General features: G+C 42.3%; 1 protein-coding gene across 1 annotated transcript; it reads left to right on the forward strand.

The window, feature by feature from the left end:
• Positions 1–1,938: 1,938 nt before the first annotated feature.
• On the forward strand, positions 1,939–93,454 carry LOC124770384. The gene is made up of 7 exons (XM_047249211.1): positions 1,939–1,980; positions 2,302–2,533; positions 27,170–27,383; positions 43,244–43,395; positions 59,187–59,763; positions 69,646–69,783; positions 92,804–93,454. The coding sequence occupies exons 1-7, from the start codon at positions 1,939–1,941 to the stop codon at positions 93,381–93,383; spliced, it is 1,935 nt and encodes a 644-aa protein (XP_047105167.1). The 3' UTR covers positions 93,384–93,454.
• Positions 93,455–144,179: the final 50,725 nt, after the last annotated feature.

Below are 144,179 nucleotides of genomic sequence, written 5' to 3' on the forward strand. Positions count from 1 at the left end.
TTAACCTTGCCACCGAAGGTGCAACTTGATTTTACCTTCTAAGAAAAGTCTTACAGTGAAACGGTGGCAACTTTATATACTAAAATGATCATTTATATAAAAGCTCATGAACTGCAATCTTATATAAAATTCTACAAGGTTGGCCAAACAATAGTTAAGATGCTCTACAGTACATAGATACCGCCTCTCAAGATCATAGGCAATAATATCAAAGTTTCCAAAGATCAAAACATATTTCAGGTATTAGACCGTTAGGCTCCAAGCAATAAATTCGTTAACACTCTAAATCCGACAAACATAACAGAGGCAGCTACTAACGTACGACAGATTGATAGGAAGATTACCGAACAACCCGAATTGCACGTTGCTCTAACCCGCCCCTGCTCCACAAGGGAAAAACGGACCACCCAATTTATAAACAACCACCTTCCCGCGGTGGGCAAACGGAGAAGAATGGTGGGACGACCCCAAAGCAAAACGGCTGGTGACCTCACCAAGAAAACAAGTAGAATTTAACAAGAGTAAATCAAACAAGATATCACCAATCACTCCTAATAAACCGCGATTTTTCGAGAAGACCTGGCGCAGCACCCCCAAATCGCTCTCCCGAATCGTCCGCTGCCAGCCGCTTCAACGGACGCAGGAAGGAGCGCTGACCTCCCGTCTCACGGCGTCGCAGCTCGCACCGGCCAGACCGATGTCGAGGGTTGACTCCTGTTGCTCTTGTGTCGACCGCGAAGTCACTCACTACTCCTCGCTATTCGCCGCGGCCCATTGGACTCACGTGGCGACCTCACATGCGCCGACGTTCAAGACGGACAAGTCATCTTGTGTCTCAGTGCGCGACCGACCAACCGATCGATCCAACTGCCAATGACCATTGCCTGAGCAAACTCGAGCAGACTGGCGGCCTAACGCGCAGACTCAGATGCAGGAACTAAGCCCCGACCAGGCGATCACTCGCTGAGTTCTCTTCCTGGCGGAGTGGAAAGACTCTCATTTTGTCGGCTTTAAAGGTTGATCCGAACGACCGACATACTAGCACTCCGAACGATAGACAGACACTAACTGCCTAACAAATGCGGACGAGAGACTGACTAGCAAGCTGGGTACAAGAGACTGAACCAGACTGACCGACTGGCGGGCTCATAGCGCCCCTTAAATGCACATGAACAGGCAACCTTTCTCCTTTCCCACCAGAGGGAGACACCAAAGCTGCGACTGCCACAGCGGCGCCACCGCCAGAAACGGAGGGCGACTGCTTCACACTGCGCACTGTGGCGCGCTCTTCAAAACAGCAAGGTTTACCACGGCTCAACACTGTCCCCACACCATCCACCCAACAGTTTCCACCCCCTCCTCATTCTCATCTCCAATGCTGTTTATTTGCCATATTCTGTCAATGCATCCACCTGTCTTTCCCAGCTCCTCTCCTTTTTTCCCCACCTCCCTGCTCTACAAAATCCTAACGCTGGCCCTGTTTGCTTTCTAGTCCCTGCACACTTCACCAGACAGCGTTCGCCCCTCTCCCCTTCCCCGCCCCCTCCACATTGCTGCTGCTTGCATCCAACGTGACTGTTGCATTCCAGCCCGAGATGCTAGAGTTGGTGGCCATGTTTGCATGATGTGTGCTTGCTTGTGTGTTTGAATGGTGTGTGTTTCTCTTTTAGTCATGAAGGCTGTGGCCAAAAGCTTTATGTAAGTGTCTTTTAGTTGTACCTACCTGCAACATAATGCATCTTCTTTACAGTAAGTAGCACTCTGTCTTTTCCTACATTGTTGACATTCGTACCTGGAGTTTCCATCGTTTCATTTTCTAGTCTTAACTGCTTTGTGCCTCTCCAGTGTCCTAATTTACAAAACAGTTCGTCATTTTTACTAGTTCAAATTTGAACTGCCCCTTTTTAACTGCCTCCTTACAAATTTAATTTTAGCAACATGTATAATGCCACCTATAAAAGTTTCCTTGCATACAGCCAAGTAATCCGTTGTATGATACCTGTCCTCTCCATTAAAAGCTCTAGCATATCCCCATAGGATCCCCTAACAAATTATCATTTACAGCTAAGTTCAGTTCTTGGCAACAAGTCTGTTCCTCTTGTTCGGATTGTAGGAATACTAATATCAGTCCCAACGCCCTCTGACCCACAGTCTGTTACATCAGCTACGACATACGAAAATACAAACGAGAAATGGGCAACTGCTGTCACAGTCTCTTGAACACCTACAGATATACACATTGCGGAAGGTGACACCTGCGAATATTGTCTGCGGTGAAGAGACACGACGGAAACACTGCAGAGACCATATGATGATGTGGCAGCACAGACGGTGGTGGCTACAGCGGCAAGTGTGCACGTCACTGCAGACAGAGGCGGCGCCGGCTCGGAAGGCTGTCCCGAAGAGACGCTGTGGCAATTGTGTGACGGTGTGGAGGTGCTGTGGCATCTGTGCGTAGACATTGCAACAGTGGCAGCAGCTGGATCGAGTCACGGCGGCTGCGACCGGCCAGTGTGCAGACAGTGTGGTGTCGGTGCGGGCAGGTGCGACAGCTGCCACACGGTTGGGATGTGGCCCGGGCTGTCAGTGCCGTGTGAATGTGGCGATCCGATGAAAATCTGGAGCAGTCGCGCGCAGCAGTTCGGATGGCAGCAACACTATCCTAACGACCCAGTGAAAACTTGTGTAAATGTGTGGTGGCCAGAAGCTCTGTGCAGAGACTGTGGCAGAGTGCAGTGGTACAAAATGCGCTTCAATTTCGTGTGTGCCGTAGCCTACTGCTACACTACATGTGCTCCCATACGTGACGATTGCACTGCTACTAACACTCCTCCTGCTCCTGCAATGCCTGTGGCTCAGAGCCTCCACTTTAACTGTTCAAAGCCATTAACATTTACTGGAACACGAGACCTCTAAATAAATCATGGAATGGAATGCAAATTACAGTACTATCCTGGATGAGCCAATCCAAATTCATCACGTATACTATTGGTGCTTTATTTTCTGATGAAAGCTAACCAATTTCAATGTACCATTCGGTTTGTAGCAATGAAATAAAGTGAAGTTAATCGTCAGGCGAATGTTTGCTGCTGACTACAAACCGTTGGGCAAGCACACATCTGTATAGTAAATTTAGTATGTTCTCAGCCAACATAGGTGTCTGATTGTGCAGTGGTGCATGTGCCGGTAAATATTCCTTTAAATAATTTTAAACGACCTAAAAAAATCAACAAATTGATTGAGAAGCACAAATAAATATTAAATAAATGAAGCAAAAATCGTAGATCTGGACAAGGTTTTATTCTGACACCAGAATTGTATTTAATGTCAATTTTGTGCAAGTCAAGAGAACGAGTTACCCAGACAATTAAAGTCAGCAGAGCAAACACAGTTAACATTTAATTTGTGACCACAGTATAATAATTTGTTAATCTAAAAAAAATTCCCCACGTCTGACGTTTTCACTGCTGTATGTTACTGTATGACATATTGTGTTCTTGGTAAGGTGTTCTTAGTTCCCTGTGATCTCTGTGTGTGTCATGTGTTAGTGTTGCTAGTCCTTTCTTGTGACTGGTAATATATATTTGTTTGTTCTTTTTCAATTTGCTTCTTTTTTGTTGTTGTACATTTTGTTTATTTGTGTTTTCTACTCTTTCTCTCTTGCCGTCTATTATATTATGTATATTTTCCGTGCATAGCTGAGTTTGTCCAGTGGAGTTCTGACTGTGCAGCATGAATCTGAAATTTGAGTGTATGTGCGCCAGTGGCTGACTGTATTGTCTGTGGAATTTCTATCAGTTAGTTCGTGTTTTGTAGGCTCCAGTTGTTAATTTACGTGTACAATTTATGTAGTAGTAGCAGCAGCAGTAGTAGTAGTAGTAGTAGTAGTAGTGTGCGTGCGCGCGCGCGTGTGTGTGTGTGTGTGTGTGTGTGTGTGTGTGTGTGTGTGTGTGTGTGAGTGAGTGAGTGAGTGAGTGTTTGGCTAGGTGGTAAGATAGTGCATTTTCAGTTAATTAACAGCCTAATGAAACAGTTGTTTTTCTGTATTTATGGTAAACTATTTAGGTGGGGTGCTTTGGGAATCTTTTGCGCCATCTTGAACTTCTGTGGAGGTAATTTTGAGCATTTCATAAGTTTTGTGTGTGTTTTTTTGGTACCTCATGGCAGGGTGACTGATCAATTTAATGATGTTATCCTGTTCTACAATTTTTATTAAACGGTGAACCATCCTTAGCTACCTTGTGCTTCGGTTTCCAGTAGTTGTGTCGGTACAGCCACCGTTAGTCAGTTGTGATTAGCAGCAGTTTCAAATTAAACCTTTTTACACTAATGCGCACTTATAGGTACACTCACTTAAGCCTGTGCTACATGAATTATCTATGCAGTAGCACCCAAAGTGTTCATGGTTAGAGCTGCAGACTGGCTCATCTCATGTGATTTACAAGATACACGTGTGATATTTCTCACAAAAATACGCACGTGTACACTGTGTGTCAATAATGCACAAAACTTGGAGAAAACTGACTTATTTCTTGTAAAGGCGTTGATTCAAATTAAAAATTTCTAATAGCTCAAGGTTCCTATTTATTAAGTAATTATTTCATTTATTGGTATTATTATTATTATTATTTTATTAAGTAACTGTTGCTCTCTTATGTGGCTATCACAGAATTATGTTGTTACTGTTCTGAACTAAAGGCTCATTTGTTTATGTTATATTATGTTTACAATAGCGTATGTTCATCCAAACTTACATGTATAGATGATGCAGTTATTTTTGGAGCTATTGCCCTGACAGCGTCTACCCTTAGGATTAGGAGAGCAGAACAATGGAAAGCCAATCCTGAGTTCGAGCCTGGCTGGGAAGAAAGGTTGAAGACATCTGTGGGACTTGCAGCTCTTCGTAACTTGTTTTGACAAACTGGGAGGAAGGAATTCACTTGATATGTAGCCACGATTGTAGGAGAGAATTTTACCGAATTGGAAATAAAAATTACACCATTTGGTTATTCATTTTGTGAACTGACTGTTTCACTGATTTATTGCCAGTTTCTCGTTCTTGCTATGTTGAAATAAAGCAAAAGATGTAGTGATATCAAACATGAACATTCGTTAATTGAGACTTTACATGTACAAATCGAAAATCGCATATGAAAAGTTACATGTATTGAGATGCCCTGCTAAACCTGCAGCATGGGGCCAAAATAAGGGGTTGTCAGTTACACTCGAACATACAATTTTATTATTTGATCAAACATTACAAAAGCCCCAAAAAATTTTTTTTAACACACAGATTTAATCTTTGGGACTTAATTACCAGCTGAAAGCCACTTTAAATTAAAAACGGCTGAAGGCCAATAACTTAAAACGCAAGCATAATCACAAATTTAAAAGGCAAGCCTTATCTTAAAACAGTTCTTTATTTAGGCTGAAGGCCCGAAGAATCTGAGCTTTTCAGACCAAACAATTTGAATTCAAAATCGGCTGAAAGCCCAACACTCAAGGCTAAACAACATTAATTTTTTTTAAAAAAAAGGCCTTACATAAAACAGTTCTTAATTAGGGAGAACACAACCAAAACAGGAATTTAAAAGGCAAAGCCTTATCTTAAGACAGTTCTTTAGTTAGGCTGAAGGCCCAAAGAATCAGACACTTCAAAAGCAAAGAAGTTAAATTCAAATCGGCTGAAGGCCTAACACCTAAAATTCAACAACATTAAAATTTTTAAAATGCCAAAGGCCTTACGTGAGGCAGTTCTTTAAATGAGGCTGAAGGCCTAAAGAGCAAAATAACTCAAACTCAAAATCGGCTGAAGGCCCAACACTTAAAATTCAACAACTTTAAAATCTCCAAAATGCCAAAGGTCTTACGTGAAACAGTTATTTAAATTAGGCTGAAGGCCAAAAGAATCTTATACCTTAAGGGCAAAACAAACTTAATTTAAAAAAATCGGCTAGAAGACATACAAGTACAAACAACAAGAATAAATTAAAAAAAAGGTAGTACACCCAAGGGCGCTTAGATGTTCGAGGGTTGGCCTGGAAGTCAAACACTATCACTTGCTTGGGTGAGACAGGCAGTCGGGCCAACCACTCACGATCCGACGACAACCCAACCGACCAACAGTCAACGGACCCACCGACAAGATAACTTCCACTTCACCCGACCAGGGCACAACAGGGAGTTCAGCGGAACAACGTAGAAGATATTGGCGCCCACAGCCAATAATACATGGAACTGTCAAACTATACACCGTGCTGGACCGCAACAACACGATGAGGAAACTACACTGCCTGAAATTTACGTCATCAGCGAGGGTTTGTAACCGGAACGTTAACGGGCACAAGGCAGAAGATTGCGCTGGTGCACTTCAAATAACCAAATACAGTAAAACTCTTCCGGGGGGGGGCTAGAATTTTCCAACTTGAAAACCACGTTGTTGCTCCTGGGAATATCCCAACAGCCGACAACGAACTCCAAACGACATAATGTGAACAGTCTTGACTTGCCAGTAGATTAAATCAAACTCAACTTTCGTGTCCAAGGTCGGTGACCCACGAACCTCGTAAGAATTGGAACAGCCCCACGCACTCCGACACCATGTAGAGAATGCCAGCGGCCCCAGCCAAACTACATCCCATGGAGAACTCCTCGCTGTTCCACTCCAACTGACCAACTGCCCAGGCCCGGAAATGGTGAAAGGACCAAGTACACGTCGGCCGATGAGACGACCAACCGAACGACCAACCAATGGTCTTCCTGCTCCAATCTTCCTCCGTCGGACAGTTCATGTGTGTCACCAGCGGTCAGCGAGCATTTGATGGCGGCGCCTCACCGGTGCTGTGTCCCCCGACTTCTCTGCTGCTGCATCCCGGCTGCACTGCTGGTCCGTCTCCAACTGAGTGCCAGACACACGACGACCCAGACATACTATCGGTCGCTCCAGAGATGATATGACAGTGCACTTCCCGATATGCACTGTTGCTGTCACTCACGGGCAAGTAGGGCAGGGAGTCAGTAACGCCAGTAAATGGAATAAGAAAACGATGCGGCAGTACCGTAATAGAAGATGAGAAACAATAAATGGAATACATACGTGCCGTGCATGGTTCATGTATGTTTACTCAGAAGTAAATGACTCCCGACAGAGCAGGTAATGAGGGTTATAGAGGTGCCTTTCCTCACTAGACACCTGTATTAGGATGGTTGATGCTTGTGTAGTGCATTCCATTTCTAGAATACGTAGCAGTCGGTACAAAAAATGCTTTTTGAAAACAGCTTGTGTACAAGACATATGCTGGCAAAAAATATTTAATTTCTTTGATTACTGCATGTATGAAAATTTACCCAGGGAAGATTGCATGAAATATTCAATATTCGAGGTCTGTTCAAAAAATTCTGGAACATTCGTAATTTTGCGCCAGTGTTGTGCTGGAAAGAAAAGTGGTTGACATCCGTGCACGTGTCTGTGTTTAATGTGTCACTGCTGGAAGCTTCATTGTTTTTGTCTGTTACTTATTGTTCGGTGCTGTATTGAGTAGAACGTTGTGTGACACAGTTTGCGAATTTTGAGATAGCAGAGTTAGAGGAGCAGCACATCTGCATTAAATGTTGCGTGAAACTCAAGAAAACCTTTACATAGGCACACCAAATAACACAGAAAGCCTACAGCGGTGAGTAGTCAAGCAGTACTCGGTCCTGTGAATGCTTCACATGGTTTAAAAATGGCCAGATAGAGGTAAAAGATGACACTCATTCAGCATGTCCTTCGACATTTACTGACTACACTCATGTCATAAATGTCAAAGAAGTTTTGCATGCCCAAGACTGACTGACTGAGGGATTGCAGAAGAATCTGGTATTTGAGTTGGATTACGTCACGAACTCCTGACACAGCATTTTGGAATGCATCATGTTGGTACCAAGGCCATCCCTCGGCTAATGAGTCAATCAGTGAAGAGCTTTTGGATTGTCCAAATGAGCACAAGATGTTCCTTAAGAGAATTGCAACTAGTGATGAGACGTTGGCCAACAATAGGTTGGGAAATGTTCTGTCAGACCACAAAAAGTTCATCATGTGTGGTCAAATGTCAAATATGTGCTGATAGTTTTCTTTGACTATCGGGATTTGAGTGGCACCTGAAAAAAATGTGAGAAGGAAATGGCCTGAAATGTGGCGAGACAATTCATGCCTCTTGCATCACAATAATGCACCCTTACATTCATCCCTGTTGGTGCTTGACTATTGCACAGAAATCGAAATCACTGTGCTGCCTTATCCTCTCTACTCTCCAAATCTGGCTCCTGTGGACTTTTTTTATTTCCAAAGTTGAAAACCTCGTTAAATGAATGGAGATTTGCGATAGACAAGATAAAAGAAAATTTGCAGACGATGCTTCACGTGATCCAGCAAGAGGCGTACCGAGACTGCTACCAGAAGTGGGAACAGCACTGGGAGCGGTGATTGAGGAGGAGAGTATTTCCAAGGAGACCATGCACAATAAGTGAAAGGTAAGCCTAGAAAAATTTTGTGGCCAAAATTACAGAATTTTTTGAACAGACGTCATAAAACCTGTAGTTTGTGCATGACACAGATGTCATCAATAACAGAAGACCATAAACAGTGACAATCACAGAGCACATTCAGTGTTCACCCTTCTGCACTTGCACACGTTATCAGTGTTTAGCACGTATGCACTAATTCGTGGGTGTTTAGAACTGCTGTCTATTTCCACACGGGGATAATGTCTCTGGTAATTCCCTTTGTTCCATCCTGTCTACCGCCGGGTGGCTGTTGGTCTATACTTCTGTCATTCTTGGCGGATTGTCCAATAATATCTGGTCAGATGAATAAATCTGTAGCACCCAGTCAGCTTGAGTTGACAGTTCCTTATGATGACATGAATCATGAATCTCTGTGAAAGACAGCAGTTGCTTAAATGCTCAAAATAGATGATTTGTAAGTTTCAAATATTCCAATTTCTCTTAAACTGCTGTGTGTGTTTCAAAGATATAAATGGAATTGAATTCATTTCCATTAGAACCACAATATTAGTAGCAGAAATTATTGTAATGTAGTTACAGTTGAAAAGCTGAAATTGACTTAAGGATCTCTTTAGTTTAGTGAGGACTTTTACACAGTTCATATGGATGGAAACTGAAGCACAATATCTTAAAACAGGTTCAGAAATATTTGACATGAACAGCTTACCTGAATCACGCTGTATATTTCCTATCGTGTGATATTGCACTGTTGTGACAAAGCTTTATGATGCAGTTTTTCTGTAGTTCTACAGTATTATCCCCAATGGCACAGAGGACGACAATAAAACTGGAGGCAGTGGCAGTCTGGTTACCAGAGTCAGTCTCCCTGCAGAAATGGGCAACACCACACAAGGCACCATCAAGCAGGAAGCATCTTGCGAGATCAACAGCAATTCACAACATTTTGAGTACAAGTGCAATAACTGCAAAAATACATTTACAAGAGTTGAAGGAACGCAAACATGTGGAGGTTCATGATTTTCTGCATTCATGCAGTGTGTGTCACACAACATTTACAAGTAGTGTTGACTTGAAGAAGCATTCATATGTGCACACAGATAAACATTCCTACAGATGTGGACTGTGTCACAAGGTGTTCATGAGCCTTAATGTGCTGGAGATTCGCGTACAAGTGCCCACAGGCTCATATACGCCATACGCTTTTTGTGTGTGTCCCGAGACATTCACACAGAGAAGCCATCTCAATGCTCATTTACAACAGCACACAGGGAAAATGCCCTTTTCTTGCACCATTGTCACTAGCAGTTATGGTATAGCTCTAGTTTGAAGATCCATTTCCATGTGCACACTGGTGAAAGCCCATATGTCTGTGAACTTGCCACAAGACATACACACGAAGTTCTGCCCTTAAGGCTCACTTGAGAATGCACACAGGGGAAGAACCCTACATTTACAGACTTAGTCATGAAAAATTTTCAAGCAAAAGCGGTGTGAAGAGTCATTATCGTGTTCACACAGAGGAACGCCCATATAGTTGTGATTTGTGTGAGACAAGATTTACGAGAAGTGACTGCCTCAGGCAACTCTTGGCAAGTCACACCACTGGCGAACGCCTGTACAGTTGTGATGAGTCAGAAGAGATTCAAAAGCAGACGCGGCCTCTGGATATGGTGTCTGCCGCAGTACATACTCAAGAAAGATACAAGCCTGATGCGACACTTGCTCCCACACTTGAGATAATGCCCTTTTGGCGGTGACATATGTCATAACAGGTTAAAGACCAAACATTGTATTAAGACTCCCATGGAATCTCACATCTAGAGAGGTGGAAGAGCTCATTTCACGTCTTGAAGTACTATGTAACTTTTTTGCAAAGATTTTTCCAAGAATAGCTCTTACTTGCATCTCACATAAGGAAAATAAATGTTATACTAAACTATCTGATTTTTGGACTTCAGATGCAGAGCAACTGAGTCATAAGTGTCCAGTCTATTTGCTTTAAATAGAATGAATATCACAAGCTGTTGGTACCACATGTTTATCAAAATTCTAATGTACAGCAGCACAGCAACTCACTTTTTATTCTGTATTCATTTGATACGTTAACTGTTATTTGCAATTAACTGTTAACTTGAATGGTTGTTGCGTGTACTGTCGTTATTATGCATTATAAAACAAGAAACTGAAACTATATAAAGTTATATTCTGCAAAATATAAATACAAAATGTGTGAACATTTTACGTTATTGATATGAGCATCTTCCAGGTACAAATTTATCATTTTATATTATTCTTTAACGAATGTCCAGTGCTCAATGACATATTCCCTCTCAACTCAGGGTAGTGGGGAATGGCCTTGTGCCGTGGTGTGCCTGTCCTTGCCTCACACTGGATCAAAAAGTAATTTGAAAGTACAACAATGCCTGATTGACCACTTACCCAAACAGGTGCTATTCTAAAAGATGTTTACACAAAACGTTTACAGCTTGTTTGTACATTCTCCTGACAAAGAAAGTTTATTTATAGAGACATCAAATAAAATTTTTACTGTGGTAATTTGCAGTTGCATTATTGTATGTTACTCTAGTATTTTCTATGTTATGTGTTGGGTACTAGAGTAACACAACACATAGCACCAGACTCGTAAGGTATCACAAGTGCACAGTTCGAAAAGGTAACAAAGCAAAACTATGCTTCATGTGTGAAGCCACTGGTATTACGTTCAACCCCCACCCTCTGTTGTGTCATGAATTTTCTGCGATCAAGAAAAAAGGCATGAGAAAGCAATAGCTTATGGTAGCTGATGTACAAAAATTTCTCTAGTATTTTCTATGTTATGTGTTGGTTACTAGAGTAACACAACACATAGCACCAGACTCGTAAGGTATCACAAGTGCACAGCTTGAAAAGGCAACAAAGCAAAACTATGATTCATGTGTGAAGCCACTAGTATTACATTCAACCCCCCAACCCCTGTTGTGCCATGAATTTTCTGGACTCACGAAAAAAGACATGAGAAAGTACTAGCTTATGGTAGCTGATGTACAAAAATTTCTCGAAATATGCCAAAACTTTTTGTATTGGCTTTGTCAATTTTGTAAATGTAGAACTTCAGTACCCGTATAAAGTCACGAAAAAAATTAAATACAGAAATTATCCAAAATATATTACATAAAAATCTGTGACGTGCAATGTTTTGTCCTGAATACTTCGTGAAAACTTTATACATGAATGAACAATTACTCATGAGAAATTATTCTTTACTGAGTCTAACAATATGAATAAAATACGTGCTTAACAATTTTCTTACTTATTAGTTTACCACCATTTAAACAACCTCTTCTTAAGCTTCATAAATTTCAGTTTAAGTAGTTAACTGAATTTTAAGTCATCATGATAAACTCTACATTCATTAAGAGTACTCTAATTAAATTTTTATTTTGCAAATTCTGACACTTATGATTGAGGAGCGTTTGTAATAAAAACTGAAATAGTTGATCCAATAAATTTCTTGTACATAAAATACTCTCGCTCAAACCTCTTCCATTACCAGTACTTTGTATCCCACACAAGATTGCGTTCTTTCTTTTACACCACAAAGCACGTCTGTTTCCAAAATAGCTAACAAAACACATTAATTTCTTTGTCCTTGGAGTCTTTAATGGCAGTGTGCCTGGATAAAATCTTCAGTGGCACTTTTCCCCTTATACAAACGCAACTGCAGCATCTGCCACTCTTGATATAAAAAGGCAGATTTTTTAACGCTTGTAGGGCAGTGACAGCACCAGTTACAAAAATGGCGCCAGCCCCTGGCACCACGTGACACTACAGGTTCCACAGGAGACTGTAACTGCTGTGTGCTGCACTGCTCGCCTTACATGCGGGCATTATTTTGTGCCTCTCAGATTGGTGCCAGATGCTGCAGTACTGCCAATGTAAGTGGAAAACAGTGCCAGCGCTGGTTCAAATGGCTCTGAGCACTATGGGACTTAACTTCTGAGGTCATCAGTCCCCTAGAACTTAGAAATACTTAAACCTAACTAACCTAAGGACATCACACACATCCATGCCCGAGACAGGATTCGAACCTGCGACCGTAGCGATCACGCGGTTCCATACTGTAGCGCCTAGAACCGCACGGCCGCCCCGGCCGGCCCAGCCTTGGTTATCTGTGGTTTCTTGCCCATGACAACAATGGGTGAGACAGCTGTAGAAAGCTGAAGTGTTTTATTCAAAATGAGTGGCCTGAAAACTGACCCCTTATTTGCTGATTTCACATCCGGCTTCAGCCTCAAATCACCGCCGATAGGCAGCAAAGCTAGGCCTGCTGCGGCAGGAAAAATCCTGTCCCACACCACCAATACTCTTAGTACCTCCACAGCAAGTAATAATCATGGCGAGTCACCCATTATCATGGCTAAGTTTATCATTATTAAAAAGTGCAAAATTCAACATACCAACTACAAGAACGCAAGGACAGTCGGGAACAAAAGCTTTTCACCTTCACTTTATTTTTCCTTGAACCCAGTAATAAAAATTCTAAGTCGCACACCACAGGAAACTTACCGCTCTGAGTTGCGATACACAATCCAGCTGCTACTTAAAGAGATGCGCAGGGCGCCTCACACAGAGAGCATTCGTGGGTGCTCCTGAGAGCTACAACACCAACAGACTTCTCGGCTTTTGGCAAGACCGATGTGTAGTTTCTTTTGCGTGGGGGATCAGAGTTCTTCATTTATGATAATATACAGTCAAATCACCAACAAGGCATACATACTCTCAAAACCTCCACAGCGAGGAGTAATCATGGTAAGTCATCCCTTATCATGGCAAAATATGTTATTATTACTAAGACTTGTTGATGATCCCCCTCCCCCCCCCCCCAACAAAAAAACGACTCATCTTGCCAAAAAGTGAGAAGCGATTCTTGGTGTTTTAACTCATAGGGCAACTGGGAATGCTCTCAGTGTGAAGGAGCACTGTGCATCTCTGTGAGTCACAGCTCCGTTGTGTAGCACATAGTCCTATAAGATTTCACACACATTTGAACAATTTTTTGAGAAAATATGGGAAATTAGAAGTCAGATTTGCCGATAATCATTTTTCCCACGCGCCATTCGCGAATGGAACAGGGTAAGGGGACCTGATATTGGTACCAGAAATACCCTCCGCAATACACCGGAAATTGAAATGCAGATTACAGATCTAGATGTACACCTGGCTCAAAATGACTTACGAGTACGTGACGCCCTCCATCGGCAATGCTGGAATTCAATATGGTGTTGGCCCACCCTTAGCCTTGATGACAGCTTCCACTCTCGCAGACATACGTTCAGTCAGGTGCTGGAAGGTTTCTTGGGGAATGGCAGCCCATTCTTCACGGAGTGTTAAACTGAGGAGAGGTATCGATGTCGGTCGGTGAGGCCTGGCAAAAAGTCGGCGTTCCAAAACATCCCAAAGGTGTTCTATAGGATTCAAGTCAGGACTCTGTGCAGGCCATTCCATCACTGGGATGTTATTGTCGTGCATTGTGAAGTGCTGCCCGATCGTGTTGAAAGATCCAGTCGCCATCCCCGAATTGCTCTTCAACACTGGGAAGCAAGAAGGTGCTTAAAACATCAATATAGATCTGTGCTGTGGTAGTGCCACGAAAAACAACAAGGGGTGCAATCCTCCTCCATGAGAAACACGACCACACCATAACATAACCGTGTCCTAATTTTACTGTCGGCACTACACACACTGGTAGATGACGTTCACCAGGCGTTCTCCACACCCACACCCTGACATCGGATTGCCACATTGTGTACGGTGATTCGTCACTCCACACAACGTTTTTCCACTGTTCAATCGTCCAATGTTTACGCTCGTTACACCAAGCGAGGCGTAATTTTGCATTTACCGGCGTGATGTGTGGCTTATGGCAACCGCTCGACCATGAAATCCAAAATTTCTCACCTCCCGCCCGTCATAGTACTTGCAGTGGATCGTGATGCAGTTTGGAATTGCTGTATGGTCTGGATAGATGTCTGCCTATTACACATAACGACCGTCTTTAACTGTCGGCAGTCTCTGTCAGTCAACAGGCGAGGTCGGCCTGTACGCTTTTGCGCTGTACGTGTCCCTTGACGTTTCCATTTCGCTATCACATCGGAAACAGTGGACCCAGGGATGTTTAGGAGTGTGGAAATCTCAATATATATATATATATATATATGTTCAAATGTGTGTGAAATCTTATGGGACTTAACTGCAAAGTCATCAGTCCCTAAGCTTACACACTACTTAGCCTAAATTATCCTAAGGACAAACACACACACCCATGCCCGAGGGAGGAATCGAACCTCCGCCGGGACTAGCCGCACAGGAAATCTCACGTACAGACGTATGACACAAGCGACACCCAATCACCTGACCACATTCGAAGTCCGTGAGTTCCACGGAGCGCCCCATTCTGCTCTTTCAGGTTGTTTAATGACTACTGAGGTCGCTGACGTGGAGTACCTGGCAACACAATGCACCTAAGATGAAAAACGTTTGTTTTTGGGTGTGTCCGGATAATTTTGATCACATAGTGTAGATGTAGCTATGTATATGAGGCTATATGCCAAGAAAAACGCGAGTAGGTTACTTGCTACTAAAAGAAGAAACTACCTATTACACATAACGACCGTCTTTAACTGTCGGCAGTCTCTGTCAGTCAACAGGCGAGGTCGGCCTGTACGCTTTTGCGCTGTACGTGTCCCTTGACGTTTCCATTTCGCTATCACATCGGAAACAGTGGACCCAGGGATGTTTAGGAGTGTGGAAATCTCAATATATATATATATATATATATATATATATATATATATATATATATATATATATATATATATATATATATATGTTCAAATGTGTGTGAAATCTTATGGGACTTAACTGCAAAGTCATCAGTCCCTAAGCTTACACACTACTTAGCCTAAATTATCCTAAGGACAAACACACACACCCATGCCCGAGGGAGGAATCGAACCTCCGCCGGGACTAGCCGCACAGGAAATCTCACGTACAGACGTATGACACAAGCGACACCCAATCACCTGACCACATTCGAAGTCCGTGAGTTCCACGGAGCGCCCCATTCTGCTCTTTCAGGTTGTTTAATGACTACTAGGGTCGCTGACGTGGAGTACCTGGCAACACAATGCACCTAAGATGAAAAACGTTTGTTTTTGGGTGTGTCCGGATAATTTTGATCACATAGTGTAGATGTAGCTATGTATATGAGGCTATATGCCAAGAAAAACGCGAGTAGGTTACTTGCTACTAAAAGAAGAAACTGTAGGTTGCAGCTGTTAAAGATTAGAGAATATGTAAACCATGTTACACTGGGCATCAGCTTAGAAATTTTTGTTCTTTAATCGGTCTGCCTGCGTACCCTATAAAATAAACGAAATTAGTCGTGTAACGGTCCTGATTTGCTTTAGAAGTTAGTGCACTCATTTTCTGTGCTTTCTTTTCATCCGAAAATCTGATTCGCACGGCCAGTGAGTATTCATTTCATGCTAAGAGGTCCGGTTTAGTCACCCTTTTGCGCAAAAGGACTTGCAGAACTTTCAAAAAAAAAGTGGCTATTTTTCGAGGGAGAAGACAATTATAACATGTTACATTCCAATGAACAAGATAAGAAGCAAATTATAATAAATAAAATACCGGAAAACAAACACCCTCAAGGATAAGTTCATTCTATTAACAAGTGAGGTGACAGGTTGTTCATCACTGTAGGTGTTATATCCTAGCCAGTAATGCCACCCGAGCCCGCTGCCAAAAAGGTTGGCAGCATCAAAGTCCGGACGCCGTCCGCATAAGCAGCGCCAGCGAGACAGGAAATCGCCGCAAGTCTGCGCGCGCCACCGCTGGCTTCTGGTTTCTTAAGCGCTGGAGTCGCGAGCGCTAGGACAGTTCTGTATTCGCCGCTCAGTTGTATACTCGCCACCTAATTGTGTACTTGCTAGTCAGTTGTGTGTTCATCGCAGCAGAGTTGTTGTTTGTCGTCAGCCGACGCTGACCTAGCCGCTCCGACTCGAACTAGACAGATTTCTGTAGACACGGAGTTCACTACTGTGTTTCTGTATCTTCGTTAATAAAGATAAGTACCGACTTTTATTTAATCAGAGTGTTTGGGTTTTCATCTTTCTGTTCACTGTTCCAGCGGACCGGTCGGCCCGCTATTAAAAGTGTGGCGGTGACTTCGTAAGCCGTTTCTACTGCGAATTGCTTGTCGCTACGAACGCCGCCACAAAAGTAGGAGTACGTGATATCAAATCCGGACCAAATGAAACACACGTGTCACGCAAAAGGCTGTCCAAGCAGCCTCTCCTTTTCACACCGTACCCCCGTCCCCCATCACTGTTGGCAACTCAGGCATGTATTTCAGCATACAGACGATCACAAAGGTGCCGAGTGACGTCCTGTGACAGACTGACCCAAGCATCTTGCGCTTCAGCAGTTCTTCTTGCACGCCCTGGAGAGCGGCTTAATTTCCCGCTCCATCGTGTCCCGTATGCGTTCAGTTGCAAACACCTGGTGATCTCGCTGGCTAGGCCAGCCGAAGAACACGTTTCTTTGCTAGAGCTTTATGTTGTTGTTGTTGTGGTCTTCAGTCCTGAGACTGGTTTGATGCAGTTCTCCATACTTGCCTATCCTGTGCAAGCTTCTTCATCCCGCAGTACCTACTGCAGCCTACATCCTTCTGAATCTGTTTAGTGTATTCATCTCTTGGTCTCCCTCTGCGATTTTTACCCTCCACGCTGCCCTCCAGTACTAAATTGGTGATTCCTTGATGCCTCAGAACATGTCCTACCAACCGATCCCTTCTTATAGTCAAGTTGTGCCACAAACTCCTCTTCTCCCCAATTCTATTCAGTACCTCCTCATTAGCTATTTGATCTACCCATCTAATCTTCAGCATTCTTCTGTAGCACCACATTTCGAAAGCTTCTATTCTCTTCTTGTCTAAACTATTTATCGTCGATGTTTCGCTTCCATACATGGCCACACTCCATACAAATACTTTCAGAAACGACTTCTTGACACTTAAATCTATACTCGATGTTAACAAATTTCTCTTCTTCAGAAACGCTTTCCTTGCCATTGCCAGTCTACATTTTATATCCGCTCTGCTTCTACCACCACCAGTTATTTTGCTCCCCAAATAGCAAAACTCCTTTGCTACTTTAAGTGTCTCATTTCCTAATCTAATTCCCTCAGCATCACCCGACTTAATTCGACTACATTCCATTATCCTCGTTTTGCTTTTGTTGATATTCATCTTATACCCTCCTTTCAAGACACTGCCCATTCCGTTAAACTGCTCTTCCAAGTCCTTTGCTGAATATGACAGAATTACAACGTCATCGGCAAACCTCAAAGTTTTTATTTCTTCTCCATGGATTTTAATGCCTACTCCCAACTTTTCTTTTGTTTCCTTTACTGCTTGCTCGATATATAGATAGAATAGCATCTGGGAGAGGCTACAACCCTGTCTCACTCACTTCAGAACCACTACTTCCCTTTCATGTCTCTCGATTCTTACAACTCCCATCTGGTTTCTGTACAAATTGTAAATAGAGTTTCGCTCCCTGTATTTTACCCCTGCCACCTTCAGAATGTTAAAGAGAGTATTCCAGTCAACATTGCCAAAAGCTTCTCTAAGTCTACAAATGCCAGAAACGTAGGTTTGCCTTTCCTTAATCTTTCTTCTAAGATAAGTCGTAGGGTCAGTATTGCCTCACGTGTTCCACCATTTCTACGGAATCCAAACTGATCTTCCCCGAGGTCGGCTTCTACCAGTTTTTCCATCCGTCTGTAAGGAATTCGCGTCAGTATTTTGCAGCTGTGACTTACATGGAATTGAATTGTCACGCAGAAATGCACTTCAGTTTCCTGTCGAATAAATGGCAGTATCACGGGGACTACTTTCTGCGCAGTACAGTGGCTACTCTGTAGGAATAGGAATATGACCGCGAGGTGGAACTGACTGGCCTCTACACCGTGTAGCCTGGAGTCCGACCTCTGTGTTGTGGGCGAATGCTCTGAACAGGCTGCTCACAGCTCTACACCATACAGTGCTCGTCCCTCACATGCGTACAGACAGAACCGACCCTCATCACTGGAGACAGCAGAGCGCCATTACACTCTCCAGTCAGCTCTCTCAAGACATCACAGGAGCCGTGACTATTCGTCTAGTCAGTGGTAGCCTGGCCAGATTGACACATGTTGTTAGTCCTGATGCAAGCAGACGGTTCCGAGAGGTCGCTGATGAGGCAGCAGGTGGAACACGTGCCCAGGTTTTGTCCCTGATGTAAGGTTGGCTACGCTGTTCACATAGTGGGTCGATCTCGAGACGCGTCAGAACGCAGTGCACAGCTGTGGGAGTGTTCCACAGAGCAGCGCCGATACGTCGTGTTCCATATAGGCAGCACTCCATCCATATAAACTACTGGCCATTAAAATCGCTACACCACGAAGGTGACGTACTACAGACGCGAAATTTAACCGACAGGAAGAAGATGCTGTAATATGGAAATGATTAGCTTTTCAGAGCATTCGCGCAAGGTTGGCGCCGAAGGCGACCCCTACAACGTGCTGAATGAGAAGCGTTTCCAACCAATATCTCATACACAAACAGCAGTTGACCGGCGTTTCCTGGTGAAACGTTGTTGTGATGCCTCGTGTAAGGAGGAGAAATGCGTACCATCACGTTTCCGACTTTGATAAAGGTCGGATTGTAGCCTATCGCGATTGCGGTTTATCGTATCGCGACATTGCTGCTCGCGTTGGTCGGGATCCAATGACTGTTAGCAGAATATGGAATCGGTGCGTTCAGGAGGGTAATACGGAACGCCGTGCTGGATCCCAACGCCCTCGTATCACTAGCAGCCGAGATGACAGGCACCTTATCCGCGTGGCTGTAACGGATCGTGCAGCCACGTCTCTATCCCTGAGTCAACAGATGGGGACGTTTGCAAGACAACAACCATCTGCACGAACAGTTCAACGACGTTTGCAGCAGCATGGACTATCAGCTCGGAGACCATGGCTGCGGTTACTCTTGACGCTGCATCACAGACAGCAGAGCCTGCGACGGTGTAGTCAACGACGAACCTGGGAGCACGAATGGCAAAACGTCATTTTTTCGGATGAATCCAGTTTCTGTTTACAGCTTCATGATGGTCGCATCCGTGTTCGGCGACATCGCGGTGAACGCACATTGGAAGGATGTATTCGTCATCGCCATACTGGCGTATCACCCGGCGTGATGGTATGGGGTGCCACTGGTTACACATCTCGGTCACCACTTGTTTGCATTTACGGCACTTAACAATGGACGTTACATTTCAGATGTGTTACGACCCGTGGCTCTACCCTTCATTCGATCCCTCCGAAACCCTACATTTCAGCAGGATAATGCACGACCGCATTTTGCAGGTCCTGTACGGGCTTTTCTGGATAAAGAAAATGTTCGACTGCTGTCCTGGCTAGCACATTCTCCAGATCTCTCACCAACTGAAAACGTCTGGTCAATGGTGGCCGTGCAACTGGCTCATCACAATACGCCAATCACTACCCCTGATGAACTGTGGTATCGTGTTGAAGCTGCATGGACAGCTGTACCTGTACACGCCATCCAAGCTCTGTTTGACTCAATGCTCAGGCGTATCAAAGCCGTTATTACGGCCAGAGGTGGTTGTTCTGGGTACTGATTTCTCAGGATCTATGCACCCAAACTGCGCGAAAATGTAATCCCATGTCAGTTCTAGTATAATATATTTTTCCAATGAATACCCGTTTATCATCTGCATTTCTTCTTGGTGTAGCAATTTTAATGGCCAGTAGTGTATCCATCCAGCTTCCCACAGGTCCACAATGCCGTCAGATTCAAATGTCTGAAGCTGTTCAGCGGAAGTCTGTACTCGTCGTAGAGGCAGGGTTTTCTAAACACAACGCAGTTAATTCATCGAGTGTCGAAACAGAGGAGAGCCCTCCTGAGCTCCACCTGGTCGCCGATGGACGTCCCAAATGAATCACTAACGTTAAAAACCCTCCGTATGCACATATAACAAGCTGCTACTACTCAACACACTCTTCGAGTGCCTCGAATTTTTTCGGCAGTGTACAGGTGAATTCTAGCTCCTGTATTTTGGTAGTTTCAAGCAATGGACTGGGGCAGTTTCTGCCACCACAATACTATTTCCTTGTTTTTTAGCAACATACTTGACAGTTTTACCAGAATTCGCCAGCTATACATTTAATGTTCTCGGCCATACACAAAAAGAATAATTTAAAAGAAAAGGTAAACGAAAAAGACGTTGTTTGGTATCAACAAATGACGATATAGCTCTAAAACTAAGTAGATATATCTGTCTGGTATAAATAATCACACTACTCAGACTTCGCTCACGTGACCCATGGGACACTGGGATTATAGTTCCTAGTTTCAAAATAGATAGAGCTGTTCACATGTGCCTAAAGTTATTAATTTGCACGCAGTACTACTTGACACATAACGGTACATTATCACACAAAATATTTCAGTAGTGTTCAATTAATAAGTCATTTTTTCATCAATATTCTGAATGGTTTGATGCGGTCCACGACGAATTCGTTTCCTGTACTAACCTCATCATCTCAATGTACCGTTGCAACCTACGTCCTGAATTACTTGCTGGATGTACTCCACTCTCTGTCTTCCTCTACAGTTTTATTCTCTACAGCTCCCTCTAGTAAGCTTTTTAACACACAGCCCACCGTCACGGCTCTTCTTCCTGTCAGTGATTTTCACTTCACCAGTTCGACGGAGTTTCTCCATATCACGTATGTTACAATTCCATGTAATTTTAAGCATCCTCCTATAGAACCACATCCCAAACACTTCGATTCTCCTCTTTTCCTCATTTCCATCATTCGATGATTGACCTCAACGCCATGCTGTGCTCCAAATATAAATTGTCAGAAATTTCTCTCTCGAAGAAAACCGAATTTTGATACTAGTAGACTTCATTTAGTCTTCTTCACCTGTGCTATTTAGCTTGTTATGTCCTCCTTGCACCGTGGGTCATCTGATATTTTGCTTGCAAGGTAGCGCAATTCCTTCAGTTCGTATTTTTCTTGGACTCCTGTTTATATGTTAAGTTCATCGCCACTCTCCCTCCTGCTATTCCCTATAACCCTCGTCTTTCTTCGTTTCACTCTCAAATGTTATGCTCAATATACTCTGCACCTACCTGCTCTATCCTCGGAGTTTAACACTGCTATTCCAATTGCGCTCTTAGTATTGATGTCCTTGCTTTTAATCTGACAGAGGATTATTATCTGCGTGCTGATTTAGTGTTTCTGACGACCGTTCCTTTTTCGATTTCTTCCATTTTCTTGCATCCATTTCACCTTGGCTTCCCTGCTATCCCTAGTTATTTCATTCCAAAGTGATTTATATTGCTGTACTCCCAACTTTTCCTGAACATTTTTGTAATTCCTTCCTTCTTCAGTCAACTGAAGCAATTCTTCCGTAACCCAAGGTTTCTTCGCAGTTACCTTCTTTGTGACTATGTTTCTCTGTTCAACTTCCGTGATTGCTGTTTTTATTGATATACATTCTTCTTCGACTTAACTGACTACTTTGGTAGTAAGTATGGCAATTTCTAACGTCTTACAGAGCTTTAATCATATATCATTGTATCTCAGTGCTCCAGAATTCCTTGCACAGTGATTCTTCTAGATGATTGTCTTAAATTCAGACAACTATCACTAAGCTGCATTCCGAGTCTATATCAGATCAGAAAGCGTTAAGTTCCAATATCTGATTTCGGGATTTCCATCTGGCCCTGTTACAATCCAGCTGGAATCTTGCCTTGTCTCTGGGTCTTTACAAAGTAAACATATTCCTCTTATCTTGAAAATACGAAATTTATTGTAGAACTCATTTAGCCTTTCTCGTTTCTCATTCCTCCTAGCAAACCCATAATCTCCTGCGTCTCCGTCTTCTGCTTCTTCCCATACTATTCTATTCCAAAACTCCATATTTATTTGATGATCATCACCTTTACGTGCTGTATTACCTGTGCAACATCCTCATATACTTTCTCCATCTCTTCATCTTTTACTTGCGACGTTGCCATATGTATCTGAAATATTGTCGTTAGAGTTGTTTTGCTGCCGATTTTGTTCAGAATGACCATATCACTCCACTGTTCACAGTAAGTGGCTCTCTGGCTGTCTTAAAGTTTTTGTAAGCTCTTCATTTCCTTTCTTCATGAGCTACGAAGTACGTTCTTTTTTCAAAATCTATCAGATTCGCTTCACCGAATTAGTCGTCTGCGAATAAATCTCGTTTCTGCGGGTTCTAGTGGTTCTACAATACAGTTGTTATGCAAAAGTAATTGACTCTAAATTTTGTTGCTCTGTGACGGCTCAACCGCAAGCCTTGTAGTGTCGGATAGATTGGATATGTTTGAGATATATTTAATTCGTCGTCTGGGAGAAATTTTTCATCAGTACAGATTCAAATCGGAATTATTATGATACTGATCTTTCATTATTTTGCGTGTGTACCTGGGAACGTGTCACAAAATTGTGATTACCAATGTCATCGACAGTAGGAATCAGAAGTAGCAGGAAATCTAAATTACCGTGGCGCAAGCAGGATAGAAAACGGGAAGCAGTCGTTCAGCCAATACGACGCACAATCGCTTCGAGGAAAACACTGTTCAAGCAAGAGGTTATCTCGGGGTCGACGGTGCCAAATACACTCAGGGTCACCTCCTGCCTCTCCACCAGGAAACTGTGGGACGCTTTTTACGCGCCTTACGCTCGACTAGTAAGTGTTTCACGTAGTGCGATCTACCTCTACATCCACATGTACGTCTCCACTCTGCAAGTAACCTGACAGTGTCTAGCGGAGAGTACTTCTGCGGGGTGCGATTGTTCTGGAAAGCATGTAATTCTCAGGGCATTACGTTTTATCTGAATCACAAATTTTAAAATGTTTAATATTTGAAAGAATCTTATTTATGTGAATATTATTCCGTATAAACTATCAGTATTTAAAAATTGTTTATTGCTAGTGTACCTCAGCTGAGAGGAAAAGAAAAGTCGTTATCGTGGAATGCTCCCCATCCCCTGTCACTCATCATTAATTTATCAGGACATTCTTCTTTCCATTTTCCATTTGCGAACGGCGCTTTGGAAGACTGAATGTCGGTAAAAGTACGTACTAGCTCTAATTCCCCGGGTTTTCTCACTGTGGTCATTTCGCAAGATGCTTTTGGGAGGACGTAACACGTTCTCCTAGACTTCCTGGTAGGCACTCTCTCGGAATTTCGACCGCAGTAACACAGTATATCCGTGATGCACAACGCCTCTCTTGCAGCATCTGCCAGCGGAGTTCGGTAAGCGCCCCGCGCCGACCAGAAGATACCGTGGCGAAACGCGCCGCTCTCCGTTGGATCTTCTCCAACTCTTCTACCATTCCTACCGCGTAAGAGTCGCACATTGACAAGGAGTGTTCAGAAAAGCGCCTTGCAAGCCTCTTCTTTCGTGAACATTTCCTTAAGATTCACGCTGTGAATCTCAGTCTGCCATCTGCTTTTCGTACTATTTGTTTTACGCTATCACTTCACTTAAGGTGGCTCTGTTACTCCTAGATATCTTACGGTTGACACTGTTTCCAACAACTTGTCATCAGTGTTGTCGTACAGTCATGGATTTCTTTCCCTGTGTATACGTAGTACGGTACACTTATATACGTTCAAGGTCACTGCCAGAGCCTGCACCATTCATGAATGTTGTGTAGGCCATTCCGGAAAGTGATATTGTGTTTTTGCGCTGCTGCTTTCTTATAGATAACCGGATCGTGTGCGAACAGTCTTATAGAGCTTCTGATGTTTTTTACTAGATCATTTATATACAATCAAAACAGTAACGGTCCTATTACACTTTCTTGGGCAATTCTGGAATTTACCTTTACATCTTTCGATTTTATTCCGTCGAGGGCGACACACTGAGTTCTGTTTGCGAGGAAGTATTGAATCCAGTCACAAATCTGGAAACCTGGTCAGATATTCGGTGAACTCTTATCCCGCTAAAGGGCAGTGTGGGACGGCGTCAACTTGAACGCTGGTGTGTACAGCCGTGTGGCTCTCACAGAGGAACACAGCGAACTGAATTTCGCAAGACGGCGTTGACTTTTATAGAGGAAATATATGTTCTTCGAAAACGACGTAATATTTGAGCCTGGAACACGTTCCATAATTCTACAAGAGATCTAAATTTATTCACGTCTCTGGTCGCAAATTTTTTGTCATCACACTATCGGTTTCGGTCTGTAATGACCATCTTCAGGTCTATTTTATAAAAACACGTCCTAATATACATCGTCAAATGCTAAACACAAAAGCAGCGGCAGCATCGTCAAATGCGTATAAATAATGGTATATACAAGAACCATCTCGTCAGCAGCCCTACTGTTTCAAACCAAACTGCCCAAAGGTATATAAATAACAGTATATACAAGAGTAATCAAAAGCACTTCTGTTCAAAGCAATCTGGGCAGTTCGCTTTGAACAATAGTGCTGCTGACGAGATGGCTCTTGTATATACCATTATATATACACATTTGATGATGCACTGATTTTTTGTTTAGCATTTGACTATGCTGCTATGGCTCTAGGGTATTAGGAAATGTTTCCATAAAACAAATCTGAAGATGGTCATTATACAACGAAACCGACAGTCTGGTGACAAAAAATTTATGACCGTAGACGTGAATGCATGGAAATTTATTCTAATTTCGGGTCGCTGTTCAATTCGCGACTACGTCGCAGCTTGTGCTACAAGAGATCTGCGTCAGCTATATAGGCCTATAATTACGTGCATCGGTCCTACGACCCTTCTCGTATAGCGGAATGCCCTGCGATTTCTTCCAGTCACCGTGTGCCCTTCAGTGCTCCAGCGTCCCGCGATACGCTGCAGATAGAAGGGGAAGAAGTTCTTTCACGTAATCTCTGTAGAACTCATAGGTGTCGTGTCGGACAGATGCATTTCGACCACCTATCGATTGTAGCTGTTCTTCTGTTCCACGATCACTTATCACAATATCTGCCACTTCCTCGTTGATGTAGTGATTGAAAGAAGGAACTGTTTTACCGTCTTCCGTGGTGGAACAATTCTGGAAGACCGAATTCAGTATTTCGGACTTGCATGGGCAATCTTCAGCACGGTGACTACGTGACTAGGCGACTGACTAGACTGTTCAGCCCCCTTACTGATTTTACACTACTGGCCATTAAAATAGCTAAACCAAGAAGACATGCAGATGATAAACGGGTATTCATTGGACAAATGTATTATACTAGAACTGACATGTGATTAAATTTTCACGCAGTTTGGGTGCATAGATCCTGAGAAATCAGTACCCAGATCAACCACCTCTGGCCGTAATAACGGCCTTCATACGCCTGGGCATTGAGTCAAACAAAGCTTGGATGGCGTGTACAGGTACAGCAGCCCATGCAGCTTCTACACCATACCACAGTTCATCAAGAGTAGTGACTGGCGTATTGTGACGAGCCAGTTGCTCGGCCACAACTGACCAGACGTTTTCAATTGGTGAGAGATCCGGAGAATGTGCTGGCCAGGGCAGCAGTCGAACATTTTCTGTATCCAGAAAGGCCCATACAGGACCTGCAACATGCGGTCGTGCATTATCCTGCTGAAATGTAGGGTTTCGCAGGGATCGAATGAAGGGTAGAACCACGGGTCGTAACACATCCGGAATGTATCGTCCACTGTGACCGAGACGTGTAACCAATGGCACCCCATACCATCACGCCGGGTGATACGCCAGTATGGCGATGACGAATACACGCTTCCAATGTGCGTTCACCGCGATGTCGCCAAACACGGATGCGACCATCATGATGCTGTAAACAGAAACTGGATTCATCCGAAAAAATGACGTTTAGCCATTCGTGCACCCAGGTTCGTCGTTGAGTACACCATCGCAGACGCTCCTGTCTGTGATGCAACGTCAAGGGTAACCGCAGCCACGGTCTGCGAGCTGATAGTCCATGCTGCTGCAAACGTCGTCGTTGTTGTCTTGCAAACGTCCACATCCGCTGACTCAGGGATCGAGACGTGGCTGCACGATCCGTTACAACCATGTGGATAAGATGCCAGTCATCTCTACTGCTCGTGATACGAGGCCGTTGGGATCCAGCATGGCGTTCCTTATTACTCTCCTGAACCCACCGATTCCATATTCTGCTAACAGTCATTGGATCTCGACCAACGCGAGCAGCAATGTCGCGATACGATAAACCTCCTTACACGAGGTATCACAATAACATTTCACCAGGCAGCGCCGGTCAACTGCTGTTTTTGTATGAGAAGTTGGTTGTATACTTTCCTCATGTCAGCACGTTGTAGGTGTCGCCACCGGCGCGAACCTTGTGTGAATGCTCTGAATAACTAATCATTTGCGCATCACAGCGTCTTCTTCCTGTCGGTTAAATTTCACGTCTGTAGCACGTCATCTTCGTGGTGTAGCAATTTTAATGACCAGGAGTGTATTTAGGACCAAACTTGTTAGGACTCTCGGCCAAATTTTATCGGCGAACTCATTAAGCGCTGTCACGGTCACGTGACCCCGGCGTCTGCCTTGTGAGGCGTCGAGCAGGAGTAGTTGGCACGTCAGCCGCGTGGAGAGGCGGCGGCGGTGGCGGTGGGGACCGAGGGGCGGAGGGGTGGAGCACGTGGGGGGCGGTACTCGGGGCTCATAGGCACCAGCGCCAGCTCAAGCACCAGCAGTGCACGGGCAGCCGCGGCGAGGGAAGTGTTTGGTGAGTGGAGTCTCTGCGTGACCTTCCCCTTGTCACTGTTACCGTATCTTGACAGCGGTGGATGCAAAGGACCAAGTTTTATTCCTCTCTCTTTGTCTTTAAAGAAAGATCGCAACACCGAAAAATAATTAACGCAGATTAATGAAAAATATGCGTCCATTTTGTCGTACCAGTGCTGGATGTTAGTTTCATCCGGGTCTCTTGCACTCGATCGATCGATAAGGGAACGGTTAACGCTGGTTTTGGTTAACGCTGGAGTTTCGTTTGATGGTGTCTCACATGTGGTCGACTGGAGACAGGTCTGGTGACGGTGTAGGCCGAGGCAGCATGTCAACGCTGTACAGAATATTGGGTTACAACAGTGCTATGTGGGCGATCGTTAGCCCGTTGGACAACACTCTGCAGAAAGCTGTTCGTGAATGGAGGCACAACTCGTCGAATCGACAGTCTGACGTACGAATTTGCAGTCAGTGTGAGTGGGATAACCCCGATAGTGCTCGTGCTGTCATACGAAATCGCTTCCCTGACCATAGCTCCAGGCTGGTTGATTGATTTGGGAGAAGGGACCAAACATCGAAGTCACCGGTCTCATCGGATTATGGAAGGATGAGAAGGAAGTCGACCGTGCCCTTTCAGAGAAACTATCCCGGCATTTTCCTGAAGCGATTTAGGGAAATCACGGAAAACGTGAATCAGGATGGCCGGACACGGGTTTGAACCGCCGTCCTCCCAAAAGCGAGTCCATTGTGCTGACCACTGCAACACCTCGCTCGGTGTAACTCCAGGTGTAGGTCCAGGGTGTGTAGCACGTAGACAGGTTGGTTGCAGGCTCTCAGCTCACGGCCACCACGCACACCGAGGCACAACCAGTTTTCATCAGAGAACACAACAGACCTCCACCCTGCACTCCAACGAGCTGTCGCTTGACACCACTGCAGTCGCAAAAGGTGGTGGTTCGGGGTCAGTGGAATGCACACTGGTTCGGAGCTGTCCTTGAAGTGAAATATAACAGTTCCTTGTGTCACTCTGGTGCACAAATTGCTGCTGCAGATGCATCACGACTCGACAAGGGCCATACGCCGAACACGACCGTCTTCGTCTCTGCACTGCCATGTGGACGGCCGGAGGGCAGTTTTCGTCTTACCGTGTTGTTGTTGTTGTGGTCTTCAGTTCTGAGAGTGGTTTGATGCCGCTCTCCATGCTACTGTATCCTATGCAAGCTTCTTCATCTCCCAGTACCTACTGCAACCTACATCCTTCTGAATCTGCATAGTGTGTTCATCTCTTGGTCTCCCTCTACGATTTTTACTATCCAAGCTGCCCTCCAGTACTAAATTTCTGATCCCTTGATGCCTCAGAACATGTCCTACCAACCGATCCCTTCTTCTAGTCAAGTTGTGACACAAACTCCTCTTCTCCCCAATTCTGTTCAATAGCTCCACATCAGTTATGTGATCTACCCATTTAATCTTCAACATTCTTCTGTAGCTTCACATTTCGAAAGCTTCTATTCTCTTCTTGTCTAAACTATTTATCGTCCATGTTTCACTTCCATACATGGCTACACTCCATACAAATACTTTCAGAAACGACTTCCTGACACTTAAATCAATGCTCGATGTTAACAAATTTCTCTCCTTCAGAAACGCTTTCCTTGCCAATGCCAGTCTACATTTTATACCCTCTTTACTTCGACCATCATCAATTATTTTGCTCCCCAAATAGCAAAACTCCTTTACTACTTTAATCGTCTCATTTCCTAATCTATTTCTCTCAGCATCACCCGATTCAATTCGACTACATTCCATTATCCTAGTTTTGCTTTTGTTGATATTCATCTTATACCCTCCTTTCAAGACACTGACCATTCCGTTAAACTGCTCTTCCAAGTCCTTTGCTGTCTCTGACAGAATTACAATGTCATCGACGAACTTCTAAGTTTTTATTTCTTCTCCATGGATTTTAATTCCTACTCCGAATTTTTTTTTTGTTTCCTTTACTGCTTGCTCGATATACAGATTGAATAGCATCGGGGAGAGGCTAAAACCCTGTCCCACTCCCTTCCCAACCACTGCTTCCCTTTCATGTCCCTCGACTCTTATAACTGCCATCTGGTTTCTGTACAAATTGTAATTAGCCTTTCGCTCCCTGTATTTTACCCCTGCCACCTTCAGAATTTCAAAGAGAGTATTCCAGTCAACATTGTCAAAAGTATTCTCTAAGTCTACAAATGCAAGAAACGTAGGTTTGCCTTTCCTTAATCTTTCTTCTAAGATAAGTCGTAGGGTCAGTGTTGCCTTACGTGTTCCAACATTTCTACGGAATCCAAACTGATCTTGCCCCTTAGCGTACATTCCCATTAGCATCTCTGCCAGCGAATGATGTGCAGTGGCTACATTCCGCCACGTCTTTCTACAATATCACAGGACGAAGGTCCGGCTTCTCGTAGTCCAATTACAAGACGTCGTACAAAGTCAGTGAGGCGTTGATGATGTTATCTTTGTCACCTTACAGGCATTCTTGACTAATATCATTTCACCACGTCCAGTCTGTAAGGTGACAAAAGCTCATGACAGTCAAGGCGTGTATTTAAAGCAGACGTTATTTGCATCATCATAGCGACGCTTCTAGCGCCACTGTTACGTGAATGGCACGAAATATGAACGGACGTCATCTACCAGATGTACAGGGTGGCGCACGAAATGTGTTACCAATTGTTTCTTTCAGAATTTACGACAAACATTAGCAGAGCTTGGAAAATCAAATGAGTTACGAAATGACGTTTAATTCACGATACTGCCGCTAGGAGACTAGTAATCAGCAATGGCTGACAATGGAAGACTGACGACACAGGAACTATCGGCAATTGTGTTACTTTTTCATGAAACTAAAAGCCTTGTTGCGACTCAGAGGAGTTTTCGACAATAGTTTAACACACGATGGGTCCCTCGCAAGAAGACCATCCACAGGTTGTACGATAAATTTGTACAGGAAGGAACAGTATTGAAAGCGCAGCGACCTCGGCTTAAGCCTGTTTGTTCGCCTGAGAATATTGAAGCGGTACGAGTTGCTGTACAGAGAAGTCCCGGGAAATCGTGTAGAAAGGCAGCAGTGTAACTGGGAATATCCAGACGCTCCAATCAACGCATTCTTAAAAGTGACCTCCATATGTACCCATACAAGATGACATGTGCTCAGAAGCTCACTGAAGAACACAAGCAGCAGAGACTACTGTTTGCTCAGTGGGCGGAGGATAGGGAAGAAACTCTCAACAACGTTTGGTTTTCAGACGAGGCGCATATTCATTTAGACGGTTAACAAACAAAATGTACGCTTTTGGGCTACTGAAAACCCACAAGTACTTCATGAACGATAACATTACGCTCCGAGGATTACAGCGTGGGCAGCAATTTCCAGTTACGGACTTATTGGACCCTTTTTCTTTGAAGAAACTGTGAACAGCGAGCGTTATTTGAGCACGCTTCGCAATAACTTCATTCCACAGCTTCTTGCTACTGCATTGCCCTTCCACACGCAGTGGTTCATGCAAGATGTTGCAAGGTCACATACTGCAAACACTGTGTTGGAGTTTTTACACGAGCATTTCGACCTGCGAATCATTTCACTCAGGTTTCCAGGTCGCTTCAATGACGGACAAAATTGCCCCCCCCCCCCCCCCCGCCCAATAGTCCAGACCTCAATCCATGTGACTTTTGTCTTTGGGGGTACCTAGAGGAAAAAATTTTCCCGAAACGTCCATGTGATTTAATGGAGCTCAGAAGACTTATTCTTCAAGCTTGCAGTGAAATTACGGAAGATATGTGCCGTAGGGAAATCACTAACTTCAGTGTTCGTTTAAAGGAAGTTAGGAAACGAAATGGTGGACATATTGAGCATGTGCACATATTGAGCATGTGCTGAGTTAGAACAAATCTCCATGGACGGCTCTTCATTGTAGTATATGTTCCTTTCAGATTGTACTGACAATAAAGTTTATATTCACGAATAAAATGGTAACACATTTCGTGCGCCACCCTGTAGAAACACGCCTACCTAGTTTCTTTTTTATTGTGAGTCTCCTTCTTGGTGCTGCGATTTTTTCCACCGCCAGTGTATTGTCCGTGACTTGTGGAGCAGCAGCTCCTCCGAGGCATCCCTGTATCGTCCTGGGTGAGGTCTGGTGTGCCCTGTGCCAGCCTACTGCGCCTGACAGCTTAATTAAAGTAATATGACTGCTCCTACATACTTACTATTGTTACATCTTGCGCGTTTTTGAAACAGGTTCCTGAACGAATGTGTCTCTTACTGTAACAGTAGAAACAGTCGGGACCGCTTCGTAAAGAAACCACGTAAATGAGCTGTATTTGCCAGTTGGCAGAACACCTCGTACAAAGCGTTCATCATTGTTTTTGCTAAATAAGTAAAAATGTGGAAGAAAGTTTGACATTGATAGTATTACAGTGTACATGGTGACACTCAAGATTGCGCACAAAGTTGATACAGGTCTTAAAAGACAAACTTGGGGGTAGGAATTTAAGGTATTTGAAGCAATCCTGTCACAGGGAAAGCTTTCGATAGTCAGGAGCCACACAGACAATCAACATATGCGCTCCTCAAGCTCAGAAAAGATAATGTTTTGCTTACTGAACAATTTTGACGTTCCAGGAAGTTTTCATAATGGCGACTTGGTGGAGCGCCTGCACACTTTTCTTTGCGTGTTTGAAATCACGTAATGTGAATCAGTGCCCAGTACATATCGTTGTGGGGCCTCATACGTTAGTTTCAAGCCATACTGATGTTAGTTTCGTGCCTGTAACATCCTGTGATTTCTGTTATGAAGTTGAGGCTCCATCTGTGGAGAAGGGGGTGCATTAATGCCAGAACTCATTAGTTTGCCAAGTGGAATAATGTGATCCACCCAATCAAAGACTCTGGAAAGGTCACATAATATACGAATAGTGTAATTTATCTTGCTTGGCTCTGCAGCCGCTTAATTTGTGAAGTGCTGTACTGATTTCTCTGTAGAGAAATGTTCACGAAAGCCAAACTGTGAGGCATTTAAGAATTTTTGGTCATTTAAATGAGTTAGTATTCTGTCACAGCTACTTTCTCATAGGAGGAGTTAAATAAGTCTGCAATTAAAGATATTTTCCTTACTTGCAGTTTTATAAAGCGCTGTTCCTACGCACATTTATATCTGTAATCATGTCATATGATGTCTCTATGTATTAGTCGTTGCTAAATCTATATCATAATGTTTGTATACTGCCCTAGTGCTTACATTGTACGATGCCAAGCTACTGTCTGTATGTTAGCTGTTGACGGGGACTGTTTTCCTTAACACTACATTTGAGGGATCTTTGACTAGCGTAAACACTTGTGTGTGTCTGTAGTTGCAAAAGTCTTTCAAATAGTGGTTCACAAGTTACCGTTGTATAGATAAAGTAACGGAAATCGCTCAACAGAGGGAAGGCCACTGCATTGGCGGGATACCAATACGTATCTACGTAGAGTATGCGAATGAATCCATCCCTCTTCTAGCAGCACTCTGCCGTAGGTCTTTGGAGCAGCGAAGTGGTTCTGACGATTGGAAAAAAAGGATAGGTGACTCCCATTTTCAGGAAGTGTCGTCAAGAAGACACACAAAACTGTAGGCCTATATCTGTGACGTCGGTCAGCTGTAGAATTTGTAACGTGTTTTATGCTCGCGTACGAGAGTAGTTTCAAAAGTTCTCGGAACAGAATAGAAAGAAAGTACTTAGATCACTGGAACTTCTTCTGTTTTTTAATGTAGTGTGCTTGTAGATAAATGCACTTGGTCCAACGATGTTCGAGTGCCTTGATCCCATCTCGAAAATGTGTTTCCTCCAGGCCTGCAACATAGTTGTCAACTCCGGCTATCAGTTCTTCGTCTGAAGTGAGTCTTCGGTCACCAAGAAAAATTTCAGTTTTAGGAAGAGATGAAAGTCTGACGGAACCATATAAGGTGAATAAGGTAGGTGTGGCAACAATTCATACCTTAGTTCGTGCAATTTTGCCATTGCCTTGCTAAACGTGGCTTTTTTTCCCGTATCTTTTGTTGCAATTTGTCCAGGAGTTAGCATAGTATTCTCCAGTAACTGTTTGGCCAGTGGGGAGATAATTTAGAAACAGAACCCCCTTCGCATTCCAGAACAATGATGCCACGACCTTTCCCGCCGAAGGAATTGCCTATGCTTTCTTTGGTGGCGGAGAATCAACATGTTTCCACTGCTTTGACTGTTATTTTGTCTCTGGGGTTTCATCTGTGGTCACAAACCGGTGTAAAAAATTTTGTTCGTTTCTCCTAAAACGGGCCAAAAATTGTTCCGATGTGTCCATTCTCAAGCGTTTTTGTTCCAGCGTCAAGAGTCGCGACACCAATATAGCAGATTTTTTCATTTATAAATAAAATATTTGCCACCTTTTTGCTGGTCGTCGATCACAGAATCGAGACGCACGCACTGCAGTATTTCTCAAACGATTTTACAGAAACTATAAAAAAAAAGTTTTTGTTTCACTCATAGCTTTATATGCAAGGATCATTATGATGATGCGCCCATCATTTCGTTAACGGTCATAGTTATTGTGATACATGGAAGTAACACACTGCGCGCAATTCGAAAAAGTTTGCAATGAAAAATGGGGGTCGCTATGGTTTTGCGTCTTGTAAAAATTACATAATATATTGCTGCGTATGAAATTTCGCTAACATATCGAATTCTTCTTAAGACTTGGGTGGAGGTCTCTATCTGTCACGAACCTCTAGAAAGTTGATCTAATGTAACACAGTCATTTGCGATCGCACCGCGTCTGCGATGAATCCAGAATGAAATATCCACAACATTCTTCATATTTCATAAACAGTTTCAAACGCACCAAACGGCTCTAAGCTCTGTGGGACTTAACATCTGTGGTCATCAGTCCCATAGACTTAAAACTACTTAAACCTAACTAACCTCCATGCCCGAGGCAGGATTCGAACCTGCGACCGTAACAGCAGCGCGGTTCCGGACTGAGGCGCCTAGAACCGCTTGGCCACATGGCCCGGACATAGACGGTTTGAGATATCGAAATGAGATTTTGGCAAATGATAGCACAGAAAGAGGAAGGTATTTTTTCCATTCGGTTATTGTGCAAAAGTTCATTCTCTGCCATGTTATTCCACCAACTACAGACTTACTCGATGAAAGAATGTAATGTTTAGGGGCCATCAATAGCTGTTGAAACGAGAAATGCTATGGGCTTTGGAGCAACATAAGTCTCTATACGTATATTTTTTTCGAGGACGTGCTTTTTCGATAAAATATTGACATTACTTTTCCTCAGTTCCACACTTAAACTTAATAAGTCACTGTTTTAGAATTCTCTCGCAGTTGCCTCTGTACATGTTGGAGAGATGACACTGTGTATACTACGCTGTGTTGTGGCAAAATAAGCAAATTTTAACATGGCAACCAGAGAAACGTGTTAAGTTTTACTCAAAATTCGCTTCTGTGAAAGGTACAAATGATTAACAAGCCAAGTGAAAATAAATCGCTGTGTTTTCAGGGGAATTCTTTTTAGAAGCAGACTTAATGCACTACTGGCCATTAAAATTGCTACACTACGATGATGACGTGCTACAGACGCGAAATTTAATAGACAGGAAGAAGATACTGTGATATGCAAATCATTAGCTTTTCAGAGCATTCACGCAAGGCTGGCGCCGGTGGCGACACCTACAACGTGCTGACATGAGGGAAGTTTCCAACTGATTTCTCATACACAAACAGCAGTTGACCGGGCGTTTCCTGGAGAACCGTTGTTGTGATGCCTCGTGTAAGGAGGAGAAATGCGTACCATCACGTTTCCGACTTTGATAAAGGTCGGATTGTAGCCTATCGTGATTGCGGTTTATCGTATCGCGACATTGCTGCTCGCATTGGTCGACATCCAATGACTGTTAGCAGAATATAGAATCGGTGGGTTCAGGAGGGTAATAAGGAACGCTGTGCTGGATCCCAACGGCCTCGTATCACTAGCAGTCTAGATGACAGGCATCTTATCCGCATGGCTGTAACGGATCGTGCAGCCACGTCTCGATCCCTGAGTGAACAAATGGGGACGTTTGCAGCAGCATGGACTATCAGCTCGGAGACCATGGCTGCGGTTACCCTTGACGCTGCATCACAGACAGGAGCGCCTGCGATGGTGTACTCACCGACGAACCTTGGTGCACGAATGACAAAACGTAATTTTTTCGGATGAATCCAGGTTCTGTTTACAGCATCACGAGGGTCGCATCCGACATCGCCGTGAACGCACATTGGAAGCGTGTATTCGTCATCGCCATAATGGCGTATCACCCGGCGTCATGGTATGGGGTGCCATTGGTTACACGTCTCGGTCGTCTCTTGTTCGCATTGACGGCACTTTGTACAGTGGACGTTACATTTCGGATGTGTTACGACCCGTGGCTCTACGCTTCATTCGATCCCTGCGAAACCCTACATTTCAGCAGGATAATGCACGACCGCATGTTGCAGGTCCTAACGGGCCTTTCTGGATGCAGAAAATGTTCGACTGCTGCCCTGGCCAGAACGTTCTCCAGATCTCTCACCAATTGAAAATGTCAATGGTGGCCGAGCAACTGACCCGTCACAATACGGCAGTCACTACTCTTGATGAACTGTTTTATTGTGTTGACACTGCATGGGCAGCTGTACCTGTACACGCCATCCAAGCTTTGTTTGACTCAATGCCCAGGCGTATGAAGGCCGTTATTACGGCCAGAGGTGGTTGTTCTGGGTACTGATTTCTCAGGATCTATGCACCCAAATTGCGTGAAAATGTAACCACATGTCAGGTCCAGTATAATATATTTGTCCAATGAATACTCGTTTATCATCTGCATTTCTTCCCCCGCCTTAACATTCACAGAAAGTGTGAGCCCAGGGTAGAGTTCAGAGCGGCACTTCCCCTGCGGCGGCTGCCGCAGTCCCACGCGTGCCCTGCCCACTGCACATCTGCCGGTCGCGGTACTCTGCGCGACCTGTTCCACTTGTGAGGCGCAGCTGACACCACGGAAAGGGCAGCACTACTGGCAACCAACAAACAACAAAAGCGTTGATTTCGTAATGGTCAGCCACTTGTCCGCGAAAATTCACTATTTGTAGAAACAGTACAAGGAAATTTGCGATTTTTCATACCTAGCGTGTATTTAGATATCACTGTAGGTAGTGGGGCCGGGCGTGGTAACTACGACGATAAACCATCACTCGCACTTCTGCCACTTACTATGAATACTTTTATTCTCACAGCGTACGCGCAATGCGTCAAGCAAAGAGCGCGTACTACAGAGAACTGATCTGGCAAAGATACAGCTGTTCGTGCTGTGGTAGAGCAGCCATATTGTTGGGGGTAGGGGAGGGGGGGGGGGGGGTACAGCCAGTGGTACTACGTCCCGACATCACAAAATCCATCAAAGACGAACTGAGAAAAGCTGACGCCGTGGCAGCGTATAATAAAGCAGTTTGCCGTGCAGGATTAGCCGAGCGGTTTAAGGCGCTACAGTCGTGGACTGTCCGGCTGGTCCCGGCGGAGGTTCGAGTCCTCCCTCAGGCATGGGTGTGTGTGTTTGTCCTTAGGTTAATCTAGGTTAATTAGTGTGCAAGCTTAGGGACTGATGACCTTAGCAGTTAAGTCCCATAAGATTTCACACTTTTTTTAACGCAAAGAGACAGTGTGGCGGATTGGAGGCGCTAGGACTCACTCGGCAGACAGAACAACACTAACGAGAAAAACTTCACACAAGCGACGCTGCGGCAAGTGAAATAAACAAGAACCTTCGTGCCCGGCACTCGAAGCGAAACTGTGCTTATTAGACAGAAATGCCAAACATTACACCACCGCAGCACTACAGTCAGTGTTGCTGACGAACGACAGAAGTCCATCATTATCGTAGATAAAGATGAGACTTAAATGTCTCGGGGAAAATCGCTGTAAGATCAGCTACGGTATACGATTTTCCCATTACGTCCAATGTCGGGGTGCTATTCCAATTATGGAGAGCCCTGTACGGGGAAATTAAGATGAAGTATCAACTGAAGTTTGTGTTGGAGAGGGCAGTCGACTTGACTAGTTCGTGTAGAACTGCTGGCCATAGCGCTGTGGTGGGGTAATGGTTAGCATCTCTGCCTTAGTAAACAAGGAGATTTGGGTTCGCGTGCCGGCCGTGGCAAGAATTTCAGTTCCTTTCTTCAGCTTCCGTCATTATCGTAGGGAGACCTTTTTCTTTCGAATTTGTTCAATTACTGAAACGTACATTTTCTTCATGTTGTCAGAGAGGAAAACTACGTATTTCGTTGATTTTTGATGAAGCACTTGTTTACATATACGAAATGATCATTCACCCTAGCAATTTATAGGCTGGTTCGTAAATTATTTAAAAAATTAGTTGAGTTAATACATCCAATAGGAATAGCAATGTTTACTAGTGCAGTACTATTGTAATTCGAATGTAGTAAATGTTTATTGATTATCTGCAAATATCACTACGAAAGTGCACTTGAAAACATCCGGACTCAAGAAGCACTGAAACTTCCTGTCATATTAAAACTGTTTGCCAGACCGAGACCGAGACTCCCGAGTTCGAGTCTCGGTCCGGCAAACAGTTTTAATCTGGCAGGAAGTTTCATATGAGCGCACACTCCGCTGCAGAGTGAAAATCTCATTCTGGAAACATCCCCCGGGCTGTGACTAAGCCATGTCTCCGCAATATCCTTTCTTTCAGAAGTGCTAGTTCTGCAAGGTTCGCAGGAGAGCTTCTGTTAAGTTTGGAAGGTAGGAGACGAGATACTGGCAGAAGTAAAGCTGTGAGTATCGGGCGGGAGTCGTGCTTGGGTAGCTAAGTTGGTAGGGCACTTGCCCGCGAAAGGCAAAGGTCACGAGTTCGAGTCTCGGTCCGGCACACAGTCTTAATCTGCCACCAAGTTTCATATCAGCGCACACTCCGCTGCAGAGTGAAAATCTCATTCTGTCAAGAAGCACTGTTCCTGCATTTAACACGACGCCGGAGACTGAGACATAATTTACACTAGCTACTTTCCTTTACATCTTGTTGAGAGGAAATGAGTTGTATTTATTCACAAAATTACAGGTTGCTCAAGAGCGTGCAAATGCTGAAGATATTTGGCGCGATCAATGACAAACAGTTGTAGCAAAACTGTCTACGTCCATTGCTGCATCGCTTCTCACAATTGGAAATTTAAATTTCATATAAGTTGGGAAGGAAAACATAGGTACAAAGAAGGTAGCTGCGAAGAAACCATGGGTAACAGAAGAAATACTTCAGTTGATTGATGAAAGGAGGAAGTACAAACATGTTCCAGGAAAATCAGGAATACAGAAATACAAGTCGCTGAGGAATGAAATAAGTAGGAAGTGCAGGGAAGCTAAGACGAAATGGCTGCAGGAAAAATGTGAAGACATCGAAAAAGATATGATTGTCGGAAGGACAGACTCAGCATACAGGAAAGTCAAAACAACCTTTGGTGACATTAAAAGCAACGGTGGTAACATTAAGAGTGCAACGGGAATTCCACTGTTAAATGCAGAGGAGAGAGCAGATAGGTGGAAAGAATACACTGAAAGCCTCTATGAGGGTGTAGATTTGTCTGATGTGATAGAAGAAGAAACAGGAGTCGATTTAGAAGAGATAGGGGATACAGTATTAGAATCGGAATTTAAAAGAGCTTTGGAGAACTTACGGGCAAATAAGGCAGAAGGGATAGACAACATTCCATCAGAATTTCTAAAATCATTGGGGGAAGTGGCAACAAAACGATTATTCACGTTGGTGTGTAGAATATATGAGTCTGGCGATATACCATCTGACTTTCGGAAAAGCATCATCCACACAATTCCGAAGACGGCAAGAGCTGACAAGTGCGAGAATTATCGCACAATCAGCTTAAAAGCTCATGCATCGAAGCTGCTTACAAGAATAACATACAGAATAATGGTAAAGAAAATTGAGAATGCGCTAGGTGACGATCAGTTTGGCTTTAGAAAAAGTAAAGGGACGAGAGAGGCAATTCTGACGTTATGGCTAATAATGGAAGCACGGCTAAAGAAAAATCAAGACACTTTCATAGGATTTATCGACCTGGAAAAAGCGTTCGACAATATAAAATGGTGCAAGCTGTTCGAGATTCTGAAAAAAGTAGGGGTAAGCTATAGGGAGAGACGGGTCATATACACTATGTACAACAACCCAGAGGGAATAATAAGAGTGGACGATCAAGAACGAAGTGCTCGTATTAAGAAGGGTGTAAGACAAGGCTGTAGCTTTTCGCCCCTACTCTTCAATCTGTACATCGAGGAAGCAATGATGGAAATAAAAGAAAGGTTCAGGAGTGGAATTAAAATACAAGGTGAAAGGATATCAATGATACGATTCGCTGATGACATTGCTATCCTGAGTGAAAGTGAAGAAGAATTAAATGACCTGCTGAACGGAATGAACAGTCTAATGAGTACACAGTATGGTTTGAGAGTAAATAGGAGAAAGACGAAGGTAATGAGAAGTAGTAGAAATGAAAACAGCGAGAAACTTAACATGAGGATTGATGGTCACGAAGTCAATGAAGTTAAGGAATTCTGCTACATAGACAGTAAAATAACCAATGACGGACGGAGCAAGGAGGACATCAAAAGTAGACTCGCTATGGCAAAAAAGGCATTTCTGGCCAAGAGAAGTCTACTAATATCAAATACCGGCCTTAATTTGAGGAAGAAATTTCTGAGGATGTACGTCTGGAGTACAGAATTGTATGGTAGTGAAACATGGACTGTGGGAAAACCGGAACAGAAGAGAATCGAAGCATTTGAGATGTGGTGCTATAGACGAATGTTGAAAATTAGGTGGACTGATAAGGTAAGGAACGAGGAGGTTCTACGCAGAATCGGAGAGGAATATGTGGAAAACACTGATAAGGAGAAGGGACAGGATGATAGGACATCTGCTAAGACATGAGGGAATGACTTCCACGGTACGAGAGGGAGCTGTAGAGGGCAAAAACTGTAGAGGAAGACAGAGATTGGAATACGTCAAGCAAATAATTGAGGACGTAGGTTGCAAGTGCTACTCTGAGAAGAAGAGCTTAGCACGGGAAAGGAATTCGTGGCGGGCCGCATCAAACCAGTCAGTAGACTGATGACCAAAAAAAAAAAAAAAAAAAAAAAAAAAAAAAAAAAAAAAAAAAAAGTAACTGCTCAAAATCGCTCATTGAGGCAAACAGTTGTAGCAAAACTGTCTACGTCCATTGCTGCTTCGCTTCTCACAATTGCAAATTTAAATTTCAAATAACTGATAACTGCTCAAAATCACTCACTGAGGCTGCGTTGAGAGTATTTGTAATCCTGCTGAAAGCGACGATGTGAGGCTGAGCTCAGTTGAATTACGCCAAGTTCGACGCTTCGCACACGGGAAGCGCTGCTGTCACTCGCGGCCCAGACACTGTCTGCAGGATTACCGCGCTTCAGCTCCCCGGAATGACTCGCCGCCAGGAGACACCCCTGCCGAAACCCGAACGACGGGAAACACGGAAAGCGGAGAGGACGACGGTCTGCGGCTGTCGCTGCCCTCCGTCACGTCTCACACCGCTGCGTCCCAGTTTGATCCGAGAGAAACACTCAGAATTAGAGCTTTCCTCAAGTATGCATCACATTACAATAACTTTACATTCGTCACTGTCATTTTGTGGCCTCTCTAGACGTGAACTACACAATACTACGTAAGGTATGAACGAGAATCTTGCTCACATTCGGTTTTTAGCACACAGAAAGTACGCTAAGTAAAGTTGTTGTTGTTGTTGTTGTGGTTTTCAGACCAGAGACTGGTTTGATGCCGCTCTCCATGCTACTCTATCCTATGTAAACTTCTTCATCCCCAAGTACCTACTGCAGCCTGCATGTTTCTAATTCTGCTTAGTGTATTCATCCCTTGGTCTCCCGGCCGGCCGGTGTGGCCAAGCGGTTCTAGGCGCTTCAGTTTGGAACCGCGCAACTGCTACGGTCGCTGGTTCGAATCCTGCCTCGGGCATGGATGTGTGCGATGTCCTTAGGTTAGTTAGGTTTACGTAGTTCTAGGGAACTGATGACCTCAGATGTTAAGTCCCATAGTGATCAGAGCCATTTGAACCATTTGAATCTTGGTTTCCCTCTACCATTTTTACCCTCCACGCTGCCCTCCAGTACTAAATTGGTGATCCCTTGATGCCTCAGAAAATGTCTTACCAACCGATCCCTACTTCTATCAAGTTGTGCCGCAAATTCCTCTTCTCCCCAATTCTATTCAATACCTCCTCATTAGGTACGTGACCTACCCATCTAATTTTCGGCATTCTTCTGTAGCACCACATTTCGAAAGCTTCTATTCTCTTCTTGTCTAAACTGTTTCACTTCCACACATGGCTACACTCCCTACAAATACTTTCAGGAAAGACTTCCTGACGCTTACCGTAAATCTATACTCGAAGTAGCAAATTTCTCTTCTCCAGACAGGCTTTCCTTGCCATTGCCAGTCTACACTTATATCCTCTCTACTTCGACGATCATCAGTTCTGTTGCTCCCCAAGTAGCAAAACTCATCTTCTACTTCAAGTGTCTCATTTTCTAATCTAATTCTCTCAGCATCACCTGATTTAATTCGACTACATTCTATTATCCTCGTTTTGCTTTTGCCGATGTTCATCTTATATCCTCTTTCCAAGACACTGTCCATTCCGTTCAACTTCCCCTTCCAGGTCCTTTTATGTCTCTGATAGAATCAAAATGTCATCGGCAAACCTCAAAGTTTTTATTTCTTCTCCATGGAATTTAATTCCTACTCCAAATTTTTCTTTTGTTCCCTTTGCTTCTTGCTCAATATACAATATACAAATAAAGTCATACGAATACATGTGGCAAGCTTAGAAAGAGCATCCCTCCGCCCTCCACTCATTTGTGCTTTTAGATTTCACATAGCGTGTAGCATTTGATTTTTATTTAGCAATTTTAGCAATCCCCATTTGCATAAACAATGAACTAATGATTAAATACAATTAAACTTTCAATATTCGTCATCTGGAATAGCTAGTAACTGAACTGGATAACTCATACTGCCTTTCTATTACATTCAGCCGTGGCAAATTCAGAATAATGACACATTTCCCCTACGATACTGTTATAAAATCGGCTGTACTTTAAGATTAACTAATAGAAAAGAAATGTGACTTCTATAATTTTTAGTGACACTCTCAGCTTTCATGTGATAGCCCATATTCTATGGCAGTTAAAACAGTAGCCATTAATTTTCTATTGCCTGTCACAATATCCATAATCACAAATATTGGTAACTCTTCTCATATTTATTGCAAAAGAAGCTCGTATCGTCGACACAATTTCCGTCGTGTCTTTGTTTCTGTTTCTGTGTATTTAGAGGGCGGCAACAGTCGTACTAGAATCAGCTCTCTGTAGCTGCAAGTATATGCCTCAGGCCGTAGTTTCCCCCACCACTTTGCGCTGTTCTTGCCTGCTCAAGGCTCGCTGCTGCTTTAAGTAAAGCACACCAGCATCCCCTCATCAGCTCGTAATTTCATTTAAGACAATTTCATTCGATGTCATTTCCTTTCCGAAATACTTGAGGTAAACGGCTTAGCTGAGGCAGAAACTATGTATTGGGTAGAACGAAGTGAAAATTCATTTTTGAAACAGATATTATCCACTATAGCTTGATAGATTAATTTACACTAGCCACTTTCCTTTATAGCTTGTTGAAATAAAATCTCATGTAATTGTATTTGTTTATAAAAATACAGGATACCCAACAGCGTGCACGTGCCGAACACATTTCGACGGAGAAGACGCTTTTTCTCCTCCATCATGTCTTGCAGAAGCGCTAGTTGGCTCATCTGCGTCTTTATGGTAGTAGCCATAGCAGCTGACTACAGTGGCTTGAAGTCCACGACAGGTAAAAAATTTACTTTTTTCAATTGATACACACTGAAGCGCCAAAGAAACTGCTATACGTATGCGTATTCAAATACACAGATATGTAAACGGACAGAATACGGCACTGCGACCGGCAAATGTCTGGTGCAGATGTTAGATCGGCTACTGCTGCTATGATGGCAAGATTTAGGTGAGTTTGAACGTCACGTTACAGACGGCGCATAAGCGATGGGGCACAGCATCTCCGAGGTAGTGATGACTTGGGAATTTTCCCGTACGACCATTTAGAGAGCGTACAGTGAATATCAGGAATGCAGTAAAGCTTCAAATCTCCGACATCGATGCGCCAGGCAAAAGATCCTATAAGAACGGGACCAACGACGACTGAAGAAAACCGTTCAAAGTGACAAAAGTGCAACTCTTTCACAAATTGCTGCAGTTTTCAATGCTGCACCACCAACAAGTGCCAGCGTCGATATGGTCTTTCGGAGCCGAAGGCCCACTCGTGTACCCTTGATGACTGCACGACACAAAGCCTTACGCCTCGCCTGGGCCCTTCAACACCGACATTGGACTGTTGATGACTGGAAACATGTTGACTAGTCGGACAAGTCTCGTTTCAAATTATATCGAGTGGATGGACGTGCACGGGAATGCAGACAACCTTATGAGTCCATGGATCCTGCATGTCTGCAGGGGTCTGTTCAAGCTTTTGGAGGCTCTGCAACGCTGTAGAGCGTGTGCAGTTGGAGTGATTGGGACCCCTGATACGTCTAGATGCGACTCTGACAAGTGACACGTACGTAAGCATCCTGTCTCATCATTTGCATCCATTCATTTCCATTGTGCATTCCTATGGATTTGGGCAATTCCAGCAGCACAATGTGGCACCCTAGACGTCCTGAATTGCTACAGAGTGGCTCCAGAAACGCACTTCTGAGTTTAAACACTTCCGCTGCTTCCAAACTCCCCATACATGAACATTTTGGGCATATGTGGGATGCCTTGTGACGCGCTGTTCGAAAGAGATCTCCAATCCCTCGTACTCTTACGGATTTATGGACACCCCTGCGGGATTCATAGTGTCAGTTCCCTCCAGCACTACTTCCGACGTTAGTGGAGTCTAGATGCGATTGTGACAAGTAACACGTACGTAAGATTCTTGCTTCAGAACTCTGCGTTCTCACAGGGGCTATCTACAATATTAGTAGCAGTTTCTTTGGCTCTTCAGTATATATCCCGGTATGATAATGATTAACAGATTTATAGTAAATGAAGCTCAGCTTGGATTCAGGACAAATGCAGGAACCCGCGAGGCAATACTGACCCTACAGCTTCTCATAGTAGATACGTTAAGGAAACGCGAACATATGTTTAAAGCATTTGTATAGTCAGAGGAAGCTTTTGACTATGTTGACTGAATGCTCTCTTTGAAATTCTAAAGGGGGCAGGGGTAAAATACAGGCTGCGAAAGGCTATTTAAAATTTGTACAGAAACCAGATAGCAGTTATAAGATTCGAGAGGCACGAAAAGGAAGCAGTGGTGGTGAAGCGACTGAGACAGGGTTGTAACCTATCACTGATGTTATGCAACCTGTATGTTGACCAAGCAGTAAAGGAAACAAAAGAAAAATCTGGAGTAGGACTTAAAATCCATGGAGAAGAAGTAAAAACTTCGAGGTTTTCCGATGGCATTGTAATCAGATGAACGGAATGTACAGTGCCTTCAGAGAAGGATATAAGATGAACATCAACAAAAGCATAACGAGGATAATGGAATGTAGTCGTATTAAGTCAAGTGATGCTGAGGGAATTAGATTAGGAAACGAGACACTTCAAGCAGAAGATGGATTTTGCTATGTAGGAAGAAAAATAACTCATGATAATTAAGCTACGAAGGATAAAAAATGCAGACTGGCAATGGCAAGAAAAGCGTTTCTGAAGAACAGGCATTTGTTAACATCGAGTATAAATTTAAGTGTCAGGAAGTCCTTTCTGAAAGTATTTTGAAAGGAGTGTAGCAATCTATGGAAGTGAAACATGGACAATAAATGGTTTAGACAACAAGAGAACGAAGCTTTTGAAATGTGGTGCTACAGAAGAATGCTGTAGATTAGACGGGTAGATCACATAACTGATGAGGAGGTACTGCATAGAGCTGGGGATAAGAGAAATTTGTGGCACAACCTGACTACAAGAAGGGATCGGTTAAAAGGATACATTCTGAGGCATCACCAGTTTGATACCAGTGGAAAGCAAGGGGACGGGGGGGAGGCGGGTAAAAATCATAGAGGGAGACCAATAGGTGACTACTACAGTAAGCATATTCTGAAGGATGTAGGTTGCAGTAGTTACTCGAAGCTGAATAGACTTGCACAGGATAGAGTATCATGGAGAGCTGCATCAAACCAGTCTTTGGACTGAAGACCACAACAACGACAGCAGTAAGTGATATAATACAGGTCCAATATTTTCTCATTGAGATTTATGTGAATTTCTTTTTTAGGATCAGATCATGCGGTCACAGTCAATAGTTTAAGAATCGACAATCCTGAGAAGTATTTACTCTCCATTTTTCTTAGAGACATTTTATGGTTCAAGATATTCATTTGATGCTGACTTATCTCATTAGGTTAGTCTTACCTCTTGATTTAACGACTTCTTTGCCTACAGTCTAATCACATTCTAAATGTGAACGAACTGTAGAACATCATTCACTTTCAGTATATCACTGCTTTTGATGCTGTACACTACACTACCTGGGATGACATTTACTTACTCGTTGTATACAATTTCCATAGATCATTACAGCGAACTCGTCACTGAGAATTACGTGTACAACCGATGTCAGTATAGAACGTCAGCAAACAATAACACTGAAGACGCTACTGTCTTACGAACGCAGTGCTAACATTCATGCATTGCGAAATCTTCCAACATTACGGTTGCACATGTATAACCTATGCAGTGACCCCATAATAAGCACCTTAAGTACACAATAATTACATAGCCAAATTGAAAATACATAGCTGATAACGGCAATAATTTATTTTGCACTGTTGTTGTTGTTGTGGTCTTCAGTCCTGAGACTGGTTTGATGCAGCTCTCCATGCTACTCTATCCTGTGCAAGCTTCTTCATCTCTCAGTACCTACCGCAACCTACATCCTTCTGAATCTGCTTAGTGTAGTCATATCTTGGTCTCCCTCTACGATTTTTACCCTCCACGCTGCACTCCAATACTAAATTGGTGATACCTTGATGCCTCAGAACATGTCCTACCAACCGAGCCCTTCTTTTAGTCAAGTTGTGCCACAAACTCCTCTTCTTCCCAATTCTATTCAATACCTCCTCATTAGTTATGTGATCTACCCATCTAATCTTCAACATTCTGCTGTAGCACCACATTTCGAAAGCTTCTATTCTCTTCTTGTCCAAACTATTTATCGTCCATGTTTCACTTCCATACATGGCTACACTCCATACAAATACTTTCAGTCGCGACTTCCTGGCACTTAAATCTACACTCGATGTTAACAAATTTCTCTTCTTCAGAAATGCTTTCCTTGCCATTGCCAGTCAATCCTCTCTACTTCGACCGTCATCATTTATTTTGCTCCCCAAATGGCAGAACTCCTTTACTATTTTAAGCGTCTCATTTCCTAATCTAATTCCCTCAGCATCACCCGACTTATTCGACTACATTCCATTATCCTAGTTTTGCTTTTGTTGATGTTCATCTTATATCCTTCTTTCAAGACACCGTTCATTCCGTTCAACTGCTCTTCCAAGTCCAGTGCTGTCTCTGACATAATTGCAATGTCATCGGCGTACCTCAAAGTTTTTATTTCTTCTCCATGGGTTTTAATACCTACTCCGAATTTTCCTTTTGTTTCTTTTACTGCTTGCTCAATATTCAAATTGAACAACATTGGGGAGAGGCTACAACCCTGTCCCACTCCCTTCCCAACCACTGCTTCCCTCTCATGCCCCTCGACTCTTATAACTGCCATCTGGTTTCTGTACAAATTGTAAATAGCTTTTCGCTCACGGTATTTTACCCCTGCCACCTTCAGAATTTGAAAGAGAGTATTCCAGTCAACATTGCCAAAAGCTTTCTCTCAGTCTACAAATGCTAGATACGTAGTTTTGCCTTTCCTTAAATCTCTTCTAAGATATGTCGTAGGGTCAGTATTGCCTCACGCGTTCCAATATTTCTACGGAATCCAAACTGATCTTCCCCGAGGTCGGCTTCTACCAGTTTTTCCATTCGTCTGTAAGGAATTCGCATTAGTATTTTGCAGCTGTGACTTATTAAACTGATAGTTTGGTAATTTTCACATCTGTCAACACCTGCTTTCTTTGGGATTGGAATTATTATATTCTTCAAGTCTGAGGGTATTTCGCCAGTCTCATATATTTTGCTCACCAGATGGTAGAGTTTTGTCAGGACTGGCTCTCCCAAGAATGTCAGTAGTTCTAATGGAATGTTGTCTACTCCCGGGGTCTTGTTCCGACTTAGGTTTTTCAGTGCTCTGTCAAACTCTTCATGCAGTATCATATCTCCCATTTCATCTTCATGTACATCCTCTTCCATTTCCATAATATTGCCCTGAAGTACATCGCCCTTGTATAGACACTCTATATATTCCTTCCACCTTTCTGCTTTCCCTTCTTTGCTTAGAACTGGGTTTCCATCTGAGCTCTTGATATTCATGCAATTGGTTCTCTTTTTCTCCAAAGGTCTCTTTAATTTTTCTGTAGGCAATATCTATCTTACCCCTAGTGAGATAAGCCTCTACATCCTTACATTTGTCCTCTAGCCATCCCTGCTTAGCCATTTTGCACTTCCTGCTTCATTTACTGCATTTTTATATCTTCTCCTTTCATCAATTAAATTCAATGTTTCTTCTGTTACCCAAGGATTTCTACTAGCCCTCGTCTTTTTACCTACTTTATCCTCTGTTGCCTTCATTACTTCATCCCTCAAAGCTACCCATACTCCTTCTACTGTATTTCTTTCACCCATTCCTGTCAATAGTTCCCTTATGCTATCCCTGAAACTCTCTACAACCCCTGGTTCTTTCAGTTTATCCAGGTCCCATCTCCTCAAATTCACACCTATTTGCAGTTTCTTCAGTTTTAATCTACAATTCATAACCAATACATTGTGGTCAGAGTCCACATCTGCCCCTGGAAATGTCTTACAATTTAAAACCTGGTTCCTAAATCTCTGTCTTACTATTATATAATCTATCTGATACCTTCTAGTATCTCCAGGCATCTTCCATATATACAACCTTCTTTCATGATTCTTGAACCAAGTGTCAGCTATGATTAAGTTATGCTCTGTGCAAAATTCTACCAGGCGGCTTCCTCTTTCATTTCTTACCTCCAATCCATATTCACTTACTACGTTTTCTTCTCTCCCTTTTCCTACTATCGAATTCCAGTCACCCACGACTATTAAATTTTCGTCTCCCTTCACTATCTGAATAATTTCTTTTATCTCATACATTTCATCAATTTCTTTGTCATCGGCAGAGCTAGTTGGCATACAAACTTGTACTACTGTAGTAGGCGTGGGCTTCGTGTCTATCTTGCCCACAATAATGCGTTCATTATGCTGTTTGTAGTAGCTTACACGCACTCCTATTTTTTTATTCATTATTAAACCTACTCCTGCATTACCCCTATTTGATTTTGCATATATGACCTTGTATTCACCTGACCAAAAGTCTCGTTCCTCCTGCCACCGAACTCTGCTAATTTCCACTATATCTAACTTTAACCTATCCATTTCCCTTTTTAAATTTTCTAACCTACCTGTCCGATTAAGCGATCTGACATTCCATGCTCAGATCCATAGAATGCCTGTTTTCTTTCTCCTGATAACGACGTCCTCTTGAGTAGTCCCCGCCCGGATATCCGAATGGGGGACTATTTTACCTCCGGAATATTTTACCCAAGAGGACGCCACCATGATTTAACCATACAGTAAAGCTGGATGCCCTCGGGAAAAATTACGGCTGTAGTTTCCCCTTGCTTTCAGGGGTTCGCAGTACCAGCACAACAAGGCCGTTTTGGTTAGTGTTACAAGATCATATCAGTCAATCATCCAGACTGTTGCCATTGCAACTACTGCAAAGGCCGCTACCCCGCTTCAGGAACCACACGTTTGTCTGGCCTCTCAACAGATACCCCTCCGCTGTGGTTGCAACTGCGGTACGGCTATCTGTATCGCTGAGGCACGCAAGCTTCCCCACCAATGGCAAGGTCCATGGTTCTTGGGGGGGGGGGGAGGGGGGTGGGTATTATGCACTCGTGTTTACAAATTTACGAATGGAGTACAAGAAGCTATCATACAGGAAGAGTTGCATTTAGGTAATGCCTTCTCTGTTTCTGACACATTTGAGTCCAGTCGGTACAGAATTGTGGTACCATTACATCTAAAGTCTTCATTCACCAGCGGCAGATTTTCGTGTCTGTAGTATGTGCCGTTACTGTGGCTCACCTGGACTTTTATTTCATATACATCAGAGTTCGTGACAACAATCCTGATAAATTGTGAAACAATGTGAAGAATTCTCAACTGTTAACAGAATCTTCCGTCGATTCTTGGTAGAACTACATTATAATAAATGAAAAGCACCAGTTTGCTTTTGTTTATCTGTTCTTTTATAGAACAAAAGCAAACTGCTGCTTTTCATTTATTAATTCTCAACTGTCTACACGATTCGCAACAAGAGGTCCTTGGACTTATTTTACAAATTATTCTACTCACTATTTTCTACATAATGAAGATTATTTGAAAAATAAAAGTTTTTCCTTAAAAATTATTTAAACACTACACAGTGGAATGCACACTTTATGACTCCCTGATCACTAACGATATAAAATCAATGAAAAACCAAAATCCATCACCTATCTTGTTCAGAATGTGAAGTATGATTTGTTTCCTGTTTTGTTTTTAACCTGATGAAGTTTTTGCGATGACCTTACCGTACGTAAGTTGTGGTGTCACCGCCAGACACCACACTTGCTAGGTGGTAGCCTTTAAATCGGCCGCGGTCCGTTAGTATACGTCGGACCCGCGTGTCGCCACTATCAGAGATTGCAGACCGAGCGCCGCCACACGGCAGATCTAGAGACACTTCCTAGCACTCGCCCCAGTTGTACAGCCGACTTTGCTAGCGATGGTTCACTGACAAATTACGCTCTCATTTGCCGAGACGATAGTTAGCATAGCCTTCAGCTACGTCATTTGCTACGACCTAGCAAGGCGCTATTTACCAGTTACTATTGATGCTGTAAAACATGTACCGTCAAGAGCGATGTTCACCTATTATGGATTAAAGTTAAGTATTCTACCAGATTCCTCCTTTTTTCTGAAGTCTAAACTCCTTTAACTGTTCCAGACCTCACGCCAGCCTGCATGCGCTTAAACGCGTCCCTTTCGGCTTCCTGTCATAGTGGATTGGCTGTCTTGCCAGTCCACAACATAAGTTCTTCTAGATTTTTCTTGCCAGGGAGAAACTGAATGTCGTTGATGTGACTTATGTTGGTTGAAAGGGAACTTACAGTTAACATGATGGAAAACAGGGAAAGGAAGTTACTGGTGTACGCATCTGACACATTTTTAATCACCATATTGGTCTCATCTAAAAGGAAATAATTGAATTCACAGTTTCATAAGGTTGCTGTGAGCGGGTTGCTACCAGAAATTGGAAACAAAAGGGAAGACAAGACGGAACACAAGAATACATAACTTCCTTGTCTGATACCACACAGCGTCGGTTTCAGCGAGACGAGATGTCAGAAGTGTAGCTGATGAGCCACTATAGTGTTGAGCGTTTGCTAGTAGCAGTTCATGACCAACACAGACCGCCAGTCAAATCACACCATGTACCTACTGCCAACCAATCTCTGGTCAGGATCTCTGAGGTATCATTCACAGCTGTAAAGACGAACATCCTTAGGAAAGCCAAACTGTCTTTTTCATTAATTATTACAAAACATTCTTCTCGTATGAATTAGTCATTCGATTAATTTTGAAAAGATATTAAGAATCGAGACGAGTCGGTAATCGGAGGTCCACATAGGTGTTGTACTTTTCGTGTGGTCGTCTTGCGAAACCCGAGAGGTACTCAGGAGTAACACTGCGTTTATTGTCTCAGTGAGGTTCAAACGCTGATTATGATGTGTCGGGATATCACTTCTTCACGCACTGATTGTTGCTGATGTTTCTGTTAAACTTCAGCCTACTCTTCATGATTACTAAATTGTGGTCTGAGTCCATCTGCTCCTGACTATGCCTTACAGGCCAATAACTGATTCGAAATTACTGCCCCACAGTGACGTAATCCGGCTGGTGTCTGCCCGTGCCTCCAGGGCCTCCTCCAGTATACATGTCTGTCTTCTGTACTTACAGTTACTGATTGAATTTTATTGCAGAACTCAGTTGGTCTTACCTCTGCTCTCATTTCTGCCAACAAACCCGTATCCTTGTGTAAGTCTGTCTCCCGTTCCTTCATATACTCGTAGTACTTGGCTCTAATCCCGCTCTGTTATAAATGTTTCATGGTCCTTCAGACACGTAGTTCCCCGTTCAGTATCCTCTTAGACTCTCTCCACGTCTTCATCTTCTGCCAGTGATGTCGACACGTATAGCTGAACTATCGTTGTTAGCGTCCCCAGATCACTGTCGACTCTGATGAAAGTCCTGTCTCTCAACTGCTCACAGCAGCTCACTCTCTGCCCTAACTTCTTGTTTGTAGGGAGTCCTGCTACAGCTATACCACTTTCTATTGCAGTTGACGTATCCTACATTCATCTGAGCAGAAATCTTTCCTTTTCTATTGTCCTTTACTGAGCCCCGCTATAGCTACGAAGGTTGTTCAATAAGTAATGCCCCACATTTTTTTAAAAAAAGCTATTAATAAACATAGACCAACGTTCTTGTTGGTTCTTCACATTTGATGTTTGTTCTGTGCGCCGGTGAAATTTCGCACCGTTGTGGCAGGTGGTAGGGCCGTACTACAGCGTCAAAGTGGCGTCTACATACGACTCACGTTACATGCAGCGTGCTGTTATTGAATTCTTGTGTATAGGAAAATAAAACCATAGTGAACATCCAAAAACATTTGTGTGCAGTATATGACGATGCTGCAGTTGATAGGAGTACAGTTGCCGCGCAGTATGAAGCGCGGTTTCACGCATTGTGCGGCCCCTCCCGCCGAAGGTTCAAGTCCTCCCTCGGGCGTGGGTGTTTGTGTTGTTCTTAGCATAAATTAGTTTAAGTTAGTTTCAGTAGTGTGTAAGTCTAGGAATCGATGAGCTCAGCAGCTTGGTCGCTTAGGAATTCACATACATTTGAACATCTTGAGTACAGTTGGGCGACAGGTAAAGAAAGTTACAGTCTCAGGAAATGAAGAAACAGATCAGCCACGCTCGGGACGTCCTGTCACAGCCACTGCTCCAGACGTGCTGAATCGTGTGGATGCCATTATTCGTGCCAACCGGCGCATCTCAACTCGACAGTTTCCTCTACAGTTGTCGGCCATCGTTGGAAGTGCGTCTGAAATGATCGAGACTCTCGGATATTCAAAGAGGTGCTCACGATGGGTTCCACGAATGCTCACAGCGGACTACAAGATTCATAGAAAGGCCATTTCATCTGCATTGGTGGAGCGTTTTGAGACCGACAGAGAAGCTTTTCTGTCACGGATCGTTTCGGGGGACGAAAGCTGGGTGCACCACTTTGCACCGGAAACAAGAAATGAGTGGCATCATCTTCATTCACCACAAAAGAAGAAAATTCAAGACAATCCCCTCTGCCAAAAAAGTCATGGTGACATTGTGATGACATTCTCGTGCATGTGATGCCAAGAGGGTCAACCATCAATTCAGAGGCATAGGTGAGGACTCTGAATAGACTCAAGAACAGTTTCGGACGTATTCGATCGGACAAGAACCCATCAGAAATCTTGCTCAAACACGATAATGCACGCCCACACACAAGTCTGAGATCCCGGGAACACGTCGCCAAATTGGGTTGGACATCACTGCCTCATCCACGCTACAGTCCAGTCCTGGCAACCTTGGACTTCCATGTTCGCGCCGCTTAAAGGTTCTGTACGGGGAATACACTTTGAAGATTCGAGTGTGTTAGTCACGCAGTAAAACATGGCTACGCCTACAGGACAAGAGTTTTTACCACCAGGGAATACATGCTCTTCCACAAAGTTGGCGTACGGCCATAAAACGTGATGTAGACTACGTAGAAAAATAGGAAATGGACGAAACATATTGATGTATATTGTCAAAAAATTCTGACTCTTACCAATAAATGTGTTCTCAGAAAAATGTGGTTCATTATTTATTGAACGACCCTTGTAGATCGCGCCCTTGCATTTCCCTTTTCAGATTTTCTAGCTTCACTACCGCATTAACATTTCTTACATTCTACGCTCCGGCGAATAACCATTTCGTTGAGTATGGTATTCGACGTTTTTCTCATTGTCACCGTGTGACTGGCAGTCCACTACCAGAGAAAGGTATGGAGAACTAATCCGACATCTTTTCCCAATGGAAAGTTCATCACGATGACATATTTGTGACTTACACGTTACGTGACTTTAATGCAGTGGTTACCACTGCCTACCGCATCCGCATGCCGTTACTCTTTGGCGGCTGGGTAAGGGTTTGACGAACCTGGCACCGCTGAGCTACTGCCGCCACTATTCCCCTGCAGTCCTGGGCCCTGCTCTGGGATGTTGAGGTTCACAGTAGATGGCGATCGTACCTCAGCTGTCTGAATCTGTAGGACGACACAGTCCTCTGTTACAACCACGTGCTACCAGTTCTGCAGCATGCGGACCGCTTCAGCGTAGACAGCGTTCCCTTTCTATAAAGAGGTGACTAATATTTTGCCGGGTGAGCTTACAAATATAATAAAGTCAAATGGAAACAGTACGTGTGACGTTATACGCGTATTTTTGATCATGGTAGCACAAATCAAGAATCTCACTTCGCTGGGGCAAAGTATTTGGAAAGATCTCCAGATATTATTACTAATAGTTACTAATTAACAGAGATAGGTTACGGTCAAAAAAATACGTTTCGTCCATGCCAACGATTAGACGTCGATCGCATGTTTCCAGTTGAACTCTGACTGATAAAAAGTACAACCCTTCCAACAAAATTTCGCCACAGCTGGTTCGAAATGAACTATCTTTGGAGCGACCGCTAGTATTTCCGGGTTGTCGTGTTTGGCGCGTTCCGTCGGGACGGAGCAGCAGTGCGGTCCGGACAGCCATGTCTTACCCGACCGTTGCTGACACGCGACCTGAGTGGGGACGACCTCGGTTGGTCGTTCGGTCGGTTGTCTCATCGGACGACATGTATTTGGTCGCCGACCGCTTCTGGGTTCTCTCTGTGTATCGACTTGTGATTCGTCCTTGTTGTTCCACAGTGACTGTTTTAGTATTCTTCGAGTTCTTCAACTTTTGTAGTCCTGTCTTCCTCAGTTGCGTGTAATGTTACGGTATATTGATAATTTTTACTTATGGACCGTCTGACAGCAACTGAGTAAAACACAATTTTAGTGCCATACGCGTATCGCCTTTATTTTCTGCAAGGCATCATCAGTGGCCTGGAATATGTACATATGTTAGCTATTTAATTTACATTTTTGTCACTGTGCCTATAGGTTATAAACAGTTCTGGTGGCTGGTATTTCCTATTAAGTAGTAATTTTTTGAACTGTACTTACAGGCTGCGTGGACAATTTCTTACATATTACGCTCCTGTTGCATTTTTGGTGTTGTTCTTCTTCTTATGAACGCCAATTTGCAGTTTTTTCCACATTCCACAGCACTAGGCACTGAACGCTTGTTTTAATGCAATGTTTTGGTTTCTGTTGTCGACTGTCAAATGTTTTAGCCAAAGACCGAATGTTATTGCCAAACTTATGAGTGTAACTATTAAAGTATCTGTGGTCTGTTCGTGTATGCATTTGTGTGTGTGTGTGTGTGTGTGTGTGTGTGATATATAATTTTGTGTGTGTGTGTGTGTGTGTGTGTGTGTGTGTGTGTGCGTGTGTGTGTGTGTGTGTGTGTGTGTGTGTCTGTGCGTGTGTGTGTGTGTGTCTGTGTCCAGATGGTGTGGGGAAGAGATTTTTTGTTTTATGTTATCATTTCCTTTATTAAGTGTAGTAGGGAGCCTGTGCTGATGTGTGTTTGTCCATTTCTCACATGTTTGTTTTCAGACGGTCCATAAGTAAAAATTATCAATATACCGTACTAATTCTTCGAGTTGTTTGTGGAAGTGTTTTCGCGCAACTGTGTGTAGCTTCTGTGGTTTTGCCTGAGCAGTTATTTTAATGCTGTCTGTGTGCTGGATTGAGTCGGTCAGTTAGGACAGAGCAGCAAGTAAGTCTCCACGGTGCGGGGTCAGGCCGGGACCACTGGAGGCGTGCACGCGCGGTCGGATTGTGAGGCGCTAGCTGCGAGAGCTGCAAAGATCGTTGCCCACTCAACCTGGACACTGCAGTTGAGCGATCAGTTAACCTGTAATGAAACCTCAACTGCTGCGACATATCTTTGAAACTGATAACGGCCCGCTGCACAACCATAACCTGATCTGCTCTATCCTGCGAAACCAGATTTCACATTTCTCTATTCCTAATGTTAAAGAACGTATTCCTCCCCTGGTTCCTTTGTTTTACCAGAAGCCAAACTGATTTTCGGAATGCATGATGGCTTTCACTTTTTGAGGACAATCGAAATTATTGTTTTACGATGCATTCACAACTAGACCGAGCGTTCTGTAATTTTCGCGTTTTAAGATGTTCGAATTTTTGTGGATGGACTCTTATGGTTCCTCAGGTTTTACAGAATTAGTTGAGATTAATCTATTGAGATGAATATTCCAACTACTGGTGTAGTCTGATATAAAGTAAGTACAACAAGAGAACAGTGATTTAAACTCTTATTTAAAGAATATCCGCGACATTTTAGATGTTGAGTGTGAACTGGAGCAAGAATTACACCATATAACTGAGAACTAAAAAAATTTTTGGAAATGTGTGGCATGTTCCTATGGGGCCAAAGTGCTGAGATCATTGGTTCAAAAAATGGTTCTAATGGCTCTGAGTACTATGGGACTTAATTCTGAGGTCATCAGTCCCCTAGAACTTAGAACTACTTAAACCTAACTAACCTAAGGACATCACACACATCCAGGATTCGAACCTGCGACCGTAGCAGCCACGCGGTTTCAAACTGAAGCACCTAGAACCGCTTGGCCACCGCGGCCGGCTGAGATCATTGGTCCCTAGCATTACACAATTCTTAATTTAACTTACACTAAGGACAACACACACACCCATCCCCGAGGGAGGACTCGAACCTCTGATGGGGAGAGCCATGTGAACCGTGGCAAGGCATCTTGGGATGCCTGTGAATGGTGCGAAAATTGGCACTTCACCCCAAATAACATAAGGGTGAAGACAACCACATGAGTGCTAAAAGGAATCCATTAAACTTTGGTTACATGATAATCAGTCAAATCTAAAGGCCGCAGATTCAACTAAATACCTAGGTATTACAATTACGAACAACTTAAATTGGAAGGAACACATGGAAAATGTTGTGGGGAAGTCTAACTAAAGACTGCGTTTTATTGGCAGGACACTTGGAAAATGTAACAGATTTACTAAGGAGACTGCCTACACTACGCTTATACTTCCTCTTTTAGAAAGCAGCTGTGTGGTGTCGGATCCTTACCAGATAGGGTTGATGGAGTACATCGAAAAAGTTCAAAAGAAGGGCAGCACGTTTTGTATTATTGCGAAATATGGGAGAGAGTATCACTGAAATGATACAGGATTTGGGCTGGACATCATTAAAACAAAGGCGTTTTTCGTTGCGACGGAATCTTGCCCTTCACGGGCAAGCGCTCAACCGTGAGAGCTTCTGTAAAGTTTGGAAGGTAGGAGACGAGGTACTGGCAGAAGTACGGCTGTGAGGACGGGGCGTGAGTCGTGCTCGGGTAGCTCAGTTGGTTGAGCACTTGCCCACAAGAGGCAATGGTCCCGAGTTCGAGTCTCGGTCCGGCACACAGTTTTAATCTGCCAGGAAGTTGCATATCAGCGCACACTCCGCTGCAGAGTGAAAATCTCAGTCTGGAAACCTAGAGCTTTTCGAGCAAGCAACCAGTAAATACAATAAACGGTTTAATTTAAGATTTTGCAGCTGTTCGCCTGTGCCACCTGTTTAAGACATAGAAAAGATATCACACACTTACAGCACAGAGCAACTTTTGCTAGATGTTGATCTGCCTGTGGCTCGAGCAGGTGCAGACGGCACTGTGAAAAGGTCGGGACATAAACGTCGGGGCCGTGTCAGGGCCGAGCGCCGGACGAGTGACGGCCGTACTCCGGACCGTTCCTGCAGCGGCCACACATGACCGGGGCACGTCCGTGTCTTTGTTGTTCCTGGTAGTGACTCGGACGCGGTGATCTGTGTTTCTGTTTGTGAAATCTGTAAAACATGTTCACTAATTTTCGTAATAGTGAATTAGGACTAGATGGAAAGTACGTAACAATACAGGCTCCAAACAACTCAGGAAGTCTCTATTGGAAATACAAAAAAACATATTCCATTGTGCTTCTTGCTCTGGTTGACCCATGTTATAATTTTATTGCAATAGATGTGGGAGCGTACGGAAAAAACTCTGATGGAGGCATTCTAGTAAATTCAAACCTTGGAAAGTCATTGGAAAACAATACGCTTAGTGTCCCAAAGAGTAAAACTTTACCCGGTAACTGATGTTGAACTTCCAATGGTAATTGTAGGCGATGAAGCTTTTCCTCTCAAAACATACTTGATGGGACCATATCTCGGCAGAAACTTAACAAACGACAAGGCTATTTTTCATTTATCGTTTGAGTTGGGCAAGAAGAATACCCGAAAATGCATTCGGTATATTGCAACAGAAATTTCGAATATTTAGGAGAATCCTTCAGGGAGATCCTAATAACCTTACAATTATTGTGACGGCTGCGTGTGTACTGTACAACTTTATTCGAAAAATGGAAGGTTATAGGGTGCCCGAACAGATGATGGATCAAAAGGAAACTGCTTAGGGATCCGGAAGATCATCAAATCTTCGAAACCTCGAATTCGTGGGAGATCAACAGACGCTGCATTTTCTGTACGAGAACAACTCAAAAAATTCCTGAATTATCCACAAGGGGCTGTGGAATGGGAAAAACATGTCACCTTGGCGATATAACGATGACATAAACCAAACATCTGTTTGTAAAATAAAAAGTAAATAAATATCTTTCGGGTATTAAAACTTGTATAGTTTTTTTCTTACCTTTGGCTTGTAGATCTGTTTCAGTGGTCTTCCAAACTCTGTCTTTGTACTCGATATTCCTGTAGTCTTCACTTCCCTGATCACAAAGAACAGGAAACTTACGAACTTCTTCTATTAGTCGTTCCACATCCGTGTATTGTACACAGAACAGTCTTGCGCAGTTGAACAGCTCACAAGACAGTTCTACCATCAGGCCGTGTCCGTCACTGAAAAGTTAGACACGGCGAATCCCGCCCGGCCCGGCTCCGGCCCGATGACGTTCCCCGTGCACGGCCCGGTCATGTGGGGCCCGCTACATTTGTTTTAATGATGTATTTCGTTGTCCGGGTGACGGCCGATACTCGGACGTGTCTCGGTACGGACACGGTCCGGACATGTGTGTCCCGACCTTATGGGAAGAGAGCTGATCAGTGACGCCGTGTTTCAGACTCGTCCACCGTGTCAGCAGTCGGTGAGGACGGGGAGACGGCGGCCGCGGACCTGGCTGACCTGCTGGACGCGAGTAGCGGCGCTGTGGTGACTCTGGTGGCGGGCGAGACGCGCCTGGTGGCGCACAGGGCTGTCCTCGCCGCCAGGAGCCCCGTGTTAGCCGCCATTTTTGCCCACGACGCGCCGAAGGCCAGCGGCGGCCAGGTCAGCGTCGCGGACGTGGAGGGCCCGGCGCTGCGCCACCTCGTGGCCTACTGCTACACCCTCCGGGCCCCCCAGCTGCGCGGCACGGCCCACCAGCTGCTGGCCGCCGCTGACAAGTTCGGCTTGCCAGCTCTCAAGTCTGCCTGCGAGCAGCAGGTGGCCGCGCAGCTGTCTGCGGAGACTGCGGCGGCTGCAGCTGTGGTCGCAGTCAGGCACGGCACTGACAGCCACAGGCAGGCCGTCGTGGCCTTCGTAAAGGCCCACCTGCTCCACGTGGTGGCCACCCGGGGTTGGGCAGAGGCGCTGCGAAGCCACCCCGAGGACTTGCTGGAAGTGATTCGGCTGATGTCTCGTCCGTCAAACGAGACCGAGTAAGCATCCGACGAGCCACCCTTCTGCAGTTTTACAGATGTGTGCATTTTCAAACCTACAGTTTTTGCTACTAAGTTTCCCCAGATGAGCTAGTGCTCTAAAATACACCACCATAGATCACTACAGTTTTATCGACATTTCAGTCCACAGTTTGTGATCTAGTGGCTAGCATCGCTGCCTCCAGATCAGAGGGTCCCGGGTTAGATTCCTGGCCGGATTGCCGATTTTCTCTGCCCGGGGACTGGGTGTTTGTGTTATCCTCATCATTTCATCATCACTGTCATCATTCGTGACAGCAACTACATTGGATTGGGTAAAAATTGGACTGTGCGAAAATTGGGAATGTGTAGTTGAGGACCCTACAAACCAAACATCACCACTGATATGTCGTAATAAGTTCATCAAATGTCTGAACTGAGCTGTGTTTGCCAACAAATAATTTATCAACTGTTTTGATCTTGAAACTTCCTGGCAGATTAAAACTGTGTGCTGGACCGAGACTCGAACTCGGACCTTTACCTTTCGCGGACAAGTGCTCTACCAACTGAGCTACCGAAGCACGACTCATGCCCCGTCCCCACAGCTTTACTTCTGCCAGTACCTCGTCTCCTACCTTCCAAACTTTACAAAAACTCTCTTGCGAAACTTGCAGAACTAGCACCCCTGAAAGAAAGGATATTGCGGAGGCATAGCTTAGCCACAGCCTAGGGGATGTTTCTAGAATGAGATTTTCACTCTGCAGCGGAGTGTGCGCTGATATGAAACTTCCTGGCAGCTTAAAACTGTGTGCCGGACCGAGAATCGAACTCGGGACATTTGCCTTAGTTCTGAAAGGTTCGCAGGATAGCTTCTATATAGTTTGGAAGGTAGGAAACGAGGTACTGGCAGAAGCAAAGCTGTGAGGACGCGGCGTGAGTCGTGCCTGGGTAGCTCAGTTGGTAGAGCACTTGCCCACGGAAGGCAAAGCTCCCGAGTTCGAGTCTCGGTCCGGCACGCAGTTTCAATCTGCCAGGAAGTTTCATATCAGCGCACATTCCGCTGCAGAGTGAAAATCTCATTCTGTTTTGATCTTATTTGCAGTCACCAGTTGCCTTAAATTGTACATGTGCCACAAGGTGTTATTTATGTTTGTGGCATAAAGCATCTGAAGAGAAAGTACATCGACATATGGCAGCAGCCATTCTGGCTGTGGACACTACGATGTCCCACTCAGAATAGAAAAAAACCAGACACAGTGATGCGTATAGTCCACAGTCGGGGCACGTGATCATGCAGTCTTTATTCTGTGTGCTACATAGGTCACTCTACGTCTGATTACATAAAGTAACGTTTATTCTTGTAAGCTGTCTCTCTTTCCGCTGACAACGAGATACCTTTAAATGGTGACGTGATATGCTGACTGAAGGAAAGACGGTGACGAGAAGCAAGTCTGTCACCCAATACCAGCTCGACAAATGCTTTGGCACGCTGCAGTAGTTTACAGAGGGCGCAATGTATTTAAAATTTTCCATTTCTGATTTTGTCATCCTATAAATATTGACCCTTGGGAGACTTACGTGAAGACTATTCCCACTTTAGTACTACAGTTAACTTCTTGTGTGGTTCTCTTTCACTTTGGAGATACATGTGTGCTGTACACCTACAACTTACTTATGAAAATATGCCTATTCTCTCCAGGTAGATATAACTTCTAACAAGTACACCACACTACAGAATGAAGGATGTAGTTCTTAATCTGAGCATGTAAGGAATACATCCAACGAAAAAATGTGATGCAAGAACATGTGCATGAGGGTGTAGTTGTTTACTCCCCTCACATTCTGTGACTACCTCACAAGACACAAACCAGTCCTCACAACAACAAAACTCAGCTACTTTCCTTCTTTCTCTCTCCTTTTGTGTTCATTTGGTCCTCTGGATATGGGCCATACATCGGTACACTACCTTCTACAACACACACAAAGAGAGGGTTTTATAGGTCGAAACGCTGTTCCTGCTTCTTGGAACAGCAGACATTACACTCTGTCCAGCTGTCGTATTTGATATTTTCTGTTGCGTTACTTAAGAGGGTCCTGTGTGTTCCACGGTGTCTCCTTCTACTAGCACCCACCCTCTCACATCTATTGCAGTCACTGGTCCATCTCGAACAGTGTCGACGTTGATGAAGCCAACGGATCGAACTATCATTTGTTACTCTCTGTATCCACAGTAAAAACACCCTGTACAAGCCTAGTGCCTTCTAATTGGCAGAAACTTCCTTTATTTTTCATGAATGATTCATTATATATACTGCAATTTAATGATCTGTTTGCCTGTCATAATTGCCTACTGACGTATTTCTTTTTTAGTTACTCCAAGGTAGAACTGTATTTCCATAAATATATATGAAAACTATAATTTTAAAGAAATAATATTTCACAGTAGATGTCTATTCAAGATATCCTATTACTAATACCATAACTTTAAATGAAATTCCTTCTGCCTCATTCCTGAGTATAGCTAGAAAATACTCTGTTGTTGTCGTGGTCTTCACTCCAAACACTGGTTGGATGCAGCTCTCCACGCTACTCTATCCTGTGCAAGCCTCTTCATCTCGGAGTAACTACTACAACCTCCATCCTTCTGAATCTGCTTACTGTTTCCATCTCCTGGCCTGCCCTTACTTTTTTACCCCCACCCTTCCGTCCAGTACTACACTGATGCTCTCTTGATGCCTCAGAATGTGTCCTACCAATCGATCCTCTCTTGTAGTCAGGTCGTGCCACAAATTTCTCTTCTCCACAATTCTGTTCAGTACTGACACATAAGTTACAAGATCTAACCATCTTATCTTGAGCATTCTTCTGCAGCACTGCATTCAAAGGCTTCTATTCTCTTCTTGTCTAAACTGTTTATTGTCCATGTTTCACCTCCATACATGACTACACTACACACAGAATACTTTTAGAAAGGACTTCCTAAAACTTAAATCTGTACTCGATGTTAACAAATGTGTCTTCTTCAAAATCGCTTTTCTTGCCATTGCCAGTCTACATTTTATATCCTCCCTACCTCAACCATCATCAGTTATTTTACTTCCAAATAGCAAAACTCATCTACTATTTGAAATGTCTCGTTTCCTAATCTAATTCGCTCATAATCTCTTGATTTAATTCGACTACATCCCATTATCTTCGTCTTGCTTTTGCTGATGTTCATCTGATATCCTCTTTTCAAGACACTGTCCATTCCATTCGACTGCTCCTCCAATTCCTTTGTGTCTCTGACAGAATTATAGTGTCATCAGCCAACCTCAAAGTTTTTATTTCTTCTCCCTTGAATTTAATTCCTACTCCAAATTTTTCTTTTGTTTCCTTTACTGCTTCCTCAATATACAGATTGCGTAACATCAGGGATAGGCGACAACTCTGATTCACTCTCTTCCCCACCACTGCTTTCTTTTTGTACCACTCGACTCTTATAACTGTTATCTGATTACTGTACAAATTGTAACTAGCCTTTCGCTCCCTTTATTTTATTCATGTCACCTTTACAGTTTCAAAGAGAGCATTCCAGTCAACATTGTCAAAAGCTTTCTCTAATTCTACAAATGCTATAAACGTAGGTTTGCCTTTCCTTAACCAATCTTCCATGAGAAGGCGTGGGGTCACTATTGCCTCGAGTGTTCCTACATTTCCCCTGAATCCAAATTGATCTTCCCCTGAGGTCAGCTTGTACCAGTCTTTTCTGTAAAGAATTCGTGTTAGTATTTTGCAACTTTGAATTATTACAATGATAGTGAGGTAATTTTCACATCTGTCAGCAACTGCTTTCTTTGGGCCTATTATATTCTCACGTGTTTCATACATCTTGCTCACCGGATGGAAAAGTTTTGTCATGGTGGCTCTCCCAAGGCGACCAGTAGCTCTAATTGAATGTTGTCTACCCAGGGGGCCTGCTGCCTTCACTATTTCATCTCTCAAAGATACCCATTCTTCTTCTATAGTATTCCTTTCCACTATTCTTGTCAATCGTTCCCTACTACTGCATCTGAAACTCTTTGCCACCTCTGGTTCTTTCAGTTTATTCAGGACCCATCTCCATAAAATCCTGCCTTTTTAATCTTTAATCTGCAGGTCATAACCAGTAAATTGTGGTCAGAGTTGCTGTTGTTGTTTGTTGTTGTTCTTGTCTTCAGTCCTGAGACTGGTTTGATGCAGTTCTCCATGCTACTCTATCCTGTGCAAGCTTCTTCATCTCCCAGTACTTACTGCCGCCTACATCCTTCTAAATCTGATTAGTGTATTCATCTCTTGGTCTCCCTCTACGATTTTTACCCTCCACGCTGCCCTCCAGTAGTAAATTGGTGATACCTTGATGCCTCAGAACATGTTCTACCAACCGATCCCTTCTTCTGGTCAAGTTGTGTCACAAACTCTTCCCCAATTCTATTCAATACCTCCTCATTAGTTATGTGATCTACCCATCTAATGTACAGCATTCTTCTGTAGCACCACATTTCGAAAGCTTCTATTCTCTTCTTGTCTAAACTATTTATCGACCATGTTTCACTTCCATACATGGCTACACTCCATGCAAATACTTTCAGAAACGACTTCCTGACACTTAAATCTATACTCGGTGTTAACAAATTTCTCTGCTTCAGAAACGCTTTCCTTGTCGATATCTCCCCAGGAAATGTCTTACAAAATCTCTGTCTTACCATTATAAAATGAATCTGAAATCCGGCCAAAGTGGCCGTGCGGTTAAAGGCGCTGCAGTCTGGAACCGCAAGACCGCTATGGTCGCAGGTTCGAATTCTGCCTCAGGCATGGATGTTTGTGATGTCCTTAGATTAGTTAGGTTTAACTAATTCTAAGTTCTAGGGGACTAATGACCTAAGAAGTTGAGTCCCATAGTGCTCAGAGCCATTTGAACCATTTTTTTGAATCTGAAACCTTCCGGTGTCTTCAGGTCTCTTCCACGTATACAACATTCTTTCATGATTCTTAAACCAAGTTAGGATTAAAATATACTCTGTGCAAATTCTACCAGTTGGCTCTCTCTTTCATTGTTCTCTCCGTCCGGCCCCTGTAGCTGAGTGGTCAGCGCGACAGAATGTCAATACTAAGAGCACGGGTCCGATTCCTAGCTGGGTCGGAGATTTTCTTCGCTCAGGCACTGGGTGTTGTGTTGTACTAATCATCATCATTTCATCTCCATCAACGCGCAAGTCGCCGAAATGGCGTCAAATCAAAAGACTTGCACCCGGCGAACGGTCTACCTGACAGGAGGCCCTAGTCATACGACATATATACTTATTTATTCCTTTCCCTTAGTGCATATTCACCTACTACTAATTCCAGTCCCCTAGCACCCTTAAATTTTCGTCTCCCTTAACTATCTGAATAATTACTTTTATCTAATCGTACGTTTCCTCAATCTCCTCCTCATCTGCGGAGCTAGTTGTCATATAAAGTTGTACTACTGTGGTGAGTGTGGGCTGTGTGTCTATCTTGGCTACAATAATGCATTCACCGTTCTGTTCATAGTAGCTTACCTGCATTCCTTATTCATTATCAAATGTACTCCTGAATTACCCCCAATTTGATTTTGTATTTGTAACACTGTATTCGCCTGACCAGATGTCTTGTTATTCCTGCCTCAGAACTTCACTAATTCCCACTATATCTAACTTTAATCCATCGATTTCCCTTTTTAAATTTTGTAACCTACCTGGCCAATTAAGGGATCTGGCATTCCATGCTGTGATGAATAGAACGCCAGTTTTGTTTCTCCTGATAGCGACGTCCTCCTAGGTAGCCCCTCCCGCCCCCCCCCCCCCCCCACAAGAGATCCGAATGGGGGTTTATTTTACCTCCGGAACATTTTACCTAAGAGGATGCCATCATCATTTAACCACTCAGCAGAGCTACATGCCCTCAGAAAAAATTACAGCTGTAGCTTCCCTTTTCTTTCAGCTATTCGCAGTACCAGCACAGCGAGGCCATATTGGTGGTTTTAACAAGGCTAGATCAGTCAGTAATCCGGATTATTGCCCCTGCAACTACTGAAGAGGCTGCTGCCCCTCTTCAGGAGCCACACGTTTATCTGACCTCTCAACAGATACCGCTCAGTTGTGGTTGCACCTATGGTGTGGCTATCTGTATTGCTGAGGCACGCAAGGATCCCCACCAACGCCAACATCCATGGTTCATGGGGGGAGAAAATACACTAGCTAACTTAAATAGAGTCCCTTCAGTAATTCCTGATCGTCATCTTCTTCATTGCCTCAGGCTTCACAAATTTTTGAATGGCCAGCTTATTGTAAAAACAATTTCTCATCCAACTTCTGTTCCCATCTTCAGGATCTATGTGATAGTCTTCATGTTGAGTCAATCGTAAATTCGTAGCACAGTAACGTACCACACCTTCAATATGATATGCGAACGTCTCTATTGGTTAGTGTCATTAAATATTGCTTCTATAGTATATGGAATGAATCACACAACTTTTAACTGTTTATTTTCTTTTGCCATGACTATGACTGCTTCATTATTAACTCATTCATGAAGTATATGTTTAATTATACTATCATCCACATTCCTCTCACAGTTGTTTCTGCTTGTCAAAACATTACATACAAACTTCCGTCGAGTGGCTTACTTAGCATAGCTTTTGCACTGCACTGAGAGAATAACTGCCAGTCCCATACTTCGTAACGTCTTACCTCAACGCATTAGTAGCTTTAATTTATATATGTGGTCTACTGACAAACCTGCAGAAGTCACGTGACTGAGAACACAATGTGCATAAACTAATTTATATATTCCCTAGCAATAGCCACATTCAAACAACAGGGGTGAAATGCTGACCTTCAACGTGGAACTCGAAGCTACAGAAATGTACGTCTGTAGACAACTTATAGAGGCGACAACACAACTAAAGGGAAATCGCCTATTTTCGACGTCAACGTGCAACACCCCTAGTACACGCCAGCCGGCGGCGTAGGCTGTGGAGGGCAAATGAAACGTGTTGAATGAACGAGGAAACAGTACAGTCGCTACCACAGTACAGAAAGGGAGCGATTTATCTGACGTCCAAACATGCACGAGCATTGGCTTTCCAGCCAAGAAGCATTTTCGAAACTGCCAAGTTTGTAAATTGTATGTGTGCTGTCGAGTTATTATTTCCAAAAAGGAAAGTTTTATCTATTTTGACTGGTGCTCTTTAGTGGTAATGGAAAAATACATTTTGAAAAGAGGAAATATACTGGAGTGCCATTAATTAAAAGAAGCAGTCAAGTAAACAGAATGATATGATAGCAAACAATAAGTCCGGCAGTGTCGCAGCTACCACAGTACAGAAACTACTGAGATATAGAAAAGTTGGCAGGCAAGGTTAATGTCGTTGAAATGAAACATTGGTTCATATACTGACGATACCTTTACATAGATAAGTACCTTACACACCTTGAAAATATCTTTCAAGTTCAACTGCCTACCACAAAATCATTCGAGAGACCGATCGACAAGAGCGGAGACACCGGAAGAGAGCGGGCCTCAGGAGAGAGAGATATCGAGAGAGACCGATCCAGACTCCGCTCGTGTTTATATACAAATAGACAACTGAAGGCAAATCTACTGTCATTCTTACTGAGTCTCTTACTGCTCTGGAAGTCTCTTGCGGGGGAAAATGTTCGAGAGACTTCACTGCGCTCCTTTCCGGTGCGACCGATCGCATCAAATTTGGTTGTTGACGCCGCTTGCGCTGCATTTGATGCATTATTATCAATTAAAAAATACAATTGCTCTCTTTCGCTAGTTTTGACATCTGTATGCTCTCTCACATTTAGGAATTAATTGCAATTTTACGTTATAAGACAACTCAGAGACAATACGCGAAATTCACACAAAAATACGACGTTTCTGACGTAGGTTTACATAAATTATTTCAGTTTTGGGACTGAAATTTATTTACAAATGAAAAGAAACATTTCACCGTCCTGGTTAAAGCACAACCTGCGTGGCATAATGGCACCACCCAAAACCGGTGCCAAGACAACTGTTGTGCATTGCGTGCCATGGATGACAGTGGTGAATGATGGCTGCAGAGACGTGTATGAGCTCACAGATATGCAGCCATTGAGCAGTTGACTGCCCAGATGAACTAAGGGGATATCAACAGTGTTTATTTAACGACCATTCAGCGAATGTTGGTACATATGGTCCTGCTTTTCATCAGTGACGAAGGATGGAAGTTACATGGGAGCACCAGAACTAGGTGTACACTGAATGGCGACAGGTGGCCATTTCGGAGAATGTTTCCGTTGCACTCATTGGATGAACTCGTCATTCTGGAAGGCACAAAGGATCGGCACAAGTATGCATCTATCCTTGGGGACCAGGTCCACCCTTACAAACAGTTTTTTTTTCCTCGTCATGATTGCATCTACCAGTAGGACAACGCAACCTGTCACACAGCTCGCAATACATGTACATGGTGTGAAGAGCATCAGGGTGAGTGGCCTGTAATCCCCTCGCCACGAAACTAGCGGATTTCAAACCAAACGAGAATGTACGGGACCACTTTGATCAGACAGTCTGTGCCACGGATTGTCAACTGAGAAACCCAGCACAGATGACCGTGGCATGACAGCACATGCCTCTTGGTGCCTATCAGAACGTCGTTGGTTCTCTTCCGGCATGTCTCGCAGTTGCCCATGCGGTTATTTAGCCTATTCAGTGTTTTGACAGGTGATCATATTAAGCTAACTGGACAGTGTTGTATGTATACAACACAGACTGTAGGGGTACGACTGCATATATTTATATTGATGACTGAAGTCAGTGAATGCACAATATTATGCCATATTTAATTCATTTGCAGTCTAATAATAGCAAATACTAGGAGAAATATGGTTTGAGGTTGATTAGCATGTCCAAGTAGATGTGTCAAGAGCAGCAAGTCAGGTGCTGAAGTGCGGGCATGTGGATGCAAAATGTTTAGTCTGTACTGGCAAGTGTAGTCCACTTAATGGTGCAGCAGTTGTGGCCATGCGAAAATATCAGGTAGTACATTATGTGACTTATTTTTGGGAATACTGTTAGACACAGAGGAAAAATAACTATCACACAGGAGTGGGTAGATGTTAAGGTACCAGTGATCACAATATATACTCTTTATACCCATTGCAAAGCGTAATTGTATATATGCGTTGTCTCTGTTTTCTTTACTGATCTTACTCAGACACTTAAACTTTGCAGTCAAATGATATTCAACATTGGTCTGTTCATTGAGGGTACTCGTTGGCTAATATGAATCAAATACAGGCACTGGGAAATGTTTCAATTTCTGTGATATTAATTCTTACAGCAATTAAATGGTTTACTGGAATGGCTTCATAATATCGCAAATTTTTTACCCCTTGCTTCTCTGATCGTCCTCCCCACTAGTTCAAAAGCTGCTCTCCTCGTTTTGCACCTGTGGCTTTACAGCCCGTCCGTGACACACGAGCTGGGAACATCATTCAGTGACTACAGTGCCCAATCAGTTTATTTAAAGTTTGTTCGAGTTCTAGTTTCTGTTTTATTGTTGTTTTTATGCATTCAAATTGTGCTGTAATATCGCTCCACGATAACTGTTGGCACTTGTATGTACCTCTCATTTGCATATTATTTTATACAACATGTTTTTTTGGTATGCAACGGATTGTTGTGAGAATCTGAGGAGAAGAGGTGTGCGAACTGATTACCTCGATGGTAAGGGATTCACCTTTGTGGTCACAGTACAGTCGCCGGCAGTGTGTGTTCCATTGTTAAGAATGACAACCCTTAGCAGTAGTCCCTGTAGTGAGGTTCCCCCCTGGCCTCCTCGCTAACACGGTTTCTCCCTCGGTCTAGCACTCCAGCCACTGGAGACAGCAGGGCGACGGCGGACGGCACCTCCAGCGAGCAAAGCTGTACTCCCGTGGCAGCCGCGCCACCAGTGGAAGCCTGCCCCACTCCACCACCTGGTGATGCTGAAGTCTCTCGCATGAGGTGAGTTCCATCGCAACGTGCCCACGTTTTTCACGTTCACAGTATGAATTACGGGGGCGTCAGCCAGTAGTTACAGACAATAAATCACACACCATTTTATTGCATTTTTCAAGAAGGCAGAGGGGAGACTCCTAACAGTAAAGTACTTGTTTCAGTCGATCTCCACATACTTCTTTGCCTTCACAGAGTCAGTAGCATTCAGCTTGAAGATTAAATGTCAACCTTTGAATAACCATGTATATTTCTCAATTCACCTTTAGATTAGATTAGATTACATTAGTACTTGTTCCATAGATCATGAATACGACACTTCGTAATGATGTGGAACGTGTCAGGTTAATAAAAGGTGTCTATACAAGATATTACATAAGACAAAATATTACATGACACTCAATATTTCTAATTTTTTTGTGGGTTTTGGGAAATTATCCACTTACTATATCCAAAAATTCATCGAATGAGTTGAAGGAGTTGCCATTAAGAAATTCTTTCAATTTTCTTTTAAATGCTATATGTCTATCTGTCAGACTTTTTATGCTATTAGGTAAGTGACCAAAGACTTTTGTGGCAGCATAATTTACCCCCTTCTGAGCGAAAGTTAGATTTAACCTTGTGTAGTGAAGATCCACTGTTAAATGCAGAGGAGAGAGCAGATAGGTGGAAAGAATACATTGAAAGCCTCTATGAGGGTGAAGATTTGTCTGATGTGGTAGAAGAGATAGGGGATCCAGTATTAGAATCGGAATTTAAAAGAGCTTTGGAGGACTTACGGTCAAATAAGGCAGAATGGATAGATAACATTCCATCAGAATTTCTAAAATCATTGGGGGAAGTGGCAACAAAACGACTATTGACGTTGGTGTGTAGAATATATGAGTCTGGCGATATACCATCTGACTTTCGGAAAAGCATCATCCACACAATTCCGAAGACGGCAAGAGCTGACAAGTGCGAGAATTATCGCACAATCAGCTTAACAGCTCATGCATCTAAGCTGCTTACAAGAATAATATATAGAAGAATGGAAAAGAAAATTGAGAATGCGCTAGGTGACGATTAGTTTGGCTTTAGGAAAAGTAAAGGGACGAGAGAGGCAATTCTGACGTTACGGCTAATAATGGAAGCAAGGCTAAAGAAAAATCAATACACTTTCATAGGATTTGTCGACCTGGAAAAAGCGTTCGACAATATAAAATGGTGCAAGCTGTTCGAGATTCTGAAAAAAGTAGGGGTAAGCTATAGGGACAGACGGGTCATATACAATATGTAAAACAACCAAGAGGTAATAATAAGAGTGGACGATCAAGAACGAAGTGCTCGTATTAAGAAGGGTGTAAGACAAGGCTGTAGCCTTTCACCCCTACTCTTCAATCTGTACATCGAGGAAGCAATGATGGAAATAAAAGAAAGGTTCAGGAGTGGAATTAAAATACAAGGTGAAAGGATATCAGTGATACGATTCGCTGATGACATTGCTATCCTGAGTGAAAGTGGAGAAGAATTAAATGATCTGCTGAACGGAATATACAGCCTAATGAGTACACAGTATGGTTTGAGAGTAAATCGGAGAAAGACGAAGGTAATGAGAAGTAGTAGAAATGAGAACAGCGAGAAACTTAACATGAGGATTGATGGTCACGAAGTCAATGAAGTTAAGGAATTCTGCTACCTAGGCAGTAAAATAACCAATGACGGACGGAGCAAGGAGGACATCAAAAGCAGACTCGCTATGGCAAAAAAGGCATTTCTGGCCAAGAGAAGTCTACTAATATCAAATACCGGCCTTAATTTGAGGAAGAAATTTCTGAAGATTTACGTTTGGAGTACAGCATTGTATGGTAGTGAAACATGGACTGTGGGAAAACCGGAACAGAATCGAAGCATTTGAGATGTGGTGCTAAAGACGAATGTTGAAAATTAGGTGGACTGATAAGGTAAGGAATGAGGAGGTTCTACGCAGAATTGGAGAGGAAAGGAATATGTGGAAAACACTGATAAGGAGAAGGGACAGGATGATAGGACATCTGCTAAGACGTGAGGGAAAGACTTCCACGGTACGAGAGGGAGCTGTAGAGGGCAAAAACTGTAGAGGAAGACAGAGATTGGAATACGTCAAGCAAATAATTGAGGATGTAGGTTGCAAGTGCTACTCTGAGATGAAGAGGTTAGCACAGGAAAGAAATTCGTGGCGGGCCGCGTCACACTAATCAGTAGACTGATGACCAAAAAAAAAAAAAAAAAAAAGTGAAGATCATCCTTTCTCCTAGTGTTGTAGCCATGTACACTGCTATTACTTTTGAATTCGTTCGGATTGTTAATAACAAATTTCATACGCGAATATATGTATTGTGAGGCTACAGGGAAGATTGCTAGCTCTTTAAATAAGTGTCTGCAAGATGATCTTGGATGAGCTCCAGCAATTATTCTGATTACACGCTTTTGTGCAATGAAAACTTTTTACTCAATGATAAGTTACCCGAGAATATGATGCCATACGAAAGCACAGAATGAAAATAGGCGTGGTAAGCTAATTTACTCAGATGTATATCGCCAAAATTTGCAATGACCCTAATAGGTTAAGTAGCTGAATTCAAACGTTTCAGCAGATCGTCTGTGTGTTTTTGTCCAATTCAACCCCTCATCAATGCAAACACCTAGAAATTTTGAATATTCTATCTTAGCTGCCGATTTCTGGTCGAAGTCTATATTTATTAATGGGGTCATTCCATTTACTACGTGGAACTGTACAGTTTGTCAAAGTTTAGTGGGGGCCCATTTGCAGAGATCCACTTAATGATTTTCTCAAAAACATCATTTACAATTTCACCAGTTAATTCTTGTCTGTCAGGTGTGATAGCTATACTTGTATCATTGGCAAAAGTACCAGTTTTGCATCTTCGTAAATATAGAATGGCAAGTCATTAATACATATTAAGAACAGCAGAGGACCCAAGACCGAACCTTGCGGTACCCCATTCTTGATTCTTCCCCAGTTTCAGAATTCACCAGTTTTTTGCATATTATGTGAACTGTTTATTTCAACTTTCTGCACTCTTCCAGTTAGGTATGATTTAAACCATTTGAGCACTGCCCCATTCATATCACAGTAGTTGAGCTTATCTAGAAGTATTCCATGATTTACACAGTCAAAAGCCTTTGATAGATCACAAAAAATCCCAATGGGTGACTTCCGGTTACTCAGAGCATTTAAAATTTCATTAGTGAAAGTATCTATAGCATTTTCCGTTGAAAAACCCTTCTGGAAACCAAACTGACATGTTGTTAAAATTCTATTTTTACAAAGGTGTGAAGCTACTCTACAATACATTACTTTTTCAAGAATTTTGGATAAGGCAGTCAGGAGAAAGATTGGGCGGTAGTTGTTGACATCAGACGTATCCCTTTTTTATGCAGTGGTTTAACAATGGCATACCTTAGTCTATCTGGGAAAATACCCTGCTTCAGAGAGCTATTACATATGTCGCTAAGAATCCCACTTATTTCTTTAGAACAAGCTTTTATTATCCTGCTGGAAATGCCATCAATGCCATGTGAGCTTTCATTCTTGAGAGAGTTTATTATCCTCCTAATGTGTGTGTGTAAATTGCCTCCAAAAACGTTCAAATGTGTGTGAAATCTTATGGGACTTAACTGCTAAGGTCATCAGTCCCTAAGCTTACACACTACTTAAGCTAAATTATCCTAAGGACAAGCACACACACCCATGCCCGAGGGAGGACTCGAACCTCTGCCGAGACCAGCCGCACAGTCCACGACTGCAGCGCACTAGACCACTCGGCTAATCCCGCACGGCAAATTGCCTGCCCTCTTTTGTTTTATAGTATGCAACGTTTGTAAACAACACCAGGTCTTGACAGACCGTGTTTATCCGTTGCCTGGCCCTTGTCCTCATGGGTCATTAAAGTACCAACATAAAGGAAAAAGACTTGCTACAGGCAGCCGTTGCATCACAGTGGCTGAAACTCGTGGAGGTTGAAAAACTGGCCATGGATGGAAGGTCACTGAAACATAATTGTTTGGTGTTACACGAGGTGCATTCAAGTTCTAAGGCCTGCGATATTTTTTCTCCGGACTGGAAAGAGATAGAAACATGCGCATTGTTTTAAAATGAGGTCGTGTTCATTGTCAATATGTCCCAGAGATGGCAGCACCGTACGGAAGATGGAATTTTACCGCCAGCGGCGAGAATGAGAACTGTTTTAAATACTTAAAATGGCGACGCTTTCCTTACTTGAACAGCATGCAATCATTTGTTTTCTGAATTTGCGTGGTGTGAAACCAATTTAAATTCATCGACAGTTGAAGGAGACATGTGGTGATGGAATTATGTATGTGTTGAAAGTGCGTTCGTGGGTGCAACAGTTTAATGAAGGCAGAACATGGTGTGACAACAAACCGAAACAACCTCGGGCTCGCACAAGCCGGTCTGACGACACGATCGAGAAAGTGGAGAGAATTGTTTTGGGGGATCGCCGAATGACTGTTGAACAGATCGCCTCCAGAGTTGGCATTTCTGTGGGTTCTGTGCACACAATCCTGCATGACGACCTGAAAATGCGAGAAGTGTCATCCAGGTGGGTGCCACGAATTCTGACGGACGACCACATGGCTGCCCATGTGGCATGTTGCCAAACAATGTTGACACACAACGACAGCATGAATGGGACTTTCTTTTCGTCGGTTGTGACAATGGATGAGACGTGGATGCCATTTTTCAATCCAGAAACAAAGCGTCAGTCAGCTCAATGGAAGCACACAGATTCACTGCCACCAAAAAAATTTCGGGTAACCGCCAGTGCTGAAAAAATGATGGTGTCCATGTTCTGGGACACCGAGGGCGTAATCCTTACCCATTGCGTTCCAAAGGGCACTACGGTAACAGGTGCATCCTACGAAAATGTTTTGAAGAACAAATTCCTTCCTGCACTGCAACAAAAACGTCCGGGAAGGGCTGCGCGTGTGCTGTTTCACCAGTACAACGCACCCGCACATCGAGCTAACGTTACGCAACAGTTTCTTCGTGATAACAACTTTGAAGTGATTCCTCATGCTCCCTACTCACCTGACGTGGCTTCTAGTGACTTTTGGCTTTTTCCAACGATGAAAGACACTCTCCGTGGCCGCACATTCACCAGCCGTGCTGCTATTGCCTCAGCGATTTTCCAGTGGTCAAAACAGACTCCTAAAGAAGCCTTCGCCGCTGCCATGGAATCATGGCGTCAGCGTTGTGAAAAATGTGTACGTCTGCAGGGCGATTACGTCGAGAAGTAACGCCAGTTTCATCGATTTCGGGTGAGTAGTTAATTAGAAAAAAAATCGGAGGCCTTAGAACTTGAATGCACCTCGTATATCTGCTTCTAGTGCAGGATAATCAATTTTTTGTATTCTAGGATATATAAATTCAGTCTTTGTTGTTGTGGGAAACGAGTCACAAGTGGCTGGACAGAAATGACACGTTGGATGGCGCCAGTGCGTTTGGCATGAAAGCAGTCTCTCCCGATGTCCACGGACATAGACGTCACCTGCTTTTTGTGTTGAGTCATCTGACTGGCCTAGTGGCGCCAGCCGTGCAGGCTCTGGGTTGTTTATCACACATCCACATCACAACTCGGTGTCCGGAATGCGTGGCGTTTGGGGCTACCGCCATCTCGGTTCCAGGGCAGAACTGGCTGTAGTCCCTGTGTGCTCTCTCAGCACGCAGGTCTCGCTGGCCGTTTCTTGGGTCAAGTAGTGTCAGTAGTGTCAGGAAGCGACCTCACACAACATCCTATCACTGGTACAATTTACCCATTCGTATTCTTATTTCCTATTTTTTCGTAGTTTGTATTATTTCGCAGTCTTTCTTGCATCCTTCTACAGCCCGGTTCTCGATAGAAGCTGCAGACACCGACGAAAGATCATAGTACCACTTAAGTACATCTAAGGTTCTTGTCGGTCCACCGTGACATTGGATACCGCCTGGTGGGGTTGCGGGCTCGTGACGCGGTAGCAAAAGTATGTAAGCAGATCACACGCGGAAGTGGAAATACGCTAGCGACGGTAGGAGTTGCAAATGGGAAAATCCATTGAGACAAGCGACTTTGACAAAGAGCAGACTACACTACTGGCCATTAAAATCGCTACACCACGAAGATGACGTGCTACAGATGCGAAATTTAACGACAGGAAGAAGGTGCTGTGATATGCAAATGATTTACTTTTCAGAGTATTCACACAAGCCGGCGCCGGTGGCGACACCTACAACCTGCTGACATGAGGGAAGTTTCCAAACGATTTCTCATACACAAACAGCAGTTGACCGGCGTTGCCTAGTGAAACGTTGTTGTGATGCCACATGTAAGGAAGAGAAATGCATACCATCACGTTTCCGACTTTGATAAACGTCGGATTGTAGCCTATCGCGATTACGGTTTATCGTATCGGGACATTGCTGCTCGCGTTGATCGAGATACAATGACTGTTACCAGAATATGAAATCGGTGGGTTCAGGATGGTAATACGGAACGCCGTCCTCGATACCAACGGCCTCGTATCACTAGCAGTCGCGATGACAGTCATCTTATCCGCATGGCTGTAACGGATCGTGCAGCCACGTCTCGATCCCTGAGTCAACAGATAGGGACGTTTGCAAGACAACAACCATCTGCACTAACAGTTCGACGACGTTTGCAGCAGCATTATCAGCTCGGAGACCATGGCTGCGGTTACCCTTGACGCTGCATCACAGACAGGAGCGCCTGTGATGGTGTACTCAACGACTAATCTGGCTGCACGAATGGAAAAACGTTATTTTTTCGGATGAATCCAGGTTCTGTTTACAGCATCATGATGGTCGCATCCATGTTTGGCGACATTGTGGTGAACGCACATTGGAAGCGTGTATTCGTCGTCGCCATACTGCCGTATCATCCGGCGTGATGGTATGGGGTGCCATTGGTTACACGTCTCGGTCGCCTCTTGTTCGTATTGACGGCACTTTGAACAGTGGACGTAACATTTCAGATGTGTTACGACCCGTGGCTCTACTCCTCATTTGATCCCTGCGAAACCCTACATTTCAGCAGGATAATGCACGACCGCATGTTGTAGGTCCTGTACGGGCCTTTCTGGATATAGAAAATGTTCGACTGTTGCCCTGGCCAGCATATTCTCCAGATGTCTCACCAATTGAAAACGTCTGGGCAATGGTGGCCGAGCAACTGGCTCGTCACGATACGCCAGTCACTACTGTGGTATCGGGTTGAAGCTGCATGGGCAGCTGTGCCTGTACACGCCATCCAAGCTCTGTTTGACTCAATGCCCAGGCGTATGAAGGCCGTTATTATTGCCAGAGGTGGTTGTTCTGGGTACTGATTTCTCAGGATCTACGCTCCCAAATTGCGTGAAAATGTACTTGTCAGTTCTAGTATAATATATTTTAATGGCGAGTAGTGTATTATTACACAGAGCCTGTGAACGAGTATCTCGGAAACAGTGAAGCTGGTCGAATGTTCACATTCTACTATTGTGAGCATCTACGGGAAGAGGTAGATGGATGGTTAAAGTACCACTAGGCGCTAAATGGTTGGATGTCCACGACCGTCCCCAGAACGTGGGGTTTGGAGGCTTGTCTGCTCTGTAAAGTAACGTAGTTAGCGATCTGGTGCATGTGTGCCGAAAGATCACAATGCAGGTGTATGCTCAAGTGCTTCGGAGCACACCCTTCATCGTACATTGTTGGACATGGAGCTCTGCAGGAGACCACCCCTACGTGTTCAAATTTTGACCCAGCTACATCGTCAATTACGATAGCAGTGGGTACAGAATCTTAGGAATTCGACCATCGATCAATAGCAACGAGTCGGCTCTTCGGGTGAATCACAGTTTTCCTACACGAGCTCCCTGGTCGTCTCCATTAACGCCGTCTTCGAGGTGAACGGCGGCTCGAAACGTGCAGCGCGCTACGGGCGCAGGCTGTTGGGAGCAGTATTATGCTACGGGAGACGTTCTCCTGAACTTGCATGGGACCTGTGGTAGTAACCGAAGGTGCGCCGACAGCTGGGAACCACCTGCATTCCTTCGTGCTTGCTGTCTCCCGCGACGGCGATGTCATCTTTCAGTGTCTCGGAGCCAGAATAGCGCTGCAGTGGTTTGAGGAGCAGTATAGTGAAGCCACGTTGATGCCTCGGTGGGCAAATTCGCCTGATGTAAATGCCACGGAAACAATCTGGATCGTATCAGGCGACATCACCGCGTACGAAAATCAGCGGCTGGTTATCTATGCGAATTTCATGACCTGCGCGCAGACAGCTAATGCCACATACGTCCAAAAACCTACGAACAAAGTGGCGGATCCCTGATACGCAGAATCAGTGTAGTACTTCGGTCCAAAGACGGAAAAATAACTTGTTTTGGGTCATCAGTGTATATTCAGTTTCAGAAAGAAAGTGTACGATATTCGAGTGGAACAGATGCTAAAGGAACTACAAGATGCGAATAGCCAACCAGGACCCCGCAAAGCACGTAACTATCCTGCCGAGAGCATCGCGAGAAGTCACGGCTAATATACCTGAAGAAGCGAGGTTTCAGGGGTCATTGTTCGTTTGTTCAGCATATCCCGGACAGCAATAGGGGAAAGAAATACAGTAGAAGAAGAATGGGTAGCTTTGAGGAATGAAATAGTGAAGGCAGCAGAGGATCAAGTAGGTAAACAGACGAGGGCTAGTAGAAATCCTTCGGTAACAGAAGAGATACTGAATTTAATTGATGAAAGGAGAAAATACAAAAATTCAGTAAATGAAGCAGTCAAAAAGGAATACAAACGTCTCAAAAATGAGATCGACAGGAAGTGCAAAATGGCTAAGCAGGCATGACTAGAGGACAAATGTAAGGATGTAGATGCTCCTCACGAGCGGTAACATAGATACTGCCTACAGGAAATTAAAGAGACCTTCGGAGAAAAGAGAACCACTTGCATGAATATCAAGAGCTCAGATGGAAACCCACTTCTAAGCAAAGAACGGAAAGCAGAAAGGTGGAAGGAGTATATAGAGGGTCTATACAGGGTCGATGTTCCTGAGGACAATATTATGGAAATGGAAGAGGATGTAGATGAAGATGAAATTGGAGATATGATACTGCGTGAAGAGTTTGACAGAGCACTGAAAGACCTAAGTCGAAACAAGGCCCCGGGAGTAGACAACATTCCATTAGAACTACTGACAGCCTTAGGAGAGCCAGTCCTGACAAAACTCTACCATCTGGTGAGCAAGATGTATGAGACTCGCGAAATTCCCTCAGACTTCAAGAAGAATGTAATAATTCGAATCCCAAAGAAAGCAGGTGTTGACACATGTGAAAATTACCGAACTATCAGTTTAATAACTCACAGCTGCAAAGTGCTAACGCGAATTCTTTGCAGACAATGGAAAAACTACCCTACGACTTATCTTAGAAGAAAGATTAAGGAAGGGCAAACCTACGTTTCTAGCATTTGTAGACATAGAGAAAGCTATTAACAATGTTGACTTGAATACTCTCTTTCAAACTCTGAAGGTGGCAGGGGTAAAATACAGGGAGCGAAAGGCTATTTACAATTTGTAGAGAAAGCTGATGGCAGTTATAAGAGTCGATGGACATGAAAGGGAAGCAGTGGTTGGGAAGGGAGTGAGACAGGGTTGTGGCATCTCCACGATGCTATTCAATCTGTATATTGAGCAAGCAGTAAAGCAAACAAAAGAAAAATTCGGAGTAGGAATTAAAATCCATGGAGAAGAAATAAAAACTTTGACGTTCGCCAATGACATTGTAATTCTGTCAGAGACAGCAAAGGACTTGGAAGACCAGTTGAACGGAATGGACAGTGTCTTGAAAGGAGGCTATAAGATGAACATCAACAAAAGCAAAACGAGGATCAGGGAATGTAGTCGAATTAAGTCGGGTGATGCTGAGGGAATTAGATTAGGAAATGAGACACTTAAAGTAGTAAAGGAGCTTAGCTATTTGGGAAGCAACATAACTGATGATGGTCGAAGTAGAGAGGATATAAATGTAGACTGGCAATGGCAAGGAAAGCGTTTCTGAAGTAGATAAATGTGTTAACATCGAGTATTGATTTAAGTGTCAGGAAGTCGTTTCTGAAAGTATTTGTATGGAGTGTGGCCATGTATGGAAGTGAAACGTGGACGATAAATAGTTTAGACAAGAAGAGAATATAAGCTTTCTAAATGTGGTGCTACAGAAGAATGCTGAAGATTAGATGGGTAGATCACATAACTAATGAGGAGGTAGTGAATAGAATTGGGGAGAAGAGGAGTTTGTGGCACAACTTGACTAGAAGAAGGGATCGGTTGGTAGGACATGTTCTGAGGCATCAAGGGTTCACTAATTTAGTACTGGAGAGCAGCGTGGAGGGTAAAAATCGTAGAGGGAGACCAAGAGATGAATACACTAAGCAGATTCAGAAGGATGTAGGTTGCAGTAGGTACTCGGAGATGAAGAAGCTTGCACAGGATAGAGTAGCGTGGAGAGGTGCATCAAACCAGTCTCAGGACTGAAGACCACAACAACAACAACATCCCAGCAATCTAGTGTGGAACGGGGTACAGGTTTTTGAACCGTGAATTTACTTTCAAAATCTTTTCTTAAAGAATTTACTTTATTTACTAGCGATTCATCAAGAACATTAACACATTTAATCACACTAGGTGAGTGTGGAAGTAGTAACTGATGAAAATGAAATTACCTTTAACAAATGGGAATTTTATTCATAGAAGCCTTTTCAAAAACAGATTTAAAATTTATAAGCAGAAAAGGACCCTCGAAATATCAAGTTACAATTTTATTAAGAGGCAGAAAGAGTAATATTGACAGTATGAGCCTTCGGGCTGAGAATCTTACCGCTCCCTTTCAACACGGCCGTAGTCACGACCGCTCACAACAACCTCTGAAAGACTACACTGGTGCAAATCTGCAACACACCAGATTACTTTAAACTAAAAATTTTAACAACTCACATAAACACATTAACTATGCACCCCGTAAGAGGGATGGAAATGGTACAAATAAATTATTTGCCACCGCAAGTGCAATTTGTTTTTAAAAGGACTCTGACGGTGGAAGGGTGGCAACTTTATAAAAATGACTATTTAAATAAAAGCCATGAAATTCAGACTTACATAAAATGTGTAACATGCTCTACATTACACATATGCCGCCTCGCAAGATGATAGGCAAGATAAAATCATATTTCAGGAATTCGGCCTTTAAACCTTACTTCTATAAATTCGTTAACAGCCAGTCATGAGAGAGGCAGCTATTAACGAACGGCAGACCGACCGACAGATAGACAGACACTAACTGCCTAACAAATTCGGACGAGAGACAGACGAACAAGCTAAGAACGGGAGGCTGACCAAGAAAACAAGTAGAATTTAACAAGTAAATGAAACAACATATCACGGATCACTTAACTTCTAATAAACTGCGATGTCTGCGAAGACCAGGCGCAGCACCCCAAAACGTTCTCCCGAACCGTCCGCTACCAGCCGCTTCAACGGACGCAGGAAGGCGCGTCGATCTCCCGTCTCACGGCGTCGCAGCTCGCCCCAGCCAGTCCGATGTCGTGGGTTGACTCCTGTTGCTCTCGTGTCGGCCGCGAAGCCACTATCCCTCGCTATACGGCGCGGTCCACCGGACTGACGTGGCGACCTCACATGCGCCGACGCTCAAGACGGACAAGTCATCTTGTGTCTCAGTACGCGACCGACCAACCGATCGATCCAACCGCCAATGACCATTGCCTGAACAAACTCGAGCAGACTGGCAGGCTAACACATACTAGCACTCCGGACGACAGACAGACACTGACTGCCCCACACTGACCCGGCTGACCAACTGACCAGACTCCCCGAGACTGACAGACTGACTCACTGCCGAGCTCATAGCGCCCCTTAAATGCACGTGAATAGGCAACCTTTCCCCTTTCTCACCATAAGGAGACACCAAAGCTGCGACTGCCACAGCGCCTCCACCGTCAGAAACGGAGGGCGACTGCGTCACATTACGCGCTGCGGCGCGCTCTTCAAAACAGCAAATCTTACCACTGCTCAGTTTTTGTTTCCGCAGATGCTGAAGCATTCCTCACAAGTGATACTGAAGTGTCTTGTGGGAAACGACCTACATGACCAAAAGATGCTTCCATTTCTTCCTCTGATGTAGGAAGGCTTATTACTCACTCTGGGGGCTTCAGAAGAAACCATACGATGGTAAACTGGTACATCAGCTGCTCCTTTAGCCATCTCCTGGTTGAAAAAGCGGCTAACATGCATCGGTATACTGACAAAAAATAAACGCAAGATGCCACAACAATTTTTGCCTAAGAATGCTAGGGATTTTCATTCCCATCTGTTTGGTTTCCGGAATGATATAATATCAGTTCCCGATTACCGAAAAAAAGAAGGCTGTTTTATTGTTTTTAGCTGTGATGTGCGTACTGTAAGACCTTCGGTACACACACCATCAGATTATTTGACTTGTCGCTCTAACGAAGTAGGCGAGTGTCAGCAATATGTCTCGTGGTCTTATTGTGGCATGTTTATCTTCTGCCGTTAGGTCAGACGATAGAAATGCCACTTGGACGCTTAGAGTAGCAGATTGACGGTTACCAATTTTAAACAGAACTTGATTAATTTCCACACACATTTATGAAAATAATAAAAATCATAGATATTACGTGACTTGATTCTGGATGCTGTTTACAATTGACAATCTGAAGTCCTTTGGTCTTGGTACGTTAATCTTATTCTCACATATCTCTGATACTTGACAAAGTGTCTATACATTTCTCTTCATGGCTATGTACAGGAATATGATAATCTTATTAGGCGCAGACTGAAACTTGACTACAGACAAATGCAGACTAATGCAGACTGACTAATCGGAGGTCTGTACACTCGTTATAATAACTCACGCTTTCAGGTATCACTGCACGAGTGTGATCCGTGAGGAGAAAATGTTCTACGTTAGCAGCAATCTCATTGGCTGCGAGACATATTAATACGCGGATCGGTGGAAGCAGAATTTGGTCCGTGTCTAAGACAGCGCCATCTCGTAGTGCGGAGACGGATGAGCGCTGCGCCTGCGCTGTTGTGCCTAGCGGGCTGCGCTCTAGTGGGGAAGTTGTGTACGTGCTGACTACGCGGAACTATGTACACAACATTAGCTTTGCAAGATTCTGAAACTTTTGACGAAGCTACAGATTAACCAGGGATAGTTTTCAGTTACATTGTTACAGCTCTAATGGACACAGCAGGAATCAATAATCAAATGATTTTTCATGCGAAAGAGGTAAATCCAAGAAAGAAGAGAAGGATTTTCCCTCATGAACCTTCAGCTAGTGCAAAGAGCTAAGATTCTTTCACTTCGTACTGACGCACCAATGTTCCTCAAGAAATGGAAAGAACCGTGGATTGAAAGAGGAGAGTGCCACCGAGAAAAGAGGGCGGAGTGTGTCACCATCAGGTGGCACTCATGCCGCAGCTTTGATTGCAAAAGGAACGTGAAAACAATGCATACGTGTGGGAAGCATCAAGGAGTTCTCGAAAATGCGCAAGAAAATTAGTGGTAACAGTGCAATCAAAATAAAATGTGACTACTCATACTGCTTCAATATAGAGACTCTATGTGGTTTTGTATTGCAATGACAGAGTGGCGTTGTGCAGTGTCTGCTGAAGAAAAGCGTTGGGGAAGATTGACTGCGACAACACAGAGACACAATGAAAGTTAATTTTTTTATTGTTGAATCAAACAGCGATTCAGCTCACGTAACGTAAGTTTAATTTACCGTTGTATATGGGAACGAAGTTTTTCGCGACGGGACTTATATGTAAAACATTCTCGGTATTCTTGCCACGTTAGTTCTGGATAAAATCTCGAGCTCTCGACGATTACTTCCATCTTCATCGTCAGGAGCTGACTGTCTTCACGGCTGCTTTTTTTTCCTTTATTGAATTTCGATTCCCCCCGAAGGGGGCGGGCTGGCAGCAGGTTATTACGTTGCTCAGCAGCCTACAGACATTTTAAGACGTAAGAAGTAGATAAGAAACAATAAAAGCAGGTGATAAAACGGTGACTTAAATTGTAAAACGGCGGAAAATTGGGGAAAGTTAAAACATAAAGGAAAGAGTTGACAAAGCTAATAAAATACACAGTAAGCAGACAGGTAACACAGTAGACAGACAATTAAAAAAACATGGCGACAGTCTGGTTTCTGTTCGCAAGAGATATAAAAATCACACCCAGCGACAGTATGATGTCCGTACGCAACACTTCGGACAAGACACACAACACTGAACACTCACTGTAAACACTGCACTAAAATGTCGACACAAAGATGACACACTGTAGCCAAGGGCAGATTGGGGGGGGGGGGGGGAGGCTACCTGGACAGATGGGAGGGGGGGAAGGAGGGAGGAGCGGAAAAACGAAAGGGGGGGAACCAAAGGAGGGAGATGCATGTCTGCCTTCGTTGAAGGCTTTTACCCAACGTGCCACTGTTCTGTACCGCAATGCCGATTCCCCGCACGCCTCTTGAAGACCTCGATGACACTGTCGTGCTGTACGAACTCTGGCACTTTCAATCTTGATCCAACTCAGTGCGCACGTCGGTGACGTGGGACGGGCGAGTGCATTTACTCGGAGGTAAGGTAGGTATGTCAACAACGTGTGCTATCAGCGACAATAGTAGATTCCATTGCATAGTGTCTCCACAGCAGTGTTGCCACTATTTAAGTTCCAGCCTACGTATTAAGCTGCAGGTGCAACGTTTATGAGCGGTTTGCACTGGCGTCATTTAATTTGAGTGCACCTTCACTGGTTTCATCGCGAAAGACTTATTCGTCTGTTTTCAACGTATTAAAATCAGTTCAGTAACATTACTGCTTGTGTAAGGTACCGCTTCTCGGCACTTCCCACCACAACTGAATGATATCTTAGTGTTAGATACATGTTGATACCTATAATTATGACAGCAACGACTGTATAATATTCTACAGTAACGTAGAGAGGAAAAAGTGAGCCATACTTTATAAATGAAAAAAAATTGTTCCCAGAGTATCATCAATTTTTTATGTCGTGTTCTTGGTACTTTTTCTGATTAAATCCTAAGATACACCCATCACGTGTTAGTGTTCCTACATACATTAAACTAAAAATAGCAGAGCCACCTGGAATATGTACACTCATGTTCAGAGAAAACAGAACATCTTGAGCGACTACAAGTAGGACGTTCATATTCACAGGATATGTACGTTACTATGTTCTGCAGACACGATTAGCATTTGAACCATGTCGGCCAGCAGGTTCAAGGCCAACATCGATATCGCGTCGCAACACCACCTACCGGTAAGGTATGCCTGCCGCTCTCGTTGTCGCTGTAAAATAAACGTAAGGGATCAGTGTAACATGATCAGACGTGGAGGACGCCTCGCAGACGTATGAGCGATCCGTACCGTCAAATCAGTGAGTTCGAAAGAGGGCGCATTATTGGTGTGAGAGAATGTGATGCATCAATGCGGGAAATTTCTGTTCGTGTGGCAATGCACGACAGACCTGCACCCTTCTCGGCTCCACATCAACAGTGGAAAAGTGTAACAAATCGTACACTACCAGAGGTGACCGTCACCGTTTATTACAGCATGAGTTACGTGCGCGTCGTCCACTTTTCTGCCTGTCTTTGACGAATGTGCAGAAAGGTTCTAGACGTGAATGATGCATGGACCGACGTCGCTAGTGACAGGAATGGCATCCGATAGTGTTTTCTGACGAATCTAGTTTCTGTTTGTCTGAAAGTAATGGCCGCATTTCGGTTCGCTCCAGAGAGGGGGAGCGGCATCACAGTGACTGCATTGGCACGAGACTTTCACGGCCGACTCGAGGCCTTATGGTGTGGGGGTGCTGTTGGGTACAGCCATAAATCACAGTTTGTGTGTGTCCAGCACACTGTGACTGTAATGCCACTTCCTCGGACGAGAAATAAAAAATCAAAAATTAGCTCCCAATACCCCAAAGATTTCCCCCCAAGTCCCAAATTCCCAGAAAAGTGAATAAGCGAACGAAGTTCCATTTATCACTATGATTAGGACAATAACAAGTAATTAAATCAGGAATCAAAGACTTGACAATTTAGCAATCTACGAAAGAAAGATTAAATTTCAGTAAAATTAAAATCAAAATCATAATAAATCGCAGAATTAGCATAAATTAACATTCGCAAAGTAGAACCAACGATCCCAAAGAATGCTCCGTGTGAGTGCTCTTTGGGAATCGTGAGTAATGACTAAGTATAATTCAATGCATTGTCAGTACGTTACGATTGTTAGCCGAAGCAGGTCATGTATCTGAATGCTCGTACATGCAGGCGCGCTTAGAATGTTTTTGAAATTGAATAATTGCGATCTATTATGACGCAGTAATACGATCTTCTGACTTCAAATATCACGACATTAGAATTCAAACGGAGTACTTTTATCCACTACAATAAAGTGAACTTTTAACTAGATAATTGAACTAAACATTACTTAGACAGTGATTTAGGTAACGAACACTGATAGACAATTTTCATTCATAATAGCCAGTGGTTTATGGAACTTCAATGATAGGTCCGAAGCATACAATTTAAATCCCCCCAACACCTGGGAAAGTTTTCTTCTCAAGGCTCGGTTAGAAAGTGACTGATATTGTGCAATAAAACATCCTCTCGTGCCAAGTCGTGCATTTGTGATTTAAAATTCTATCAAATTCTTGACAAGAAACTCCCGAGTAATAATTACGCGCGGCGATAATATTTGACTGTAGCACTCGGCACTTGTGTAGAATCTTTGACTCAAATAACAAGCCCACTGTTACGATTTCTTAGATACTTGAAATTACGACCAGCTTGTAGGGAATTTGTTGTGGATGTGACTGCATTGGTTTTATCATTAATATTTCGTCATTAATCAGTTAAACATCGATTACGAACGATTAATTACTATTATTGGTGAAGTAAATATCTCACGCACGTCGACATTTCGTTTGTGTACCGTCGTCATCGTAACTTGATAACGATCTCAACACTGTACCGACATTCGGGAGGACGACGGTTCAATCCCGTCTCCAGCCATCCTGATTTAGGTTTTCCGTGATTTCCCTAAATCGTTTCAGGCAAATGCCGGGATGGTTCCTTTGAAAGGGCACGGCCGATTTCCTTCCCCATCCTTCCCTAACCCGAGCTTGCGCTCCGTCTCTAATGACCTCGTTGTCGACGGGACGTTAAACACCGCTAACCTAACCTAACTGTACCGACTGTAGCCGAGTTTTAGCCGAGTCCAAGTACAAATCAAACCAAATCATCAAGAAGAAGAGCCGTTATATGACCTTCGTGAATGACATTCTGCGACCCGTAGCTGTACTCTTTGTACACACTGCCCCAGACACCATTTTCCGTCGAGATAACGCACGACCACATTTTGCTGCATGAACGTGTGCCTTCTTGGTGCCGCAGGATGTCAGCCTTTTGCTCTGACCCGCCATATCAGCAGTCTTGTCGCCTATCGAAAACGTGTGGGATGTGGTGAAGCGACGGGCGCACCGCCCCATCACCCAGTGTCGACCACCATAGATGAACTTTGGAACCAGGTGAATGAAGCGTGGATGGCTATACCACAGGACGCCATTCGCGCCTTATATGCCTCGATGCCATCACGCATGGGACAAGTTATCAGGGCCCATGGTGGACCCTGTGGCTACCAGGCAGCAGGACATGTGCTGAACTGAGGCGACTGAAATGCTAATCATTTCGGCAGTACATACTAGTGTACATGTCCTATGAATATCACATCTCTAATCAATGCGGGAAATTTCTGTTCGTGTAGCATTGCAGGACTGACCTGCATCCTTCTCGGCTCCGCATCGACAGTGGAAAAGTGTAACAAATCGTACATTACCAGAGGTGACAGGCGTTCGCGTCTTACAGTTTTTAAAGCAATAGACAACATTTCTATTACTACCAAGGATTTCGTAGGCGCCCAAGTCATCCTGCATGGTCCATCGCTGTTTTGCGGTGGAGTTTTGAACTTCACTCTCGCTAACAAGGATACGAATGAACACGGTAACGGCTGGGTCACCGTTGCTCTCTTTTCTGCGCACGAGGGTACAAGCATACTGGTCATTACAATGTAATATTTTGGATTGAATCATTGTTACTAATGAAGTTGATATCCATGTGGTATCTGCGAAAATTTTTACAGAAAGTGCTAAGTAACCTTACAATCTAAGAATTTTCATTTTTATACGATACATACACTACTGGCCATTAAAATTGCTACACCACGAAGATGACGTGCTACAGACGCGAAATTTCACCGATAGGAAGAAGATGCTGTGATATGCAAATGATTAGCTTTTCAGAGCATTCACACAAGGCTGGCGCCAGTAGCGACACCTACAACGTGCTGACATGAGGAAAGTTTCCAACCGATTTCTCATACACAAACAGCAGTTGGCCGCCATTGCCTGGTGACACGTTGTTGTGACGCCTCGTGTAAGGAGGAGAAATGCGAACCATCACGTTTCCGACTTTGATAAAGGTCGGATTGTAGCCTATCGCCATTGCTGTTTATCGTATCGCAACATTGCTGCTCGCTTTGGTCGAGATCCAATGACTGTTAGTAGAATATGGAATCGGTGGGTTCAGGAGGCTGATACGGAACGCCGTACTGGGTCCCAACGGCCTCGTATCACTAGCAGTCGACAGGCATCTTATCCGCATGGCTATAACGGATCGTGCAGCCACGTCTCGATCCCTGAGTCAACAGATAGGGACGTTTGCAAGACAACAACCAACTGCACGAATAGTTCGACGACGTTTGCAGCAGCATGGACTATCAGCTCGGAGACCATGGCTGCGGTTACCCTTGACGCTGCATCACAGACAGGAGCGCCTGCGATGGTCTACTCAACGACGAATCTGGGTGCACGAATGGCAAAACGTAATTTTTTCAAACGAATCCAAGTTCTGTTTACAGCATCACGATGGTCGCATCCGTCTTTGGCGACATAGCCGTGAACGCACATTGGAAGCGTGTATTCGTCATCGCCATACTGGCGTATCACCCGGCGTCATGGTATGGGGTGCCATTGGTTACACGTCTCGGTCGCCTCTTCTTCGGATTGACGGCAGTTTGAACAGTGGACGTTGCATTTCAGATGTGTTACGACCCGTAGCTTTACCCTGCGAAATGCTAAATTTCAGCAGGATAATGCACGACCGCATGTTGCAGGTCCTGTACGGGCCTTTCTGGATACAGAAAATGTTCGACTGCTGCCCTGTTGACGGCACTTTGAACAGTGGACGTTGCATTTCAGATGTGTTACGACCCGTGGCTCTACCCTGCGAAATGCTACATTTCAGCAGGATGATGCACGACCGCATGTTGCAGATCCTGTACGGGCCTTTCTGGATACAGAAAATGTTCGACTGCTGCCCTGGCCAGCACATTCTCCACATCTCTCACCAATTGAAAATGTCTGGTCAATGGTGGCCGAGCAACTGGCTCGTCACAATAAGCCAGTCACTACTCTTGATGAACTGTGGTATCGTGTTGAAGCTGCATGGGCAGCTGTACCTGTACACACCATCCAAGCTGTGTTTGACTCAATGCCCAGGCGTATCAAGGCTTTTTTTACGGCCAGAGGGGGTTGTTCTGGTTACTGAATGGAATCATCGGACAGGAACTCAAACCCGGATTTCCCGTTGTATCGGGAGCGGTCGCTGCACCATTTGGCACGACTCAGGGCCAGCCCCAAACCCACATATGTCGTCAACCTCGCGTCTACGACCTGTACTCGTACATCCGTTATTTACATTCCCGCACGGGCCACACGCTGTACAATAAAGTCGCTAACCCGGTATCGGCGGATAAATATGATACTGCAGTGCGCGTGTTACTCTGAGTACGAGCAAAGTTCCTTTGGAAATGTTTGCAGGTCTGGAGGAATGTCGGCGTTCTGGCTTTGATCTCTGTCAGTGCTCTGTGTGTTTTAAAGCTATGGGGCACCATTACTAGTATTCCGTGTTAGACTGTGGGTCAGTGTTGACAGCAATTCACATCAGCGGCAGGCAGAGGTGCATGGTCTCTACCTTTTAAAGCACTGTGCAACCTTTCGTCGTTGACCTCTGTAGAGGCATCCTGAATTTACATTTTTTTCTTCGTCTGTGAATAGGAAAGATGAAGAATCGAGAAACGAACAGCTGTGAGAACACTAAGATCCATTTTAAGTATATGCAGTGTACTATTTTCACTTGAAACAGCGGCATCAGCACTTACATTTGGGCATTATATTTTATACCAGTAAAAAGTGACCATTTGATTGGTTGACAGAGCGTGGGTTTCTCATGTGCAACACTTCACTCGGCAGAGTAACAAAATAAATTTGCTGTTAACTTCATTCACTTATAAAGAATTTGTTACATTTTACATCTGAGGAAAAGCAACACTCAGCTGTTACGGTCGTTGTACAGGGGGCTTCACATACTGATGACATGACGTCCATCTTTTCTCAGTATCTACAGCGGCGTGAGAGATCTCCGAGGTGTTCAGGAAGCTCAGATTCACTTCGAGCAAATTTTCATATCGTAAATTAGACAAATGCATGGAATGTGCATTTACTCTTATGACCTACATGTTTTGCTGTTACCTTGAGAGGCATTTCCATCACAACAATTAAGGCTGCAAGTCTGTCTGTGTGTGTGTCCTATTATTGTGCAGACGCTTTTATCTGTGCAAAGTGCATGCGTGCATTCGCCAACATGTGTGTTTGCGGAGGGATAGTAGAGACGAGTTAGTATTGTTGCTAAATGTGAATCCTTTTGGCTAAATGGTTTCTTGTATCCCTGATGATGGTGTGTTAAGATATTTGCGAATAAAGGAGCTGAATTTTTTTCTACCACGACAGAATAGTTTTTGTAAAAACCTGGAAATGTGATAAGCTTCGTCACATTTCCAAGTGTCAGAAAGGATTGCTACAGGCAGTATTGACTGCGTGCTCTTTCACTGGGGCCAACGACTGCTTAACAGTGACATCCAGAGGGCAAAGGAACATAGTGGCAGCAATCAGCATGACAAAAGTGGGACAACTGAATTAGATGGAATGTAGGACTTTTCAGCGTAGAGTGGATGAAGATTTTGTGAGGGAGATACATTTGTACCTTAATATACAGAGGCAGTCCCAGTGCTCTGCATCACTGAAGGGAGAGAATTGTAGATTCAACGTTTGTCACTGCAGATGTGTTGGTTGATTGGTTGATTCGGGGGAGGGTACTAAACAGCGAGGTCATCAATCTCTACGGATTAGGGAAGGATGGGGTAGGAAGTCGGCCATGCCCTTTCGAAGGCACTGTCCGTGCATTTTCCTTAAGCTACATAGGGAAATCACGGAAGACCTAAATCAGAATGGCCGGGTCAGTGTTTGAACCGCCGTCCTCCCAAATGCGAGTGAAGCGTGCTAACCTCTGCGACACCTAGCTTTTGCACTACTGGCCATTATAATTGCCACACCAAGAAGAAATGCAGATGATAAACGGGTATTGATTGGACAAATATATTATACTAGAACTGACATGTGATTACATTTTCACGAAATTTGCGTTCATAGACCTTGAGAAATCAGTACCCAGAACAACCACCTCTGGCCGTAATAACGGCCTTGATACGCCTGGGCATTGAGTCAAACAGAGCTTGGATGGTGTGTACAGGTACAGCTGCCCATGCAGCTTCAACACGATACCACAGTTCATCAAGAGTAGTGACTGGTGTATTGTGACAAGCGAACATTGACCAGACGTTTTCAGATGGTGAGAGATGTGGAGAATGTGCTGGCCAGGGCAGCAGTCGAACATTTTCTGTATCCAGAAAGGCCCGTACATGACCTGCAACATGCGGTCGTGCATTATCCTGCTGAAATGTAGGGTTTCGCAGGGATCGAATTAAGGGTAGACCCACGGGTCGTAACACATCTGAAATGTAACGTCCACTGTTCAAAATGCCGTTAATGCGAACAAGACGTGACCGAGACGTGTAAACAATGGCACCCCATATCATCACGCTGGGTGATAAGCCAGTATAGCTATGACGAATACACGCTTCCAATGAGCGTTCAACGCGATGTCGCCAAACACGGATGCGACCATCGTGATGCTGTAAACAAAATTTGGATTCATCCGAAAAAATTACGTTTTGCCATTCGTGCATCCAGGTTCGTCGTCGAGTACACCATCGCAGGCGCTCCTGTCTGTGATGCAGCGTCAAGGGTAACCGCAGCCACGGTCTCCGAGCTGATAGTCCGTGCTGCTGCAAACGTCGTCGAACTGTTCGTGCAGATGGTTATTGTCTTGCAAACGTCCCTATCTGTTGACTCAGGGATCGAGATGTGGATGCAATATCCGTTACCGCCATGCGGATAAGATGCCTGTCATCTCGACTGCTAGTGATACGAGGCCGTTGGGATCCAGCACGGCATTCCGTTTACCCTCTTGAACCCACCGATTCCATATTCTGCTAACAGACATTGGATCTGGACCAACGCGAGCAGCAATGTCGCGATACGATAAACCGCAATCGCGATATGCTACAATCCGACCTTTATCAAAGTCGGAAACGTGATGGTACGCATTTCTCCTCCTTACACGAGGCATCACAATAACGTTTCACCAGGCAACGCCGGTCAACTGTGTATGAGAAATCGGTTGGAAACTTCCCTCATGCCAGCACGTTGTAGGTGTCGCCACCGGCGCCAACCTTGTGTAAATGCTCTGAAAAGCTAATCATTTGTATATCACAGCTGCTTCTTCCTGTCGGTTAAATTTCGCGTCTGTAGCACGTCATCTTCGTGGTGTAGCACTTTTAATGGCCAATAGTGTAGATCTGATTCCGTGATCAGATGTGTGTATGGCAACGTGTGAGAATGTCTTTGTTTCGTGCAGGAGACTTTCGGGAAGAGAGAAGGGCAGGAGGCTGCTGGAAGCAGCTCAGGAGTCACGAATGTCAGAAATGCAAGCCCTGCTGGCTGCAGGTGCGGACGTGGGGGCGACGGACAGCGACGGTTGGACCGCCCTGCACTGGGTGGCAAGAAACGGACAGGTGGAGATGGCCAAGTGTCTACTGGCTGCAGGGGCAGACGTCGAGGCCAGGGGGCAGTGGAAATGGACCGCCCTGTTCTGGGCAGCACGACAGGGGCAGGTGGAGGTGGCGAAGGCTTTGCTTTCCGCAGGAGCTGACCTGGAGGCGAGGGACATCTGGCAGAACACGCCCCTGTTCCTGGCTGCAATGACTGGACACACGGCTGCCGTGCGCTTTCTGGTGGCGTCCTGTGCCGACCCCAACGCCACGGAGGAGAATGCGACGACTCCGCTGCACTGGGCAGCGTACAATGGGCACGCAGATGCAGCAGCTGCACTGTTGGAGGCAGGCGCCGACAAGGGGGCCAGGAATAGATTTGGACGCGCCCCTCAGGATGAGGCCAGGAAATGGAACGACCGGCAGCTGATAAACATGCTTAGCTGAATCCAGCACTCCAGAAAAATGTCTGTTGTGTATAAACAGCTGCGTTTTTTTAAATAAATTATACAAAAATATTAACCTGTACTCAATATTTGCACCCACATTTACATAGTACATGTAAGTAGTGTAACAAAATGGCAACAAAAGGGACGTAGGAGATTTCTATTTCTCGGTTCTAAAAGGGCCAATGTCAAGAATCTTAGTTTTATAAGTTTCTGAATATTTTCTGTCATTTTCTGACAACTATTAACAGTATGAAACTTCCTAAAGATTAGAACTGTGTGCCCAACCGAGACTCGAACTCGGGACCTTTGCCTTTCACGGGCAAGTGCTCCACCATCTGAGCTACCGGCCGGGCGTGAGTCGTGCTTCGGTAGCTCAGATGGTAGAGCAGTTGCCCGCGAAAGGCAAAGGTCCCGAGTTCGTGTCTCGGTCGGGCACACAGTTTAATCTGCCAGGAAGTTTCATATCAGCGCACACTCCGCTGCAGAGTGAAAATCTCATTCTATTAACAGTATATTTGGGGCTGGTTCAAAAATGGTTCAAGTGGCTCTGAGCACTCTGCGACTTAATTTCTGAGGTCATCAGTCGGCTAGAACTTAGAACTAATTAAACCTAACTAACGTAAGGACATCACACACATCCATGCCCGAGGCAGGATTCGAACCTGCGACCGTAGCGGTCGCTCGGCTCCAGACTGCAGCGCCTAGAACCGCACGGCCACTACGGCCATCTATTTCTTACCATCATTATAGTAAATCATCTTAAGTAAAGCTTATTTTTAAATAATAAATTTCTAGAATATTCAACTTCAGAATTAAATTGGCCTGCTTTAAAATCATGAACTCTCTTAAATTATTTGACATTGCCCATTTGGACATCAGGGTCAGGTACACTGAATAACCAGAAACAGGTAATTTTAAGATTAATTAAATCATTTTATTCATTCCTCTGCAATTTAATAACTGATAGCAACTGTTACATGTTCCAAAAGTCACATTTTATCTCCGTACATCATGAAAACACTGTTCGGTCTCGTAAGCAGCGGGGAAACTTTATTCAAAATTCTTAATATCATTCAAATAATTTGGATACACTATGGTTGACACTATAGAAGGGGAGACAGAAAAATCATATCACTCGTAAGATATCTGTTTATCTCTTTCATCTGACTGTGTATTGGCTCTCATTTGATTGATGAACTGCATGTAGAATGGACGACTGCTTACATTTATGTACGGAATGAGATTCCTTAAGTCCTATAATTTCTTTTTTGAAATGGGTATGATGTCTTCAGAAATAGGTGCAAGTTTTGGCATAAACAAGCATCGAGTTTTCTTTCTGTTCAGATTTATAATCCTGAATGGTTCTTCTGAGGAGTAACTGTGTTTGTAGGAGACAATTCCTGGCATACCTGAATGATAGTTCATCTATTTTATCTTGTTTCAAACAATAGGATTCCTTCTGTGTTAATTTTTTTGCAGATAATGACTTCTCATCAGGTTTTTAAATTTGTAGAGATCCTTTTGTTCCAGGTCTATTGCAGTTATGGGTGGCTTTCGGGGAACCATGCATATTAATTTGGCCCAGTCTCTTGGCAGTTCTACTTCAACAGTTGTTGTTTTCTTTATCTTCTCAATGGCTGCTTGAACTGAGTCGACTTCCAAGTCAGTATGTCCAAATTCAAGAAACTTGTGGTTGATTTCCAAACGTCTTCCCTGAATCATTAACTCTTCCACTACTCTCAGAAACATGATGGCAATAAAAATATTACTGTTTTGTGTGGTCCACGAATCGCTGTACAGGTGTACCTTTCGTTGGCCAGTTTCATCAAATAATCATATAGACAAGAAGCTATTTCTTGGTAACTTCTTCCTGCCACTGTTTCATTCCAAATGTAACATACTGGAGAACATTCTTTATGTCTCTTTACTTAGATGGTCAAGCTGAAGGTCCAAAGTTGTCTTTTGGAAAATGCCACTCCACAACGTAGAATAGGAGTGGGTAGACATTTCTGCAAATCAAAGGCCAGGGTTACTATATTAGAATTCTGCTCAGCTTTCTCTTTATTACTGTCTTTCTGATAGTAAGCAGCCTAGGATAAATCCAAATGTTGCTGTTCCATTTCAACCTTACAACTTTCAGCATCATCAGTACAATTCTTGAGCATCATAACGTGTTTGTCACATTTTGCACAAGTGTCAGTCTTCGGTTTGTGGAAGCTAAGATTGAACCAGGTCAATAAAACTCTTCGGTAACACGCTTCACTTCTTGGCTTCATACCTTTTGTTTTGAAAAATTCTTGACAGAGCCGGTACATTGCTGAAATATTCAAGTCTGGAGATAAATACTTTTTAGAAGAATGAGATCGAGAATAATGGCTTTCGTAGGAAGGAAACATGTTAATGTGTTCCTTTATGAAATCAATGTCGTCAGATGGAACTTCCGGATGATTAGAATGTTTACCACGTCCATCTTCAGAACACACTCCTCCTCCAGAGCCGCGTCTTTTCTCCTCGATTATTCTTACCTTCTGTTGTGTTAAAGAAAATGTACTAAGGAACATATCCTGACATACTTCTATCTTAGTCTGCAAAGAAGGACTGTAAAGAAAGTACTTCCTGGAATATTTTCGCCTGCTTGCAGTTCCTTCGGGTTTGTTCCTTAAACGCTCCACATGTTTCTTTTCCTCAGACACATATTAGCTATGAAATGATTTTGAGCTTCTGAGGACAATTCGTAATACTCTATGAACATTTTCTCTCTCTCATCGTCATTTACTTTTCCTCCACAATTTTTCCTGGACTTGCACGATGGTTTCAGAACTTTAGCAGGTATAACTTTTCATTTCGACGTCACATATTCATTTCCTGCTGTTTAAAATTCTTTACTTCAATTTTTCTCCCATAATTTTTCGTTTCGCTTTCTTTTTCTGCCTGATCCTCTGGATCACATTTCTTCCTCCCCCTTCCACTGAATTTTGTTATTTCATTGCCAGGCTGCGGTTGAATTAGATAAGATTTTTTAACTGTCTTTTGTACGGCTATATTCCCTCAATCATTACTTTCATCACTACTTTCGCCACCACTTGGAACATATTCATCAGAATCTTCAAAAAGATCTTCATCAGAACTTGAAATCACGTCTGCCAATAATGATGACCATGAATTTCCTTCTGTACTGGTACTGGGATGACCTTAAAGAAAATAAAAATGAAATAAATTTAAAAGGCGGTTGATAATATTTTAGATTGGCATTAAATAGAGATACCAGTCAATTCATGGTCTTGTTTTGGAAAAATTAGGGATAAATGCTCCTGATACTAGTTTATTTTAGTAAACTTACCTTCAAGGCAAAGTGATGACATCAGCGGTGATGTTTCAGATGTAGTTTGTTCCTCAAGTTCTTCCTTATCGCCTCTGTGAAACATGTCTGTGTCCACCATGACTGTCTAGACTCCTCACTAACAATGTGCCGAATGGTAAGGGGAATTGCTGAAGGAACAACTCTTATTATTGTGTATTCCCGCCAGATTTAAGTCCAATGCCACAGCACTGTTTCAGTTGTTGAAACCATCCGTCAGCAAAAAAGGCCAAGGGCAAGATTGGCCCTTTTATGCCGATTGGAAACTTAATAAAACACTTTGGGGATTACAACTTAAAACCCCTAGTATCTCTCATCCTATGGGGTTTAGACATTGGCCGTTTTAACAATATGAAGGGCATGTGAAACTATATAGCGTACACCAATAAAACCAGTTTTGACGAATATTGACATTGGCCCTTTCAGAACCAAGCACGGATTTATAAGAATTAATGTAAAAACAGCCAGGCTTCATGTTTTGAAAACATCAAAAATGTGTGAGTACTCAATTACTAACAAACACTGGTTTTCTACGTACAAAACTTGATTACTGAAAACTAGTTGCCAATAGCTTGTTTGGTGCCATGTCAGACTACTGTAGAAGTATAGGTGTGGGCATTCTAGCACAGCTAGAATCCGTACAGACACAATCTTGAACTCAGTCATGGAGCTTTTTTCAAGTTCATACATGTTACTACTAATGACCTCAGATGGATGGCGTTATAAGATCTATTATCGTCCATATCAGTGGGAGACCACAACCTCTGCCCCCTCCTCAGCCATGGTGCGCCTTTTCTGGTACACCAGATCTTTGGCACGACTATCGAGTACCCGGGTGTACTACGACCTTTGCCTCTGTTTTGTGATCTGGTGGCGGGTATTTGCGGTTGGGGAGTTGGTAGTCGGACTCGTTACGACTTTCTAAGTCACAATTAGTAGCAGAGCATGGTATCGATCCACGGACATCTACATCCATACTGCGCAAGCCACCTGACGGTGTGTGGCGGAGGGTACCTTGAGTACCTCTATCGGTTCTCACTTCTACTCCAGTCTCGTATTGTTCGTGGAAAGAAGGATTGTCGGTATGCCTCTGTGTGGGCTCTAATCTCTCTGATCTTATCCTCATGGTCTCTTCGCGAGATATACGTAGGAGGGAGCAATATACTGCTTGACTCCTCGGTGAACGTATGTTCTCAAAACTTCAACAAAAGCCCATACCGAGCTACTGAGCGTCTCTCCTGCAGAGTCTTCCACTATCATCTCCGTAACGCTTTTGCGATTACCAAATGATCCTGTAACGAAGCACACTGCTCGCCGTTGGATCTTCTCTATCTCTTCTATCAACCCTATCTGGTACGGATCCCACAATGCTGAGCAGTATTCAAGCAGTGGGCGAACAAGCGTCCTGTAACCTACTTCCTTGGTTTTCGGATTGCATTTCCTTAGGATTCTTCCAATGAATCTCAGTCTGGCATCTGCTTTACCGACGATCAACTTTATATGATCATTCCATTTTAAATCCCTCCTAATGCGTACTCCCAGATAATTTATGGAATTAACTGCTTCTAGTTGCTGACCTGCTATATTGTAGCTGAATGATAAGCGATCTTTCTTTCTATGTATTCGCAGCACATTGCACTTGTCTACATTGAGATTCAATTGCCATTCCCTGCACTATGCGTCAATTCGCTGCAGATTGTTACAACCTCTCGATACACCACAGCATCATCCGAAAAAAGCCTCAGTGAACTTCCGATGTCATCCACAAGGTCATTTATGTATATTGTGAATAGCAACGGTCCTACAACACTCCCCTGCAGCACACCTGAAATCACTCTTACTTTCGAAGACTTCTCTCCATTGAGAATGACATTCTGCGTTCTGTTATCTAGGAACTCTTCAATCCAATCACACAATTGGTCTGATAGTCCATATGCTCTTACTTTGTTCATTAAACGACTGTGGGGAACTGTATCGAACGGCTTGCGGAAGTCAAGAAACACCGCATCTACCTGGGAACCCGTGTCTACGGCCCTCTGAGTCTCGTGGACGAATAGCGCGAGCTGGGTTTCACACGATCGTCTTTTTCGAAACCCATGCTGATTCCTACAGAGTAGATTTCTAGTCTCCATCAAAGTCATTATACTCCAACATAATACGTGTTCCAAAATTCTACAACTGATCGACGTTAGAGATATAGGTCTATAGTTCTGCACATCTGTTCGACGTCCCTTCTTGAAAACGGGGATGACCTATGACCTGTGTTCTTTTCCAATCCTTTGGAACGCTACGCTCTTCTAGAGACCTACGGTAAACCGCTGCAAGAAGGGGGGCAAGTTCCTTCGCGTACTCTGTGTAAAATCGAACTGGTATCCCATCAGGTCCAGCAGCCTTTCCTCTTTTGAGCGATTTTAATTGTTTCTCTATTCCTCTGCCATCTATTTCGATATCTACCATTTTATCATCAGTGTGACAATCCAAAGAAGGAACTACAGTGCAGTCTTCCTCTGTGAAACAGCTTTGGAAAAAGACATTTAGTATTTCGTCCTTTAGTCTATCATCCTCTCTCTCAGTACCATTTTGGTCACAGAGTGTCTGGACATTTTCTTTCGATCCACCTACCGCTTTGACATAAGACCAAAATTTCTTAGGATTTTCTGCCAAGTCAGTACATAGAACTTTACTTTCGAATTCATTGAACACCTCTAGCATAGCCCTCCTCACACTACATTTCGCATCGCGTAATTTTTGTTTGCCTGCAAGGCTTTGGCTATGTTTATGTTTGCTGTGAAGTTCCCTTTGCTTCCGCAGCAGTTTTCTAACTCGGTTGTTGTGCCACAGTGGCTCTTTTCCATCTCTTACGATCTTGCTTGGTACGTACTCATCTAACGCATATTGTACAATGGTTTTGAACTTTGTCCACTGATCCTCAACACTATCTGTACTTGAGATAAAACTTTTGTGTTCAGCCGTCAGGTACTCTGAAATCTGCTCTTTGTCACTTTTGCTAAACAGAAGAATCTTCCTACCTTTTTTAATATTTCTATTTACGGCTGAAATCATCGATGCATTAACCGCTTTATAATGGCTGATTCCCTGTTCTGTGTTAACTGTTTCAAATAGGTCAGGGTTGCTTGTCACCAGAAGGTCTAATATGTTATCGCCACGAGTCGGTTCTCTGTTTAACTGCTCAAGGTAGTTTTCAGATGAAGCACTTAAAAAAAATTCACTGGATTCTTTGTCCCTGCCACCCGTTATAAACGTTTGAGTCTCCCAGTCTATATCTGCCAAATTAAGATGTCCACCCAGAACTATAACATGGTGGGGAAGTCTACTCGAAATATTTTCCAAATTATCCTTCAGGTGCTCAGCCACCTCTGGGTTATGGGCCCAGCACGCTCCCACTGCGCCACTCTGACTTTGAAATGTCAAGCCCCAATAATTTCATCCTTAAACACAACTAATAAATAAATAAATTAACAATTTATTCAAGACCACATTTATAAAACAGCTAACATACAATCAACACGTGGCTGTCTTAAAAACTATATCCAAAATGACCAATAGTTTCCTTCTCAATAAAGCAGAAAATTAGAATTACTTAATGAACAATAAATCTGAAGTAATTTAAAAAGGTGGATCAGATAAAAATTTTCTCTGAGCAATAACGCAATCAGCACAATAAGTTACACGTAATTTAATTCATTGGTAAACAAAATTAAAATTATTTTTTTAAGTACATGAGAGATGTTAAATGTTTGTCAAATGGGCAGTGATGCGAGGGTGCCCTGGGCAAAAGGTGACTTAACTTAAAATACCAGCCGTCCAAAACAACACCTAAACGCCGGGGCCCATTAGACGGCACGTCACAAGTTCTGTGCACCGAAGCGGAATGTGGCGCCGCTCCCACGCACCCCAACTCGCAGAAAACACGGCAAACACCAAGCAAACATCAATTAATATAAGTTAAGAGATCAATAAACAATGTTGTTGTTGTTGTTGTTGTGGTCTTCAGTCCTGAGACTGGTTTGATGCAGCTCTCCATGCTACTCTATCCTGTGCAAGCTTCTTCATCTCCCAGTACCTACTGCAGCCTACATCCTTCTGAATCTGCTTAGTGTATTCATCTCTTGGTCTCCGTCTACGATTTTTACCCTCCACACTTCCCTCCAATACTAAATTGGTGATCCCTTCATGCCTCAGAACATGTCCTACCAACCGACCCCTTCTTCTAGTCAAGTTGTGCCACAAACTCCTCTTCTCCCCAATTCTATTCAATACCTCCTCATTAGTTATGTGATCTAGCCATCTAATCTTCAGCATTCTTCTGTAGCACCACATTTCGAAAGCTTATATTCTCTTCTTGTCTAAACTATTTATCGTCCATGTTTCACTTCCATACGTGGCTACACTCCATACAAATATTTTCAGAAACGACTTCCTGACACTTAAATCTATACTCGATGTTCACAAATTTCTCTTCTTCAGAAACGTTTTCCTTGCCATTGCCATTCTACATTTTATATCCTCTCTACTTCGACCATCATGTTATTTTTCTCCCCAAATAGCAAAACTCCTTTATTACTTTAAGTGTCTCATTTCCTATTCTAATTCCCTCAGTATCACCTAACTTATTTCGACTGCATTTCATGATCCTCGTTTTGCTTTTGTTGATGTTCATCTTATACTCTCCTTTCAAGACACTGTCCATTCCGTTCAACTGCTCTTCCAAATCCTTTGCTCTGTCTGACAGAATCACAATGTCATCGGCGAACCTAAAAATATAAGTTAAAAAACCGGTAAGTGCTTTCAATAGAAACTACTTAAATTTTGCAGCAATATCAATGCTGTAAAACATTTAAACTAAGACTTGTACACAAATGCAATGCTGTAAAATAATATGAGACCTTTACACTCATAGTTTACCCAACAATATTTACACGTATGATTAAGGCCGACAATGTGTACAAATAGGACACGGAAATAATTTAAAGATAATATTACATTATTCAAATGCACAACTGCACAACAAAACTAGGTTTGTGCACTTTAATTTGGTTGCATAGGTCTGTAATGTAACTGGCAATTGTGTAAGCTTCGTATGCATAAAATCAGAACTAGACTATGAGCTAGTATCTTCAATACCTTACAGTTACTACATATTTTGGGGACGCTGGTTTCCTTAAAGGAGGTAGTGACAGCTGGTCTCCATGCGATCACACACCTTGCTCTTACTTCAACAGCACATACATTAGAGCAACCAACAAGTGATAGTCGCTACAATGCAAAGGCACCAAAACCACTTCCACCTTCAATGGAGAAGCGTTGTTCGAGATAGTCTCGAGGAATGGGTCTGTCTGAGAAAACAGGCACCAATGCAATGCGACGAGCAACTCCCGGAGTTGACATCAGGCAAGGACCCCACAAATTCCTGACCGTCCTGCAAGGTAGACCGCTGCTGGCCCCCTGTGTCTTAATCCTTCGTCCCCTCAAGCACGTCCTAGCACCTCATAGCGAGTCCGACGACCAACTCTCTGACCGCAGATACCCACCACCAAATCACAACAGCGGCAAAGATCGTAGTACACCCGGGTAAGGCCGGTATTACACTATCAAATTTCTTTGTCAAAGATTTGATCAAGGATGTGATCAAATATTTCGTCAAATATATTTGACCAAGATCTTTGACGTAGCGCTAGAAGGGGTATTACACTGTCATCATATTTTTCGTCGAAGTTCAAGATGGCTGACAACAACAACTTGTTATTAACCGCAGCAGTTGCATGTACCGCAATTGCACTGTGTGCATACGCGGAAAAGAAGCAGGGGAAAGAAAAGGAAACATACCTGGGTGAAGCCGTGGGCTTTACGAGGACGTGATAAAAACATTCAACAAAACTTGTTACGTCAGCTTATAGTGAAGGACGTCAAGTCATACATCAATTACTCAAGAATGGATGAGCATACATTTCTGTACGTGCTCAATGAAGTGTATCCTCATATCACAAAGCACAATATACACTTAAGAACTGCTACATCTGCAGAAGACTCTGATTCCTTGCTACAGGATAGGGTTAGGTTAGGTTACATCAGGTCTCCAATCTTCGTAATCTATTTTTGTATTCAGCATGCCTCACTTTGTAAAGTGCCTCATCAGCTTCATACATCTCTATTAATTTTGTAGTTGTCAGCACACATCAATTGCATTTACCCGCAATGTTTATAAAAATACTACAGATGACAGAATGCAGCGATGCTAGCGCTCCATGTGGTAACACGTCACATTGCAGTGAACAGAAGACAAGCGACTTATTTGATCAAATCTACAGCGAGGACGACATTTGACAAAGTTCCCTATCACACCATCAAATATCTTTGACAAAGATATTGGACAAAGATATTTGACATAGAAATTTGATAGTGTAATATCGGCCTAATGGATAGTCGTGCCAAAGACCTAGTGTCCCAGAAAAGGCGCACCATGGCTCAACCTCCCCCACTCAAACCTGACCAGCCTCCTCCCCCTTTGTCTTACCACCACAAAAAGAAGGAAAAGAGACTTATGTAAGAGGCTTGATTTGACTAAGGTGCACTCTGAACCTCTTCCCCATTGAAGCTCCTTAACTAACAAATTAACAGGACCTACGACTCTAGTGACAACACACGGTCCCAAGTAACGCTGCACAAATTTACGAGTTCCCATACCATGAGCTTTCCGACCAGCGACGTTCTTTATAAACACCTTATCCCTGGTCTTATCCTGAAAAACTCTCCTGCCTTGGTTATAACATTCGGCTTGCCGTCGATGGGCTAACTCCATGTTGTTTTGAGCACGTTGCCAATTTTACCTAAGGGTATCCAGAGTAATGGAAAATGGCAACAAGTTATTGATCTGCTAAAGATTGGATAGTGGCGAATTGGCTGGATATGCCAACATTAACTCAGCTGGAACTACCCTAGAAGTTTCATGCTGGGCCGTGTTGAAACCGGAATTTAACCACGGGTGTGTAGTATCCCACCTACTGGGGGATTTGGTGTGATAAATTACAAGCGCTGCCTTTAGGTTACAGTTGACCCTTTCTGCCAAGGATGCTTGGGGATAATAAGGGGTAGTAGTAATATGCCCGATACCACTACGGATGCAAAACTGTTTAAACTCTCTTGACTCAAAGGCAGGCGCATTATCGCTAACAAGTTGTTTCATGGGGGCCAAACCATAAAAAAATATGGGTCAGATGACGTACGGTTATACTTGTAGTGACCCAGGTATTGGGCAGCAACCATACAAATCGCGAAAAGTCATCTACGGCGACGAAGATGTAACGATACCCTCCCTTAGTCCTAGGCACAGGTCCTACAAAGTCGATAAATATATTATCCATCGGTCGCTGCTCTCTTTGAGATTGAAGTAGACCCAAAGGGGTGTGAGAAATGGCCTTGCTCCTTCTACAGTTGTCACACTGACTGACGCGACGCCGCACATCGCGGTACAGAGATGGCCTCGTCACATGGGCCCACACCTTGGCCAAGGGTTTATAGAAGCCAAGGTGCTCTCCTAGTACAGAATTATGGAAATACTGAAAGAGAGGTGAAACTAAATCAAGTGGTAAGCAAATCCTATCGTCTCCAGACTTACGAACCTCTTTACAGAGTATTCCATTCCTTAAAGAGTAACAGGGCAGGCCTTCGCCAGCAGTCACCTTCCGCTTGATCGGACCCAAATACAGATCCTCATTCTGCTTGATTTTAAGGTCAATGAATAATTGAGGGATCTCTGTGAGGACACTATTCACTACTTGGCTACCAGAGTCATGCTCTCCCCCTAGCTGAGATTCGAGGTCTTCACTAAACATCCTGCTAAGGGCGTCAGCTATCTGATTGTCGGAGCCTCTAATACGACGCAACTTAAAAGAAAAGGCGGAAATACGGACCGCCCACCTAGCAATTCTCCCGGTTTTTCAAGGTCGAGCTAGGACCCACCAAACTCTATGCTTGATTGTGGGTTTAGAGTTAGAACTCCCTATGTTCCAAATAAAATCGAAATTTCTCCAAGGCGAAGAGCACTGCAAGAGCCTCACACCCATAAACAGAGTAGTTTAACTCTGTAGCGGTGAGCTTCCTTGAAGCAAAGGCAAAGGAGTGCTTCACGCCCTGATCCTCTTGAAGAAGGACGGCTGCTATCCCGGCTTTGGAAGCATCGGTTTGGACTACAAAACGTTTCTGGAAATCGGGAACTACCAAAACGGGAGGGTTCGCAATTGCGGTCTTAATCGCCTCGAAAGCATTTTGTTGGCTGTCTCCCCAGGTAAACTCTTGGCCTTTCTTTCGCAAGTCATTGAGAGGGGCAGCCAACTGTGCGAAATTAGGGACGAAGCTGCGAAAATAATTCGCCATGCCGATAAAACGCTCGACCTGCTTCTTTGTCCTTGGGGTCAGAAATTTCTTAATCCCACTGGTCCGCTCTTGATAGATTCTAACTCCGTCGCCTGAGACAAGATGGCCTGAAAATGAAACTTGGTGTCTAGCAAGAGTAATCTTGACTGGCTTAAAGGTCAATCCAGCAGAACGAATTCCACGCAACACCTGTTCAAGATGGGAAAGGTGTTCTTCGAAGGTTCGGCTATACACCACAACATCATCCAGATAGTTGTACACACACTTAAGTTTTAAATCTCCCAAAAAACGGTCCAACGTGACAATACTGCGGCCCCAGTAGCTAAACCAAAGGGAACTCTGTTAAATTCAAAGAGATTCCAGTCTTTGCAGAATGCGGTAACATGTTTTGATTCCTCAGTAAGGGGAATCTGATGATAAGCTTGATTAAGATCAAGAGCAGTGAACCATCTCGCCCCTGAAAACCACGTAAAACAATTATGAATATCGGGTAAGGGAACGGATTCCAACATAACCTTCTTATTCAATAACCAATAATCAATTACAGGTCTATAATCCTTACCGCCGGCTTCAGGAACAAGAAATAATGGTGAAGCGTAAGACGAGGTCGACGGCCTGATAACGCCCTCCTGCAACATAGCGTCCAATTTTTCCTTTAGGGTTCTCATTTTGGGTGGAGATAGTCTATACGGCGACTGCCTAACCGGTAGCCCATCATACAAATGAATGTGATATTCAATCAGGCTAGTTACACCAAGTTTGTCAGGAAGGACGTCAGGAAACCCATCTAACAATTCTATTAACTGGGCCGCGCGATCATCAGGAAGGCGACTAACCCCAAACCTGTTGGCTTTGCTGCCCACCATATTGACCAAGTTAGAATGATCACATGCACACAGCGCTATGTTTTCCTCTGGTCTGAACTTAATGCTTAATGTGTGACTAGCGTACTCTAATACCAACCCGGTATGCTGAATGAAATCACAGTTCAGGAGTAAGGGTACGGCTAATCCCTCAACCACCAACATGGTAACTGGCCATGTAAAATCACAGATTGATAGGCTACGCTGCACTTTCCCCACCACAGGCAACTCTTCCCCAGTTGCAGCTCGACAATTCTGCCAGGTAGATCTCACAACAGATAACCTATTCAATCGATGAAACTCCAAATCAATCAAGGACACCGAACTTCCGGATCAAGCACTCCATGAAGCGGCTCTGTTCCCTCCCGAGGACAAACTTAGGGCAGAGGGGGCCTACCGGGAGCACAGATGTGTGCACATCGGAACAGTAGCTTACGATCCCCACCCCCTCTCTTCCTATGGCGTCGAGGTTTGCCTGCGATCCCTTAGGAATAGAGCAATTGCGCACTAAGTGATTAGTGCCGCCACAGCGAAAACAATGCTTCCTAGTCTGCACAACAGGCTCAGCGCGTAACCTGCAATTCGCTGGAACTAAAGATAGTGTCCCTGCGCTTTAATTAGTACTACGCTGGGAATCAGCGAACGCGAGGGCCTGAATTTACTCCACTACTTGGTCCAGCTCCGAAAGGTCAGCCGGCCGGCTAGCAAAATCTAGCCGTGACCAATCATCAGGGCGCATCCCCTCAAGAATGTTAGATATGACATCAGACTCAGACTTAGACATATCCAGAGCCAACATTGCGTTACGAACTCTCTCCACGTATTGTTCTAATGTTTCAGCAGAACCCTACACTTGCCAAAGAAACTTGCGCTCAAGTTCGATTCGCATTCGAGCTGACAATTACCTAGCTATAATTAAAGTCCTCAGATATTTGATAGACTGCCGACTCGTCAAAACTTCCTAAACTAATACATTTAACACTCCTTTAGTTAAGGGATACAGTAGCGGGAGCATTACCTTGTGCAGGACACGGAAGGTATCTGCCTGAACCTCCAACTCGGCTAATAACCACAAAAGCTCTTGAACCTGACTCAAATTATCGACAGATAATTCCGATAATCCAGTAGATAAACACATAATTGGATTGGGCAGCTTAGCAAACCAGTCGAAGGCTACCTGACTGCGAACCTTTACGTCACAATTCTGAGTGTCGCTGACTACCAACGTCTCCTTGTTCCGAACTAGCGCCTTCCATGTTTAAACTTAGGGCTGCGGTTCTGCTTTGCAAACCGTGCACATGACTCGTAACTTGTTTTATTTGCTGCCGCTCGGCGTCTTTAACTTCCACACAATCAAAATCTCTTATGTGGTTCCCCAAATGAACTAACTGGGGGGTGGGGGGGGGATGTGTGTAATGTCCTTAGGTTAGTTAGGTTTAATTAGTTCTAAGTTCTAGGCAACTGATGACCAGTCGCATAGTGCTCAGAGCCAGCCAACTAACTGGGACTGTATACAAGATATCTGCCTATGTGTTGGCTGGCTATCCTCTAAAAAGGCAAGGCTCCAGTCTATCTTATCAATGGAGCTCAAAATAAATTGCAAGGCATCACCTACCTCACCAATCATACCCGCCGTAAAGGATATCCGTATATCCGAGACCCCGCACAACCAAGCTGTGAACTCTGGAACGCTGCCCATTAAAGGTTGTTCATGAATCCTCAATTCATACTGCAAGAACTCCTTCTTGAGATAACCAATTCCTGGACACCCCTTCGAGACCATGTCACCTGAGAACAATAGAAAATGCAATGGAATCACAATAAGCATAAATTTTTACTAAACAACAAATGATCTATTAAGGAGTGACACAATTGAAAGGAAGGCAAATCTATCCCCACTGCCAACTGAACGTAACCACGCTCTGGATTAACAATTCTTATCTCCAACCAATTCAAAAATTTAAAAATCCCTCCTCTCTACATATTTCCCAACAATCGCACGGTGCACTGCACCTTATTCTCAGCCAGCTACACTACATGACAAAAATCAAAGACGGTAGAAATATCACAACTGTGGTAATGGAAGATTTAAAAATTTCTCTTCTCCATATAAGGGATCATGGACCAGTTGTGAACTTTATACACCAGTTCCCCTCACCTTTTTCCTACCAATCACAGGATAGTGTGTAAAACTGGCAACGAATTACACTACTTTTCATAGACACACCAAGTCACACCCCCTCCCCCTCCCACTCACCTCCAGAAAATCATAGTACAGTATTATAAACACAAAATGGTGGAAATATTGCAACTGTGTTAATGGAAAACCCTTACCTCCTTGCATGGAAACAAAGCAATTGACCGCTCCATTTCCTCTTTTCCCATTCAATTAGAGCAAAGTATTTAAATGCTGTTCCAGATACTTATTATAAATTACATAACCTCCATTTAAAAGTCAAAGACATTCATTATTTTTTTGAAAATAAAAAAACTATTTTACCTGCGATTTTTATTATTTCTTTGAAAGTCAAAGGTATTCATTCTCTCCAGCGTAAAATGGTTCCGAGTCATAGTATTTATTTACAGACCAGTTGTGTGCTTTGTAATCCCAGCCCCTCATCTACTCAGCACCCCATTCTACTAAATGCTAATGGTAAATGGTAAACATTAAATGGTAAATGACGAACAGTAAACACAGGATGGTAAACACTTAACACTAAACAGATAATGGCAAACAGTAGATGCTAAATGCTATACAGTAGAAGCCACACTGGTAACACGGGATCACATCAAACCATGGGCCTGGAAAGTACTTGCATGGGTGATCATTCAGGTCTGCTGAGCACTGCTGGCCAGTGGGGTGCACTCAGCCCTTGTGAGGCCAATTGAGGAGTCAATTAAGTAGCAGCTCCTGTAACGAAAACTGACAACCACCAGGAGAGCAATGTGCTGACCATTTTCCCCTCTGACCATTTGCCCCTCCATAGTCGCATGCAGTGATGCCTCTCAGCTAAGATTGACACAGCGAGTGGTTGGAAACCATTGGACCTTCTGAGGACTGTTTGGATGAAGTATTAGTTTAGTTAGATGGTAAATGGTACATGCCAAATGGCAAACACTAAATGGTAAGTGCTAATAACTAAACATTGAAAGGTAAACGTAGAATGATAAATGTTAAACAGTTAGGGTTGAATAACAAATGCCTAATCCTAAACAGTAAATGCTATAGGATTAGCAGTAAACATTAAACAGTTATCAGTAAATGGTAACAGTAAATGGCAAATGCTGTAAGTTAAACACTAATTACTTAACAATAAATTCTAAAGAGGGTATGCAAAAAGCCAAATGGTAAAGGCCTTATGCAATGCATAATATCTATAAATTACTGGCCATCATTGATCACTGAACTACTGACCACCATTGATCAATGACCATCTGTGATCAGTGACCGTTAGTGATCAGTGACCATCGTTGATCACTGTAATCATAATTACAGATCTCTATGAAAATTTATCATGGTGTCAAATTTAATTATTTTTGTGAATGTAAAAGATGACTCTGTATGTAAGCATATCTCTGGCATAATATTAAAAAAATATTTCACAGTCAAAATGTTATGCATAATTTATGTACACAGATCTCTCTACGTTCCTTACACCAAATATATTTTACAGGAAAAAGAAACCAATAACTGAGGAAAGGGACTGTAATTCCTGTAAGGTATTGTAGGAAACAGGAAGAACTAGGAGAATATAGTGAATATGGTGATGAAGTGGAGTTGGATCCTAAGGGATTAGAATGGATTTGTACTGAAATAGAAATATTGGTGGACATTTTACATGAGCTAGATATGATCTGAGGATAAATACCTCAGAAGTCATTGCACTATTTAGAATGCTAGGCTACTGACAATCATCAAGTACTTGAGTTACTGGCAATAATGTTTAGTTTTCCTTTCATATTGTCAATATTCCTCTTCTATCATTCTGAAGGATTTGTCATCTTTTATCTCCTTAGCTATCGAGTGAAATGCAGAGGTATCAGAGGTTTTGAAATGTTGAAGTTGTCCATGGAATGGGTGAAGAAATTTGGAGAGAAGAGTTAATGGATTTTGGAGACTACATGTAATGGATGCGATTGATGCACAAAGTAATTAATGGGTAATAAAGGGATTTGATGCTTAGCACTCTGTACTGTTGTGTTGAAAAATGGGAGTAGTGAGGCAGAGATTACCTTATGTGACCAATTAGTAAAATAACTAGTATATGGAAACGACTAATTCAGTAGGGTGATTAGAAGCATATGTTGTTGCCTTGAAAATTGATTGAAAGATTTAAGAATAATAATGTAAAACTTTTTGTACTAATGAAAGGAGCTAATTGCTGTCTGCGAACGAATGAGGAAAAAGGTACCTAGTTGTAGGAAGATGCGTTGTTGATATGAAAAATATATAATGAAATGTGACATAGTAATATGGAAAATTACTGAGTATGGCTTTTGAAATAAACTGAGTAGTATGGTGACTTAATGTGACTAAATTTTGAAAGAATCAGTATGAAAGAAAGAGATGCAAAGAGTATTGTAAATAATTTCATGATTTTGGATGTAGTCTGTTTCTGTATTAGGTCAAATATTTTATTGTGGCGATTGTGAGAAGCAGTGAGTAGGATATTTTAGTAGGTTCTAGCTCAGTTCTAGCTAACTCACTCATACCTCCTGAGCTAGCTCAGTAGAATTTACCTAGAACCTACTGAAATATCCAACTGTAATCCACTTTTTCATGGTGTACCTCACATATTTCGTTTAAATTACTCAGAAAAATTAATAAAAGTGAATATTTTTTCGTATCAAGTTCACAAATTTTCAGAATAATTATTTTTTCATACAAAAGGTGAATGTTAGAAAATAAAATTTAATATTTTTTTATAAAAGGTGAACTTAAGAAAACAAATCAAATGAATTATATTTAGTGTAAAAAGTAAGTAAAAAATTACTTAATTATCAAATTTTTCACATTGTGAATTCAGTACCATGAAATTCATTATTTCTATTTTTAGGTTCCTTCATTCTTTTATATTTCATTTTCATCTATTCATTTTCAGTTAATGGAAAATCCCAATTAGTAATTAATTTACAATACGTATTGGCAAAATAATCTTAAACTTATTATTAAGCTGCAAAAAAAGTTTTTCTCTGTCTTTGCACATATACATCAGTTAGGTGACAGACACTAAAATTTCTCTTGCGATTTTCTCAGAACTGCAAGAGTAGTGCACCTTACTACATGTACATTATGTTGTTTTAGTAGTCTACTAAAGGTTTACAAAGGATGCAGTAGATCTGTTATCCCAATGTCAGGGCCTGCCCTTGTAAGTATTATTACAATCTGTTGACTGGCTAACAATATGAGCCCCTGACTACCAGTCCATTCTGTGAAAACTGCATTTTCATAATAACTCTGGTCCAAGTTTTAGGTGGGTCACCCTGTACAGGAAATATAGAACTATAAAGGATTACATTGTCTCAGGCTACCTAACTTTCTCCCACATTCAGAATTACTCTGGTGCTGCCATCATGTAGCGCAATTTTAACTTACATCTTTAAATGTTGTTGTTTGCAGGTGACATGACATAATACTAAAATCTTTACACAAAACAGAATACAGTGCCTTTAGTATGGAGTATTAGGTAACGCAGCAGTGTGGTTTTACTTTTTCAAAACTCCTCAGTAAAACTGAAATAAACATTAATTGGTTCCCACCACCAGCTGCTGAGAGACCACATCACTGCCAGATGGAGGCTGGCTAAGCTTGGCTTGGCTCAGATTAGCTCGGCTCGGCTCAGCTTGGCTCAGATCAGCTCGGTTAGGCACAGCTCAGCTGGGCTGTGCTGGGCTGGGCTCAGCACGCCTTGGCTCAGCTGGGCTGGGCTGGGCTCACCTCAGCTGGGCTGGGCTGGGCTGGGCTCGGCTGGGCTGGGCTTGGCACAGCTTGGCTGGACTGGGCTGGGTTCAGCATGGCTTGGCTGGGCTGGGCTGGGCTCGGTTCGGCTCAGCTGGGATGAGCTGGGCTAGGCTCAGCATGGCTTGGCTGGGCTGAGTTCAGCTTGGCTGGGTTGGGCTGGGCTGGGATGGGCTGAGCTTGGCACAGCTTGACTGGGCTGTGCTGGGCTTGGCTCAGCTGGGCTGGGCTGGGTTCAGCACGGCTTGGCTGGGCTGGGCTGGGCTGGGCTCGGCTCATCTGTGATGGGCTGGGCTGGGCTCAGCATTGCTTGGCTGGGCTGGGTTCAGCTTGACTCGGCTGGGTTGGGCTGGGCTGGGTTGGGCTGAGCTCGACACAGCTTGGCTGGGCTGGGCTGGGATGGGCTCAGCTGGGCTGGGCTGGGCTCAGCATGGCTTGGCTGGGCTGGGATGGGCTAGGCTGGGCTGGGCTGGCCTCGGCTCAGCTGGGATGGGGTGGGTTGAGCTCAGCATGGGCTGGTTTCAGTGTTCCCTCTGAAATTCGGACATCCCATCCAGAATGGAAGCAAAGTGCCTGCACACTTATGCGATCAGAAACCTGATGACATTTTTTCGACTATTTGTTATACTTCTAGGTCAGTGTGAAGGCACAGCAAAGAGAAAAATCACCATAATTCACACGCAGGAAGTTGGGACAGTTTCTCCAACCTGGAGTATTGTAATCCACTGCAACGACATCGTTATCATGGATAATACAGTGTGATGGTGCACAGCCAGTTATGGGATCCACATTAATGTTGATCGCTTCTAAAGAATTCTTATCTTTGTTTGTAATATTGGGCCACAGTAACATTCCACATCCAAAATTAACAACAGCTTACCCACATAGTACACATCTAGATACCCCGTTGCTGCAGATATAGCAAAAGAAAATTGTGCATTTTCTTTTCTCAAAAGATCAACAACAACCAACACGGGTGTAGTCGAGAGAGAAGCACCATAGAGGCCACTGACAAATTTCTTAAATACAATCTGGCATGAGTGTGATATGATAGAATGAAATGTAAGTTCATCTGCAATTGGTCATGTGATGACCCTTGCGCTCTGTGGAGAGAGTTCTTTATTTAGACTGTCAAATTCGCAAAAATGTTGCTAAGAAATGAGAATGCTATGAGAATCGCTGATTATAAGTTCTCTGGAAAGAAGTATGATATAATTAACAGTTAACTGTGTAGTTTTTCTAATAAGAATTAACTGACACATATACAAGACCTCTTAACAATTTTGGTCTTCTACATTTTATTTCAGATTATAGACGAAATATGGGTTTCTGGAAGGCACTGTGCGGAATATATGGTTTCAGTTTTACAATCAGGAAGGATTTGTACAGACATTTGCACGTGTACCCCAAACAATAAAAAACATGCTTTTAGTTTTACATTTCTTACCGCACTTTTAAGTAATTGTACACAGAGTGGTGTTTTTTACATGCAGTACCAGACAAGAGTTAAAACAGTAATGGATTGTGAATATGGAATGAATCTGAAAACACAAGAAATGTAGTTTGATTTGTTGGGACAAAAACGGAGAAATCTGCTCTGATCTTAGGCCTTCGAAGATGATATGCATAGGACAAACTGACTGAACTGTTTCAGATATGAATATGCTGGGTATCCAGTACTTTTAGCGAATAGTGAATCAAAGCAGGTCTAGGTCTTTTGTAATCAGATGCAGTAAAGCCCACTGATGAGTGTGTCTGTACCAAGTTTTTTAAAAGAATATCAACATTGTAACGGTAATGCCCTCCCTCAATGTTAATTACTGGTGTTACAAAAATTATAAGACTTTTGTAAGTCCTAGCAAGGCTGTAAAGTTCTAAAATTTCACCTACTGGCTGTGTCAGAACATCAGCTTGTTGCTCATTTGTGCTGACATACATTAACACAACTTCTTCACAAAAGCTTTCCCTCCTCACAAGCAAAATTTTGACATAAATATGCTTAAGTTTTATGGAGCTGTGGGTTCTTGCAAAAGCTTGTTACGGGCATATTATCTTCATGCGGTACAACAGCTCTTTGACTGTCAGAGACATTATGTTACCTACTACTGTGCTGACAGCCTTCACTATTCGCCATACTTAAGGCTAAAAATTCTAATTCTCTTGATGACAAGGACACTGTAGGTTGTTTCTTAGATGGCCAAGAAACTCTGCAACCCAAAACTTTGAAAAGATAACCACTTGTGGACTTCTATGTCCTCTGTGACCAGCCCAGTCAGAGTGAACATAACCAATTATGGTATCAGTACAGTTTTATTCCTTAGCACAAAACAAGCTCATTTTATGGTTCACTTAATTTACTGCAGAACAAATTTTAAAACATTCCATAAACACAGACTAGATTATGTTTGGTACCTGGTCACAATACTTATTGCTACATGAATATCTGGTATGGAACCTAATGTGACATACATCAATGATCCCATTAATTTTTTACTTCAGTTCTCAGTGTCTTCATTTTCATATTAATCTCTTTTCAGCACACTTTACTACACGGGAATTGAAACAGAATTACACTAATATACATCAAAAACTTTTAATACTTTTCAAAGACAGGAACCTTTACAATAAGTAACAGTACCCTTCATTAAATTTTAAAAATTTTCATTTCCAGATAGTTCGTAATCAGACCTTAATCCTTAATTTTGAAGTTATCACTTTTTAACGTCTTTAAGTCATCTATTCCACTTTGGGAAGTTGAAGCTACCAGCAGATCATCAATGTAAACAAGTACATTTCATTGCTCTTTTCAGACTTAAATACAAGCAATCCTCATAATCACTGCTCACAGATCCTGAGTCAGCTATTACTTTGTCAAATTTAACTTTCATAATTTGAGGGAGTGCATTAAACCTTACAGAGTCTTTCTAAGTTTACAAACTTTACCATCCATTTTATTGTAACATACAGTAGGTAATTTAAAGCAAGTCTCCAATTATCTCCCCATATCGAAGAGTAATACAAACATCCAGGAGATACCTGGTAGAGTTATTCTCATGTGTAGTGTGTCTACAAAAAGAGTTCACAGAAGTCCCAAAAAACTACTAGAAAATTCATGTCAATTGATTTACAGAACATACAAAAAATCCATCAACTAGTCTTCCCTTTAAATAGTGTTAGTCACATATATGTAATTAACTCTGAACTAAATTTGTAAGCTCTACAGTTACTGTATCCCACACATACCACATCAAAACTACCACAGGAATGAAACAGTAAAGGTAAATACCAGTCTTGGAATATATTTTGGATACAAACATAATGAGGTACAATGGCCTTCTATGTGCCAACTAACACCATTTTCGAAATCATCAGTTGTTCAAAATCTGACTTAAGCTTTACTCACATTACATCTTGAAAGCCATGGATTTAAGCAGCTAAGCATAAATCACAACAGGTTTTTCACCCAGGAAAAGCTAAGTTGAAATGGGCAGACATGTTGCCACATCTGAACAAATTTATGTACAATCTTGAATTAAAGTAGGAGGAAATTTTGTTCATGTATTCAATGTTGATTTACAGGTATTCCCACGGTAACTGCAGTAGTTTGGTTACATTTATCCTGTAAATTGTGGATTCTTCTTAATTGTCAGCCAGCCACATTTTCCTGAGTTCTACAGTCTTGTACAGGTTATTCTCTTTAAATTTTACAACAGAGACCATGTCACAGGTATTGTTATTTCAATGATAATGTACGTGACAATGGGAGAGGGAAGAATAAGATGTTATGTATAAATCCATCATTCAACCATCACTTGAATATTGTTTCTTGTTATGGGAACTTTTCTAAGTTAATTAACTGTAGAGACAGAAAAATTCAGAGAAGAGTTGTTGTGACTGTCTCGTGTTTGCTTGGGCAGCATTTGAGTGTCACAGAAATGCTCAAGAAACCACAGAGGGAGACTTCACAAGAGAGACATATAAGCAAAAGAAGCCTTACTCTTGAAATTTAATTACCACATGTTCCAAAATGAAATCAGGTGTGTTATTCCAACATAAATATAACATAATGACACTGGCTGCAAAATTAAAATAACTCAGGCTCATACAGTGTTGTAATGACACTCTTTGTATATTACAGTAATACTACTTTTCTGGTTCATTCAGATAAAAGGAATGATTTGAGAATATTGCTTACCACTTGGAATGTGTTAGTTATGAACCAACCACACAGGCATGACCTACCTACCAGGTCATGTGTGACTAAATTAGTGATTAAGATAATCTCTGACATAAAGGATGTTTGTGGAAAATTTGATTATGCAAATGTAATAGACGTAAGCACTCTTGAAAAATCTGTGCTCACCAGACATGGACTTCATCTAACTATGCTGGTAAACAATACCTAATGGAGAAAATATATAATTTTGTAAAGCATTACACTAGAAAACTTACCAGTACATTGGATAACTGGCTCATAACAGGCAATGAAAGCACAAAAAACAAAGCAGAACATGTTAAAGGGGTCCAAATTGAGTCACCAGGAAGGATGAAACCCAAAGAAAGAACGAATAACACAAAAATGGTCCAAAACACGTTGGATAAATGGCTGGGAAGAAACACACATCAAGGGACAGGTAGATGTTTTTTAGAGTAGTTGAGGGGGCCACAGCAGAATGTGTTACAAAACAAACTTATACATACACTTTGAAAGTCGTTCACCAAAATGTACAGTACCTACTAAACCAACTTGATGAAATAAATGTGCTTCTTAGCAATAAGTGGAAGGAGGTATCAGTTTTACGTTTTTGTGAGCACTGGCTAGACAAGGACCATTTATAGAATTCAAACATAACCGGCTTCACTATGGCAAACTACTTTTGCAGATCAATATCAAAGCTTGGAGGAAGCTACATTTATGTAAAAAAATACATAGACTATAAGATAATAGACTGTGTAAATCACTTAGAAAGTGAAAAACACTTTGAAGGCTCAGCTATTGAAATAACATCAGAAAAAGCAATAATAATGTGTGTTTACAGATCATCCAACAGCAATGTAAACATTTTCTTTAAAAAAACTTGAACTTGCACTAGGGAAACTTAAAAATACTTGCAAAACTATAGTTCTGTCTGGCAATTTTAATATTAACCTTTTAACACACAGCACCCAAAAAGAAAAATTCCTTAATATTATTCAAGAATGTAACCTGTGCACTAAAATAAACTCCCCTACACTCATAACACAAACTACTGGTACGCTTATTGATCAGATATTTGTAAACACAGACATGAACACCTCAGAAAACTTTAATACTGGCTACAGTGACCACAATGCACAGCTACTTGCCATATGCAGAAGCATTGATTTGTCTAGGAATGGAAGTGGTATCTGCAAGAGGAAAATCAGCATGCAAAATATTGAGCACTTCAAACATATGCTAAGTACCCACCCGTGGAATAAAATCTACAACAGTTACAACACAGATGAAAAGCTGGATAATTTCATGAAATTTACACGCATTGTTTTGAAATTGCATTTCCCAAAAAGAAAATAATTTGTAAAGGCCCCAGCAAACCCAAAACTTGGATTACGTCAGGGATCAAAGTATCATGTAGAAGAAAAGGAGAACTTTTTGCACTATCAAAAACAGATAGCAGCCCTGAATTTGCTCACTACTTCAGAAAATACAAGTTAACTCTGAGTCGTGTAATAAGGGAAGCAAAATTAAAGGAAAAAGACAAACTTATTATGGAATCATCAAACAAAGCTAAGACAATGTGGAACACGGTACAGAGACTTATTGGAAGTGTGGAAACAAACAAAAATATTGTATTGTCACAGGTGGGCAACAAGATCACTGATCCAAAACTAATTGCTAACCATTTCAATACTTACTACACCAATATTGCTGGTGAGCTAGCAAAGGAACAAATGGGAAAAACATCAGACAAAATATTACAGGAAATTTCTGGAAATAGTGTAACAATACATCCATGTTCCTTCGACCAATAAGTAGGGAAGAACTGATAAACACCACAAAATCATTAAAAAATTAATATTCAGTTGGAGTTGACGATGTGCCAGACTATATTATAAAAATATCAGCTGAACAGATACTCACACCACTCTTAGATATATACAGTTTTTCACTATCAAGTGGTATTTTCTCACAACAGTTAAAAACTGCAAAAGTTGTACCCCTATACAAAAAGGGCGATCAGCATCAGATGGCCAACTAGAGGCTTGTGTCACTCCTATCAGATTTTTCAAAAATGATTGAAAAACTAGTTCTGCCACAGTTAACTGATTTAACAAAAAAAAAAAATATGATCTCAGGATGTCAGCATGGCTTCATGCCTCAGTGTAGTACTGAAACTGCCACTTTTAGCCTCATAAATCGTATTTTTAATTCAGTGGATAATCACAAAAATGTTTCGGAGATTTTCCTGGATTTAACAAAAGCATTTTATTTCATAGACCATGAAATTCTCCTAAGAAACTTAGTGTGGTATGGTGTAAGAGGTATGCCACACAAGTGGCTGAAATCCTACCTAGAAAATCGTTCTCAGATAATAGAGGTAAGACACATGGGAAAAATGAACTCGAAGCTTATCAACCGAATCCTTCCACATTAGCCCACAGTGTAGCAAAAGGCTCAATTTAGGTCCCTTTCTTTTTTTAATTTTCATAAACGACTTCCCCCTACATGTTCAACACACGAACCATTGCTATTTACAGATGACATGAGCATATTAATTGAAGGTGAAAACAAATTGGCTCTAAGTTTAAATGCTAACGTCACAAATGAAAATGTCACAGAGTGGTCTATGAGGAATAAATTACTGATAAACCCTCAAAAAACAGTCGTCTTACACTTCCATACACAACAAAATAAAAACCCATTAAAACCAAATATGTCCATGGAAAAGAAAAGAATTAGCAGTGTCACTGAAACAAAATTTCTTGGCATCTATTTATGAGACAATCTTAAATGGAATTCCCACATCACATCATTTAATTCTAAACTATCGAAAACGACTTATGTGATGAGGATTATATGGAATAACACAAGTCCTGAAACAGTTAGAGTGGTGTATTACACTTGCATACACTCCCTATTGCGATATGGCATCATATTCTAGGGAAATTCTCATCATAGCATGACAACATTCCGGAAACAAATAAAGACTGTGAGGATAATGAAAAATGCTAACAGCCGAAAATCATGCACAACTATCCATACTAAATTGTATCACACAAAACATTTGAATAAATGAATAAACAACAGAAACTTTCAATGCAGCCTTACAAAAGATTGATTAAAAGGATGTATATAATGTGAAAGACATAAATTCCAGTGAGGTGAATGTATTTATGTGCTGGTTTCCATCAAGCTCTAGCAGCTGCTTTCCCAATGAAATGACAGAGTATGGTTCAAATAAGACATAAAAAAGCCCTGGATTACAAAAAGAATCGAAATATTAGCAAGAAAAAGGAAACTGTTTGAAATGATAAAGTAGGTCTGACTTTGTATTGCGAGAAACAGTGTACTGTACTCAGGAAAGTGATCAAAAATCTCTGTGTACTGACTGAAATCAACACCTCAGATACTAAAATTAAATCTATATGAGCTATAGCTGAGGGAGAAATCAGTTAAGCAGTGTGATGACTTCAATAACAAAGAAAGTAGTCCATTAATACAAGATAGGCAGAGAGGCAATGTACTTAACAATCACTCCCTTGAAGTATGAGGGTTGATCGAGATGTAAGGTTCCCTTCATTTTTACAAACAGACAACACTGATTATTTTCATAGAAATTTACACTGTTAGAAAGAAGAAACTTTTTAGCACTATTTTTTCCACATAATTGCCACTTTTTCCATGCATTTTTGTAGATGGTGCTGCAATAAATCTGATTCCCCTTGCCGTAGAACTCCGCCACCAACCCGCTGAGGCATTTCACCTCTTCTTTTGCTTCATTGTCGCTCCAGAAGCAGTGGCTATCCACATGTTCCTTTAACTTGGGGAATAAGTGTTAATCACAAAGCACATGGTCTGCACTCTAAGATGGGTGGGGCATGAAAGTCCAACCAAAGTTTGTCTAAAGTTCCTGGGTTTGGTGGGAGACATGAGGTCGGGCATTATCATGAAGCAGCATTACACCCTCTGCCAGTTGTCCTCTCTGGTGGTTCTGCATAGCTTGCCTGAGTTTCCCTACAGTTTCAATATAACTGTATGAGTGATTGTTGTCCCAGGTTCCTTGAAATCCATCACCAGTATTCCCTTACAATCCCAAAAGACAGTCGTCATGAATTTCCCAGCAGAAGGAGTTTGTTTAAACTTCTTTGTGACTGTTGACCCTGAGTTACACCACTGTTTATATTTTTCTTTCGCTTTGGGAGTGAAATAAGCACCCACATTTAGTATTCCGTGACTATGGAGTCTAACAATCCGTCCTTATCTTCTTGAAACTGTTGAAGAAACTGGACAGCACGGCAAAGTCATATATCCTTGAGTTCTGCTGTCAGAATACATGGTACCCATTGAGGGCAACAGTTGTGATACCCCAATTTTTCCATCAAAGCTCTTTCAACTGCACTGTAAGAACTCCCAGGAATCCGAGCAAATTGTTCACGGATGGCCAACCACCTGCTTTGAAGCATTTTTTCCATAGACCATTTTGATAACTGCCTCAGAAGCTGAAGCTCTTTCACTTTGTTCTTCATTGTGGATCTCCTTCTGACGGGCACTAAACTCCATGCACTATTTTTAGATGCATTGAACGGAAATACACTTGTCACCATACACTTGTGTCAACTGACGATGAGTATCCATGCATGGCCCCTTACATGTGCAAAAGCAAATTATGAATTAATATCACACTTGCAGGAATCTATGGTGGGCATCTCCTGTGCTGACAGCTCCTGAGCCAATACAGCTGCACACAGCAGTGTTGACAGTTTTTCCTAGCTCCTTCAGTGCAGCTTGAGATCTTTGGGAACGTTACTTCAGGAGCAACCCTCATTGTTCATAAGATCTGCATGCAAAGTTCAATACTGCAATTCCATCTCCAAATTTCTTCTTGCTTCCCTATACCCCTTGCTCAAAGTACAACCTGAACAACATACAGGATAGGATACAAAGCTGTCTCACCCACCTCTCAACCACTGCTGCTCTTTCATGTTCAATGACTCATAGCTACAGCCAGGTTTCTGTACAAGTTATAAATAACTTTTCACTTTCTGTATGTTATCTCTGTTACATTCAAAATACCAAAGAGTGTATTCAAGTCAACATTGTCAAAAGCTTTCTCAAAATCCACAAATGCTATAAATGTATGTTTTCCTTTCTCTAACCTGTCTTTTTAGGTAATTTGTAGAGTTGTAATGGTCTCACGTGGCTCCTACACTTCTCCAAAACCCACACTGATCTTGCTGAAGGTTGGTTTTCATTGGTTTTTCTATTCTTCCGTAAATAACCCACATCAATATTTTGCAACAATTACTTACTAAACTTTTAGTTCAGTAATATTAACACTTGTCAGCATCTGAATTCTTTAGAATTGAAATTATTGCAGTCTTCTTGAAGTCTGTCTTGTATATCTTGCACACCAGGGAAATGAATATTCAAAGCCCTTATCATCACAGTATAGTTTCATATTGTAACAGTACATTACACCTACATCTACTCTAATCATTTAACGCCAGTTTTTGAAACTTTATTAGCAGACTTTCTCAGGATAGCTTACATCTGTCTTCAAGAGTCTTCCAGTTCAATTCCTTCAGTACCTCTGCAAGATTCTTCCACAGATTAAATAAACCTGTGACCATTCATGCTGCGCTTCCATGTATATGTTGTTTCTGGGATGTGTCCCACACACTTGGGCAATATTCCAGAACCAGTCACACGAGTGATTTGTAAGCAATCTCCTTTGTAGATTGATGGTACTTCCCCAGTATTCTACCATAAACTGAAGTCTCCGCTGCTTTATCCATGACAGAACCTATGTGTTGTGATGTTACAAAATAGAAGTGATGTTGCTATTCAATGGAAAGTTGGAAATTGAGATTTAACTAACTGTTTTATCAATCACAATTGGCGTAAGAATCATGGATTGACCATTGTCATAAAATATTGCATTATGAGATGTGAATAGTTTTTACTTGCGGTTTCGCGTGGCTTGAGGCAGTCTCAACTAGCGTGCTATTGATTAAGAAGTTGCGTTATCGTCTTTCTAATTACTTCATGATCGTAGATACGATCATACCCGGTTGTGAAGTTATTGTTATGACAAAAAAAAATTCCTAAGGGACCAGAAAGTTCTTAAGGGCGCAAAAACAACTGTAACATCACACAAAAGGGAAATTCGATATTAAAGCTGATGCAAGAAGACGATAAAACAGTTTCCTTTTTATCAATGTAACACGCACATTGGTCTGCTGATCTTGGAGTCTATAATATTAGCAAAATGCATAATTAAAATGAAAATAATACTGAGGAGATAATAGAAATGAGCACTGCTGAATGATTCAGTATTCCCAGAACAAATATTTATTATAACTAAAACATATATCGTACCTTAAGCTTAATACAACAATGACGGTAGATTTTTATGTCCGTATCATGTCCATTTAGCGCTCTTTTATATAGCCATTGTCTTCTTTGAGTCGCTCGTGCGTCGTCACGGTAAGTTATAACAGTTCTTTACACTTCACTCAACTCAGACATACACGTTTTTATACATTTAGTAAAAATTAGATCAGACTGCCACAAATCTGCGTCCGTCTTACTTCAGAAAAACAGTACAAATCTTCTTAGCGCTCCAGGCTTCATTTGTTCTCCCGCGAACAAAATAGTGAAGGATCGTATATCTATCCGTATTTTTCTGTTTTTATTGCCGCCCAAAGACGACGAATTACATTATCTAGAAAATTCCACCGTCGCTATGCGACGCCTCATTATACATTAATCATTATTTACAAACAAGTATTTGCCTTCTGGCTGAAAGTATTAACTACTCGTATTTGCTGTTTTAATGAAGTCAAAAATAGCGAATATCACATTGCCTCCCATGAGGAGAGAGGGAATGCCGAAGGATTACCTCGATCCTCATGTCCTCATCTGATATTCGTGATTTTTGGTGTGACATTTACATAACGTTACTGGCGTACAAAGTACATAAATTGAAATCACATTTATAAACATATATCAGATATTTATCATTTTTCAAAATAAAGTTTTCATTCTTTGTTCATCAGTCACTTCATTCCATAATACCAAGATTAACATTTATGTGCATATTTAAGTTTGGTCCATATTTGCTTATAACAATAAGTGAACGTTCATTTCGCACTTCAGGGGATAGAATTAAGAAATTACTTTCTCTTGAGCTTAACAACTAATACATGAGTACAGTGAGTGCTTATTTTCACTAAACTAGAGTGGACAATGTTCGAGCATCTGTTGACTCCTTGTGGTTCAATTACAGTTTAATAACGTAGCACTACACTTCGTGATGCTTTCACTTTCTGTGTTAGCTGTCTACGGCGTTCATCATGCAGTACATCTGTCCTTTCCACTGTGGTGCCAGGAATTCAAGTGGCTTCCCGGGTTTTTATTTACAATATGAAACAGAAGAAGTGGAAAATTATTAGTATGACTTACAAGCTACTGGATACATTTGTTAAGGATCGGGACTGGTCTGGAGTTTAGGGTCTTCCTATAGTGCACATTCATTTTCTTTGTCCATCAAGAGACAGGATTATAATTCATTTTAGCAGTGTTCAGGAGTGCCGGTATTAATGGCTTTAAGGCCTGAGTAATCTAACAATCTACTTCTCACTCATCTTAACTTCAACTCAAGAAAATTGCTTAATTTACATACGAAAATGTAGTCACACAAGTGTACAAATGTCTTTCCTCCAGTATGTACGATTGAAGTCATGGCGGTTACCAGTTTAAAGTTTGGATTGTTTCATCACCCACACGTCAGCCACTCACAGCGGCTGCACAGTGTTGCGTGAGCTCCAATACTTAGTATCCGTTCGCGCTCAGGCTGTAACAGAGCTGCTGGTCGTCGATTGCTCCCTTTTTTTTTTTTTTGTGAACTTCGTATCACACGAGTGCATCGATACAAACACCTCGCGCGCGTTTCCCATCGGAGGAGCCGGACACTGAAGTTGCCTCCATACTTCTCTGTCAACTGCCTCCCATGAGGCTCACAGGTAAGTGACGACGAATGTTTTAGCTGTCGCTGCACTTAGAACAACACTGAACTTTGCGTTGCACCTGTTGTCGTAGCCTTGACTTCTTTTTTTACACTTGCAGTACAACACTACCACTAGTATACAGTGAACAGTTATTTTTATTATGCACGTCGCACTTTAGTGTGCATCTTCACACAGCATTCGTGCTTAGTTCCTTCGCCGATGGAGTTCATTTACAAAACAATCAATTTTGCACGTTTCCTCCACTGGTATAGAAAGACTTATATTCTACTATTTACAAAATATCACTTACGAGCTAATATTTACAATTAATGGTCACTCCTTTTGTTAAGTCCAGTGAACAACTGCTTTATGAATGGACTCTTTATATCTCAAGATTTGCTTCACTAGTGAACCTAAAAATATTCTTTCAAACTTTCTTTTAAGTGCTCATCTCCTCATTATGAAAACTACAGGTTTCGCAACACTCGTTGCATTTATTCTTTAGTGCACCCAAGATCATTTTCTACTGCCACGCAGCATATCTACTACTTAACGAGTACACATTTAACGCTGAATCTTTTTTTTTTTTGTGCTTTCCTTTGTGCTTGCCAAATTTTTTTTTATATTTGAGGGCAGACTGGATAACAATAGTTCTCCCTCTTCGCTTCATGTACTCAGCAATCGTTCTCAGTTAAAAAAAAATAGGGTAACGCGTGTCTACCTTTTTCTTCGCATGAATGGAATTACCGACAGTTCACTGGGTTTACGCAACCGGTCCATAACAAACATTACCAAAGCTAGCGAAGTTCATCACGCTACGTGTCTCATTTCTCATAAGCACTGCTTTGCCTCGAAGCACACGTGCCTTTTACAAGTCGACCCTTGGTCTGGGTTAATGAACCAGGATCAAAAGGAACGGGCACAAGGAAAATGGATTTCATAAGAGGAGTGTCTTAGGAGACATTTTTACAATAAAATCTGCATGTAAATAAAATTATCATAATAAACATAGGCACATATATAAATTTCAACGTCTTTCATTACAGCATGCTTTGCTACTTCTACGTCTTACTCTGGTTATAGTCAGTATTAAGTTTAAATATCACTGAATTGCTTGTTCTTTGGATTAGCCTTCAATTAGGGTATTGAATGGTCGCTAGATTACACTACAAATCTTCTGAAGATCTTTACTTGGACTTATTTATGATACAGGGGGCTTGCTGTGTGGTTATTTAGTACCTTTATTCTACTGAAATCAATTCGTCAGCTAACATTCCTCATATACTCTTTACATTGGGCTCAGATCACAGGGAAATAGTTTACTTTCATAGCAATTAATGGCCTCGTGGAGTACTTACGCTACATTATTGATGCTTCATGGTTTGCCTCTATTTGTACTGTATTTCACCTAACTTAGTTTACTACAGCTTATTGTCTCCTTGCGTGAACACATGTGGGTTACCACTTGTTTTTCCATTTAACAGCACGCTTTAACTGAACTTTAAGCTATTTCTTCTACTCCTGTCCACTGTCTGGAGTGTTTGAACATGTACCTTTTTTTTTTAAGCAGGTAATTTGGGCTTTTACAACAGAACTTCAAGTACTTACATTACTAAAAATAAATCTATCTTCTTGTACCTTGAGAGAAGTGCTTATTTACGCATCCTTCTCCATTTCTCACCTTTACATATTTATATAGCTCCGGGCAATCGCCTCGCAAGCACTTTTTTTTTTTTTAATACTAACTTAAAATTAAATTGAAATTCTTGGTGCAACCCCAGTTTCCTGCTTCAGCTTGTTGAAGAAATATCGGTTCATGTCCATCACTATAAACAATTTTTTCATACATAGCATTTAATACTTAAAGTTTACATGTAATAGCCGTTACCATGTAGTCAGTGCGCTGCTCAACACAATACTTATCATTAACAGTTCACACAAGGAAATTTCCAGTAAGCAAGAATTCATTTCCACGACAGTATTTAACCACTACCATTATAAAATTTCTTTAAGTCTTGGTGGTGAAATAAGCCTTTTACTCTCCCCGTAGCCGGGTCAGTTAACAAATAACTCCCTATGTGCGGTTTCCTTAAAATAAGGTAAGGACCTTGGTACATATGTTGCCACTTGCGATTTTTCTTACATATTAATGATGGCTTGAAATGAGTCTTAAGTAATACCTTTTCACCTACATGGTAATTTACAACTTTGTTTACTTTTTTATCATAGCCTTTCTTCCTTAATTGAGCATTGGTGGTAATGGAACTTAAAGCTTCTCGAATTTTGACATCTAGATCTACCTCAGGGCTACGTATCTTGGGAAGAGGATCAACCCACTCATTCTGTTCCTTCTTTCGAGATATCAACTCGTGTGGAGTAAAACCTGTGGAAGTGTGTGGCAAATTATTAACTATCTCCTCAAAAGGTGTCACAAAATCAACCCAACGAGTTTGCTTGTCTGGAATGTACGTCCGAACAAATCTGTTAAACTCCTTGAAGATCCGCTCAGTCAAATTCGACTGAGGCCTAAAACGTGATATTAAGATCTGCTTGACATTGTGATGGGCCAAAAACTCACGCCATTTGCGGCAAGTAAAGTTGGATGCATTATCTGAAAGTATAGATTCGAGGACTCCGAATCGAGGGAAATAGTCATTTTCAAGACAGCGTATAATAGGCGGAGCACAAGATGTCTTCATAACATACATTCGAACGTATTTAGTGAAGTTGTCGAGAACAGCAACGAGGTATTTGACACCTCCCCTACCCATCGGTAGAGGGCCAGCCAGGTCAATGCTAATGAGCTGATTAGGTCTTTCTGCGATGATCGGATTCAATGGAATTAAAGTAGGAATATTCAGAGCTTTCGCCTTTTGGCAGATGACACAGAATTTTAGCAACTTGTGTATCCGACGATGTAGGTTGGGCACATAACAGTAAGTAGCAATCTTCTTTTTACACTTCTCTGAACCATAGTGGCCCCAAGAAATGTGGGTATACCACAAAAGATGTTCGACAAAACTGCTAGGTATACAAACAAGCCAGTTGTCTGATGACACAGAGGTACGATGAAATAATACCTGATTATGAATCTTGAAGAATTTGGACAACTTATGGTTTGGATTTTCTTGAAGAAGTCTGATTACTTTTCCCCACTTAGGATCTGTGGTCTGTAGTGTCTGGATTTGCTTGCACAGTTCCAAGAAATATTTTCTATGAATGGGATCCTGCATAAGAAGAACTTTGTAATTCGACATCTGTTCTACCAACTCACTTGTCTCAGGCAGACCTTCTGGTGAACGAGAAAGTGCGTCTGCAATAATGTTATCCTTGCCCTTTATATACACAATATCAAAGTCGTATTCTTGCAAAAATAAACACCACCTGGTCAGGCGCGGATGTTGTAATTTACAGGTCAAAAGATACGAAAGTGCTTGATGGTCCGTAGATACTTTTATCTTTCTGCCAAAAATGTAATAATTAAACCTCTTGAAGGACCAAATAACTGCAAGTGCCTCCAGCTCAGTAACTGAATAGGACTTTTCACATTCTGTTAAGACCCTACTCGCAAAACTAATCACTCTGATCTGCTCTGTTGCGTCTACTAATTCAATCTGAAACAAACAAGTTCCAATTCCAACAAACGAAGCGTCTGAGGTGATACAAAATTCTTTGTCCATTTGTGGATGACAGAGAATGTTATTGTTTAAAAGTCCATCTTTAATTGCCTGAAAAGCTTTCTGACACTCTGGTGTCCAAATCCAATGCGTACTTTTCTCGAAAAGATTGTGCAAAGCGGGATTGTTCATTACTTGACCAGACAGAAATCGTCGAAAGAAAGACGAAAGACCGAGAAATCCTCTTAGTTGCCTCTTAGTTACCGGTGTAGGGAAATTCTTAATCGCAGACAACTTTTCCGGGTCGGGTTTAATCCCTTCAGGTGTAATCACATGACCTAAAAACTTTACCTCACCTTTTCCAAATTTTGACTTTTTCAGATTTGCTGTAACACCATGTTCTTGAAATCTCTGAAACACCCTTCGTAGAATAGCTAAATGATCTTCCCAGTTCTTAGTGGCTATCAACACGTCATCTACATAAACAGTTACCTCATCCAGAAGTTCAGGTCCTAACACAAAATCGAGAGCAGAAATAAATATTCCTGAGCTCACATTTAAACCAAAAGGCATGACCTTAAACTGATATGAGCGGCCGGCAAATATAAAAGCAGTATATTTTCTGGATTCCTTGGCTAATTTCACCTGCCAATAGCTACTTCTTAAATCGAGTGTACTCAAAAATCTAATGCCATGAAATTTTTGCAAGTGCTCCTCAAGTGCTTCAGGCCGAGTACTTATCGGTACAATTATTTTGTTTATTGATCTGGCGTCCAGTACTAGTCTGACACTACCGTCCTGTTTAAGTACGGACAACAAGGGACTTGAGTACGGCGAATTCGATAACTCGATAACATCCCAACACAGCATTTTCCTAATCTCATGCTTTACAGCTTCTCGTCGGGCGTAGGGTACTGAATAGCTTGCTTTGCAGAACGTTGAGTGGGGAAGCACTTCCATTTTATACTCGAACCCTTTTATTACTCCTGGTTTCTTTGAAAAGATTTTCTTGTAACTTACTAATAAATGGAACAACTCATATTTCTGCTCCCCCCTGAGTTCAGTCGATTCCTTGGCTTTAGCATCGATCTCGTCTGTGTCAGGAAGTAAGTCTTCATACTCATTGTCATTTATGTCATCCCATTTACTCAGGTCATTTGTCTGATCAAAGCACGGTTTGGCGGTCCTCTGTCGTCTCCAAACCTGATGCAATGTCAACACTGCCTTCACTTTACTCCTTAACAAGTTAACAACAACTTGTTGTTGATTTACGATAAAGGTACACATTCCAGATTCAATATCTATCACTGCTTTTGTTTGTCGAAGAAACTCCATCCCCAAGAGACATGGAACTGACAAGTTCTTTACTATTAGAAAGTGGCAAAAAACCAAAACAGATTCTATCTGCAGTTGAAGCTGCGTCTGTAAACTAACTTTCTGTTTCAATGGACCAATCGCTCCCGATATGGAGCAGCCTTGAATCGGCAATGATAAAACTTTTGAAACAGAAGACACCTGTCTGAAGAGACATGATGACATCACATTGATGTTTGCTCCTGTATCAACAATGGCTGTGACAGGAATGTTGGCAATAGAAATCTTAATCGAAGCCTGGACCTGTTCATCATAAATGTCATTAATGTCTTGAGCTTCTAGGTCAGGTGCAAGGTCATCTCGTAAGTCGGTCTCATGGTCGTACCGTATCGCATTAACATACTCAGAATCAGAGTATTCGTTAGTACCCCCACTGGAACCGGCAGCGACCTCTAGGAGGCTGAAAGGTGCTGCCTCTAATTTTCCGCAGGATGTTTAACCTGTTTGTCATTCATGGCCTTAAGTGTTTGTTCCGTTTCATATTGGTGCTGGTTATGTGGTACAAATGCCGGTGTAGAGGGGTAAAATCCACTGGGTGCATTCACTTGTGAATAAAATACTTGAGACGGCTGCTGTCGCCCGATCTTTTGGTTGCCGGCAGAATCATTTCCTTGTGAAGGAAAGTTCGCATTTGGTACCGTTTGAAAATTGTTCCGCGGTCCTCTATTCTGTGAAAAGTTGTTCTGATGTGCTGGGTGGCCTCCGCCTTGCCCATGCCACTTGCTATATTTCGACCTATAACTTTGATTGTACACTGGCCCATTTGAAAAATTACCACTAGTTTGTGGAGAATTTCCATACTGCTCAGGCGCAGAATTAAAGGGTGGGTTTCCGTACTGATGTTGTACCTGGTGGTTGTAAATTGGGTGGTATCTCTGCTGATTACTGTAATTGGTTTTCTGCTTCCGTTTAAAGTTATTGCCGTTTGCGTTTTGATAACCGCTGGCAGGTTGGTAACAGCGGTCGCAGTAGCTCGCTCTCTCCTTGGGCGCATTGTTGTCCGCGTGCGATGCATTCTGCTGGCTGCCAGGGAAGAATTTGCCGCTGCCAACCTTGGAGCGCACATCCTCGCTAATTAAATCTAAGGAATCCAGCACAGAAAGGAATGCATCCGTGTCTTCTTCGGACACATTTACTAATTTCTCTCTAATAGACACAGGGAGTTTGCTTTTGAGAATCATAATTACGTCCTTGGAAGAAATCGGAGAATCCCAGAATTTAATTTTTGCTAGATACTTCTCAAAGTATCGCCGGAGACTTCCATGCTTCTCATTGAAAATTTCCGCACCATACACCTCCTTCCTTAATCTTTGCTGTACCCCATTACTCCAAAATTTTGCCAAGAACATTTTCTCAAACTCTTCATAATTCCTACACGTGTCTACCATTTCCGTTCCCCATAATGCTGCATCACCAGAAATAAAGCCAGTGACGAACTGAATACGCTGTCTGTCTGTCCAGCTCCTGGGAAATATGCCGGAAAAATTCTTTAGGAACACGATGGGGTGTATTTCTCGCTTCTGCGGATGAAAAACAGGAAAAGTGCGATGATTAATCAAACTTTCCTCTTGCATTAAACTCACGATTGTGGGCGGATCATTTATTTTCCGTACTCGGGACTCAACAGGACTGTTGTTTTGCATGTAATCAGGCGGTGAACGATAAGGAGTTGACTGACATTCGTCACCGTCTAAAGAGTTGTTCCCTATAGTTTGCGTATGTGTGTGCGGATTTTCTACCCAGTTTCTCAGCATTCTGACTTCGTCCACTACTTGCTGCTTCCACTCGGGAAGATCCCGTGTAAGTGTCCTCCGAATCTGTCCCAATTCAGAAACTACTGTGTCTCCAGACTTGCCAGGAGCAGCTAAGATTTCATAAGTTACATCCTTGACAGTCTCCCTAAGCTCCTCCCTGACCTTCTTTTCGATAAAAATATCTTTACCCTTTATCCATTCACCGTAGTGTTCCAACAATGCCTCCGCATGTGCTTTCACGGTGCTCTTAACCTGTTCTTCAATACTGATTGAGTCTATCTGCCTCGACAGATCCTCCACTACACCTTCAATGTCAGATACTGCATTTCTAACTGAGTTTATTTCTTTGGTAGCTGCCTGAATTTTTGTGTTTAATGTTCCAGATACTTCAGCTATTTCACTTTTCACCTGTTTCTGCATTTTCTGAATTTGATCACTGATCTTAGTTTGCACTTCACCCAAATGAGTATTTAATTCAGCCGTAATTTCTTTATGCAGATCTGTTTTGATTGTGCCTAGCTGTGTTTTTAATGATTCGCTTACAGCATCTAATCGGGCGTTAACAGTCTCATTTTGTGTTTTTATAGTCTCATTTACTGCGTCAAACTGTTGTTTCAGCATTTCCATTAACGCACCGAGGTCATTTGTAGCTGCAGCGGGACGAGTTTGGACTTCAGGGTCACTTTCCCCTGTTACAGACATGGTTAGTTCGGTTTCCACACGGGAACCTACCGTTCGCGATCGTAAAGGGTATGGAATACTATTAACGTCTTCACTGCCGTCTCCTGTTGTCACCTGTCTCTGTTTACTATCTGCCATTTTCGTCAGTAAATCACGTGCTACGCAAGGCTTTCGTCGTTTGTCAGTGACGTGGTGAGTCCGCTAAGAGCACCACTCTCGCGTGAGCAACAAATGAAATTCTATCTGGCGAGAAGACAAGATGGAACCTAACCGTTTCAGACAAATGAATGAAGATGCTCTTCACTGCAAATTGCGTACACTATCCACCATGTTGAAAATGTAATACAGCTATACTAACAATGGGGAGAAATAATTTCTATTATCAGACTACGAAGAATTTTACTTTGAAAGATAAAATAAAGCAGATTTTCTATAGCGGGAAGGAGATAGAAAGGATGTGGATCGACTTGGAAAAGCAACGTTGCTACTGAAGCACTACACTGCGTATGCAAAATTCTGACTTACTTTTTGATGGCTTGGTTACCGCTATGTTGTCTCAGCAAATTCGCGTCTCTTTTCTTTTCCTTTCTCTCGATAATTAAACTGCGTTATCGACCAACGTATTTTCTGTCTTACTCACAGAGAGACGATGTGTACATGAAACGACAGAACATTTATTAACACAAGCACACAGAAAATTTTCCAAGAATCTGAACTAATTTTTGGTCAAGTCCCTGTTCGGGCGCCAAGTGTGATGTTACAAAATAGAAGTGATGTTGCTATTCAATGGAAAGTTGGAAATTGAGATTTAACTAACTGTTTTATCAATCACAATTGGCGTAAGAATCATGGATTGACCATTGTCATAAAATATTGCATTATGAGACGTGAATGGTTTTTACTTGCGGTTTCGCGTGGCTTGAGGCAGTCTCAACTAGCGTGCTATTGATTAAGAAGTTGCGTTATCGTCTTTCTAATTACTTCATGATCGTAGATACGATCATACCCGGTTGTGAAGTTATTGTTATGACAAAAAAAATTTCCTAAGGGACCAGAAAGTTCTTAAGGGCGCAAAAACAACTGTAACATCACACAAAAGGGAAATTCGATATTAAAGCTGATGCAAGAAGACGATAAAACAGTTTCCTTTTTATCAATGTAACACGCACATTGGTCTGCTGATCTTGGAGTCTATAATATTAGCAAAATGCATAATTAAAATGAAAATAATACTGAGGAGATAATAGAAATGAGCACTGCTGAATGATTCAGTATTCCCAGAACAAATATTTATTATAACTAAAACATATATCGTACCTTAAGCTTAATACAACAATGACGGTAGATTTTTATGTCCGTATCATGTCCATTTAGCGCTCTTTTATATAGCCATTGTCTTCTTTGAGTCGCTCGTGCGTCGTCACGGTAAGTTATAACAGTTCTTTACACTTCACTCAACTCAGACATACACGTTTTTATACATTTAGTAAAAATTAGATCAGACTGCCACAAATCTGCGTCCGTCTTACTTCAGAAAAACAGTACAAACCTTCTTAGCGCTCCAGGCTTCATTTGTTCTCCCGCGAACAAAATAGTGAAGGATCGTATATCTATCCGTATTTTTCTGTTTTTATTGCCGCCCAAAGACGACGAATTACATTATCTAGAAAACTCCACCGTCGCTATGCGACGCCTCATTATACATTAATCATTATTTACAAACAAGTATTTGCCTTCTGGCTGAAAGTATTAACTACTCGTATTTGCTGTTTTAATGAAGTCAAAAATAGCGAATATCACAGTGTTCATTCCATTTCATATCCCTACAAAGTGTTACACCCAGGCATTTGTATGAGTAGGGAGATTCCAGCAGTGAATAATTGATATTATGGTCATAGGATACTACTTTTTTTTCTTTTTATGAAGTGCAAAATTTTACATTTCCGGACATTTAAAGCAAGTTTCCAATCTTTGCACTACTTTGAAATCATATCAGGATCCTATTTCACATAGAACTTCATTACAGACAAATGCATCTACTGCAAAAAGCCTGAGTTTTCTATTAATATTGTCTGCAAGATCACTAACTTTGAAAATGAACAGCAAGGTTCCCATCACATGTCCCTGAGTCACAGTCAAAGTTACTTCTACATCTGACGATGACTCTCACCCATACCAGTTTGCTGCTTTCTCCCTACCAAAAAGCCCTCAATACAGTCACAAATATCACTTGATACTTTCGGCAATAAGTATAGATGTGGTACCAAGTGAAATGCTTTTCAGAAGTCAACAAATACTGCATTACCTGATTGCCTTGATAGAAAGCTTTCAGTATGTCATTGGAGAAAGTGTGAGTGGGGTCTCACATGATCAATGTTTCAGGAATACATGCTGCTTACATTGAGGGGATCATCCTGTTCAAGATATCTCATTATGTTTCAGCTTCAAATATATTCAAAGATCCTACAATAAATCGATGTCAAGTATACTGGATGGTAGTTTTCTTGTTTGATGAGAATTCTTTATTACAGTATTACACAATTTGGCAAACAATCACAAGTTCATTAGAAGCATGATTATTGTCATCTTTACTACACAAGAGAAGAGAATACTAACAGTGTCTTCATAACTAACTGTGTACTGAATGCTCCAAGGTGATTTTCACTTTGATACTTGAGTGTGGCTAAGTCTTTTCCAGCTGTAACATATATGGTGGCACATGTGAACAGAGTGGACACATACAAAATACCACTTGACAAACAAGGGGAAAATCCCTTGTGACATCCAGAATATGTGGCCTCATATTGTTGAACCACGTTATTTTTTTTCTATCCCTCTTGTATGAGCTGATCGAATAGAATTATGTGCAACAGAGTTACTGTACTTTATCAGAACCATCAGATAGCTTTCTAAATTTACTACCACAACAATAACAAGTGTCTGTGATTCAAATAAGCTAACACACAGAGATTACCTGCAAATACACAAAAAACCTTTCAAAATTCTGAAAAAAAAATTAAAATCCATGAAATCTGATAATCAATCAACACATGTAATAAAAGGAAAAGTGGCATGTCCCCATATTTCCCTATAGCTGATCACCCTATTCGTGTAGCACCATAGGGATTATATGGTATGGTAGCTCTTCAACCCACATCCATGAAAGTGGTTTTGTTTTGGAACTGCATGAATAGGTTTCAAAGATATAGAAGCCATATGAGAGCTTCATATCAATGTGCTTATTACAGAATGGTGCGAAGCAGCTGGGAATCGAGTGCCGAAGTTTCTGTGACTGGCCAGAGCGTTGCACAATGGCTTCCAGTGTTCTGGAATGTGGTAAAACTTCCAGAAGGTTTGAAAATCTTCCAGAATGTTTCAGTACATTGTAGAGCATTATCGAACATTTCATTACTCTGCTGTGTGTTGGTGGTGATCTCCAGATCACACCCAAACCTCCAGATGTCAGACACTCAGATCAGTACCAAACATTGTGTGTCAATAGAATATCAACCAAACAACTGACTTAGTTTGTGCTGTGTGCTACCGTCCAGCAGTAGATGTGTAAACAGTCTAGGCAAATAGTATCTATAAGCTCTACATGTGAATATCTCTGGTAGGTGAGTTGCTAGAGTGTCAGATCGTTCGACTAAAGGTCATGAGTTCAAAACCATCAGATGGCAATTTATTTAAACAAATGACATGTGAAATTGTTGTATGGGAGAACACTTTTCTGCCATGTAAAAGGATTCTTCATAGTATGTAGCAGTGTTCTTTTGGTATCCCGCTTTTGCTTCGTTAGTTAAAAGTAGCAAACCTAAAGTGCACATTTGTATAAATAGGTGTGGTTATCTGTACAAATATACACCATACGTTTGGTAGTTTGAACTAATGAAGTGAAAGCAGATTGCCAAAAGGTCATTGCTACAAACTCCAAAATGTCCTTTCCCTTTCCCTTACACAGATATGTTTTGCCTATACTATGTACTTCTGATTTTACTATTAATTACTGTTCATGCATCTTCTACTGGACGACTGCATACATCACAAACTAAATCAGTGTTTTGGTTGATACTCTATCAACACATGATATTTAATACCAATCTGAGAGACTGACATCTGGAGGCAATGGTGAGACAACTGCTGCATGAGTACCCATGTGTCAAATGCTTCTGGATTCATTAAAAGTTATGGACTCTGAACAGACACTCATTATGTATTCATTACAATACTTAGCAGCCTTACCAACGGAGTATTCTGTCAACTTGAGGATAAAGGCACATTTTAACCTTCTTTTCTGCATCATACAGCGACTGACTTGTACTGAATAACACATTAGTGATCAAAATAAACATCATACAAATAACCATTAATGCAGATGACATTACTTTCCATTGGATGTTTGTGTCATCGATATTCCTTTCAGCAGTGTATGATGTGGTGCTATTGTGGTGATGCCAGATGTAGCTCAACTATACTCAGTGCTGATCAAAGTTCGAAAGGAATAACACAGACAAACAGAACAACAGGTTATAATCCAAAGAAACCATCATTTCAAATAGAAGTACCTTTATTTCTCGAGACGATGATGATACCCCTCTTCTCACAAACATGAAGTTTGTCATGGTTCATTTATATTCTATGATCTATGATGGGAAGGGACTTTCTGATCTTTCCAGTAATTTTACTCAGGATTATTACTGATAACACCACAGAAAATCTTGTATCCTCTCACTGTGTTACTGTATTTTTGGAAATCTATTATGGTCAATCAAGGGAAAGTGAAAATTAAATAATGATAAGTGGAAGTGGATTGTTTAAGATAGTGGACTGTGTAGTAAGTGGCATTTTAGTGTGTTATGCAAGATTAACATTTATCTGGATGCTGTTATGTAACAGTGGAGAAGATACTGTCTGTGGTGAACTGACAAGAAAGAAACAGAGCAGTGAATAAATGAACAAATCAGGAGTAAGAAGTGTGTTTAGCTTCACAACATAAGAGAATGAACAGATTGAGAGAAAACAGATGAACAAAATGAAATTAGGAAAGAGGATCAAGTGAGACACTCAGCAGGCTGACACAGAGAAACTGCTGCAGAAACAACATTACAAAACAGAATATGTATAGTTACAATGAGTTAAGTTCATGAAAGACATCGACCACAAGCACAGGAGCAGACTATTAGTGTATGAGAAATGAAAAGGAGACGTGGAGATTATAGTTTGGCAGATGGATCATTCCGTTATGATACCACTTAAGACTACAAACACAAACACGTCATCACTTGCAAAATGCATCAAGTGCTTTGGGTCTGTGGCACCAAGAAATACTTTAGTGAAACACCAGGAATGTGTTCCTCGGGCAGAAAATATCATTAATACCACTGAATGTGCCTCTCCAAGAATTATAAGATGTCTGGAGAAAATCCCAAGTCAGAACATTTTCTACAAAGTATGAGAGCTTGCAGTACTTCCTTTGAAATGGCATTATTTTGTACTACTTACATGATCAGTGAAGAACTTCCATTCATCGCTCTGTTTTCAATTAATGGGGAAGTGTCATGGAGTGAGATCATACCATTGCCAAACAAATATTATACATTTTTGCAAGTATATCTTATTGGCAATTAGCAAATGGAAAATCAACTGCTCTATTTCACATTTTTACATTTGATGTATGAACATTTTGCAATGTTCCTGAATGTTTTAGGATGATCTAAAATATTCTACAATATTCTTGCTGTTCTGTAAAGAAATGTGTAATAACCAAGTAATACACAAAAACAATTCAATTAACACAAATATCGTTTTATTCATAACCTCCAAACAATAACAGAAATAAGCCTCTCAATCCACTAAAAGAACAGAGAGGCTCACTCAGTGTTGCTCTGCGCATTTATATGCACAAGTCCATGGCAGATGGCTTACCGAAGACTGCATGGCGCCCACACCTCCCACAGGGGGCCTCCAGTTGCTGGCCTGGGCTGATTCAGTTGGCGGCCAATTCAACCACACATGCACAGTGAAATAATCTTGTCATAGTCACACTAACTAGTAGCAGCATACAGAATACTTCATTTCAAATTAGGTTACTGTAATTTAATTAAGTGGATTTAACAGCACTTAGAAATAGTTTTGAGCATTCAAGAGTATACTTGGGTGTGAAATACTAACATTTTTATGATATTTGAATGTTTATTTTTATTATGTTCTTGAAGGTTTTTGAGTGATCTTGAATGTTTTCAGGAAACAAATGAAATTAGACCAAGCAAACATTATCTGTTTCATCTATTAGGCCTATACAGTAAAAAAACACACTACAGCTCCCAAGAAATTTTAATGTTTGAATACAAAAAGTAATCTTCTAAAAGGTCTCTCAAGATGAACCACTAGTTCATGGAAAAGTAACAAAGTTTTAATCCAAAGGACCACACTAAAGAATGTCTTCGAGTCCAAATACATTAGCTGGCAATGATACAGTGTGTGGAACGCTAAATCGTGGAGGTTAGTGATGTGTAGCAATGATGAGAAGGCTGGCATCTCCAAGTTGCTTCATATGTGGCTGTGCCAGAGGCATGCTGGCTGCAGCTCTGTGTAGGACATTTCACACAGAGACACTGAGGAAATGTGGCAGTTATCAGTGTAATTGCCCAGCGAGCTCACCATACGAGCTGTTTTGGTGGCTGCAGCTGAACTGCCATTCTGTGGTTGTGCACTGGCATAAATATTGTTGTGTAATGTGGTCAAGGTAGGACCTAACACTGACCACGTGACCTTGCATCACGAAAATAGGGCCTGTGATTGCAGCACCATGGTCAAGCATCCACACTGTACTGGCAGTGAGCCAGATGCCTCTCGTGGTGGCTGCCTCAGATTCTGTAGACAACAAATCGGCCTCTGTGGTCATTGTCTGGAATGTGTACTAAGATACAAGGTGAGTGCAGGCTGGGTTTAGCTAGAAGGTATTTGTGCTAGCTGTGACAGACAACATGGCCACCCACTGGATGTTGATATATGGCTGGTTGGCGGGTGGCTGAGATAGACCAGCTTTCCTGAACTCCAGGAGACAGGATCTCACCACCTGACATGCTCACATCTCAACAACCTCCCTGACATAATATACATTAGCAAATTCCCATCCTGCTTTTTTCTTCACTAGACCCGCTTTTCACTCACCATCAATTTTTGTTGTTCTCATACACTCTCAGGTGGCTACCCTTCACATATGCCTACCCTAACTATAACCACACATGGGTGTCTCACACTAGGTCTGCCTTTCCTTTCTAACTTTCTTCAGTCTATCCTCCTCTCCTCTCCTCTCCAGGTAAGGAACTATTTGTTCCTAAAGCAAGAACAGTGTCATCACTTCTACTTTTGTGTGTTTCTATTCACAATGCTAAACATTTGACCTCTTGAAGTAAGTGCTGGCTGTGCATGATATTACAGAGATGGTTAGCTTGAATCAGTAGATACTAACAGCAGACAGATAATCTTAGAAGAAGCACAGAGGCTTTTTCCAGAGATAATACTTCTCACCTACCATCGTTTTTTATGAGTATAATTTACAGTAGCAGCTTGCAGTGGCTCTTTCTGCTAGTTAATGTGTAACTGATAATTATCAATTTTTTTATGTCACATCTCCACACTCCCAATGCCTTTCCTAAGGGTGATTCAGGTATGTTACCTTGACAGTATTTTTATACACATCATGAGACATAAATATATCAAATTTGAGTGAAATTGCTCAAAATTGTCTCGAGCTAAGCTTCTGTATCACCTGCTCTTCGCTCCTATCTCTATGGGTGGCTGGTTGTTGTTATCCTAACAGTCTGAGCACAATTCATTACAGCTTCATTGTAATCAGTTGAATGGTATGAAAACAATTAGAAGACAAACAGGTATTCATTTTTATAGATGTTGTATTTCTGATTGAATAATGTCAAAAATAGAAAATTACTCACAACACTGTAATACAAGACAACTAACCATGCAAACTGATCCTTCACACAATCTGCTCTCTTCACATCAAAGTTTACAGCACTGATACTAAAGCAGTCTGTTCTGTAGCAATGCTCCAAGAAGAGGCAGATTAAAGGATTGTCACTGTGTTTTAAAGTTTCCACCTTTGTTTCCTTGCTACTTTTTAACTGCAAGCCTGGCGTGTATTTTTTATTACAGCAGTTTTTAATAACAAATTTGTCATAAGTCATCAGACTCAGGATTCAAAGAGGGAGATTGCTATTCTGGGGGCACCAGGACGGGGGGGAGGGGTGCTTGTCCTGGGACTTACATCTTTTTTCTTCTCTTTGAGTGGTGGAGGAGGGTAGCGCACTGAGGGAGTACTGGCTTCTGAAAGATCCAGAACTGAAAGAGACCAAGAAATCTCAGTATGCACAGATAGATGGTGTGTCTCGTTGCTGAAGTACGGTACTTGGTTTCCAGCCCAAGAGACACTGTGGAGAGGGGCCGCAGGGAAGGGAGGGGGGGAGTGCAATCACTGGCAGGTACCAAAGAATGGGGCCACTTCTTCAGCAGGGGAGGGGAAGTGGCTCCTCAAGGGGAGGGCATAGGAAATGCAGCAGACAGGGAGGGGAGAGGGGGATAGGGCTGTTGTAAGGAAGAGGTACAAGTGGGAATGGATGTTGTTGTTGTTGTTGTCGCTGTTGACTTCAGTCCAAAAATTGGTTTGATGCAGCTCTCCATGCTACTCTACTTTGCGCAAGCTTCTTCATCTCTAGGTAACTAGTGCAACCTACATCCCTCAGTCTGCTTACTGTAACAATCTCTTCATCTCCCTCTACGACTTTCAACTCACGCCCTTTCTTACAGTACTAAATTGGTGATCCATTGACTCAGAGAATGTCCCCTACCAACCAATACCTTCCTTTGGACAGGTTGTACCACAAATTTCCCTTCTCCCCAATTCTGTTCCATACCTGCTCATTACTTATGTGCTCTAGCCATCTAATCTTCAATATTCTTCTGTAGCACCACATTTCAGTGTATTTAACTGGTGACAAACAAACAGAATTTCCATCCTCAAATGTTATTTATGAATATTTTGGATTTTTCTCAAATGTTTTAGGATGTTGTCAAATGATTTGGAATGTCCTTTGTGTTTTGTAAAGAAATTGTAAGTGGATACAGAATGCTTCATTTCAAATTAGATTATTCTTGATTAATTATGTCCATTTAAGAAAACTTAAAGATACTCTTGAGTGCATCTATACCGTCATGCTGAACATAATTGTCAACATGATGGTTTAGATGTAAGCATGTACTGAAAGCTTTAAGACTGGCCAGGTAGATCTGAAAAGTAAATACAAAAATTGTGATTGATTGCTGACATTTCCTACAGATTTCTTTAAATAAAATCCCACAAAACGTTTTGTAAAAAAAAATAAAAAATAGCGGTGAGGGGGGGGGGGGGGGGGCGGCAATTTAGCAGCTAGTACGGGGGCGGCACTTGGGCTTGTGCCAGCCCTGTATCACGGCAGTGGATGTTCACCCTTTCGTGGATTAGAACCTAATGTATCAGCCTTGGGTAGGTTAGTTCAACTAATGGAAGAAAAAAAAGATCAATCGAAGAACAGAAAAAGGCAATTGCAAAATCTTTTGATGAACAAAAATGGTCAATTGGCGTACATAGAATCACTCTTGATCAAAAGTTTGATTCGATAGATAGAAAATTAGGCAAGTATGGAACCCAGATTCGCAAGACAAAAGAGAGTTGACAGATGTTGGGAAAAAGTAGATGAGAATACAAAAAATGTGTCGCCTATAGAAGGGAAAATTGTTGTACCTTAAAACAGGAACACCAAAAATTCGAAGAGAGGCTAGATTCCGTGGAAAATTTCGAAAAAGTTGCTACTGTAGAAGTGTTAAAATTGGAAAAGCTCAATAAAGATTTTGTAAAGAAGTTCACAGAAACTGACCAAAATTTCACCAAAATTGAAAATGAGAATTTCGCAGAGTTAAAAGATGCAGGCAAAATTTCGAACTTCAAATCGAAATTTCAAGAAATCGACGATTCCGTTACCGTGAAATCTTTCTGTAGTTACAGTCCATTGTGGAACACTGTTAACATAAAAACATTTTCAGGGGAGTGCAATATACATCCAGTTGATTTCATGTACCTGATATAAGACAATTTCAATGATAAAATGAGCGATAATTTGAAAATTAAATTTTTTAAAGAGTTTTTACATGGGGAGGCTTTGTCATGGGCGAACCAAGTAATCAAACCAGAAATGACGTTTAATGAAGTAGAATTAGTTTTCATGAACAAATTCTGGTCAGAAACTAAAAAAAAAAAACAGAATTAAGTCAGAATTTTTGATTGGGCCAAATTTCAAACCGAGTAGTGGACACATAACAACCTTTTGTGAACAACAGTTAAGAACTTTAGTACATCATGATAAACCACTCGATGAAATGATCCAAATAGATGCATTAAAATGTAGATTGCTGAGCAGGGTACAGTGGAGTCCTGTCTACAGACCTGATAATACAACTGAACAATTTCTTAGATATATAGCTAAATTGGATTTAGCATGGGAGAGAAAAGACAGATGTAATGACAGACATGATGATGGCAGAAATAACAATAACAGAGCTTTCAATGATCATTTCAATAGCAGATTCAGAAATGATGACAGAAGAAATGGAGAGAGGAATGATATGCAGAGACCTGAGAATAGGAATTTCAAACCAAGAAATAGGCAGTGGGGCTAAAATCAGGGAAACAATAGCAACAATTTTGAAAAGAGAAGAAATGATCTGGTAAACTAGGACCTGCCCCTTTCGGAGCCTGGTGAAATGGGGCAAATAGACATGGGAAGTACAATCAGGCACATTGCAGTAATTTCAGAAGTGGAAAGGGCAGAACAGATATGTCATACCAAAATTTTGTACCCAGAATACAACCTGAAGTGAATAGAATTAAATTTGATAGGGAATTTTGAGAAATTTTTTTATCTGAAAACAAAGATGAACAAAAAGGTAAAAAATCTGAATTAGAAGAAAACACTTTGACATATTTCCTTAACAGTAGTAATGCAGTAGTAATTGCTGATAGTGATGAGAACAGATCTGATGAGTTTGGTTTAGTGACAATGTTGAGTGACTGTGAAATGTGCTGTATGTATGGAAACTGATGTTCATGTGTTTGGTAATTGAAATGATAATGACAGAGTAGTTCCAGATGAAATTGCAGTAGATAATAGACAGGAAAATGAGAATGTGGTAGACCAGAGTAGTCACAGTGTTGAGGTTGTTGAAGAAGTGTGTGAAGAGAGAAATGTGTTTGATGTTGAAAATAATATTAAGTGTAATGATAATGTTTCTGATGAGAATGTTTCAGATGATGACATGTTACTTACAGAATTAGATGGGATGGTATATGTAGAAGTTAAAGTTGATGATTTGATGCTGAATGATTCTGCAAATTCAGATGTGTGTTCGAGTAATGAGTTATTAACCAGTAGAACAGTGCCTGATAGATTAATGTTACCAGTTGATGTTAGTGATGATGTGTCTGAATGTGTTTGTGAAAATGGAAAAGAAGATCTAGTTAGTGATAGAGTACTAAGTGTAGTCAATGACTATAGAAACAAATGTCAGTATGGTGAACAAAAGTGTAAGGTCTTAAGTGAAATTTGTCAAAGTGTGTACTCAGATGATAAAATTGCCATGAAAAATATGGAACAGTCTCCAGGAGGTAATATGATTAGTAAATGTGTAGAATTTGTAATAAAATGTAGTGACTGAAATAAAGGGGCAAATTTTCAGGAAATAGAAGAGGATTTGTTATTTGAAAATGAGGTCAATGAAATGAGTAAAGAATTTGGAAGTCCATATATTGTAGTACAGATTAATGATTGGATGGGAATCAATCTGCTGGGTACAGGTAGCCCAATTACACAAATATCGAGAAAGCTAAGAGACAGGATCAAAAATAATAAAAATTTCACAGAATTTCCAGTAACAGGGGTAAGGATAAAAGGGGCAACACGAAAAAGTAGTAAGTTGATTACTAGACAAGTCTTAATTGAATGTAAGATTTATGATTTACAATTTATACAATGATGTGTAGTAATTGATGATTTGAATGAAAACTTGATACTAGGTATGAACTGGATTGTTAAGGCTAAAGTAAATTTTATGTGGGTTGACATGAAAACAACATTTGTAGAACCAAAAAGTGGAATTCATGGCGAAATGAGTATTGTAATGGAAGATCATGGTCTAAGTAGTCTGATTAGAGGGATGCAAGAGATTAATGGTGATGGTTATTGTGAGGAAGGGGAAGAATTTGGGATTGATGAGGGTAGTGTTAATTATTACAGTAAACTAGTAGCTAAAAAGGTATCTGAAACTGAAAGCCTTAATGCAGAGAACAGAAGAGAGCTTGAAAATTTTTTGTGGGATTATAATGACATATTTGATATAAAACCAGGGAGAGTATAAGGGTACTAATGTAGACCAAAATTGAAAGCTCATGACCCGTTTGTCATAAAATAATATGCTATCCCCATCTGTAAGAGAAAGGAGGTAGAAAGAGAATTTCAGAAAACTGAAAGGTGGAA

This window comes from Schistocerca piceifrons, unplaced genomic scaffold, assembly GCF_021461385.2.
Source record: "Schistocerca piceifrons isolate TAMUIC-IGC-003096 unplaced genomic scaffold, iqSchPice1.1 HiC_scaffold_822, whole genome shotgun sequence".
NCBI lineage: Eukaryota > Metazoa > Arthropoda > Insecta > Orthoptera > Acrididae > Schistocerca > Schistocerca piceifrons.

Bases quoted from the DNA above. Each gene is read 5' to 3' on its own strand.
- LOC124770384 (XM_047249211.1), top strand. From the start codon at position 1,939: ATGTATAATGCCACCTATAAAAGTTTCCTTGCATACAGCCAA. The intron at 27,384-43,243 runs GTGAGTGGAGTC...ATAAAAATACAG, and splicing joins CGCGGCGAGGGAAGTGTTTG to GATACCCAACAGCGTGCACG. The intron at 69,784-92,803 runs GTGAGTTCCATC...TGTTTCGTGCAG, and splicing joins GCTGAAGTCTCTCGCATGAG to GAGACTTTCGGGAAGAGAGA.